At 43.5% G+C, this 115,065-nt stretch overlaps 2 protein-coding genes, 1 long non-coding RNA gene and 1 pseudogene across 13 annotated transcripts; 2 read left to right on the forward strand and 2 right to left on the reverse strand.

Moving 5' to 3' along the window:
• Positions 1-1,425: 1,425 nt before the first annotated feature.
• Positions 1,426-17,777, forward strand: LOC147999819 (interferon-inducible GTPase 1-like; annotated as a pseudogene).
• A 16,599-nt stretch (positions 17,778-34,376) lies between these two features.
• Smim3 (small integral membrane protein 3) lies at positions 34,377-86,939 on the reverse strand. Of its 8 annotated transcripts, XM_087592260.1 has the most exons (3): positions 45,477-45,658; positions 44,489-44,680; positions 34,444-35,729 (listed from the first exon to the last, which is right to left on the reverse strand). In XM_087592260.1, the coding sequence occupies exons 2-3, from the start codon at positions 44,623-44,625 to the stop codon at positions 35,540-35,542; spliced, it is 327 nt and encodes a 108-aa protein (XP_087448386.1). In that variant the 5' UTR covers positions 44,626-44,680; positions 45,477-45,658; the 3' UTR covers positions 34,444-35,539.
• A 48-nt stretch (positions 86,940-86,987) lies between these two features.
• Dctn4 (dynactin subunit 4) lies at positions 86,988-114,571 on the forward strand. Of its 4 annotated transcripts, NM_053404.3 has the most exon segments (14): positions 87,005-87,152; positions 89,804-89,874; positions 94,153-94,331; positions 97,762-97,805; positions 100,105-100,212; positions 101,361-101,381; positions 101,894-101,967; positions 102,342-102,454; positions 102,693-102,802; positions 106,101-106,174; positions 107,793-107,847; positions 109,085-109,192; positions 110,946-111,043; positions 111,931-114,571. In NM_053404.3, coding segments are annotated over 14 exon segments (1,404 nt in total). In that variant the 5' UTR covers positions 87,005-87,017; the 3' UTR covers positions 112,145-114,571.
• Positions 91,040-95,078, reverse strand: LOC147999820 (uncharacterized). Its single transcript, XR_015643029.1, has 3 exons — positions 94,695-95,078; positions 92,631-94,501; positions 91,040-92,478 (listed from the first exon to the last, which is right to left on the reverse strand). It is a non-coding gene; the product is annotated as an uncharacterized LOC147999820 (long non-coding RNA).
• Positions 114,572-115,065: the final 494 nt, after the last annotated feature.

Below are 115,065 nucleotides of genomic sequence, written 5' to 3' on the forward strand. Positions count from 1 at the left end.
ACCTGGGCATCCATCCGCATCTCTCAGTCAGGTGTATGCAATTTTGCCCCAGTTATATATGACCGCACAGTCTTAAGAAGAGGTTGAAATACACAGGCTGGGAAAGACTAGGGGGAAAGGTCTCTATCTATGCAACCATGGGGAAGCCATTACCCACGTTGGGTGCAGACTGTCCAGTGCAGCTGCTTTGGGGTCATCAAGCCTCTACCTATAACCCCTCACCTATGCTCTATAAATCAGTCTAATAAACTCATTGTTTCTCTTGGAGTAAACATTGGAGGAATCAAAGTTTAGTTTGTCATTGGGACCTTATGAGGAGGTGAAGAACCAGCCTGACACCATTTTGAAGGGAGGAGACATCAAGCTATATCATTAAAAATTTGAGTTTCTGTACCCTTGGGAGGGAATAGGGAGGCAAAGTGTAGAACAGAGGCAGAAGAACACCCATTCAGAGCCTGCCCTACATGTGGCCCATACATATACAGCCACCAAACTAGATAAGATGGATGAAGCAAAGAAGTGCAGACCGACAGGAACCAGATGTAGATCTCTCCTGAGAGACACACCCAGAATACAGCAAATAAATAGGCGAATGCCAGCAGCAAACCACTGAACTGAGAATGGGACACCCGTTGAAGGAATCAGAAAAAGGACTGAAAGAGCATGAAGGGGCTCGAGACCCCATATGAACAACAATGCCAACCAACCAGAGTTTCCAGGGACTAAGCCACTACCCAAAGACTATACATGGGTTCCAACCACATAGGTAGCAATGAATAGCCTAGTAAAAGCACCAGTGGAAGGGGAAGCCCTTGGTCCTGCCAAGACTGAACCCCCAGTGAATGTGATTGTTGGGGGGGAGGGTGGTAATGGGGGAAGGATGGGGAGGGGAACACCCATATAGAAGGGGAGGTGGAGTGGTTAGGGCGATGTTGGCCCGGAAACCGGGAAAGGGAATAACAATCGAAATGTAAGTAAGAAATATCCAAGTTAATAAAGATGAAGAAAAAATTAAGTTTCTGTCTCTGGTAGTTATTGAGTTGACCTCTTGCCTTATGCCCTTCGCAGGGTCCAGTACACCCCTACTAACAAAAGTTTACCCATCAAATAGTCTATGTGTGACCACCTCCCATGATCTCTGAGATACATGCTGGATTATTATCAGATTGCCCCACTCCAATCTCTAAGTCCTTAAAGGAAATACAATTAACCTTGGCTAAGATTTTTCCCTCAGGTCCACGATGCTCAAATGGTTCCGTACCACCCATACTGGCCTCTTCACCCATTTCAACCCAGAGATGCTATATTGGTCCACTGCTTCAAAACCAACAGGATTCACCATAGGTGGAAAGGAGTTACATCATGATTCTCCTGATGCCTACTACCTTAAGGTTGCAGGGTTTCCTGCCTGTTGGAATTTGCACCATGACGGTCTGTTGGCTAGCAGTTTTATTGTTTGTTTTCAACCTAGGCAAAAATATTAGCAAGAATTGATCAAGAAATGAGAGAATTGAGAACAGCGGTTCTGCAGAATAGAACTACTATAAACTACCCGTTACTTAAACGTAACCTTCATTGTCAGCAATTTACTGGAATGTACTGTTTAATATCTCTGGTTTTTGAAATACTATTGACAAACAAATTGATTATCGAAGTGAAGAAATAGATGAAAACCCCTCAAACAAATTTTGAGGGGTGTATATGACTAAAATGGTTCTCCCACTTCATTGGCCCTCTAATATTATTTCCACTAGTTATCATAATCAGGCCCTACATGCTCTCTAATGTATTACACTTGAACATCTTTTAGATTAAATAATGCTAAAATTATTGTTACTCTTTGCTAGAATCATAGCTAGAATAGTTGCTGGCATTACTAAACACAGTCCCTTATCCAGAATTTGACAGGAACCCATTTCTAAAGGGAGAATGAAGAATGGCTTGACTCCATTTGAAAGGCAGGAGCCATTATGCTGTCTGGTTAATAGTAAGTTTTTATCGCTGTTTCCTTGACCTGTCCCAACCCATGGCCTTGACTTGTTTTGAGGAACACCCAAGTTAGGAGGGAACACCTTCCCTAGTTACAAGCCAGCCATGTCGTAATGGCTGCTAGTTTTGGTTTGGTTTTTTAAGACTTTTCTGTACTTCCTTACTGTTACATTGTCTTTGGTAAAACTGCTTTGCAAATATTCCTGACTTTACTCCTCAAAAGGGAAAGTCAGGAATTGCAAGGTATGTGAATCTTGTGAGGAAATAAGGTTGTAGTCAGAGGGGTGAGGTGGGTTGTGTCTTGGGTAAGACTAACTTTGATTGGAATCTGTACAGGAGCCCAGTGGCCTGTGTGACGTCAGGTCAAGCTGCACTTGTGGAATCCGGCATCAGGAAAATTATCTTTCAAGGTTGTGCTTGAACCTACTTAGTAAGCTGCTTCTCTGTGTTCTGCCTCAGTTTCCTAGCCCCACATTCTACATACTTTATCATTTTTGGACTGTGTAGGTTCTTCTGCCAAGAAATGAAAGGTTAATAGGTCGAAAGACAGCTAGTAGTTTGATATTTCACTTTCAGCTTCTTGGAAATGAAGGTGCTTCTGAAAAACAATCTTATCCACTTTTATCTTGGCCAGCATATACCTAGAGACAAGAAGTCAAAAGTATCCTGCCCAACCACCTTGCACCTTCCACTTTCCTTGAAGGAAGCAGGACTGGGGTTCATGTAAAAAGTTTAAAGCAGAATTGAGTGGTTCCTGCAGCTGAACCATAGCGTGTGAATCCAGGGGACACGGGCATTTCCACTAAGTGAGCAGGAGTGTTCAGATCTAACCTCTTACCCTCACCATCTCTTTTCTGTAAAGAGCTAATATGTAGCAAGACATTTAGCAAGATGCCTAGACACTGGGGGTCCTCAGCTAGGAAGCTAGGGGGATTTGATGGGAGGTGGGCAGATCTGGCTTGTGGATGGCCATTGCTCACATCATTCAAGGTGAGAGGCTTTAAAGAAATGATTTGGATGTTGGATTTGGTAAAATATATCCAATTAATTTGCTTGCCTCTTATTCCCGTCCTTAAAATGGTTGCAATGGATGTCAGGTAACCGACTATCTCTGCAGTGTGTCTGAGGTTTGTTGTCTCTCAGGCTCAAATTGCTTCCCAATTCAGGGTCAAATATTTAATCCCTAACATCCCTGGGGACACTGAACTGTGGAGAAGAGGTCTCTCTACAGGCTGCTTCTGCTGGAGCTGGCTGTAGAAATCTGTGTCCCAAGAGTTGTGTTCAAACCCTTCAAAAATAATTTTATTTATTGCAAAGCAGGAGAGCTAAGGATCTTCTCGGCGTCAGTGAGGAACATGCGCTGTGTCAGGACATGATGGCAGCTGGCCTTTTAGGCAGGCCTCCTTTTGTAATGGCGGCAGCTGTGCCATAGCCTTCGTCTGCTATGTTCCTCTTCCTTGGGAAGACCTTGCAGATGCCTAGTACTGTGGAGTCTGCATCACAAAACCAGGAGCAGGAATAGAAAGAAAGGGAGGAGGGAACTGAAGAGTTGAGAACAGCTTGTGTTCTGTCCCTGTATCCTGGCTAACTGAAGTAGAACCTACAGAAAGGTAATAAAATGAATGACCAGATGGCTACTGGGGGAGAGCATCAAGGAAAGGAATCAGTCACTAAGTACAAAGTCCTGAGATGTGAAGACAGCCCAAGATAAGGGGTGGCTGGAGTTCTGACACTAGCAGCTCCAGAGGTGTCATAATTAAACCCGAAGGTTGAGCTGTATGCAGAAAGTACACTGTACACCTAATGAAGGCTTCCTGAGTGTAATGGGGATCCTAGCAGTGCCTCTCAGAATTGCTTTGACTTCAATGTCAATAGGATGACTCTGGCTATTTGATAACCCATGTTGTTGCAAGAGCAGTCACAGGAAATACAGTAATCTTGATGCCCATAATCAATCTGGGATTGAGGAGATCTTGCAGAAGATAATGTAGGAGGAATGATCAGTCGTGAGTGGATTTGGAAATAGAACTTAAGTCTGCTTACACACTTGATATGGGTAAGACAAAGAGATGAGGCCCCCAAGGTAACAACAGGGTAGAGGGGATGTGAATTACTGTTTCCTTAAAGGATGGGAAGGTTCCTTGTGCTGCCATGGGAGGTCTTGTAGGCAGGTTTGTGGAGAATAAAGAGCAGAAATATGAATTATGAACTAATTACCCAACAATCAAACTCAGGTCTTTGGCCTGGCAGCAAGTGTATTCACCTACTAGCCAGCTTGATAGACTTCATATTTTTTGGGACATGACCTTAAGTAGCCCAGGCTATCCTCTAATTAATTATGTACTAAGTATGACCTTGAATTACTGGCCCACTTAGCTCAACTTCCTGAGTACCAGAATTATAGAAATCTACAACCACATGCATTTCATGAGGTCTTAGAAATTGCACCTAGGACCTGACTCATACTGAAAAAGCACTTTACTCTAACAATTGACCTGTATATCTGTCCTGCACAGTTGGATTCTTTTCATGAAATAAACAGTGGATCTACATGATGACTTGAGGACACTGAAATATTGTACTGATAAGTGGATTTTTTTTTCTTTTTTCTTTTTTTTTTTTTTCTCGGAGCTGGGGACCGAACATAAGTGGATTTTAACATGAACTTTAACATTAAAAAAGTTTTATATTGGGTTGGGGATTTAGCTCAGTGGTAGAGCGCTTGCCTAGCAAGCACAAGGCCCTGGGTTCGGTCCCCAGCTCCGAAAAAAAAAAAAAGTTTTCTATTTTTACAAGCTTACATTCCTCAAGATGAGTTCCAATTCATGAAAAGGACAGAAGGAAAGTAGATTCCAGGCAAATTAAAAATTACTTCAACCAAATGTATTACCTGGACTTACTGACATCCTTTGAAAACAAAACGAACAAATAAGAACAGACAATGTTTATGTGATCATTACAGATTTGGCATTGATTAAACACTGATGTTGATCATTATTCGTTTTTACTTGTTTTTTGAGTTTGAGAAACTAGAAGTATGTCGATGAAGTTCCCACACATTTGAAGGCACACACTGAAGGAAGTGTACACGCATGGAGACGACATTCGGTTCCGTACGGAATACTCCACTCAGGTTACGTGCCGCACAGTTGCTTGTGTTTTTATAGTTGCTGGTGCTGGCCCCGGGACACATGAAAGTCTTTATATTATTTCCCGTTATTTAAGTTTTATTTTTCCATACTTAAGGGATCAATTGAGAGGCAGTAGATACCTGATACCTGTTCTGGTTTGCTTTATATTGTGAAAAACACCGTGACCAGAAGCATGTGGGGGAGAAAAGTGTTTTGTGGGGCTTACAAGTTGTGATCACAGAGCATCACTGAGCAAAGTCAGGGCAGAAGCTCAGGCAGGAACAATAAGCGAATGCTGCTTGTTGGCTTGCTCCCCGTAGTTAGAGCATTTGCTTTAATCAAAACCCACTACCGGGGTTGGGGATTTAGCTCAGCGGTAGAGCGCTTGCCTATCAAGCGCAAGGCCCTGGGTTTGGTCCCCAGCTCCGGGGGGGGGGGGGGGGGGGGGGGGGGGACAAAACACTACCACTTGCCCAGGTATCGTAACACCCACACTGACCTGGGACACACTGACCTGGGACCTTGACGTCAATCCTCAGTCAAGAAAATGTTCCGCTCCCTGGGGCCTCCAGTCTCTCTAGAGTTAATTAGGCACATCTTCTCTCACTGAGCCAAGACCTGGCAGTCCTCGGCTGTTTACATGTTGAGGTCTGGTGGGGGGTTGGGGGATGGGTAGGAATGGGACATTCTCTAGGAGTAATGGGAGGAGGTATGGGATGTGGAACAGTCAGAGGGCAGCCTGGGAGGGGGATAAAGACTGCACTGTAAAAAAAAAAAATTAAAGAATAAAAAAAAAGGAAGAAAATGTCCTAACGGCTCGCCCACAGTCCAATCTGATAAAGGCAGTTCCTCAACGGAGGTTTCCACTACCAAAAGGAATCTAGATTGTTTCTGGTTGACAAAGAATAATCAGCAAAATACACACATATGGGAACTAGCCAACATCAGAACGTAACCGACTCTGAGGTATAGGGAACACAGTGAGAAGCACAAAGGCATCTTCGATCTCTTGCAACTTACTCTCTCTTCCTGCTTTCAGTACCTGTTTTTGCTCACAATCGTGGGTCAGTTCTTCTCTAATACACTTAAGGATGAAGACTGGAAATTTGGAGTCTTCACTCCAAATATGCTTCACTGCATATTTTAGGAAGTATAAGCCAGAAACCAAAATCATTTCTGAGGAAATCACCCGTTTAATAGAATTATGCCTGAAAAGGGGGGACCTTCAAGGGGCAAACTCTGTAATCAGTGATGCATTAAAAAACATTGATATTGCCCCAATAAATATTGCTGTGACAGGAGTGTCTGGAGCAGGGAAGTTCAGCCTCATCAATGCCCTGAGAGAGGTTAAAGATGAAGGGGAAGGTGCAGCTGAAGTGGGGGTAGCAGAGTCAACCATGAAGACAGATTCATATGAACAACCCCAAAATTAAAAGTTTGACATTATGGGACTTGCCTGGTATTGAAACTCAGAAATTTCAACAAAAAAAAAATTATCTGGAAAAAGTAGAGTTCAAAAAGTACGACTTTTTCATTATTGTTTCTTCCATACAAATAGCAAAACATGAAGTAGACCTTGCCAAAGCAATTGGAATTATGAAAAAGAATTACTATGTTGTGAGAACCAAGGTGGACTCTGATCTAGAAAGAGGAGAGATCCACAGACCACATAGCTTTAACAGAGAAAACACACTGAACCAGATCTGAGGGGACTGTCTGGATACATCTAGGGACAATGAAATTGATGAACCTCAGCTTTTCTTAATATCTGACCACAATTTATCTGACTATGATTTTCCAGTCCTGATGGACACCCTGATTAAGGACCTTCCTGCTGAAAAACGCCACAACTTTCTGCCTTCCTTGCCTAATATTACTGAGGCAGCCATTCAAAAAAAAAAAGTACAACTCTACTAAGCAGTTTATCTGGTTGGAGGCGATGAAGGATGGAGTTTTGGCAACTGTTCCCGTAGTGGGCATTTTAAACGACTTGGATATGGAGGGGCTGCAGGTATCGAGACCTCTTGGGAGCAGAGGACGAATCCCTAGCATTCCTGGCTAAGGATGCCCAAGTGCCGTTGACCTACTGAAAAAAGAAAACTTAAATCTCCTTATTTGTTGGGAATTAAGAAAGAGGAAGCATTAGGAGTATTGCTTTGGAACTGTTTGGAGAAATTTACTTCAGCTAATGATGGGTTCCTGGCAACAGGTCTTTACTTTGGGAAAACCTATTACTTGCAAACGTATTTCCTTGATACAGTGACTGAAGAGCCCAAAGTTCTCCTTAAAGAGGCGTATTCAAAAATATCGCTCAAACTCAATTGGCCCACAGCTGCTGACAATTATGAGACCAGCGGGTTAATTCCAGGGAATCATTAGATAAATTCATGCTCTGACATCTGTGTTTTATACCAGCCAATCCACTACAACTGTGGGAAAACCTAAGGACTAGGGTTAGGGGAATTCTATGTTCAATTCCTCTTCAACTCTCTACATTCCTCCTTTTTTTCCATTTTTATTAAATTTCTTATTTACATTTCAATGTTATTCCCTTTCCCGGTTTCCTGTCCATCAGCCCCCCAACCCCACCCCTCCCTTTCTATGTGGGTGGTCCACTCCCAATCCACCACCCATTACTGCCCCCTCAACAATCACATTCACTAGGGGTACAGCTTTGGCAGGACCAAGGGCCCAAGGGCTTCCCCTTCCACTGGTGCCCTTACTAGGCTATTCATTGCTACCTATGCAGTTGGAGCCCAGGGTCAGTCTTTGGGTAGTGGTTTAGCCCCTGGAAGCTCTGGTTGGTTGGCATTGTTATTCTTATGGGGTCGCAAGCCCCTTCAGCTCTTTCAGTCCTTTCTCTAATTCCTCCAACAGGGGTCCCGTTCTCAATTCAGTGGTTTGCTGCTGGCATTCGCCTATGTATTTGCTGTATTCTGGCTGTGTCTCTCAGGAGAGATCTACATCTGGCTCCTGTCAGCCTGCACTTCTTTGCTTCATCCATCTTATCTAGTTTGGTGACTGTATATGTATGGGCCACATGTGAGACAGGCTCTGAATGGCCGTTTCTTCAGTCTCTGCTCTAAATTCTGCCTCCCCATCCCCAACTAAAGGGCCAGTAAATATCTTCAACAAAATCATAGAAGAAAACTTCCCTAACCTAGAGAAAGAGACGCCCATAAACATACAAGAAGCCTACAGAACTCCAAATAGATTGGACCAGAAAAGAAACTCCTCCTGTCACATATTAGTCAAAACACCAAATGCACAAAACAAAGAAAGAATATTAAAAGCAGTAAGGGAAAAAGGTCAAGTAACATATAAAGGCAGACCTATCAGAATCACACCAGACGTCTCACCACAGACTATGAGAACCAGAAGATCCTGGACAGATGTCATACAGACCCTAAGAGAACTTTCTACATTCCTAACACCTTGTTCTCTGTCTTTTAACTCTATGTGCATGCTTGAACACACATACACACACACACACACACACACACACACACACACACACACACTGAGCTCTGTGTCACCACTATGCTTACTTAAAATAACTTTCTATTGTAACCTCTACCTGTCTGGAATTTGTGTACAACTATTCCTTTCTTTTCCTGCATCCTGCTCTGATATGCACATTGCATTTCACAAGGTACACATGCATACACACACACACACACACACACACACACACACACACACACACCTGAACATTACTTCTCACCCTCATTAAGCCTGTGTTAGAAAGTGACTAGCATGGCTTACAGATTCTATCAACAAGAAGATTAAGAACCAAAATAAAAGAAACCATCACCACTAATCACAAGTTTGCTATTGACCAATCAGTTCCTAAAATTACCCATCAGAACCCTTCTAGAGACAATAAAGAACATCTATAATTCTGTCCCAGGACTGGTGGAGAACCCTGAGGTCCTTCTTTCTATCATCACCTATCTTGGTTCTGATCATGAAAAACTGCTAAAATTCTTGATAAATTGTTGCTTACAAAGAGTGTCTGCTGTTGGTATTTGACATTTCCGGTACATCTTTGACATGTTACTGTTGATTACTGGCAATGTTGCTTTTGTCAGTTGATAATCTCAATTCCTGTTTCCAGGCCTAACACACTGTTTTCCTTAAAATAGAATACAATCATCAGTGCCTGAGTAAGAAGGGCTGAAAAAGAAACAGAAGAAGGAAATAGTGTCATAATAATAACAGCACAGAATAATGTCCTGTAGACTTATTTCTCCAACATCTGCACACTGGCCATCTAAGATCCAGGTGCCACCATGGTCAGGTCCTTGGGGAGATCAATCATCTTCATGTCCACACTTGATTTTCCTTTCTGCATGTGTGGATTGTTCTGGATCTTTCTATGAAAATATCACTCCTGCCATTGTGTCAGCCTCATGACCTCTGCTAGCAACCTTAACCTTTCAAAAACCCCCAGTATCATCGAGTGGGAACTTAGTTGTTAATAAATTCATTTCACATAGTAGTAATATAAGGCAAATTATTGAGTATATGACACCTATTTACAATGAAAAAAAATCTCAAACTATTTTAAAGTTTAATTGAGATAAAGATTGAACATCCCTTATCCAAAATGCTGGGGCCTACAAATATCAGTTTTCTTCACTGTACACAAGCAGCTGTTATATAAAAATAATCTATAAAGATACAAGGTTATGTTGGCTTATGGTTTCAGAGTTTCCACGACATAATTGGGCAGATCTATTGATTTAGGTCTTTCACGATGGTGTTGGATAACAACTGGTGGTCGACATGCAGTCATGTAAACTTTTCGCCTCACAGCCAGGAAGCAAAAGCAATAAAGGGACAGGGTCTCTCAAACCCCTTCAAGGACATACACACAACACCTAAACACCCTCACTAGACCCCCACATACGGAAGGCTCTACCGCTTACCAGGGCTGGAGAGATGGCTCAGCAGTGAAGAACACTGGCTGCTCTTCCAAAGGACCCAGCTTCAAGTCCTAGAACCACGTGCTAACTCACAACTCTCTGTAACTCCAGTTCCAGGTTACTGGCCTCTGCAAGCACCCCATGGACATGGTGCACTTACATACACACACACACACACACACACACACACACACTCATACACACACATACACACACATACACACACACACTCACACACATACACACACACACATACACATACACACTCACACATATACACACATACATACACATACACACACATACACACACACAGGAAATACAGACATACACATTTTTAAATTTTTAATATAACAAAATATATCTGTAAAACATAAATAAGAGATGTACTTAAGAAGAGACTAATACACCCACGGATCCCGGCCCGCAGCAGCTCTCTGCCCCCAGACCCTGTGAGAGAGAGACCCAACCGCCTGGTCAGGTGGGCACTCCTGAGGCTACAGAGCGGAAGAGACCACCAACACTGCTCACCCCTGCCCACATCCCTGGCCCAAGAGGAAACTGTATAAGGCCTCTGGGCTCCCGTGGGGGAGGGCCCAGGAGCGGCAGGACCCCTGCCTCAGACACCACCGGAACCTGAAGGAAACAGACCGGATAAACAGTTCTCTGCACCCAAATCCCGTGGGAGGGAGAGCTGAACCTTCAGAGAGGCAGACAAGCCTGGGAAACCAGAAGAGACTGCTCTCTGCACACACATCTCAGACGCCAGAGGAAAAAGCCAAAGACCATCTGGAACCCTGGTGCACTGAAGCTCCCGGAAACGGCAGCACAAGTCTTCCTGGTTGCTGCCGCTGGAGAGAGCCCGTGGGCAGCACCCCACGAGCGAACTTGAGCCTCGGGACCACAGGTAAGACCAACTTTTCTGCTGCAAGAAAGCTGCCTGGTGAACTCAAGACACAGGCCCACAGGAACAGCTGAAGACCTGTAAAGAGGAAAAACTACACGCCCGAAAGCAGAACACTCTGTCCCCATAACTGACTGAAAGAGAGGAAAACAGGTCTACAGCACTCCTGACACACAGGCTTATAGGACAGTCTAGCCACTGTCAGAAATAGCAGAACAAAGTAACACTAGAGATAATCTGATGGCGAGAGGCAAGCGCAGGAACCCAAGCAACAGAAACCAAGACTACATGGCACCATCGGAGCCCAATTCTCCCATCAAAACAAACATGGAATATCCAAACACACCAGAAAAGCAAGATCTAGTTTCAAAATCATTTTTGATCATGATGCTGGAGGACTTCAAGAAAGACGTGAAGAACTCCCTTAGAGAACAAGTAGAAGCCTACAGAGAGGAATCGAAAAAATGCCTGAAAAAATCGCAAAAATCCCTGAAAGAATTCCAGGAAAACATAAATAAACAAGTAGAAGCCCATAGAGAGGAGACACAAAAATCCCTGAAAGAATTCCAGGAAAACATAAATAAACAAGTAGAAGCCCATAGAGAGGAGACACAAAAATCCCTGAAAGAATTCCAGGAAAACACAATCAAACAGTTGAAGGAATTAAAAATGGAAATAGAAGCAATCAAGAAAGAACACATGGAAACAACCCTGGATATAGAAAACCAAAAGAAGAGACAAGGAGCTGTAGATATAAGCTTCACCAACAGAATACAAGAGATGGAAGAGAGAATCTCAGGAGCAGAAGATTCCATAGAAATCATTGACTCAACTGTCAAAGATAATGTAAAGCAGAAAAAGGTACTGGTCCAAAACATACAGGAAATCCAGGACTCAATGAGAAGATCAAACCTAAGGATAATAGGTATAGAAGAGAGTGAAGACTCCCAGCTCAAAGGACCAGTAAATATCTTCAACAAAATCATAGAAGAAAACTTCCCTAACCTAAAAAAAGAGATACCCATAGACATACAAGAAGCCTACAGAACTCCAAATCGATTGGACCAGAAAAGAAACACCTCCCGTCACATAATTGTCAAAACACCAAACGCACAAAATAAAGAAAGAATATTAAAAGCAGTAAGGGAAAAAGGTCAAGTAACATATAAAGGGAGACCTATCAGAATCACACCAGACTTCTCGCCAGAAACTATGAAGGCCAGAAGATCCTGGACTGATGTCATACAGACCCTAAGAGAACACAAATGCCAGCCCAGGTTACTGTATCCAGCAAAACTCTCAATTAACATTGATGGAGAAACCAAGATATTCCATGACAAAACCAAATTTACACAATATCTTTCTACAAATCCAGCACTACAAAGGATAATAAATGGTAAAGCCCAACATAAGGAGGCAAGCTATACCCTAGAAGAAGCAAGAAACTAATCATCTTGGCAACAAAACAAAGAGAATGAAAGCACACAAACATAACCTCACATCCAAATATGAATATAACGGGAAGCAATAATCAGTATTCCTTAATATCTCTCAATATCAATGGCCTCAACTCCCCAATAAAAAGACATAGATTAACAAACTGGATACGCAACGAGGACCCTGCATTCTGCTGCCTACAGGAAACACACCTCAGAGACAAAGTCAGACACTACCTCAGAGTGAAAGGCTGGAAAACAACTTTCCAAGCAAATGGTCAGAAGAAGCAAGCTGGAGTAGCCATTCTAATATCAAATAAAATCAATTTCCAACTAAAAGTCATCAAAAAAGATAAGGAAGGACACTTCATATTCATCAAAGGAAAAATCCACCAAGATGAACTCTCAATCCTAAATATCTATGCCCGAAATACAAGGGCACCTACATACGTAAAAGAAACCTTACTAAAGCTCAAAACACACATTGCACCTCACACAATAATAGTGGGAGATTTCAACACCCCACTCTCATCAATGGACAGATCATGGAAACAGAAATTAAACAGTGATGTCGACAGACTAGGAGAAGTCATGAGCCAAATGGACTTAACGGATATTTATAGAACATTCTATCCTAAAGCAAAAGGATATACCTTCTTCTCAGCTCCTCATGGTACTTTCTCCAAAATTGACCATATAATTGGTCAAAAAACGGGCCTCAACAGGTACAGAAAGATAGAAATAATCCTATGCATGCTATCGGACCACCACGGCCTAAAACTGGTCTTCAATAACAATAAGGGAAGAATGCCCACATATACGTGGAAATTGAACAATGCTCTACTCAATGATAACCTGGTCAAGGAAGAAATAAAGAAAGAAATTAAAAACTTTTTAGAATTTAATGAAAATGAAGATACAACATACCCAAACTTATAGGACACAATGAAAGCTGTGCTAAGAGGAAAACTCATAGCGCTGAGTGCCTGCAGAAAGAAACAGGAAAGAGCATATGTCAGCAGCTTGACAGCACACCTAAAAGCTCTAGAACAAAAAGAAGCAAATACACCCAGGAGGAATAGAAGGCAGGAAATAATCAAACTCAGAGCTGAAATCAACCAAGTAGAAACAAAAAGGACCATAGAAAGAATCAACAGAACCAAAAGTTGGTTCTTTGAGAAAATCAACAAGATAGATAAACCCTTAGCCAGACTAACGAGAGGACACAGAGAGTGTGTCCAAATTAACAAAATCAGAAATGAAAAGGGAGACATAACTACAGATTCAGAGGAAATTAAAAAAATCATCAGATCTTACTATAAAAACCTATATTCAACAAAACTTGAAAATCTTCAGGAAATGGACAATTTCCTAGACAGATACCAGGTATCGAAGTTAAATCAGGAACAGATAAACCAGTTAAACAACCCCATAACTCCTAAGGAAATAGAAGCAGTCATTAAAGGTCTCCCAACCAAAAAGAGCCCAGGTCCAGACGGGTTTAGTGCAGAATTCTATCAAACCTTCATAGAAGACCTCATACCAATATTATCCAAACTATTCCACAAAATTGAAACAGATGGAGCACTCCCGAATTCCTTCTATGAAGCCACAATTACTCTTATACCTAAACCACACAAAGACACAACAAAGAAACAGAACTTCAGACCAATTTCCCTTATGAATATCGACGCAAAAATACTCAATAAAATTCTGGCAAACCGAATTCAAGAGCACATCAAAACAATCATCCACCATGATCAAGTAGGCTTCATCCCAGGCATGCAGGGATGGTTTAATATACGGAAAACCATCAACGTGATCCATTATATAAACAAACTGAAAGAACAGAACCACATGATCATTTCATTAGATGCTGAGAAAGCATTTGACAAAATTCAACACCCCTTCATGATAAAAGTCCTGGAAAGAATAGGAATTCAAGGCCCATACCTAAACATAGTAAAAGCCATATACAGCAAACCAGTTGCTAACATTAAACTAAATGGAGAGAAACTTGAAGCAATCCCACTAAAATCAGGGACTAGACAAGGCTGCCCACTCTCTCCCTACTTATTCAATATAGTTCTTGAAGTTCTAGCCAGAGCAATCAGACAACAAAAGGAGATCAAGGGGATACAGATCGGAAAAGAAGAGGTCAAAATATCACTATTTGCAGATGACATGATAGTATATTTAAGTGATCCCAAAAGTTCCACCAGAGAACTACTAAAGCTGATAAACACCTTCAGCAAAGTGGCTGGGTATAAAATTAACTCAAATAAATCAGTTGCCTTCCTCTATACAAAAGAGAAACAAGTCGAGAAAGAAATTAGGGAAACGACACCCTTCATAATAGACCCAAATAATATAAAGTACCTCAGTGTGACTTTAACCAAGCAAGTAAAAGATCTGTACAATAAGAACTTCAAGACACTGAGGAAAGAAATTGAAGAAGACCTCAGAAGATGGAAAGATCTCCCATGCTCATGGATTGGCAGGATTAATTTAGTAAAAATGGCCATTTTACCAAAAGCAATCTACAGATTCAATGCAATCCCCATCAAAATACCAATCCAATTCTTCAAAGAGTTAGACAGAACAATTTGCAAATTCATCTGGAATAACAAAAAACCCAGGATAGCTAAAGCTATCCTCAACAATAAAAGGAATTCAGGGGGAATCACTATCCCTGAACTCAAGCAGTATTACAGAGCAATAGTGATAAAAACTGCATGGTATTGGTACAGAGACAGACAGATAGACCAATGGAATAGAATTGAAGACCCAGAAATGAACCCACACACCTATGATCACTTGATTTTTGACAAAGGAGCCAAAACCATCCAATGGAAAAAAGGTAGCATTTTCAGCAAATGGTGCTGGTTCAACTGGAGGGCAACATGTAGAAGAATGCAGATCGATCCATCCTTATCACCCTGTACAAAGCTTAAGTCCAAGTGGATCAAGGACCTCCACATCAAACCAGACACACTCAAACTAATAGAAGAAAAACTAGGGAAGCATCTGGAACACATGGGCACTGGAAAAAATTTCCTGAACAAAACACCAATGGCTTATGCTCTAAGATCAAGAATCGACAAATGAGATCTCATAAAACTGCAAAGCTTCTGTAAGGCAAAGGACACTGTGGTTAGGACAAAACGGCAACCAACAGATTGGGAAAAGATCTTTACCAATCCTACAACAGATAGAGGCCTTATATCCAAAATATACAAAGAACTCAAGAAGTTAGACCGCAGGGAAACAAATAACCCTATTAAAAAATGGGGTTCAGAGCTAAACAAAGAATTCACAGCTGAGGAATGCCGAATGGCTGAGAAACACCTAAAGAAATGTTCAACATCTTTAGTCATAAGGGAAATGCAAATCAAAACAACCCTGAGATTTCACCTCACACCAGTGAGAATGGCTAAGATCAAAAACTCAGGTGACAGCAGATGCTGGCGAGGATGTGGAGAAAGAGGAACACTCCTCCATTGTTGGTGGGATTGCAGACTGGTACAACCATTCTGGAAATCAGTCTGGAGGTTCCTCAGAAAATTGGACATTGAACTGCCTGAGGATCCAGCTATACCTCTCTTGGGCATATACCCAAAAGATGCCTCAACATATAAAAGAGACACATGCTCCACTATGTTCATCGCAGCCTTATTTATAATAGCCAGAAAATGGAAAGAACCCAGATGCCCTTCAACAGAGGAATGGATACAGAAAATGTGGTACATCTACACAATGGAATATTACTCAGCTATCAAAAACAACGAGTTTATGAAATTCGTAGGCAAATGGTTGGAACTGGAAAATATCATCCTGAGTGAGCTAACCCAATCACAGAAAGACATACATGGTATGCACTCATTGATAAGTGGCTATTAGCCCAAATGCTTGAATTACCCTAGATCCCTAGAACAAACGAAACTCAAGACGGATGATCAAAATGTGAATGCTTCACTCCTTCTTTAAATGAGGAAAAAGAATGCCCTTGGCAGGGAAGGGAGAGGCAAAGATTAAAACAGAGACTGAAGGAACACCCATTCAGAGCCTGCCCCACATGTGGCCCATACATATACAGCCACCCAATTAGACAAGATGGATGAAGCCAAGAAGTGCAGGCAGAAAGGAGCCGTATGTAGATCTCTCCTGAGAGACACAGCCAGAATTTGGCAAATACAGAGGCTAATGCCAGCAGCAAACCCCTGAACTGAGAACAGGACCCCCGTTGAAGGAATCAGAGAAAGAACTGGAAAGCTTGAAGGGGCTCGAGACCCCATATGAACAACAATGCCAAGCAACCAGAGCTTCCAGGGACTAAGCCACTACCTAAAGACTATACATGGACTGACCCTGGACTCTGACCTCATAGGTAGCAATGAATATCCTAGTAAGAGCACCAGTGGAAGGGGAAGCCCTGGTTCCTGCTAAGACTGAACCCCCAGTGAACTAGACTATGGGGGGAGGGCGGCATTGGGGGGAGGGTTGGGAGGGGAACACCCATAAGGAAGGGGAGGGGGGAGGGGGATGTTTGCCCGGAAACCGGGAAAGGGAATAACACTTGAAATGTATATAAGAAATACTCAAGTTAATAATAATAAAAAAAAAGAAGAGACTAATACATCTTCAAGAATGTCAGGTTTGCAATTGTCTTCAAACAAGTTTAATGGGAAGCTTTTCTTTAAAAGTCCTCAATTCCGCATAAGCCTGAGAAGATACTATGAACCTCATACAATATGTTTCTTTTTTGTCACACAAGAAATTCTGGGGGGTAGGGGCGGAGAAGATTTTAAAAGTTAGTAATTCTTTTTAAGTTTGTGTCTTTTTCATTGCTAGTTAAGGAGCTGGTTGTCTGAAAATAAACTCAGTACAAAACTGAGCTTCATTCCTTGATAATGATAAGGACATGAATATGATGGTGAAGTGGCAATAACTTCGCAAAACCCATATGTGCGGACTCAGGAGGCTGAGGCAGGAGAATTGCAAGTTAGACAGTGTGATAGATGCTAAGAATATAGTAACAAGGGCTGAAGAGATGGCTCAGTGATTAAGGCACTGACTGCTCATCCAGAGGTCCTGAGTTCAATTCCCAGCAACCACATGGTGGCTCTACAACCACATATAATGGGATCCAGTGCCCTCTTCTAGTGTATGGGAAGACAGCTACAGTGTACTCATATACATTAAATAAATAATATTTTTAAAAGAATATAGAAACAAGAATAAACTCAGTCTGTTGTTTTTTTCTTTTTTAAGACAAGGCCTCCTGTACTCCAGGTTGGCCTCGGACACTCTTTGTAGCCACAGGATGACTTTGAACTCCTGATCCTTCTGTCTCTACTTCTACAGGTGTGGTAACCCCATGCTCACCTAGACTTAGTCTTTGTCCTTATTGCTATGTGGTAGGAAGGCAAGCATTAAACTACAGTGACTTCCCTTTGAGATTAGAGCTGTGTCTACATTCTCTTCTAATTTAGAGGCTCTTTAGGAGCGTTATGGCTGGGTTCCAGATCCTACTCATCTTTGTTCTGACAGTTTGCCTATGGTGTGACTTAGTAAATGCTTGTAAAGCTGTGTTTTTAAAAAGAAGAGAGAACTACAGAAGAAAGAAAACTAATGGACAGCAGAAAAGAAAAACAAAGATTGGCTTGGTGTGAGGTAAGCCTTCCGTACTGTAGTCACTGAGTGTGCAGCTGGAAACCAATTCTACAATCCTGCTAGCTGTTTACTTTTGGCACTAACACCATTCTCTAAGTCAAATTTGTGATTATAGGTAATGTTGTCATATTGGTGATCATATAAAGGACTTAACATATACTAAAAGTTCAATGAGAAAGGGTATTGTGGGGCTGGGGAGAGGATGGTTCAGTGACTAAAGGTCCTGCCTGCTAAACCTGAGGACCTGAGTTCAATCCCCTGAGCGTACATGGTTTAAACTGAAAATAAACTCCCACAAGTTGTCCTCTGTCCTCTAGACCCAAATTATGGGCAGTGTACACTCTAATACATACACACAGAGACAGACATGGAAAAATGTAAAACATAAGTAATAAAATTTTTAAATTGAGAAAGTATCATGATTTACCTTAGGGAAGAATGCAATTCAGAAGGACCAAGAAAGAAGGGAGAAAATAAAATGAATTCTATTAAACTCTGTCATTTTTTGTGGAGGGGGGAGGTGCTCTCTGAAGGTGTAAGTGATTAATGGCTGTGATTAAGATTAATCATTGAGGGGGTGGGGAAATGGCTCAGGGGTCAACTGTCTGCTGCACACTAGCATGAAGACTTTAGTTCAGACCCACAGCACCCAGGAATAAAGCTAAATGAAATGGCATGTACCTGTAATGCCAGCATGGGGAAGAAGAGAAGGGAGGATCCCAAGAAATCACAGGCTACCTAGTCTGGACAATGGATAAACTCAAAAGTCATTGCTCTCAAAAAGCAAGTTGGTGGATGATCAAGGAAGACAGCCAACATCAAGCCCCAGACTCTACACATGCAAGTAGGAACGTAAGTGCACACACACACACACACACACGAATACATATACATAGAACATACACACATGAACACACATATATACAACAGACAGAGAGAAAGAGAGAGGGGGGAAAGGAAGAGGGAGAGAGAGAGAAAGAGAGAGGGGGGAGAGGAAGAGGGAGAGAGAAAGAGAGAGAGAGAGAGAGAGAGAGAGAGAGAGAGAGAGAGAGCCTATCTGTTAACTGTTGTTTAGCTCAGTTGAAGCATTCTCTCATTCTCAAGAAGAGGAGGACTGGAACCATAGCTCAATGGACAAAGTGCTTACCGTGTGCTGGCGTTAGCACTGGAGTTCAGATCCCTATAAACCATGTATATACTGAGGGGTCGTGGTTCACTCAAGCAGTCTGAATCAGACACGAGGTCCGTGCAAACTGATTAAACTGGCTAACTAACTATAGAAGGTTTACTGCCAAGCTCTGGGTTCAGCTGAGTACTTGCCTCTATGTCTAAGATAGAGGCCAACAGAGAAAGAGTCTCCACATTAGCTTTGGACATGTAGATTCTGTCCTTCATTAGACTCTGACCTCACAGTGCAAGCAGATAAATGATGAAATAGCGGTGGTGTCTTCCTAGTTCACACTGGTGGCAGAACGCAGGGAGCAGAAAGTACAAGTTAGATCTGTGCCAAAGAGCTCTTCCTTGAATCCTAAAACTTGGAACCCACTGGAAGAACTGGAGAACAAGGAGGAAGAAGACAGGGTCAAAATGATAGAAAAGAGCCCTGATGCCCAACCTTTGAATGCAGAGGAAGGGAAATTGCATGATTCATCAGGCAGCTGGAGTTTAATAAAGGTCCAAGACAGACACCACCATAATCAAGGAATCACTCAAGTTGGGATTTCTAAACAAACAATAAAAGAGACTCTCACCACCCAGCTCATGGGGCTGTGGGATGTGGGGTCAGATGGATTGAGCCTGAAGACAGTGGGAGTTCACAGAGTAATAGACTACCGTCCTCCATGAGACAGAGGTGACGTAATCCAAGGCAACATGTAGTGAGAATTTTGGTTTCTTTAAAAACCCACTTATGCTATGTGAATATGGTTTTGGTTTAGTACCAGGATCCTGAAATCCTGGTGTGACCAAGCTCCTGAGATCCTGTTGTGTCAGAGCTCCTGGGAGTCAAGCTTTCTCAGGGTGTTGCAGGTGTAGATGGAGAGCCAGAGCCCCGGGTTTGCTTTGGGTACAGGTTCAGACCGGAAGGAACCCATGCCACTGGCTGGGCCAGGGTTCCTGGGTCCCTGGATCCTGGGGGACCCAGTTACTCGGGGTGTTAGGGTAGATTTTGTGGTCTCTCCTATGATCCTGGACATTTCAGAGCACCTAGAATTCAGGCTCCCTCTGGGTGCAGAGTCAGCGCCCCAGGCCTCCTGGGGTGCAGGTTCCAACTGAAAGGAACCCATGTCACTGGCCGGGCAGGAGTTCCTACATCCCCGGATCCTGATGTTGGGGAGTTGTGGCCTCCTCATCTGTGATCCTGGGCATATTAGAGCACCTGAGAGTCAGCCTTCCTCTAGGTGTTGGGACTGGGTGCCCTCTACTTAAATCTTAAATAAACATGTTGTAAGCTGCTCTTCCAGAGGCCTGGGGTTGGTTTCCTGAACGTACATGTCCGTTCACAGCCATCTCTAACTCCGGTTCCAGGAGGATTCGATGCCCTCTTGTGGCCTCTGCCAGTACTGCATGAGAAGGTACACACATGCAGACAAAATGCTCGTGTATGGGATAAAATAAATAATTGTTTGTTCTTTTTTTTAAAGTAGTGTATTTTTATTTTATTCGCCTTGTATTTGTATGATTTGGTTGTAAATTTTCCCACATTTAGGAAATTTTTAGGGTTTTTTTCCCCCTAGGCTTTTGCTCTTTTCCCTTCCCCTGTACAACGTCTCCACTCTCTCCTCGGTCCCTTCATATATTTGACCTTGTTCCTCCCACTTTTTATTTTCCTTGACTATTTGCCTTATCACATCCAGTTATTATTTAAGCATTCGACATAGATACTTCCCCAAAGTTTTTATTACACTTAGTTGGCTGGTTGGTTGTTTCCGATGGGAGGTGGACATTGCCACAGTGTTCTTCAACAATTTGTGAAAATCAGTTCCTTATTTTCACCATGAATCTGGTAGATGAAGTCAAGTCTTCAGGCTTGGCAGCAAGTGTATCGACTCACTGAGCCAGCTTGGCAGCCCTGAACTAAATATACAATAGATGAGATATTTATTCTTTGACAATTTCAGACATATAAACAATACATCTAGATCAGGTGTACCCACAGTTCCTCTCTACCCTTCCCCCAACCGCCACCAACATGTCCTCCTCCTCTTTACCGTTAATAACCTCCTGAGTCCGATTAGTGGTAGTGCTGTCTGCTGGATAGTCACTGACCTTGCTGACGTGATCTTGTATGTTATCCCATCTGCGGTGAGATCATGGATACAACAACCATGTCATGTTCCAAGACACATTTGACATTACTTCCCAAACCCCAGCTCTTACCTTCTATCTGCTTCTCTTCCGAGATCTTCCCTGAGCACTGAGAAAAGGTATTGATACAGATATCGCATTCATAGGTGAGTTCTAAATCAACACTGATTCACAGCGCTTAAACCAGTTATGAGTCCCAGCACTGATGGCTGACCAGCTCCGTGGGAAACTCCTTCAGGGAAGGCTGAGGGCAGCATTAATCTATGGGTGTAAAAATACACATCTAGAAAGCAGTTTGTCATTTAGCCAAACAATAGTAGGTTCCCCTTACGGTGTGTGTTGTCCTGGGCCATAGACATTTGACCAGGCATACAGTACCAGGGTGAATTTCTTCCTGTAGAGTAGGCCTCAAAGCCAACCCAAAAGAAGTTGGTTGTCCCCATAACCTTTGTACCACTATTGTACCAAGAGATACATCTTGCCTGGAGTGCAGAGTTGGCTGTAGGAATACCATTGATGTCTTTTCTCTCCCAGTGGCCTACATAACACCTTCCAGCACTATGAAAACTGGTCACCAGGAAGTGAGTTTTCAGGTCAGTTGGAGCTTGATCGCTCCTTGTCCTGCAACCAAACTGGGTTGTGTCTTCAATGAGATCTTACTGTCTAATCTGGTGAGCAATGAAAAGCAGTGGCAGTAGCTTGTGCTGTAAGCCTTGTGTTGATGATGGTTTCATTATCAACATATACAAGGTGTCTATGTTCAAAATCCTTTTTATTTAGGGAATTATATTACAAGTAGTGACTTTCCATAGACGGTTTTTCAATTTTGGTTGGCCCATCTTTCCCCTTTCTTCTCCTCTTCTCCTCAACTCCCATCCCTGTGTAAACCCTTAGTTTCCAAAATGCCCCCATCTACTTTTATATCATACGCATTCTTCCCTTCAAAGCACTTCTCCTTTGCCTCTCACAGGCACATTTGAGCTTCTGGGGTCTGCAGGTACTCCAAATTAAACACATAAATCTAAAAATTCACAGCTACAGCTCACATAAGAGGGAGAATATGCAGTGTCTGACTTTCTCAGCCTGGGTCACCACACTCAGTACAATGTTTGCCTGAAAATTTCATAATTTCATTGTTTTAACAGCTGAGTAAATACCCATTCTGTAAGTGAACCACATTTTCGTTATCCACTCATCAGTTGATGGACACGCAGCCTGATTTCATCTCCTAGGGGCGATGCCAACAGAGCAGTGGTGGGGTGGATGTGCAAGTGTCTCTGGAGAAGAAAATGGAATCTTTTGGATATATGGTGGCAGTGATGTGCCTGGATTATATGGTAGTTCCGTTTTTGCAGATACTTCAAACTGATTTCTATCGTGGTTCCACAAACCAGAATGGGTAAGTGCTACTTTTTCCTCATATCCCTGCAAGAATTTGTTGTCATTTATTTTGCTTTATCTTAGCCATTGTGAGTGGGATGAGGTACATTCTCCAAATAATTTTTTAATATTCAAATTATTTTTAACTCTACTATATAAAAACACAAATATGCATACTTGTTAAAGAAATGAGTTCACTCCTCCATAGAATGTTTATTCCCTTATTTGTGAAGGGAGGGCTCCAACCCAGGCCTCACACATGCTAGGCAAGCATTCTACCACTAAACTACACACCTCACCTGGTGATGGCTTATAAGATTTCAGAAAGCCAATAATCTGACTATTCTGGAATTCTGTACTCATACTGTTACATTGCCACATCTGTCTTCCTAACAATAATGATAAAATGCGGATTCCATCGTATCGCAATGTTGACAGATAATAGCAATGAGTTCTTCAATGTTCAAAATAATCTTACAAAGTAAACCAATATTAACACCGTTTCTAACTGGTCAATAGTAAGTCAGAATCAATTTGAGTCCCTTAAGGAAATTTGAAATTCAGTTTTTAAAAGTATTGATCTTACTTACTTGACAAGTGCATGTGGAGGCTGGACAACAACTTGTGTGGTCTGTTCTGTCCTTCCACCATGTGGGTATCGAACCCAGACCCTCAGGCTTGTTGGCCAGAACCTCTACTTGCTGACACATCTCACAGCTCCAGGCTGAGTGAGCCTGGACATGGTAGAGATGCTCTGGCTTCTTGGGGGATGCTGAACTAATTGTGAACTGCACAGGACGAGCAGGGCGGGGGAGACATTCCTCTCAAGCACACCAGGAAGAAGGATAAAAGTCAGCTCCCGCATTGGGAGACAGAGAGCAAGTCTGTAGCCTTACAGTAGTTTTCATTTGCATATCTCTGAATGGTCAATGATGTCACACACTTTCTCAAATGTTTATTAGCCATTTGTATTTCTTTTTTGAGAATTCTCTGTTCAGTTCCACAGTCAGTTTTTACTGGGTCCTTTGTATGCCTAGTGTTGTGGTTTAAGTATGCTTGGCCTAGGAAGTGGCACTGTTTGGAGGTGTGGACTTCTTGGAGTAGGTGTGGTCTTGTTGGAGTAAGTGGAGTCTTGTTGCAGTGGGTGTGGCCTTGTTGCAGTGGGGGTGGCCTTGTTGCAGTGGGTGTGTCACTGTGGGCATGGGCTTTAAGAACCTCATCCTAGCTGTCTAGAAGCTGGTCTTCTCCTTTTGCCCTCAGAACAAGATGTAGAACTCTAAGCTCTTCCTACACCGTGCCTGCCTGGACACTACCATGCTCCTTCTGCTTTGATGACAATGGACTGAACCTCTGAACCTGTAAGCCAGCCCCAATTAAGTGTTGTCTTTACAAGACTTACCTTGATCGTGGTGTCTATTCACAGCAGTAAAACCCTAACTAGGACATCTAGTGTTAATATTTCTGAATTCTTTGTATTTTCTAGCTAGTTCTCTGTCAGATTTATACTTGGCAAAGGTTTACTCCAATTCTAAGGGGTATCTCTTCTCTTACTGACAATTTCCTTGTCTATACGAAAGCTTTCTAACTTCATGAGCTCCTTTTGATTATTGGCCTTATTTGCTGAGCAGAGACTGATTCAGAAAGTCCTTGCCTGTGCCTCTGCCTTGATGTGACTCTCCTTTTGCCTGTGAAAGTTTCAGTGTCTGGTCTTACGTTGAGGTCCTTCCTTAGTGTCTTGTGCAGGATGAGAGGTGAGAATCTGTTATCCTCCTCCACATACGTTATCCACTTCCATAACTGTTTGTTGAAGATCTCATCTCTCCAACTGATTTTTCTTCTGCATCTTTGTTGAAAATCATATGGTTGCATCATGTGGCCTGGTTGCTGGACCCTCTACCCTGCAGATCTGAGCCATAGCCGTAAATATTAAAAATAAAATTCACCAACCCACGCTACTGCCTGCACCGGTGGGCCACATGGCATCTGCGGGGTATTCTCAATCAGCAAGACGTCTCCATCTGATTCATTAAGTTCCCAATTTTCATCCCACATTGCTGCCGGCTACTCTCTGGGCCCTGCGGCGATCTCGCCATCTATCTAGTTCCAAAGGCGGGCTGTTGCCACACCAGTTCCATACAGAGACCACCTATCTCACAGCTCTCTTGTTGCAGACTCTGCTCATAGTCCCAGCAGCCACCCACCGTGATTATAGTCACAATTCCCAGTATCCCAGTAAAATCAAAACTCTAGAAGCTTGTAGTTTGTCAATCAGAATTATATTAGTAAATTCTTACCTCACAAAACGTGCACACAATAAACTCTGAACCAATTATATTGATATAAACTGCCCACCTAGATAACGACAAATTGTCCTATAAAAATCCATCCCTTATGAACTATTCATAACTACCTGTAGCCCTTTAAGACCACACAGATCTGGGTCGTCTTCCTTCTTCCTTTCCTCTCTCCAAAACTGTGCCCACCTTACTTTTTCACTGCCCAATCACAGGCCTTGCCTTATCTTGTGCCTGCCCTCACCCGCATATAGACAACAATCTACACTGGGTCAGTCCCATGCTGTGTTTTTTCCTATGGCTCTGTACTAATAACTTGAATAGAGCTGTGATGATACCTCGAGTAGGAGGCTTTTTACCAGGATTGCTATGACCATCAGGGGTCTTGTAATTGTGTAGGAATTTTAAGATGTTTTCTTATTTCTGTGAACAAAGGTATTCGTGTTTTCATTGGGATTACATTGACTCTGTAGGTTGCTTCCAGTAAGACAGCTTTTTCACAAGATCGAGTCTTCCAATCCAGGAACTTGGAAAATCTCCATCTCTGTCTTCTTCAGTGTTTTATGGTTTCATTATAAGTGCTTTCATGTCCTTGGTTAGGTTTGTTCCAAGGTATTTATCTTTCTTTATTTCCTTTATTTTTTTAACAGCTATTATGAATGGGGTTACTTCCCCAGTATCTCTTCTATCTTGCATGCTGTTGGTATATAGAAAGATTAATCGTTTTTGCTCGATAAGTTGTACCCTGTCCCTTTGCTGAGAGTGTCTGTGAGCTGAGTTTTCTGGTGACATCTTTAGAGTATCTTATGTGTAGACTCATGCCATATGCAAACAGAGATGGCTTGGCTGCTTCCTTTCTTGTCTGTATCCTCTTATCTCCCTCTCTTTTTCCAGTGCTCTTGTTATGACTTCCAGTAAAGAAGGGAGAAAGTGAACACCTTTGGTTTGTTCCTTATCTTGTGGAAATGCACCGAGCTTTTCTCTATTTAATGTGTCAGCTGTAGGTTTGCCTTATATAGCCTTTGTAATGTTGAGAATATTCCTTCTATTCTTATTTTCTCAGGATTTTTAACACAAGTTGGTGTGAGATTTTGCCAAAAGCCTCCTTTACCTCTACGAAGATGATCATGTGATTTCTGCTCTTCAGTTCTTTGGTGGTTTGATTAAAATGCCCATCAGAGGCTCATAAATTTGAATGTTTGATCAACAGGGAGTGGAACTATTAAGGGCGTGGCTTTTATGGAGTAGATGTGACCATGTTGGAAGAAGTGTGGCACTGGAATGGGAGTCAGGGTGTTGAGGTTTCAAATATTCAAGCTAGACCCAGTCTCTCTCTCTCTTTTCCTGCTGCCTACCAATCTAAGTGTAGAACTCTGAGCTCCGTCTCCAGCACCAGGTCTGCCTGCATGCCACCATGCTTCCGGCCATGATGATAAAATTGACTAAAATGTTGACCTGTGAGCCAGCCCCAATTAAATGTTTTCCTTTATAAGAATTGCTGTGGTCGTGACCTTGCTTCTCAGTAATGGGAATCCTAAGACAAGTCCATCTATGTATTGTATAACATGTGTTGATTTACATATACTAAACTCTCCTTGCACATCAAAGAGAGGCACTGAGGGAGATACTGAAGATAGAAAGATTTCTGGTGCTTGACTTCTGGAATAAAATCAACTTGACCTTGGCGAATGATGTTTTTGATGATTTTTTATTTCAGCGTTTTGTTAAATGTTTTTAATCTAAGTTCATTGGAGAATGTGGTCTATAATTGCCTTTTTGGTTGTGTCTTTATCTGGTATTGGTGTCAGGGTAATACTAGCTTCAGAGAGAATTTGGTAGTATCCCTTTCTTGCCCATCTCATAGAACAGTGTGAAAACAGTGTTAGCCTTCTTTGAAACTCACCAGTGATTCCATCTGGAATGTTCTTAGTTGGGAATTTTAATTAATGCTTCATCCCCATTGCTTGTCACCAATCTGTTTATATTGTTTATTTCCTCTTGGTTTAATTTTGGCAAGTCATATGCATCTAGGAATTCATCTATTTCTTTTAGATTTTTCTATTGACCAATTAAGAAAATGCCCTACAGACACTCCGGCAAGCCAGGCTGATGGAGGTAAATTCCTCCATCATTGGATCATTTATGTTCTTTCTGTTGAAGTATTTGCAATATCCAGGTGGGACATAGATGTGGTATTGTTCAGTGTGTACTTTAGAAAATAACTCCTCAGACCAAGAGCTCTGGGCACCTTGAATAAGCCCTACATTATTCCTGAGTAGAATATTAACTGGGAGAGCAACCACAGCTGTCTGAAACTGCAACTACATACTTGTCATCCAGCCAATCATAACAGATTCATAACAGGCTGCTTGGACTTCAATGGTGATTGGAGAATAAGCTAAGAAGAGTATGGAGTCTATAGGTACTGTAGTTCGGGAGATTAGGAGAAGGAGAGACTTGGGACAGATTAAAATAGGATTAAATGTTAAGCAAACTTTGCAACAATAGTGTGGGTAAAGATTGACTTTGAAGGTAGGGTAAGTAAAGATGGACTTTGAAAGGTATTGTGGGTAAGTGTCCTAGTTTGCTGCTTATGTGAACATTGTGACTGTGGTGGTTTGAAGGTCAATACCCCCAAAGGCTCATATGTTTGAATAATTGATTGTTGGAGAACCCTGCTATTAATATTAGCAGTCTCCCGTTATAGGACGGCTCTCTGAGCTGGGAGCAAAATGGAGGACTCCCTTTCTTATCAGGGTTTCCCAGTCTCTGCCTCCACCTGGAGAATATCCCTGAACACAGGTGGCTGGCCTTGACTGGCCTTGTCTGAAATGTGACCTTAATCAGAGCTCTCTGCAAGGCTTCATAATGCAGCACACATCCCATTCTAGCTTCCTACCCATCATGATAATTAGGGACTATACTACAGTCAATCAGCCCTTCCTGCTCACTTAATGCAATGACCAATCAGCCCTTTCCACCAGTACCCTAAAGAAGGAAGGAAGGGAGGGAGGGAGGGAGGGAGGGAGGAAGGAAAGAAAGAAAGAGAGAAAGAAAGAAAGAAAGAAAGAAAGAAAGAAAGAAAGAAAGAAAGAAAGAGGGGGGCTGGCTCAGTGGTTAAGAACCTCTTCCAGAGGTCCTGGTTCAAATCCCAGCAACCACAGCCATCTGTAATGAGATCTGATGCCCTCTTCTGGTGTGTCTGAAGACAGCTACAGTGTACTTATATATAATAAATAAATAAATCTTTAGGAAGAAAGGAAGTGAAGGGTTAAAATTTCTAAAAGTTAGTCATGAACAAAGTCCAGACATGCCTGAGAGAATTTGAGATAGGGCTCACTGGCCCGACTATCAACTCCCAAGGACACTGGCCATCTGGAGCCACCCCCTCCCCTTCCTTCACTCCCTGAGGATGGGTCATCCCCCTGCTGCAGTGAGATGAGTTGCCCTGCCCACATTGCTGAGATGCTAGATTACATGTATGCTTTGTTGATGTAACTCCGTGCCAAAAGTAACTGTGCACCCTTTGTATTAGCCAATTATGTGTATTCACACGAAACCCCTGGTTTTCCCTATATAAGCTCCTGCCTAGAGAGGCTCGGGGCTTGACTCAATCTCCTGTGTGAGATACGTGTCAGCCCGAGATCTCGTAAATAAAACTGCCTCTTGTTGATTACATCAAGACTGGCTTCTCGTGTTTCCTGGGGGTACCTCAACCCGTGACTGGAGCGAGAGTCTCCCCAAGTCTGGGGGTCTTTCAGAAGGAAGGAAGGAAGGAAGGAAGGAAGGAAGGAAGGAAGGAAGGAGGGAAGGGAAGGGGAGGGGAGGGAAGGGGAGGGGAGGGGAGGGAAGGGAAGGGAAGGGAAGGGAAGAGGGAAAGCTCTTATGTAACCTACCCCTGAAACAATAAAATAGACTTGTCTCACTGTAGCAGTCTCTAGTCACTCTGTCCATACTCACAGCTGTCTGAACCCCACTTCTCTACCTCTAACCTTTCTCCCCTCAGGCTGGTAGCCAATAGCCTTTGGGTAAAAAGGGAGGCATAGTTGATCCCCAGTTGGCATAACTGTGTGGGAGGAGGAGATGTGTTCCTGTTGGAGATGAATGGGGAGGATGGGGGTGTGCAGCACAGTGTATCAGCGAACAGTAGGGCAGGGTGGAGTGAACCATCTAACCAACCAGAAAAAAATGACCAAAATTACAGAATTCAGCAAATCTCTCTCAATGGTGGTCCTAAATGGAAATGGCCTGAATCTGCCAGTAAAAAGTTATAGAGTAGCTGTCTTCCAGTATCTAAGAAAAACATCCCAGTGACAAAGATATCCACAGACTGAGGGTCACTTACACGCCCACGTCTACTGATGCAGCATTATTGTCCAAGACATACTAGATCCTATAAACTTGAACATTTTAAATGTTCCAAGAAACTTGAAACATTAAAGCAGCAGTGTTCTTCTAACAAGAATATGAGTTATGAATACTTACACTGTCCCACCCACTGAGCATAAGCAAAAGCCCTGAAGGACACGCAGAGTAGCTGACTGAGGCCTCTAAAGAACTGAACCAGTGGAGTGTCCACCCCTAAACAGGACATCTGTACCATACCCCCTCCACCCACAGGTTCCGGGAAGACTTCAACAGCGGAAGAAAAGTTGTAAGACCCAGACCTCAGGACAGCTGTGAAACAGAAACTTCTGGACATAGCGCTCGTGAGCTCACAAGCAAGCCAGTCAGCGCTCCAGCACAGACAGGGAAAGGGCTCATGTACCCACACCCATACATGAGGAGCCACAGGCAGGCACTGGATGCTGAGGAAGGGAGAGTGAGTTTTCTTCAGTGGGATGGGCCATGGTGGTTGCCCATGTTCCAATGAATGTCTTCACCCAGGGTCAATGGGCAGCACTAGTGTGTCCTAGTGGGCTATTGTCTCACCAACATGACCGCCCATACACGAGCTAAGAAAGGATGACCAATGAACACACCAAACTGGTCAGGGAAAAGCCTGTGAGGACTCAATCTAAAGAACTATAGGCAAAATGAGGGAAACTGAGAACTATTGTTTGTCCGGTGCCAAATGGTCAGCCCTGAAAACATACATGCAAGTAACATTAAACAGATGGAACAGGTTAGGTTTAGGAGTGTGTGTGTGTGTGTGTGTGTGTGTGTGTGTGTGTGCGCGCGCGCACGTGCAATAACAATGAAAGAAGAGGTCTTAAATTTGAAGGTGAGTGAGAAGAGGTATATGGGAAGGTTTGGAAGGAGGAAAGAGAAATGTAGTAATTAAATTATAATAGAAATAAAGAAGAAAAGAAAAAAGGCCTGTACTCACATGCCCATACTTACACAGAGACAAAGACAACTGTAAAATAATAAAAACAAATCATCTTTTAAAGGTCTGGAAAGATGCCTCAACAATTAAGAGCACACACTTCTTTCCAGAGGCCCTGAGTCCAGGTCCCAGCACCAAAACTGGGCAGTTCACAACTTACCTATACTTCCAGGGGTTTCTAAAGTCTCTACCCTTTCCAAGGCACACCACACACACACATACACACACACACACACACACACACACACACAACACACACAATACACACACAACACACACACACAATACACACACAACACACAACACACACACAATACACACACAACACACCACACACACACACAATACACACACAACACACAACACACACACACAACACACACAACACACACCACACACATACACACACACAACACACACCACACACAATACACACACAACACACAACACATACACACACACACCACACACCACACACAATACACACACCACACACAACACATACACACACACACACCACACATACCACACACACATACACACACACACCACACACACCACACACCACACATACACACCACACACATATACACACACACCACACACACCACACACCACACACACACACCACACACATACACACACACACCACACACCACACACATACACACACACGCCACACACACCACACACCACACACACACACACCACACACACCACACTCACACACACCACACACATACACACACACCACACACCATACACATACACACACACCACACACCATACACATACACACACACGCCACACACACCACACACCACACACACACACCACACACACACACACCACACACATACACACACACACCACACACACACACACACACACGCAATTTTAATATTAATAAAAATAGATCTTAACAGCAAAAGAGAAGACATAGATTTGGAAGGGATAGGAGGAAGCAGGAGTTGGAGAGGGTAGGTAGTATTTAAATACATCATATTCCTGTGTTAAATTACCAAAGAGTAAATTTCTCAAGTGTAAAAGGGAGACTAACAGTGAATTAGAGAAGAGAGACAGTAGTGCACTGCTGTTTAATAAGTTTCTTTCTGATATTTCTCCAGTCTGTTACCAGTCTGGGTATTAAGAATGTTTTTCTTTCTTCCAGTCTGTTATCACTCTGAACTCAATCAAAGAAGGCCTGAATTCCTGAGGTTTGCTGGCAATGTTCTATCAGAAACCCTTTATTTTGCTCCAAAAACCAGGACAGGAAGTGCCTCTGGGTCAGACTGAGAAAGTAGCTTTTATTTCTCTGACCCAACCCATGACACCTAAGCCATGGGAGCAAGCAGTGTCAAGTATTGGAGTATCCCGGGTTTTCCCTCTCTGCATCCCTCTGTGTCCCCAGTGCCTGGTAACTAAGTTGGGATGCTTAACCAAGGGGAAACTGGGCGAAAGAAGGTGTTTGGGATCCAGCTATGAAAAAGGGAGCTGAAGGAAGCAATTCCAAAAAGTCATCTAAGGACAGTGGGGCTCAGCCACGAGTTAAGATGAGCCAACAATTTCCATAAACAGGATGTACGCATTTGAAACGTGGTGAAGACCTCTAGCCGCACAGGCATATGCTGTCCACTAGATGGAGCAAGTTTGAATCCCCTTCAACGAGCGTACCCGCGGCTAGAGAAATAACAATGTTGCTCGATGGCTAACTCACCAGGTCAGAAAGAAATTAATGCTCTCCATAGGGGTATCATAACCAAAACCTCCAGAACACCATTCAAAACTGCCATTCAGACGTAAAAATACAAAAAAATAAAAAAACAAACAAACAAACAAAAAAGAGGCAATCAGAACGTCTCACAGAGAAAAAGAAAATTAATAGACCTTACAAAATTTGCTTTAAAAAAAAAAAGTTGGGGGACTCGAGAGATGGCTCAATGATTAAGAGCACTGACTGCTCTTCCAGAGGTCCTGAGTTCGATTCCCAGGAACCACATGGTGGCTCACAACCATCTGTAATGAGATCTGATGCCCTCTTGTGGTGTGTCTGAAGATATCTACAAGGTACTCATATACATAAAATAAGCAATTCCTTTTTTTAAAAAGTTGATAAAATGAAAAAGATATGCTCCTGACTTGGAGAAAAATATTTGCAAATTAAGAATCAGACCTCCTGGACAACATATAAAGACTTCTTAAAACTCAATAGTAAGAAAGCAAGCAACTCAATTTTATAAAGGGGGCTAAAACTTCAATAGACATATTAGCAACAAGAAACGCCAGTGTCAGATGAGCACTTGACAAGACGGTCAACATTAAAGGGAACTCAAAAGTCCACAGCTACTAGGATGGGGAAGCATTCCAAATGTGATTTAAGACACTTAGCAAGTATAACCTTGCCTCGTGCAGCTGGGACTGCTCCCCTCAGGACTCAGCTGGTCAGTCTCGTCATTTCCACATTAAGCAGCATTCCTTGGGGCTAGTGGGGTGGCTCAGACAGCAGAGGCACTTGCAGCCAAACTCAATGATCTGAGTTGTATCTCTGCGAGCCTCATGGTAAGGAGTGAACCCATTCCAGCAGGTTGTCCTCTCCCCTTTGCCTATGTGTATAATGTCCAGACACATACATGCATATGTGCATACATGCATACATACATGCACAAAAAATATGTAAAAAAAAGTTAAAGGAAAATGAAATGTTGTATTCATATAAAACTCTATACAAAGAGCTGGAGAGACAGACCAGTGGGTAAGAGCATCCTGTGCAAGCATGAGGACCTGAGTTCAAACCTCAAGTGTGTGCCTATAACCCTGTGATGGGAGTTGGAGGAAAGTGACCGATGGACGGCCAGCCAGCCTGTGTAAAGTAGAAAGCAGATCAGTGAGAGATATTGTCTCAGGCAATAAGATGGAGAATGACAGGGTACAATGACGCCAAGTCCTTTTCTGCCCCCTGAATGTTCAAACAAGGGCAAGCACACACACATGCACGCACCACACACGTATAATAACACCAACCACTATGTTAAACCCTCTGCACATGTAATGGTCATCGTTACTTAATGAAGAAGGATTTGAAAATAATTCAAATGCTCGTCCATTGATAGATGAGCAGGATGTGGCACAAGCCTGTGTATACCCAGAATAAGAGACCATTCGAAAGCATATGCTCTCAAAGGAGCCATCCTCAAAGGCACACTGACACACTCCAGGTTTCATTTACTTAGCATTCTGCAGAAGACAAGCATACACTGGCAGAGAACAGATCGGTGGCTCTGACTCAGGAAAAGAAAGAGCACACAGTATATTAGTGTGTTAGAACTACTCTGTACCCTGTGCCTGGTTCCAGCCCTCCTGTCCTCTTCCTCATGGAAGCCATGAGAGCAGCTATCCCTCATGGTCCCTCTACAAAGTCTGGAACCAATGCCTCTGTGCTTTCCCTGATGATGAAACTCTGAGCCAAAAGAAACCTCTCCTCCTTGGGTCAGGTACCTTGGTGACAGTGGTATTATAGAACCCAACAGACACCCCAAACAGACCAAGATGCATTCTTTACGGCAGTCTCCCCAGAACCCCTCCTGTAACGTTTGCCTCTTTCCAACAGTGCTATCCCTAGGATGATGATCTCTCAGCTTTGGCTTCCTGATAGCCTGCTCAGTCTTTAGCCCGTGTGACTGAACCCTCCCCTCATACTGAAGGAGCCTTGCAATCTCCTTGCTCCCACCTCTTCCTTCTCTGCTGCTTACACTCCTACTGAGCATCCTCCAGACTCTAGACATAGTACGTCACTGTCTAGGCTGATCCCGTCAACGACGGCAGCACGTAAGCCATATTTCGTATCTCCCAAGCCCTCACTCCAAACACAAAATCCTGCTAAAGAAGCTAACTGTAGTCTGAGGGAAGGGCCCTGTGGTATAGCGGTTGCCTAGCATGAACAAAGCCCTGAATGGAGGGTACCAGAACTGAAAACAAAACAAAACAAAACAAAACAAAGCAACACGGCTGAGTTGAATCCTTTTATCTAAGTTCAAAGTTCAGTAGGTGTTTTTCAAAGAAAAGTTTCACACACGCTCAGTGAGACATTTATTGGAAACTAGATTCATATATCAGTGAAGATCAAAGTAAGCCTCATTTGGCATGATATACCCCAATATCTATGCTATCTTCTGACATAACAATAAATCCCTAGATGACCCTGACTCCCGTATCAAAGGGTAAGCTTTAATAGTCTAGGAATATCTCTATATAAATATAACTCATAGCATCTAAAATAACCATCGTTGTTTTAAGTCAGGTCCAAAAGTCCTGGGAAATCTCTTAAAATAATAAGTACTTCAGACAGCTGTGGGAGTCAGAAGGGCTGGGGCTGTAGCTCAGTGGTAGATGCCTTTCCCAGCATGAAGGAGGTCAAAGTTCCATCTCCAGTGCCACAGAAGATGAATAACAAAAGATTGAAGCTAACTGCAACAAGGAAATCCTCTACTTCGGGTACATCAAGGAGCTGAAAGGCTGAGCAGAAAACTCAGCCGCCCTGAATCCCCAACATGGCCGAGAGTCAGCGCTAACAGAGATGGGGGGCTCCGTGCACAAAGCAGTCCTTCTTGCCAACTTTTCGACACTGGTACACAATAGTAAAGCTCTCATTCAGGAGCAGGAATTAGCGGAGACGTTTCTGAACTTATGCTTATCTCTCTCCCCTGCCATACTAGCTTTCTCCCAAACTGAGAAAAATGGAAGGAATGTCACTTTAAAAAAAAAAAAGTCTGATTTGCTGAAGATGGCCAACGGGACACGGGCTGAAGTTCCTCTTTCCCAGTCTCCGTCACCTCCTGTCCCGTCAGCAGCTTCAGGGGTCTTTGGTTCTGCAGAGCTTCTCCTCACACAACGTCTGAGTGGCTTCACTGCTCTCAAATAGCTTTTACCTCCACTGTCACGTGGTTCTCACAACCCTGTGAGGTAGGAAGGCAGGGGTCATGACCCATAGCTGAAAGCTAAGGAGCTTGGGACTCACAGAGTTAGGTCCCTTCTTGGGTCTACACTGTTGGCCAACAGCAGAATGAAAACTAAAGCACGAATCCAGCTCCCGGGTCTCCCCACTGTCTTTCTGAGAACGGGCTAGTGGGGAGACCCCTGCCCTTAACACTCGCCATCCCGCTGGCAAGGGTCTCAGACGGCCCCGTTGAGAACTGGATGAGTCCGCATTCGATAGATGATGACTGCCGTGGCCGGGCACAGGAACAAGGAGGTCATGATGACGACGGTAGCCAGGATGATGAGGACAATGGCCCAGATATCCAGGATATGCTTGGGCAGTAGGACATCCACAGGGGATTGGCTGATAGCATCCATGTTGGCCCTGGAATAGACAGGAAAGGAAAGTCAGTTTTGTGTGCCCTCTCCCTGCCTCCCTCCTGGGAATCAAGACTTGCTGGGATCCATAGTGATGATAACAGCATCATTTGCTGAGGAGTCCTGCGACCAAGCATATGCAAAACACTTTTTTAATATTTATTTTTATTACGTGTGCACTCGTGTGCACACACCTGTGCTCATATATGACTGTGTCTGCAGACACCAAAAGGGACTGTGAGGTCCCCTGCAGCTCGAGTTATAATTGGTTATGAGCCGCCTGACCTGTGTGCTGTGTCCCTCTGCAAGAGCAGCAAGTGCTCTTAACCTCAGAGCCACCTCTCCTGTCTCTCATGCAGAGCACTTTATGTCTATTAACTCGTTCTTCCCTCACACCAACCACCAACCCGATGAACAGGGATTCCAATAACTGTTCACGTTTTGTTTCTTGGCCTTTATCTTCAGTTGTTCCCACTTTTACGATGGAAATCAAAGCCATGTAGATGACACATCATCCATGTTTGTTGCTGTGTCACTCGCAATATAAAGGAAATAGAACCAGCCTAAACGTCCATCATCTGATAAATAGTTACTCATTGCACATAGCCCATATACACATTGGAGCTGCATTCAATGTTCTATTTAAAAAAACAGAATTATGGTATGTGTAGGAATATATGTGAAACCTTAAGATATTGCACTAAGTGGGTTAACCAAGGCTCGGAAAGACAATGTTACATTCTCTCAGACGGAGCACTACCAAATTCCTTCTATGAAGCCACAATTACTCTTATACCTAAACCACACAAAGACCCAACAAAGAAAGAGAACCAGACCAATTTCCCTTATGAATATTGACGTAAAAATACTCAATAAAATTCTTGCAAACCAAATCCAAGAGCACATCAAAACAATCATCCATCATGATCAAGTAGGCTTCATCCCAGGCATGCAGGGATGGTTTAATGTACAGAAAAACATCAAGGTAATCCATTATATAAACAAACTGAAAGATAAAAACCACATGATCATTTCATTAGATTCTGAGAAAGCATTTGACAAAATTCAACACCCCTTCATGATAAAAGTCCTGGAAAGAACAGGAATTCAAGGCCCATAGCTAAACATAGTAAAAGCCATATACAGCAAACCAGTTGCTAGCATTAAACTAAATGGAGAGAAACTTGAAGCAATCCCACTAAAATCAGAGACTAGACAAGGCTGCCCACTCTCTCCCTACTTATTCAATATAGTTCTCGAAGTCCTAGCCAGAGCAATCAGACAACAAAAGGAGGTCAAGGGGATACAGATCGGAAAAGAAGTAGTCAAAATATCAATATTTGCAGATGATATGATAGTATATTTTAGTGATCCCAAAAGTTCCACCAGAGAACTACTAAAGCTGATAAACACCTTCAGAAAAGTGGCTGGGTATAAAATTAAATCAAATAAATCAGTAGCTTTCCTCTACACAAAAGAGAAACAAGCCGAGAAAGAAATCAGGGAAACGACACCCTTCATAATAGACCCAAATAATATAAAGTACCTCGGTGTGACTTTAACCAAGCAAGTAAAAGATTTGTATGATAAGAACTTCAAGCCTCTAAAGAAAAAAATTGAAGATCTCAGAAGATGGAAAGCTCTCCCATGCTCATGGATTGGCAGAATTAATATAGTGAAAATGGCCATTTTACCAAAAGCAATCTACAGATTCAATGCAAACCCCATCAAAATTCCAATCCAATTCTTCATAGAGTTAGACAGAAAAATCTGCAAATTCATCTGGAATAACAGAAAACCCAGGATAGCTAAAACTATCCTCAACAATAAAAGGACTTCCAAGGAAATCACTATCCCTGAACTCAAGCAGTATTTCAGAGCAATAGTGATAAAAACTGTATGGTATTGGTACAGAGACAGGCAGACAGACCAGTGGAATAGAATTGAAGACCCAGAAATGAACCCACACACCTATGGGCACTTGATTTTTCACAAAGGAGCCAAAACCATCAAATGGAAAAAAGATAGCATTTTCAGCAAGTGGTGCTGGTTCAACTGGAGGTCAGCATGTAGAAGAATGCAGATCGATCCATCCTTATCACCCTGTACAAAGCTTAAGTCCAAGTGGATCAAGGACCTCCACATCAAACCAGATACATTCAAACTAATAGAAGAAAAACTAGGGAAGCATCTGGAACACATGGGCACTGGAAAAAATTTCCTGAACAAAACACCAATGGCTTATGCTCTAAGATCAAGAATCGACAAATGGGATCTCATAAAACTACAAAGTTTCTGTAAGGCAAAGGACACTGTTGTTAGGACAAAACGGCAACCAACAGACTGGGAAAAGATCTTTACCAATCCTACAACTGATAGAGGGCTTATATCCCTCTATCAGGGATATATGCAAAGAACATATGCAAAATATGCAAAGATCTCACGAAGTTAGACTGCAGGGAGACAAATAACCCTATTAAAAAAAGGGGTTCAGAGCTAAACAAAGAATTCACAGCTGAGGAATGCCGAATGACTGAGAAGCACCTAAAGAAATGTTCAACATCTTTAGTCATAAGGGAAATGCAAATCAAAACAACCCTGAGATTCCTCCTCATACCAGTCAGAATGACTAAGTTCAAAAACTCTGGCGACGGGCTGGAGAGATGGCTCAGCGGTTAAGAGCTCCGACTGCTCTTCCAGAGGTCCTGAGTTCAATTCCCAGCAACCACATGGTGGCTCACAACCATCTGTAAAGGGATCCGATGACCTCTTCTGGTGTATCTGAAGACAGCTACAGTGTACTTATATATAATAAATAAACCTTAAAAAAAACAAAAAAACAAAAAAACAAAAAAACAAAAAAACCTCTGGCGACAACAGATGCTGGTAAGGATGTGGAGAAAGAGGAACACTCCTCCATTGTTGGTAGGATTGCAGACTGGTAAAACCATTCTGGAAATCAGTCTGGAGGTTCCTCAGAAAATTGGACATTGAACTACCTGAGGACCCAGCTACACCTCTCTTGGGCATATACCCAAAAGATGCTCCAACATATAACAAAGACACGTGCTCCACTATGTTCATAGCAGCCTTATTTATAATAGCCAGAAGCTGGAAAGAACCCAGATGCCCTTCAACAGAGGAATGGATACAGAAAATGTGGTACATCTACACAATGGAATATTACTCAGCTATCAAAAACAATGACTTTATGAAATTCATAGGCAAATGGATGGAACTGGAAAATATCATCCTGAGTGAGGTAACCCAATCACAGAAGAACACACATGGTATGCACTCATTGATAAGTGGCTATTAGCCCAAATGTTTGAATTACCCTAGATGCACAGAACACATAAAACTCAAGGTGGATGACCAAAATGCGAATGCTTCACTCCTTCTTTAGAAGGGGAACAAGAATACCCTTGGCAGGGAAGAGAGAGGCAAAGCTTAAAACAGACACAGAAGGATCACCCATTCAGAGCCTGCCCCACATGTGGCCCATACATATACAGCCACCAAACTAGATAAGATGGATGAAGCAAAGAAGTGCAGGCTGACAGGAACTGGATGTAGATCTCACCTGAGAGACATAGCCAGAAGACAGCAAATACATAGGCGAATGCCAGCAGCAAACCACTGAACTGAGAATGGGACCCCTGTTGAAGGAATTAGAGAAAGGACTGGAAAAGCTTGAAGGGACTCGAGACCCCATATGAACAACAATGCCAAGCAACCAGAGCTTCCAGGGACTAAGCCACTACCCAAAGACTATACATGGACCGACCCTGGGCTCCAACTGCATAGGTAGCAATGAATAACCTAGTAAGAGCACCAGTGGAAGGGGAAGCCCTTGGTCCTGCCAAGTCTGGACCCCCAGTGAACAGGGTTCTTCGGAGGAGGGTGGTAACGGGGGGGGGATTAGGAGGGGAACACCCATATAGAATGTGAAGGGGAGGGGTTAGGGGGATGTTGGCATGGAAACTGGGAAAGAGAATAACAACTGAAATGTAAACAAAGTGGGGCTGGAGAGATGGCTCAGTGGTTAAGAGCACTGACAGCTCTTCCCGAGGTCCTGAGTTCAAATCCATAAATAAATATCTGAAATGTAAACAAAGAATACCCAATTTAATGAAGATGGAAAAAATATCCAATAAAAAAGAAAGAAAATATCACCCTGAGTGAGGTAACCCAATCACAAAAGAACACACATGATATGTACTCACTCATAAGTGAATAATATTAGGCAAAAACCTCAGAATACGCAAGACACAATTTACAGACCACATGAAGCTCAAGAAGAAGGAAGACAAAACTGTGGAGGCTTCAGTCCTTCTTAAAAGGGGGCACAGGAGGAAATTCTGGGACAAAGTATGGAGCAGAGACTGAAGGAAAGGCCATCCAGAGACTGCCACACCCAGGGATCCATCCCATATGCAGTCACCAACCCCAGTCACTATTAAGAGATGCCAAGAAGTGCTTGCTGACAGGAGCCTGATATAGCTGTCTCCTGAGAGGCTGTGCCAGAGCCTGACAAATACAGAGGCAGATGCTCACAGCCAACCATGGTACTGAGAATGGGGTCCCCAATGGAGGAGTTAGAGAAAGGACTGAGGTAACTGAGGGGGTTTGCAACCCCATAAGAAGAACACAATGTCAACCAACCAGACCCCTCAAAGCTCCCAGGGACTAAACCACCAACCAAAGAGTACACATGAAATGACTCATGGCTCCTGCCACATATGTAGCAGAAGATGGGCTGATAGGGCATCAATGGGAGGATAGGCCCTTGTTTCCTGTGAAGGCTCAATGCCCCAGTGTAGGGAAATGCCAGGGCAGGGAGGAGGGAGGGAGAGGGTGAGTGAGTGAGTGAGTGAGTGGGTGGGTGGTGGGTGGGTAGGTGGGGGAGCACCTTCATGGAGGCAGGGGGTGGGAGATGGGACAGGGGGCTTCTGGAGGGGAAACCATGAAAGGGGATAACATTGGAAATGTAAATAAAGAAAATATCCCATAAGAGAAAAGATAAAAGAAAAAGAAAGTGAGACTGACACAAGAGTAACCCAAGTTCGAGGCCAGCCTAAATTACACAGAGCATTATCTGAGAGGAGGTGGGAGAAAAAGGAAGAGGGAGAAGGAGGTGGGGGTATAGATAAGGAAAGAGAGGGAGGAAATCAGACATTGGCAAACTCCAAAATATTGTCTAAGATTTACATTTTTATTTTATGTATCTGAGCGCTTTGTCGTTTAGGTTTTGTAAACTGAGTGGTTAGGAAAGTAAGCACGAGGCCGTGGAGAATATCTGGGAGAGTAGTCCATCCAAAGGGAGGGTTAGCAATGGTCACCTTTTGGTAGAGTTCACCAGCAACACAAGATGCCTTTGTTTTTCGTTTCTATGTGCTGTTAGGCCATTTGAATTTTCTGACCGTGAGCGTGTATTGTAATCTCTTTATCTTGACTGAAGAGAGGAAAAATAGAATTGGAGGGGAAATTCTTTCTGGTCGGTAAAGGATAAGTACACTCGTGATTTTTAAATAAAATTAAGGCATGAGACTAGATCAGGAGTTGTCAAGTGATATGCACACTACGGACAGTAAGGATGACCTTGGGCTACAACAACAAAAACACTGCTTTCTAGGCCTTAACCCTGACTTACTGAGTCAAGAGTGGCTAGGAGACAGCTGGTCCTGTCACCCAGTAGATCTGAATACACGGCCAGGTTTGGGAGGCCCTGGACTCAACAGGCTCCAGGCAGAATCTCAGACCTTTTCAGCACTAGGATTTGAGAACTGGTGCCTGGGTGCACTGTAGCTCAGATCTGATGATGGGGCAGCCTCTGGCAAAGGGCCCAGCACCAGGACTGTCAGGCTGGGGCCTGGTGAGAAGGGAAAGGCACAGGGTACTTGACTCAGCGGTAGAGAGGAAGACACAGAAGCCTGAGTCACAGGAGACGTACATGCTCCAGACTCATGGGGGCGGAAGAAATCATTCTGTGGTCTCCTGATTGCATCAACAATGCCTGCCTTAGGCCAGAGGAACCCCGCACATAAGTCTTCCAGTAAGCCCGTTCACATCAGACAGTCTCTGGAACTTCAAATGCCAGAAATACAACTGCCCTGACTGATTTTTCATAAGCAAAACCTGCCACTTACAGTAAAGCAGGCTTTCGGGGCTCATCCACAATAGAAAATCGTGGAATCTGAAAGCTGCAGCCAGGTCCTGTTTCACAGAGAACACTTCTTCCGTGCTTTCCTGTCTACCCCTTCTGAAGCAAGCATTAAAGCCCACTCCATGGCGGAGAATCCATGCCTGGTACTGTATGCTCCGTCAAACAAATACTTTAACCATGCCCCTGTGCCTACAAAAGTGAGCAAGACCCGTAAATAAGCATTGTTTAATAACCTGAATCTGAGACCACACCAGTACTGCGCTGGTGTAAATGAAATCACAACTTTTGTGTATATGCAAGCATATGACACACACACAGTGTGCACAAGCTGCCACTTGTGCATGTAGAGTTAAGAGGCCATGTCCTATCGCCCTCCTCTATCTGTCCCCACATTACTATTTTGAAACAAGTTCTCTCACTAAAACTGGAGCTCACAATTTTGACTAGATTGTCCAGCCAGCAAGCTCCGGGCTCCTCCTCTATCCATCTCCTGGCTCTGGGATTAAAGGCATGCAATGCTACACCCAACGTCTTTTACCTGGGTACTAGGGATCTGAACCCAGACCCTCATCCTTTGGTGGCAAGCGCCTTAACCAATGAACCATCTCCCCAGCACAAATGAAACTGTTTTTAAAACTCAAAGTGTGGGCTGCGGACAAAGCTCAGCCGAAGTGCTTATCTTACGGGAACAAAGACCTATTTGATCCCAGCACTGAATAAACTGGGCACAGGGAGGAGACAGCCTGGAACCAAAGACTAAGGACCTGGGGAGGTGGGAGGGTCAGAAGTTCCGGGTCATCCTGCTCTGTAACAAATGAGTTAAAAGCCAGCCCCGATTGCATGAAACACTGTCTCAAAACAAAAACAAAGAAACAGAACAAAAAGAAAACTGGAGTGTGGAAACATCAGAGAAAATGCTTCAGGAAGACAGAAAAAAGGATCCGTAACTTGAGTTCCTGTTCCTCCACCGCAGGGATGAATCAAATAGCTTTGAGACCAGAGGTTCCCATTCCCTTCACTGGCACAGTATAAATTAAAAGGAGCACTAAAACAAAACACAAAATTTACAGGATCTAAAATTAAAGTTTTTCCCTCCTAATAAAAACTCTGTCACTTCCTGAGCCACTGTGGGAGAACGGTCAGGCACCACATGGGCAGGGGTCAGGTGTACATTTCAGTCTTCTCTGTCCTTGAGTCTGGAGTCCTTCAGCAGGCCTTTTCTCCCCATGTAACAGACTATCAATACAATGAAGGAAAATGCTTGCCCCCAGGGGCTGGAGGGTGCTCAGTGGTTAAGAGCACTGACTGCTCTTCCAGAGGTCCTGAGTTCAACTCCCAGCAACCACATGGTGGCTGACAACCATCTGTAATGGGATCTGATGCCCTCTTCTGGTGTCTGAAGATATAGCTACAATGTACTCATATACATAATAAATCTTTAAAAAAAAATATGCTTGTCCCCTGGAAAAGAACTAAACAGATAACATTCAGCGTCCTTAACTGTATGCTAGAAAAACTTGAAGAAAAGTGGCAGGCCCTCAGTCTCTGGGGCTGGCTTCTGTCTGACCTCACCTTACATCTGGGTTAGTAACTGGTTCCTTATGACTGCAGAAAATGTGTATTTTGGCACATCTAATGAATAGCAATAGATCAATTTCCTTATCACCTACTTCACAGACAAACAGCTTGTAATTTCTGATTAATGGTTCTCGTTGGAACTTGGTCCAAACCATTTACGTCACAAATTTAATCCTACAATTGATAAAAATATGAAGTTCCTATGACTACACGCAGTAAACAGCACTCAGTCTCAGCTGCTGTCATTTTGAACTAGCAAACTTGATTTACCTCATGAACAAACGATAAACTTCAGCATGCATTCCAGAGCTGCGCACTCAGGAAATGCCATTAACCCACTGCCCGCCAGGCAGAGCGGCACACACCTGCGATGCCAGTGCTCCAAAGACAGAAGCTGGAGGATTGGAAATGCAAAGTCAGCCTAGGATACAATGTTTCAGAAACCAGGCAAGCCCGGGAACAGGCAAGCCGGGGAACAGTGCTGTTTACTACTCTGCACAACACCCCTCTTCTGATAACGCACCTGGTAGCCTCAGACCCCTGCCCCCACTTCCTGTGCACAGGAACCCCGCCAACAATGCACCTAGTAACCTGTTTTCAACCTGGGACCCCAACCTGCATCGAGCTACACACACAATGGACAGTGGAATAAGTTTCTTTTTTCTTTAGCAACCATCGAATTTGGACAATTTGCACTTATTGCATTTAAACATATTCCCAATACATGTAGGGCTGACCTAGCCTGAACTGGTTTAGGTGCATGTTCAACCTTTCAGTCACCTCTGCGCCTATGTTCAGTGTGCTGCTAAGCCTGTATATTGGATTTTCACTCCTAACAATGCGGTTCCAGCATTTTGATTTGGTTCTATAAGAAAATCTGGTATACTCTTTCTCTTTCACATTCCCTGGCAAACTTAACAATCTTGAATTAAAAAAAAAAAAAGTAGTGAATATTGTTAGTGTGTTTAAGGGCCCAAGCCCGCCTGGAGTGCAGGCAGGCAAAAGCAGTCTTGAATACCTGCCTTTGTCTCCCAAGCGCTGGCTTACAGGCATGGTGCCATGTCTCAGACAGCTGGTTATTTTCTGTTGTGTTGGTAGTTTTGTTCTTGCTGTACCCTCTCTTTTGCCTTTCTGGATGTTTTGGTTTTATGCTGGACATTGATGCTCTTGCCCCCAAGAAGATGCATTTGTTTGAGGCAGTTACCTGGAGGTACCTGAAATCCAGATTAACAGGAATTTGATTTTAGGAACCATGCTAATTCACAGAGGCCACAATTTCTGAGAGGCCTGCTGGACGTCCAGCTCACTCCTAGCCCCAAGGGCTCCAGTTCCAGTTTCAAGGCCTGGCACTCTGTCTGTCTAGGCAGCCTTGGCTGGGCTCTGGCTCCCTGCTCGCTTTCCCTCCCACCCTGCCAGAAGCACTTCTCGGTCTCCACTTTCCATGAGGGAAAATGTGACCCCTAATGCCAAGCTCACCTCCTTTGATCTCTGTTCTTTCCCAGATGGTCTCCTGGTAACTCCTTATTTTGTTCAGTTTTAATGCCTCTGAGCTGATTTTCCCCTGCCTTTCTAGTGTTTAGAAGAAGCTGTTTGCTCATCAGAACTGGAACTCTTGATAGTTCAAGGTTGTTCATCTCTTAGAGAAGGCTTTTGGCCAAAACAGTAAGAATCCATGCTGCACTGGGGAGAGCGCGCTAGAACTGACCTAGGCCAGCTCGTACAGTGGGTCACACTGCAGAGGACAGGAGTGGGGACCAATGTGGGGACTCTGCTAACTTCTAAGTCTATTTATCCTATTGCACACTCTGGAACCAAGGAAGCAACCGCAGGAATAGTCTAGGGACCCACTGGACCTACTCTGAGTCAGACATCAGTCAAAACTCCATTAATCACCTGACCTCCATAAGACCCTACTTTAACTTGAAGGCCACAATGCTCCTGAGGTCTCCTGGAATCACTGTTAATCCAATAGACCCCAGATTGTTTCCTTTCCCACAAGTGTACAGTTACCTTGTAAAAGGCCATAGGTCCCTCTGTGGAAGGACCAGAGAAAGGCTAACAGGAAAACCTTTAGGTGTCTTAGCAAAGTTCTTCTTCAGACTTCTGAGCTTTAAGATCCCTGCCTGGTTAACTTCTCTGGTTTCCACCGCAGGAAACGAATCTATCCAGTGTAGGATTTTGTGAAGCTTTTGTTAATGTATGGGCCAAGGCTAGTTAAAACTTAATGTTTGCATTCCCTAAGCAAATACAAACACTATATAAACTTGCCATCGTATTTTTTTAAACAAATACAATTTATTACATAAGTACAAGTTTTATGATCATATGTTTGAGAAGTCTGAAGGGAAACCTCACTTCTCCATGCTTCTTGGAGGTAAAAGAGTCACAGTGGCAATTGAGTTATCTCAGAGACAGCATTTAAAAACACGCTTCAGTGTTCTTCCTGTACGTGTGTCTGTGCACCGTGTTTGTGCCTGGTGTCCGTGGAGGTCAGAAGAGGACATTAGATCCCTTCAAACTAGAGTTAGATTTCTATGGGAAACCCCCAGTGATGTGACAGTGGCACTTTTATCTTGGGGGTAACCAACAGTGTCTAATTGGACTTAAGATCCACTCAATAGGAAGGAATCCATGTCTGGAACTGTAAACTCAGCCAACTATAGATCCCACGAAGATAAGTGAACCGAGGAGCATTTTAAAGAACCCGACGACATTGTTCAAAAAGTTTTCTTCAAATGAGGAACAACTGACTGGCTGCCAACTTTGTCACCAAAACAACACTTAAAAATCAGAATGAGTCTTTAAACAGATGGAAAGAGGACTCCTAAGAATTATGGTGAGGCAGGATATTTCCAGACAAACATACAGAAATAAAATATTCAGCAGTGATAATGCACTTTGATTTTTTCTGACCCTGTCTCGGAAAGGAAAAAAAAAAAAAAAAAACAGTGTTAGACATGGCTTAATCAAAGATAAATGTCATCCTCAGAGTGGCCATTAAGAAAATAGTAAAAGTATATTGGGGTGGAGGGGGTGGTAGAACCTCATTTTTCACTTTCCCAAACAGTGTTAGAAAATCAAGGACTTCCAGACTTCCAGTCAAAAATCAGGATGGCAAATCCCATAAGGATACATTCATAGAATAGGGCAACATAGCTCTCTCAACCAATGATAAAACAGAGGAATTTTACTGAACTGAGAACGGGACCTCCCCGTTGAAGGAATCAGAGAAAGGACTGAAAGAGTTTGAAGGGGCTTGAGACCCCATATGAACAACAATGCCAAGCAACCAGAGCTTCCAGGGGCTAAGCCACTACCTAAAGACTATACATGGACTGACCCTGGACTCTGACCTCATAGGTAGCAATGAATAGCCTAGTAAGAGCACCAGTGGAAGGGGAAGCCCTTGGTCCTGCCAAGACTGGACCCCCAGTGAACATGATTGTTGGGGGGAGGGCAGTAATGGGGGGAGGATGGGGAGGGGAACACCTGTATAGAAGGGGAGGGGGAGGGGTTAGGGGGATGTTGGCCCGGAAACTGGGAAAGGGAATAACAATTGAAATGTAAATAAGAAATACCCAAGTTAATAAAGATGAAAAAAAAAGAGGAATTTTTAACTAATGATGAACGCGGATGTCTTAGGTCAATGACCTTCTATAAGATATTAGCTCGAACACCATGCATGGATCCTAGATTCCAACCTGAGCACAAAAGAAAGGGGAGGAGACTGGAAGGAAAAGGGAAGAAGGAAGGGGGAAAGGCAGGAAGAGGGAGAGGGGAAATAACTGAATAATTGCATTAGAATACAAGAAAACACAATATATATGGCTATAAATAAGATGTTGTTACAAGGTAATCATCCCATGGAGAATCCTAAGTTGATCTCCAGGAATTCTATCTGCTAATAGTATCCCAATTATGCAGCAATGTGACCTAAGGTTCCATCAGCATCACTGATGTGTGTGATTCTGTCCTTGTGATGATTTCAGCCCTTTGGCTTTAGTCCCAGATGCAAATAAAGTTAATGAAGACAATGAATAGGTAAACCTAGGAAGTTATTCATTCTCATTCAAGTAAGGCTCGTGAGGACTCAGGGGTTAATAAGATATCCTGGTGGGCCAAATAATAGGGAGCCCTTTAAAAAGAAGGCTTAGGAAAACAGGCAGGAGGAGGCGCTCCTCTAGAGTCGATGACAGCTCTCCTCTCCAGCCATGGACAGCTGGCTACGTTTACAGTACCAGGCATGAATTCCTCCCTATTGAGTGGTTAAATCCAAATAGAAACCGTTGATTACCCCCAAGATAGAAGGGCCACTACTGCATCTCTGGGAGAATCTCTTTTTAAGAGTCACCTAATTTTATGCGTATGTATGAGTGCCACGTGCATGCCAGGTGCCCGCAGCAGCCAGAAGAGAGTACCAGGTCTTGGAGGTTCTGGGAGCAAAACTTGGGTCCTCTTAAAGAGCATCAAGAACGCTTGACTGCTGAGTCCTCCCCTTGGGAATAGTGTGCCATGCCGGTCATTGTTACGGTTCATGGAATTTACTAACTGCTTAGTAGGATCACTAACTGCTTTCCTCTCTTGACAGCTCGCATAGCACCTTTAGGTCCTATGAGAGCTGGTCCTCAGGAAAGACTTCCAGGTCAATTACAGATCAGTCCCTCCAAGTCCTGCGTCCAAAGCATGTGGTGTCATCAGTAACAGGGTCTTATCTTCAAGTTCTGGGAGGCAATCCAGGCCAATGGCCATAGCCGATCTTGTTTCGGAGTCCACTGCGTTCCCCTGACCAACAGCTCTGCCCTTTTCCTAAACCAATGTAATGTATGCCTGCATTCTAAACACGAATCCTTATCCACAGAGATAAGTCTGACTCACACCCTCATCAAGAAGCTGCTTTCTGTGTGCTTAAGTGAGAGTATGTCAGAGATCCACGGCTGGCTGAAAGGAAGAGACTAGGTGACTGGTGTCCCCATCCTCCACTGGTCTACAGGGCATCCCTATACCTAAGCTCGGGAAGGAGCACAGAGAGAGTAGAAAGAGTGAAAGAAGATTCAGGATTACTCTGCGGTAAGAATTTCTACAGCACAAGGCCACCTAAGACAGCTTGGAGTCCTGACCTATTATTGAAGCTGAGATAATAATAAGCTTGTTACTTCCCAACACCGAGTTTGTGATAATCTGTTATAGATCAATAGAAAACAATATGGTAATGACCATATTCTCCTGATTGTTCTCTGGAGATGAAATGAATGGGTTCTAGATATGGGTGCAGACTTTAGAAAGCATACAGTGTAAAACATGCAACCTACCATCCATTTCACAAAGGGATGGCCAAGGAAATGAAGGGTGCCAACCCCGGTGGTTCATGCTATAATCCCAGCGCTCAGGAGCAGAAGCAGAAAGATTACCAAAAGTCCAAGCCAGCCTGGGCTACAACAGCAAAGTACAGTCTCAAAAACAACAACAACAAAAACAAAAAACAAAAAATACCAGGTATGATCGCAGGCCTTTAATTCTAGCATTCAGTGGGCAGATGTACACAGAACTCTGAATTCAAGGCCAGTGTGGTCTACACCGTGAGTTCCAGGATAGCCAGGACTACACAGAGACACTGTCTCAAAAAAAATGGAAGGGGAGGGGCATAGGAGCTGGAAAGATGGCTCAGTTTTAAGAGCACTGGCTGCTCTTCCACGGAACCGGAGTTCAATTCCCAGCACCTACTCCAGCTCCAGGGGAATCCAAGACCCTCACGCACACATACATGCAATCAAAGCTCTGGTGCACATAAAAGTAAATAAGTCATTAAAAATGAATGTAGACAATTTAGAAATGAAGGAAATGACTTGCCCCAGTCATCACACACAAGTTAACAGGAACTGAGACATCTCTGGCCTCTCAGTTTCCTGTAGTGTGTTTTGAATTCCTCTGTTCTCTCTCTCTCGAATTCCTCTGTTCTCTCTCTCTCGAATTCCTCTGTTCTCTCTCTCTCGAATTCCTCTGTTCTCTCTCTCTCGAATTCCTCTGTTCTCTCTCTCGCTCTCTCGCTCTCTCGTCTGTCTCATCCTTGTGTTTTTGGTATTTGGTTTTGGTTTTTTGGGGGACAGGGTTTCTCTGTGTAGCCCTGGCTGTCCTGGAACTCACGCCGTAGACCAGGCTGACCTGCCCGCCTCAGGCTCCAGCGTGCTGAGATTATCGGTGTGCGTTACCTGGCCCTCTGCCATCTTTTTTAAGATGGGAGCTGGGGAGCCTCAAGAGCAGAGGCTGCTGGAGACTATGGTGGTTGAACAACGTGAGATAAACAAGGAAAGGCAGCCAAATTACTTTGTTTTATCAAGCTGGCCTCAAACTCGGAGATCCACCAGCCTCTCTGCCTCCTGAGTGCTCGGATTAAGGGTGCATGACACCACGACCTGCACAGTTCTCTTTGTTTTTGTTTGGTTTTGGTTATTTTAAACATGCTTAACTAAGATAGAATTGCATTACTTTCCCCCTTGTTTTCTACCATAGAGCCCATTCCAGCTACACCCCCTTGATCCCTCCCATGCCCCCCACTTTCAAGTTAATAGACTTTTTCCTTTATCATTGCTATATCTTTAATTATTATTGTTACATACATATATGTATGTACCATATACATATGTATGTGTATATATATATATATATATACACACACAAACACACACAAATATACATATATGCAACCTACTGAGTCTTTTTGTTGTTGTTGATTTCAAGGCTGACCACTGTGCCTTGGACAAGTAATAATGGACCAGGAGAGGCAAATTCTCCGATGGTCAAGAGTTGCCTGTAGTTCTCGGCCTAGAGGTGGGACCCCTCAAACTTTCCTCCCTACCACATAGCAAGTCCATTGATATTGGCACTGATCTGTTCTTGATTGTGCAGCCTCCTTTTGTTTAATGTAGCCCTTCTTTACACAGCCCTGGCTGTCCTCGAACTAGCTCTTAAGACTTGGCTGGCCTCAAACTCACAGAGATACAACTGTCTCTGACTTCCCAGGACTGGCATTAAAGGTGTGCGTGGCTGCCATCTCCGGCTAATCGTGCGTGCGGCCATTTTTAGGAGAGACTGTGGCGGTCGGAATGAGGACGCTCCCTGATATATTTGAATATCTGATTCCCGGTTGGTGGGCTGTTGAGGAAGAATTAGAAGGTGTGATCTTTGTGTAGGAGGTTAGTCACTGGAGGTGGCCTTAGAGGTTCCAAAAGCCTGTGCCAGACCCAGTCTCGTTCTAGCTGCCTCCATCATCTTGCAGATAAGTTGTAAGCTCTCAGCTACTGCTCAGGCACACTGCCCGCCTGCCTGCCTGCCTCACACTCTCCACCATCATCGTCAACTTACTCTCTGAAACTGTAAGCAAGGCCCCAGTTGAACGCTTTCTTTTATAAGTGGCCTTGGTCATTATGTCGCTTCACAGCAACAGAGCAGTGACTAAGACAAACTGTTGCACACACAGCAGACTTCCTAGAATTCTGACCCTTACAATATTTTTTTCCTGATGTTCCCTGTAGATGCAGGCATGTCCATCGAGTTTCTTGGCCTCACGTTTCAGCTGTGCAAAAGAATCTGGAAGTTGGCTGAGGCAAGCTGCCTTAGGCACAGACCCCTAGCAATGTCACACACAGGAAGGAAGTCGGCTTCCTAGGATCAAATATGCATATACCACAAGCAAACCAAGAGAAATGCTGATCAGAACCCCTGGGGTTTGCAGTCCCATACTGGGCACAGCCCTTTGGCGTAGGGCCCAAATACAAATCTACTACGGTTACTTATTCTTCACTGAGAATAAGAACAACAGAGAAGCGAGGAGAGACAAGAGAATCTTGCTTAGAGCGAGAGATTCTTCCAAAGGCACAGGAAGAACGGGGAGAGTCAGTGAGCACAGACAAGGCACTAGGAGGAGAAGAGCACAGAACTTGCCTGGGTTTCAGCTCTGGCCTAGCATAGCTTCTCTGACACAGAACATCCCCTCTACTCAGTAGACACTGAGTAAACACTTTGAACTCAACAAAGCTGAAAGATTTGTTTAGTTGAAGCTGTGGGAACTCTTCCAAGTTCAGGGTGTACTTTTAAAAACCAAAGGGAACAGAGGACCCTTTGCTCCACTCTTACACTGCAGAGGGGTGCTAAACACCCAGACTGTGAGGCCAGGCAGCTCGTGTTGAAATGTGGGCCCAGCACTTTCTGGCTAAGCAACCTTAAGTGAGCTAATTCAACTTCCTCATCTCTTGTTTACTCAGCTGAAAACAAAACCATACATGGGGGGAAAGTAATCTATCTGCCTTGGGATTAAGAGAATTATCTGAGATAATCGCACACAGCACATAACACTGCTCTCACAGAGTAAGCGCTCTACAAATATTAATTCTTATCATGATTGGAAATCCCTGTCCGTGAAGGACCATTAACCTAAGGAAACACCCTCCCCTCCTTCAGCTAAACTCTGTTCGCATCCCAGCCTTGCAAAGAACTTCTACTCCATTCACAAGAGTGATAAGATGGTGCCGCAGCTCAGACCTCGTCTGCCTCTCCAGGCAGGAACAGTGGAACAGCACGGGTGGCAGGTTATAAATGAGGTCATGGGACACCATGACCCGTGATGGAGTGATTAGGCCAGTCTCGCAGAGTGGGTCCATTACCATGAAACCAGACTATTACATAGCAAGGCCATACACCACCTGCTTATTAGCATGTTGGTACACACATCTCCTTTTCTCCTTTACCATGAGCTGTGTGTCACCATGAGGCCCTTGTCAGAAGCCAGTGTCACATTCTCAAACAGTGACACAGAGCAGCCTTAAATAGTCTGTTATATCACTATAAAGCCAACTAAGACAGATGACGAACCAAAGTAATGACTTTTACATTTTTACATCAACCAGCACAGTTAATAAACTGACCTATTTCTCCGGTCCAAGTATGAAACAGATACAGTCAGCCAGTCAACCTAACTGGATAACTAATGGTGGCACTGTGACGAATACTAGAGACCAAGGAGTAGGATTAGACACATCGATAAATAAGACAGCTTTTGCTCTTTCGGCATCAATTCCACTTGCAGGAGGAGTATGACACAACACTGACGCCTTCTTTGTGGTGTTGATCTAGCACTGTTGTTGAACCTAAATGCCCAGGAGCTACGGAGAAGGGGTGGAAACTTTAAGAGGTGGGACCCAGTGAGAGGTCTTCTGATTGTTCAAAGAGTGTCCCTGAGGGGACAAAGTACCCAGACCCCTTCTCTCCTCCCTTTCTTAAAATGTGTTGTGTTTTATAAGAAAGAAAGAAAGAAGGAAGGAAGGAAGGAAGGAAGGAAGGAAGGAAGGAAAGAAAGAAAGAAAGAAAGAAAGAAAGAGAGAGAGAGAGAGAGAGAGAAAGAGGGAGGGAGGAAGGAAACCAGGCAGGATGTGTTTGGTAGAGTGTGGTATGGTGAGGTGGAAGGGTTTGCCTCTTTGGGCCCATGCTGAGGCACCCCTTCCCCCTGAGGTACTGAGGTACCAACCATAGGACAGATGTAGTATGGAATAGAGTTTATTTAGGGCATGGGGAGGAAAGGTGAGAAGGGAGGGGAAAGAGGGGAAAGGGGGTTGAAAGAAAGGGCTGGCCAGGAACATTTGTGGGGGTGGGAGGCATGGGGGGGAGTCAGAGAAAGAAGGGGCAGAGAGTAAGAGAGTTAGAGAGTTAGAGAGTAAGAGAGCAAGGAGTGGGGGAACAGCCCTTTTTATAGAAAGCCAGGCATAACTGGCTGTTGCCAGGTAACTGCACTAGAAGGAATGCTAACAAAATGTCTCCCACCTGCCAGAAAGTGAGCAGCTTGGATCCCACCACACTGTCACATGCCTTGTCTTGGAGAACTGACCGTGTGGTAGAACTCCAGAACTACAGCCAAAAATAATTCTTTTCTTTTTATACGTTGATTATCTTGGGTGTGGTGGTAACAGAAAGCTGACAAGCAAAGCACTTAGGGCTTCACAGAATTGAACTAACCAAAGGAACACAGAAAGCCGGGTAGGGTGGGGCAGGAGACTCTTTACAAAGAGGTCAGAAGCCCTAACACTAGCTAGGAAAAAAAAAAACTGATCTGAGGAGGCAACCACAGTGCTAAGTTTGATAGCTTTTGGTGGTCTGTCCCAAGCTAGGGAAGCAGCTGACCCTTCCCTTCTGAACTGAAGGGAAGAGTTAGCTTTTGAGAGGTTGCCAGTGGTTATCCAACTGGTTTTACCACCAAGGACCTTGCTGAGGAAGGAGGCAATAAAAGAAATTACTTCCTGCTGGCAGGCAAGCTTAATTACCCCAAAGCAAGAAAAAGGCAGACAGAGGCAGGTGGCATCCTGGAGGTGTGGTCCTCATCCACCTCTGCCAGAACTCCGCAGTGGGGCAGCTGTTCCTTATCCACCAGACGCGGGCAGAGAGGAGCCAGCTCTGAGTCACTGGTATTGCAAGTAGCTGAAGACGTGAGACTCCAAATATCTTTCAGAAAATGAATGATGGCCAGGCATTGTGGTGCACACCTCTAATCCCAGCACCTGGGAAGCAGAGGCAAGTGGATCTGTACATCTTCGACTAACCTGGTCTATATATCGAGTTCCAGGACAGCCAGGGCTGTGTATAGACCTGTTCCAAAAGAGAAAAACCCAGCAAAACAGAAAATAAACCACGAAGACAAAGAGCCAAGGAACACTGCAAGGATTCACAATGCCTCTTGCAGGACCTCTCTCTGAGGCTCTATCCTCAGGAAGAGCTGTAGGGAATATCAAGGAAGGATGCAGTGTCTACACTAGAGAAGGCAAGACAACTATGAAGAAGGGTTATCACCACTGCCTTCAGTCTAGGGCGCCAAATGCCTGGGACCCACCAACTTATCCTCCTCACATGTCTCTCTTGCTCTCTTCTTAAATCCTGCTTCTAGCTACTGAAATGTCCCAAAGTTTTTCTGGACGCACACTATTAAAATGCCACTGACACTCACCAGCCATCCTTCTATCTCATCGTTTATATTATTTTTTATTTCTTCTATCTCATAATTTTATTTTCTTCACACAATTTCTGGAGAGGTTGGTTGGTTGGTTGGTTGGTTGGTTGGTTGGTTGGTTGGTTGGTTTGTTGGATGGATGGATGGATGGTTGGTTGGTTAGTTGGATGGATGGTTGGTTGGTTGGATGGTTAGTTGGATGGATGGATGGATGGTTGGTTGGTTGGTTGGTTGGTTGGTTGGTTGGTTGGTTGGTTGGATGGATGGATGGATGGTTGGTTGGTTAGTTGGATGGATGGTTGGTTGGATGGTTGGTTGGTTGGATGGTTGGTTGGATGGATGGTTGGTTGGTTGGTGTGGGTGCATACATACAAACACACAATAATGGGGCGCATGTCCCACGGTAATCACATAGAGATCAAGGGAAAAATTTGTGGAGTCTATTCTCTCCTTTCACCTTACATGGGTTCCAGGAATTGAACTCAGATTGCAAGTTGCCCAACAAGCTTCTTTAACAGATGGACCATCCCAGCAGCTCCATTTTGTTTATGTGGGACAGGGGCTCGAGTAGCCTGGTCTCAAACTCACTGGCCTTTTTCAAGGTCATCCTTCTGCCTCCACCTGCTGAGTGCTAGGATCACAGGCATGTGCCCCACTATTCCTAGTTTATGAGTTACTGGAGATTGAACCTGGGGTTCACGTCTGGTAGACAAGCCCTCTGCCAGGTGATCCACACGCCCAGGCCCTACATACATGCTTCCCAAACTAACCTCGGCTTGTTTAGCACTGGTTGACTCCCTTTTACTGGCTTTTATACCTAACAGGCTAAAGCCTTATCCCTTTGATCTCTTCAAATGAAAGCTCATGAGAATGGAAGCCTGTGTTTTGTCTACTACCGAATTGTCAACATCTACCACAGCGCCCAGCACATCACGGGACCAATAATGTAAGACTCAAGAGAGAATTGAATGGGAAACTAGGTATGTCACATTTGGGCCCAATCCATGGAACTTAATTAGCAGAAGAGATCCAAAAAGAAACCAGACTCCTGCAGAAGTCTCAATGCCATCCAAGTTGGACCTAAACTTCAGCCTCTGATTTCATCATTTTCTGGGCTGTACTTTCAAGGACTATGGGGGCTCCTTTCTCTCCCAGTCCAACATGTACCTAACAGGGGACTGGCCAGCCCTTTAGAATCAAGTCCTCTAGGATTTCCTCTCAATAACAGGCGTGGACTGATGAGCATAAATTCTAGTCTAACTCCATTTATAACAGTAGGGAGGCACGGATGCCTTTCTCTGCTCTCAGGAAAGGATGGGGAAGCTGGTCAAAGAAGAGGAGTCTCCCATACCATGTCCAGCATGAGGAAGTCCCAGCCACCTAGTAAGTCTCGGAAATGGCAGCTCCCTTCCCGTTTTGTAACAGTTAGCTTCAAACATTTGTCAGCCTGGCATAACCATTTCACCAGGGAAATTTGTTCCAAATAAACAGACCAAAGGAAGGGAGGAACGGGGCACATAAAATATCAAAAGTGTGACAAGAATCACATCAGAAACCTTTCTCTAATGTTCCGAGATCCCGAGGGGCACTCTGTTCCTGTCTCACCCAGACTGACCTTCCTTCTCCAAAATTCCTAATGGACTACAGACCCGCTCACGGCTTGGGTTTCTTCTCCTCTGTGGCTAGAAAATGGAAAAACACAGGATTTTTTCTTTCAGACATCAGAAAAGCAGCCAGAGCCCTTTGAGACTGAATGTAGGCTGCATTTGACCGGCTAATCACAGTTTAAGAAGCCAAGAGCAAGCCAGCAGAAGAGAAAACACAGGCCAAATCCACAGCATCCTCTTTAAGACAGTACCGTCCACCATTACAGCAGTGACTTGAGTACTGCTGTGTGCCAGCTGACAAAGGGGGCTCTTCATGGATGCAGGGCCCGAGACAGAGCGGAGCACCGAGTCCGGGGATAAAGCCCCTGCCTCATCGTGAAATACTAAACCAGCCACTCTCCCAAAGAATGTTTCACGTGTACAGCATGCAGATAAACGGCCCCCAAAAGGTGTCTTGGTCCCCTTGAAAAGGAATCATGACTCACAGGATGGTGTCGTGAGAACAAAGGCACGAGAGTTTGCAGACGCGGTTCATCAGCAGCGCACCTATGGGTAGGCACCCTAGAATATCCAGGTGGACCCAATGTATCACAGGAACCTTTACAAGTCAAGTGGAAGGTTAGAAAAGGGGGTTCTCATTATTCCTAGTGCTGCGACCCTTTAATACAGTTCCTCATGTTGTGGAGCGCCCCCATCCCCAGGCATAAAATTATTTTTATTGCTACTTCATAACTGTCATTTGCAACTATTAAGATTTTTAATATAAGCATCTGGTATGCAGGGTATCTGTGACCCCAGTGAAAGAGTCAATCAACTCCCCAAAGGGTCACGACCCACAGGTCAGGAACCACTGGGTGAGAAGGGAACGTATTGATTCATTGCTGGTTTGAAAGAAGAGAAAGGCAGCTGACAGCCAAAGGCTGCAGTACCTGACAGGAGCAGGGACTGGCCCTCTGTGTGCAGCTCAAAAGAAAATGGTGACCTTGGGCCCACAACCAAAGGGAGTGAATTCTGCCAACGACTCCAGGAGGGAATGTTCTAGCCTCCAGAACAACAGCCCGATGGTTTCTGACTTTACTCTCACCGCACCCAAGCAGATGCTGACCTATGGAGCTATCGATCACTGAATTAAAGTTTCCAAAGATGCCAGATTTAAGTCTCATGAACTGGGTTTGAAGGATTTGGGTTTTTGGTTTGTTTGGTTGGGTTTGTTGATGCTGTTGTTTACTTATTCTTTACATTTTTATTTGTTAGAGGAGGGAGGGACTGCATGCCACAGAGGCAGCTTTGGGGACTCTGGCCTCTCCTTCCACCGTGGGTTCCTAGAATCAAACTCAGGTCATCAGTCATACATGGCAAATGCCTTTACCAGCTGAAACATCTGGCCAGCCCTGTTATCTATTTCACTTTTAATTTTGTACGTATGTGCACAGGTTTGTGTACACATGCCAGCAAACCTCGAGGATCCACCTGTCTCCACGTCCCCAGTGCTGAAATTATAAGCTCATGCCACCCTGCCAGCCTTTTCCACATAGACTCTGGGAATCAAACTCAAGCCCTCGTTCTTGCAGGAGGAATGCTTCCCCTCTGAGCTCTCTCCCCCGCCCTAAATACGGCAAATGAATAATGGTGCACGATTAGATCCTAAGTAAATTCCTCTTTCGGACTGTACCTCAGTTTTGAAATTGGTCAACAAACTAGAAACAAAGGAGAAGACAAATTCTGAGGGTCTGGCCTGCTCTCAGAAATTGGTAGTGCACGCTGCAGCCATTCAGTCACCCACACAGCTCCGCCCCATCCCCAGGATGCTCTACACACAGCTCCGCCCCATTCCCAGGATGCTCTATGGTTGAAGATCATTAATAAAAATGCAGAAAAGAGTGAAATAAAGAATAGAGTATGGGTGCAACTGGAGATAATCAAATTAAGTGAATGAATCCAATCTCAGGAGGATCAATACCAGGAGCTGGAGACACAGCTCAGCAGATGAACTTGCTGCTCTTGCAGATGACCTGAGTTCAGTTCCCAGCACCCACATCAGGCTGCTCAAAATCACCTATAACTCCAGTTCCAAGCCACCCACATTCATGGGTACAAACACATATACAAATACAAATTTTTTTTTTGGTTCTTTTTTTCGGAGCTGGGGACCGAACCCAGGGCCTTACGCTTCCTAGGTAAGCGCTCTACCACTAAGCTAAATCCCCAGCCCCAAAAACAAAATATTTTAAACACAAAAGTCACAGTTTCTGTCCTGTGTGGATACAGGACTTTATACCATGTATGTAATCCCCTGGCACAGAAGTAGAAGCCAAACTGCCTAGGAGAACAAAGAAAACAAATGGGAGGAGAGAGGGGTACAGAGAGGAGTGGATATGAGGGAGAAGTGCTCACAATACCATAAAACACACTTGCATGAAAACAGCCTTCTGTAACCCAAAATAAAAAGTCACTTTTTACGTTTTAAAAATCAGATTAAAAGAAAAAAAGGTAATGATTTCAAAAGCCACTGCTGTCTTTGACGGTAACAGACGGGGCTCTTGTTTTGCCAGTGGATACGTCCTTGACCATACCTCAGAGCCATTAAATGAAGTCTAGGAGACCAAGAAAGAAGTTGAGGATTTGGGGCCCTGAGAAGGTGAAGTACAACAGACTGATTAGCAATGTCTGCCTGGGGCAGGGGGCAGGAATAGCAATACATGCCAGACACTGGTCATTACTGATTCAAACTAATTCAGGAAATACAGTTTTATTTTCTTTCTCCTCCTCCCTCTACTAGGGGGCTGGGGTACCACAGGGTGCGGTAATGTCAGCGTTTACTCTTTGTCGTAATTAGTTATACTACTGTGAAGAGACACCATGACCAAGGCAACTCTTATTCAAAAAAGCCTTTAATCAGGGTCCGGCTTAGCGTTCCAGAGGTTTAGTTAGTCCACAGGCAGCATGGTGGGAAGCAGACAGGCATGCTAAGGTGTTAGTGGAGAGCTGTCCATCCTGATCTGTTGGCAGCAGGCAGAGATAGACGAACGTCCTTTGACGAACTTAAAGCCCACGCCAAGTGAGACACTTCCTCCAACAAGACCACACCCACTCCAATAAGGCCACGCCTCCTAATCCTTCTAACCCTTTGCAGACAGTTCCACTCCCCGGTGACTAAGCATTTAAATACGAGCACATGGGGGCCATTCTTATTCAAAACACCACCCTCCTATAAAGCCTAGGGATGGGGAGTTTACTGGTATCTATCTTTATATTGAACTTGAAATGTAAGACCAAGCAAAACAAAGACTCTGTTTCCTTGGAGACATACACGTCATCTGTATGTTTTAATCCATACAGAAGAAACATCTTAAGACAGAAGAAACATTTTAAGACGAGATCGGAGCACAACTGGGAAAGCCCCTTCCCATTACCTGCCCACTGGGGTCCAGCCTCTGACCCAGCCAATATGTACTTGAGTTTGTGTCTCTGACCTCTTGCACAGCTTTACGTGGTGTTCTCTCCCTTCTAGGGAAGGAGGGGGAAAAACCCAGACTTTTCTGTGCAACAGACCCAAAGTTCTGAGGTCCTGAGGGGTCAGCCTCAGAGACTCAGTATAGCATGACATGTTGCCCTACAGTGTGACTCACAACCCCAGTAAGGTTGGAACAGAGAAACACTGTGGCTTTTTCAGTTCTTACCACAGAAGTCTGTAATAGCCTAAAACCCAGCTGGGCTTTCTTGTTGCATTCAGACAGCAGTGAGTGTTTTACACAACCTAAAGAACACATGCTGTGGTTACCACACACTAATAGGCATCGATTCCACCCTAGTTCCTCATTTTATAGATGAGAAAGACTAAATACAGAGAAGGGAACTGCCCCAGTCATAACTCTGAGATCTCCTGGTCCCCACAGAGAACTGCTCCCTCCATCCCACCCTAGGGAGACATTCTGTTCCCTCAGACTGTTTACCCACTTAGCCGCTCGGCAGATCACAGCAGATACCTTGGTAATCTCTCAGAGGTGAATGACAGCAGTTCTTCTACACAGCAGCCCTGGGCTTTGAACAATTTGAAGTATTTTCACGGTCTGCTCACAGATCAGAGAACTGACAGCCACAGGATACTGCTAGTCACGAAAAACAGCAAACAGGATTGCATAAAAGTCCATTCAGACGGTTCGATCGGCAAACTCTCTAACATTTGCACAGATTTGATGGTTCACACCTTCATTCCGTGAACTGTCCAGAGCGCCTACTATCTAACAGGCCCAATGCCAGGTCCTGGATGTGCCTCAGAGATGAGAACAGATGGGCTGTCCCTACACTCAAGGAATTAGAGAGAGGCTGAGTGGTGCACAGGAACCAATAATGCAGAAACTAATTTCTAACAGACCGGATAACCCGGAGAAGGGAGCCTAGAAGAAAGGTCCCTCTCCAAGATACTTTTCCTGAGTTCTCACTTGTTTCAAAACTGAAAAGGATGTTCTCCCCCACCCCATCAGTGACTAAACAGTTCACTAGACGATGTTTCTAGTTACTAGTATTCTAGGCTAGAACCCAGCAGTCCTAAGAACAAACTACCGACTCTAGATATTCCAGACTCTGATGACCTGTTGTTTCTGGTGCTGCCCAAACCCTGCACTGTGCTCAGACGCACAGCAGCCCCGGAGCCAGCAGCGGCGGAGTCTGCGGGAGAATGGGAAGGCAGAAACAAGACAAACACTAGAGAAGCCCATCTCCGAGTGGGCCGGGGCTCACCCACCCAAGCCACAGCCTGCTAAGAGGCCCAAGACTGTGGGCTGAAAGTGGCTAGAACTTCAGGCTGAGGGCGGAGGTAAGGGACCGAGGTGAGGAAAACAAACTCAGAAGTAGCAGGGCAGGAGAGGGCACCCGGGTGAGGGCAACGCGAGGGCAGGTCGAGAATCCCAGAGAGCCCCGTTCCGCTGAATCCCCACAAAAGACACCCTCCAGTCTCACTCACCCCAGATCCGATCCCGATCCCCAGTCAGGATTACAAGCAGCAATCGGAGATTTTCTGGGTCCCTAGGATCGCAAGGGATCCTCAAGCGACCCCAGCCCTGGAACCTCAGCCCGGCTAGCGCCGAGAACGTGCTCGGACTCCAAGCCCGGGAGCGCGCAGGAGAGGCTGGGATGCGTGCTCCAGCACCTCGCGCGCCACGCACGGACGACTCTGGAATGCACCGCCGCTGGGGACCGCCCCGGAAAGAGTGAGCCCCCCAGCCTCAGCGCTAAGCCTGTCCTGCTTCCCCCAGCCTCCCCAGGACTGCTGTAAAGAAAGGAACTTGGAGAGACAAAGAACTGCACCACCCGCTTGTCATCCACCTAGCATTACACTCAGCCTGTAGCCTTAAACTTCGTTTCTCAGGGGGGACTTCCGCCCTCTGTGTGGTAAACAGAGGGGCTAGCCTACAGTAAGTCCCAAGATCCTTTCCTTTCTACCAGTAGTTTGGATGCAGGCCGGTTCAAGGTCCTGAGGGTAAGATGATTAGTAAAACCCTTTGTTTGCCTCTTTGTTCTGTTAAAGCTGGGAGAGTAGCACCAAGCCTCTTGTGAAGGCAGAGTAAAATGCCTCAGTGTGAGGCTAGTTGGTGGCCTATGGTAACCACCTCCACGCACTGTTTATTTTGTGATAACATGGAAAGTCCAAGGTGATCAACACCCCATTAGAGTTCTGGTGAGAGACTTACCACTCCCTCTGTTAATGACCTACTTCTCCACACAAGGCAGCACTAATTCTACAGGTTCCTGCCCGACTTTATGGTCCTCGATGATCCATGGGGTGAAGGAGAACTTTTAATCCATTCCTCTTATAATTTATTTTTGAAACGGGGTCTCTCTACAGAGCCCTGGCTGACCTGGAACTCATTATGTGGACCAAGCTGCCTTCCAGAGAACCGACTGCCTCTGCCTTGGAAGGTGCAAACTGCATCAGATTTCCATTCACCTTCTAATTCTATAGCATTTCCTTCCGTCTCACTCTCAGGGAGGGTGGGGCACACCGGCAGAGGCTATCCGCACCTCGAAAACTAGAGTTTCTTCTTTTTCTTAATGCATATCAGAACCACGCTCACTTGCCCAGGCTGACATTTGATCTGGCATCATCCTTGACTTTTATCTCCCCACACACACCCGGTTTCCTCTGACTCAGAGATGAGGTCAGCAGAAATGGCATGTCATTACCAGAAGCCTCAGACCCAGAGCCATGAGAACAAAGGATTGACATAGAAAGTGACTGGAGGAAAATGCCAAGAGTCGTCATTTTTTGATCAACAGAGGTGGTGTGTGGTCCTCAGAACAAGTGCAATCCAATTCTAAGTGTTAGAGAGAATCATAATATTGAATGTTCCTTTATCACTGGAACAGGATGCTGGAAGGGGCATAGGTCCTTCATGGGGGCAACTAGTAACTGAATGTGTCCTGCCATGACTGAAAGCTTCGCTCCTGAGACGATGCAAGACCCAGAACTGGAGCCAGCAATCCTTTCTTTCCATTTAGCAGTATGCTGCTCATAGCTAAAGAGTCCTAAATGTCTTGCTTTCTTCAATCACAAAGCAGTAAAATGGGAACTACCCATCCTGTCTGATACAGTTATAAATAAAGATTCATTCGTGTATTTAAAACTCTTCGTTGATTATCTCCATAGTCTAGGCATGACCCTTCACATGTATCTTGCTAACCCCTCAGAAATAGACTACGTGTGAACCACACAATGGAATATGGCCCATCAGTCTGTCACACCATCTTGTTTTATGCTCCTTGTGGTTTCACAAACTGATATCATCTCATTACTTTTTTAACTTTTGATCCTTTGTTTCACATCATGTACCCCATCCTCTCCCCTCACCTAGTATTCAACCTTGGTCCTTGTAACCTCCCCCCACCCCAAGAAAATAACAAACAAAAATCAAAACATAAAAAAAAAATCTTGTGGAAGCTGTAGTGTGTCCCACTGTGTCCCACAGTATATCCTTTTGTGCACACATTTGCAAAATTTACTTGCAAATGTTCATTGTAATGAGCCATTGGTCTGGCTTGAGACCTCTGGCTTCTGCTACAGTGTGTATACAGGATCCACTGGGTCTCCTCTCAGATATCCTGTGTGTGTTACGAAGATCCTGCAGCTCTGGATCCCTTCATGTGTCCCAGCAGTTCACAGATGGGGTAGAGAGGTTAGGCTGGACCAACTCCAAGCCCTGGATCTGAGCCTGGGGGTAGCTGAGCTGTCAGTCACCAGGTTGAGCTCTCCAGCACTGACCCAGCTCGCTCATGCAATGCTACAACGGGCAAGGGGCAGGGCCAGCTTTCCTGAGCTCAGGCTTCCAGACGGGCTCACCTGTGCCCCACCACCACCGACAGCTCTACTGTGGTGCCCAGCTGAGGTGCAGGGCCCACTCTTGAGTGTTGCAGCTGGTGAGAGGTGGGGCCAGCTCTGTTCAGTCCTTGGATGTCAACTGTAGTCCGAGGTGGCTGCTCAGACCAGGGACATCTGCATAGCCTTTGGTGATAATATGGGCCATGTTAGACACAGACCAAGAAATGGATGGCTCTTAGTAGCAGCATGGGGCCAGGACTTCAACTTCATCTCGAGTGGCAGGGCAGGCTACTCACATCAAGCCATTCCTCTCTACCCTTGAGTCTCCAGTCTTCTCTTCATAGTGTACAAATCATGCTGCTTCTCTCTTCCCCATCTCTCCACCACATACTTGCACATCAGAGTGGCTACTGCTGCAGGTGAGTCACATGTCTGGCAGACCATTGGGTGTTTTCCACCAGCCCAAGCCTTGTTCCATAGTCACTCATTCATTTCTTAGGAAGCAAAAACATTGCACACAGGCATACAGGTGTACACACACATGCGCACACACAGGCATACACACATACACACACATGCACACACATGCACAAACACATAGATCTTTATTGTTTTTGTATGCTTGAGAATAGAAAAATCTTTGGGTTTTTATCAAATGTGTCTCTTCTATCTTATCATCTTCTACATTAAAGACGGGACATGTCATCATAGGAAGTTTTATTATGGTTGCTTTTAACTTTTGCTGGCTGGCTTAATGGTTCTACCCTTTATGCTCATTGCTTGTCCAGAGCTACCTGTGAGGAAGCAGGAGCTGGAGGCAGATAAGAGCTGTGCTTTAGGAGTTGGGGATTTGGCTCAGCGGTAGAGCACTTGCCTAGCAAGCACAAGGCCCTGGGTTTTTTGGTCCCCAGCTCCGAAAAAAAGAAAAAAGAAAAAAAAAAGAGCTGTGCTTTATGGAGATTATTGAACTATACTAGGAACTGAAACATGAATACCACATTTATGCATATGATCAATATGGTTGGGGTTATCAATGAAAGCAACAGTAATTTTGTCTGTGAATGTGTCAGAATGTGAATGATAAGTAAGACAAACACTGAGTGGGAGGTTTAGAGAAGCTTGAGAAAAGAAAAGTCTGTTTACATTGGTGACAGTCCCTGCAGATGCTGGATCTAAAGTGGAACAATGAAACATGTTAGTATTTCTACTAAGTAGCCTTATAAAACCTTTTAGTTGGGCCTCGTGGCACACATCTTTAATACCAGCAGAGGTAGGTGGTGTCTGTGAGTTCAAGGCCAGCCTGGTCTACATAGTGAGTTCCCAAACAAACAGGGCTTCATAGAAAGACAATGTCTCAAAAATAAGAAAGGAAGGAAGAAAAGAAGGAAGAGAAAGGAAGGAAATGCATCCTTTATTATTAATTGCTATATTAATGTAAGAGTAGGAACTACTCTCTGTACTAAAATGATGAAACTCCACATGGATATTCATGCCCTGTGACCTGTGCACTCAGGAGGCTGAGGAAGGAAGAGTGCAAAGACTTGGTTGCCAGTCTGGGATACTCTGTACCCAGAAAATAAAACATTAAGAAAGGAATGAAAAAAGAGAGAGAAATTGGACTTGTGATATTCATTTCATTATTATAAGGGATGGTAAAGACGATTCTTTAAATTCTTTGTAATCCAATCAGATATGAATAAGTGTGCGGTCTTTCTGTTGACTTTGTCATTCCTTTGATTATTTAAAACAAATACCAACAACAAAATAAGCCCGGTCCCTCATTTCAGAAATAACTGAAGTTCTTACAATTACCCCCAGTTACATTTATCTAATAGTAGAGTGTCATTAGTCTTGTTAATAGTTACCATAGCTGCACCAATCCTTGCTCCTGGGCATCTATGTTTCTGTCTTATGGTGGTGACTGTGTCTTCTGTAAAGTAGTTTGTGTTGCCTTGCCAAGATCAGTTCCTGGCTAGAAGTGTTGTTCGGTGACAGAGTACTTGCCTAGCAAGTTGCCCTGCATTTTATCCAAATGGCACAAAAAATAAAAATAATAATACCCAAGATCTATTCCAGAATTTAGATGGATATAATTGTTAATGTGTATTTTATACCAGCTATCTTTGGGGCTTCCTTCCTGGATGGATAAATTAGTAAGGGCTTGGTATTTTAGTCTCTACCATATGATATATAAGCACAGAGATACTGACTGGACTCAATCAGCTATGTTTGATATGTTCCATATTTCTTTATTAGCTTAATAATATCAGAATGGCATTATATATTAATCACACAAAATGGGACAAGCTATCCACCAAAAGAAGTAAATTTGCTCTCCCTCATGTTACTTTTGTGTGTGTGTATGTGTAAAGACTGAACCCAGGACATCACACTTGCTAGGCAAGTATTCTATGACTAAGCTACATATCCTGAGCCCTGTGTTACTCTTTGAAGTAGATTTATCATCTTATGTTCTTGTCCTTGAGGAAAAACTGTCAAATTCTACAACACGGTAGAGAACATTATTTTCCTCTAGCCTAGTATAGTTGCCTCCTGACATAAACTAACAGAACTTTTAGTTTAGTCAAACCAGATGGCTTTCACTTTCTATCCCTACTATCCTGAAGATGGATTCTATAAGCTAAAGATTCTTCAACAGGCAAAAATATCTCAAGTGTCTTGGTGGCACTCTTAACTGGAATAGAATTAAGAGTCAAATTTCTCAGTATTACAGCTAAAAGTAGACATCCATGGCCTAAATCATAGGATGACTTCAGTACTGCTAAGGCATTTTCTAGGCAGGAGCAAATGATCACAGACGCATACTGCTGACCTATAAAACAAGAATAAATCACATAAACCTATTAAGCCAATGAGGGAAATCAAATGATGGTTACATGTTTTGGAATACTGCTGGATTTGTTTTGGAATGTTTTCCCATGTACATGAGGTACTATTCTTTTCATTCATTTTGATTATTTGCACTATGAGTATTCAAATTGAAATGAGACATTTTTAATGTTTGTAGCTATTTTCTGTACAATTATACATTCAACACAATAAAATAAACATTGACACATTGGAGTGTACCTAACTGTATATAAAACATGCAGCATTTTGACATCAAATTATTTTAAACAGTAAACTACATGGGAAAATCTATGCTGTTAACATTCTTGGTCATGATATTAAATATACAAATTTAAAATATGATTCTTTTAAAATTTGAAAATGGAGCTGGTGAGGTGACTTAGCAGGTAAAGATTCTTCCTTCACAACCCTGATGACCTGAGCTCAGTTATAAGACTCCATAATGAAGGAGAGAATCAATTCCAAAAGTTGTCCTCTGACAATGTCAAGTCACATGTACATCAACACACGCGCATGCACACACACACACACACACACACACACACACACACACACAAGAATAATGATAAATAAAAAGTAATTTTTAGTGAAGTGAAATACAAATGAGTGAAATTAGCAAATGTGAGTTAACTGCCAGACGTTAACATAATCTGAAAAGGGAAGAACTCTGACCCAAATGCCATCATTCAGGTTAACAAAGGGAAGAGGAGGCACAGTTATTTTCAAAGATGACCACAGTTTGCTCTCCAGGTAGAATTTAGTTCCAAGTCCTTGGGTTTGGTGGCAGAATCTGTATGCCATGGAGCAAGAAAGCTATCCTCATGGAGTCCATCTATCCTTCCTCCCTCCACTATCATCCTCCAGAGAAGCGTCACACTGACTGACAGCACATTGACTGACAGACAGTACACTGACTGACAGCATACTGACTGACAGCACACTGACTGACAGCACACTGACTGACAGACAGCACATAGACTGATAGCACACTGACTGACCACACACTGACTGACAGCACACTGACTGACAGCACACTGACTGACTGACAGCACACTGACTGACAGCACACTGACTGACAGACAGCACACTGACTGACAGCACACTGACTGACTGACAGCACACTGACTGACAGTACACTGACTGACAGCACACTGACTGATAGCACACTGACTGACAGCACACTGACTGATAGCACACTGACTGACAGCACACTGACTGACAGCACACTGACTGACTGACAGCACACTGACTGATAGCACACTGACTGACTGACAGCACACTGACTGACAGCACACTGACTGACAGCACACTGACAGCATACTGACTGACAGCACACTGACTGACTGACAGCACACTGACTGACTGACAGCACACTGACTGACAGCACACTGACTGACAGCACACTGACAGCATACTGACTGACAGCACACTGACTGACTGACAGCACACTGACTGACTGACAGCACACTGACTGACAGCACACTGACTGACAGCACACTGACTGACAGCACACTGACTGTCAGCACACTGACTGACAGCACACTGACTGACAGCACACTGACTGACAGCACACTGACTGACAGCACACTGACAGCATACTGACTGACAGCACACTGACTGACTGACAGCACACTGACTGATAGCACACTGACTGACAGCACACTGACTGATAGCACACTGACAGCACACTGACTGACAGCACACTGACTGACTGACAGCACACTGACTGACAGCACACTGACTGACTGACAGCACACTGACTGACAGCACTCTGGCACTCCTGTAATCCTCCCCTAAATACATCAGCAGCCGCCTTTTTCTTAGCAGAGGATTCCAAAGAAGTATTCCAGATTCTGCCACAGCTTCCCCTTCTTTATAAGTAATCTCCCTTGCCATATACAAGTCTTTTTTTTAATGTATTGCACTTTCTCCCCCACATCCAACAATTTGCCATAGGAAACATTAATCATTTCAAAGTCTTTGATTGATATAACAATCCACAAGAATGTATCAGTTGATATCTATGAAGTATGTCTGAGGAAAAATCTGAGTCCATCATTCAGGAGAGCCAAGGCAGGAACTCAAGTAGGGCAGAAACCTGGAGGCAGGAATTGAAGGAGAAGACATGGAGGAATACTGTGAACAAGCTTTCTCTCCATGGCTTTCTCAGTGAGCTTGGCTCTCTCACATCAATCATTAGCCAAGACAGTAGTGCCCCCCCAGACGTGCCTACAGGCCAATGTGATGGAGGTCTTTTCTCAGTTCAAATCCCCTCTTCCGAGTAATGCCTCGGTTTGTGGCCAATTGACAGTACCTAACCAGCACACCAAAGTTTCTTTGGTGGAAAACTTTCCCTGTATGGCCAAACCTTCCACAGACAGCCAGGACTTCAATATTCCAGAACCTTCTTGGCAGTGTCCTCAACCTTGGCCCAAACACAAAAGCCACAGAGGCAGCAGGGCAGCTCGGACTGTGTTTAGAAGAGGGTGCCACCTGAAATATTCTTAATGAACTTGATCACTAAGTGACCCCTCAGAATTGAAGAATAAATGTGTTTACTGAGTCCCTCCCTAAATATATTGCTGTCTGAATAAATAAAAAACAAGTAAAATAAGATTCTGTTCTTTTTATCAGGATATAGTGGGCAAATTTATTTTATAATCAAAGCCTCCTCAGACTTTTATACCTGAACAAATGTCATTAATTGGGTATTATCATTTATTCACTAAGGAGTAAGAATTGTACTTCTAGTGCAGAAGCAAGACTACAAATACAAAGCCCTCCAGGGAAATACGCCCAGTGTCTAGCCTTCTGCTCATGAAAAGTCCCAGCAGGCACTAATAGACAGTTGGGAGTCCGTCTGGAAGAGAAAGGCAGTATTAGCAAACCCAGAGAAGAGAGGAATCCACTCACTCACTTTTAGAGACAGAATAGAAGACTTAATGGAGATGGATTTCTTCACTTTGATTTCCTGGTATGAGGAGAGACATGAAAAAGAGTTCGGAGAGCTGCGAACAGAGCTCTGTTGGTGCGTGCCCTGTATGCAGAGTCCTGGGTCCCATCTCCAACACTGCAGGAGCAGGGTGTGAAAAGGTGCCCCATGTGGTACAGTGATTGACGTGCAGGCCTGACGTGTGAGCTTGATCCTCAGAACTGACTCGGAAGAATAAACAACAAAAGCCAAGCATCGTGGCATGCCCTTGTACTACAGATGTACTACAGAGGTGCAGCATCTCCCTGTGCTTGCACACGTGAAGACGGTAAACTTTTCTGTCAAGGTGTTAGACAAGAATGAGCTCCATTTTAAATGGGGTTTTGAAGAAGCTACTGGCTGAAATTCCAATTCTTCCAGGGTTAGCACTTTTTAAACTCGAAGGACGCGTTCAGAGTTTCACCTTCTGCTAAAATGTGCATTCCAGCCAAGTGTGTAAGAACGTGATGCCAAGCTCTGACCACTCAAAGTGAGGGCCAGGGCCCCTTTGTGCTATAAATAAAACCCCGCAGAACGCCTGCTTCATTTGGCATAGCCTCATCATACCCTTTTACAGAAGCCAGTAAAACCTTTCCCTTGCTGAAATACTTTGGATTTTGTGATTTTTTTTTTACTTAGTTTCATGTCTTCCTTCCTTCCTTTCTTTCTGTTCTTTAGTCCCACTTCTTTTTTAAAAAAAAAAATTAGGTCACTTACTTGTTTTTCTGTGTGTGCATGTTCTGTCTGTACGAATGCATGCCTGGGGCCAGATTCTCTGGAGTTGGTGTTACTGGTGGTTGTGAACCTCCACCTGGATGATGGTGACTGAATCCCAGGTCATCTGCAACAGCAGCAGGTGCTGTGAATGACTGAGTCATCTCTCTGCCCACCCAGATACATGTATTACGTGCTGAGGACAGAATACAGACATACTTAGAGAACAGGCTACCAACTGAGTTATCTCCAGAGCCCAGAAGACACTCCTTTAAAAGAAAACCAAGTAGCCTTTGCTGGGATCAAACAAGAAAAAAGAGTCAAGTTGCTAAACATGCTTAGGAAACAGAGTCAGGAGTGGACAATGGAAGCTTCTTATGGACCCTTCAGAAATGTAAAGGAGCACGAGGAAAACTACTCTAACTAACTCTTTCCTCCAACTTAGATAAGTGGACATTCCTAAGAAAACAATAATTACCCAAGCCTATTGTGGTGGTTTGAGTAAAAGTGCCCTTGCCGTATGCTCATACTTTCTAAGTCATCAGGGAATGGAAAGACTTGAGAAAGATTAGATGTGGCCTTGTTGGAGGAAGTGTGTCACTGGAGGTGGATTTTGAAGTTTTAAAAACCCAAGGTAGATCAGTGTCTCTCTCTCTTCCTGCTGCCTGCAGATCCAGATGTAGGTCTCTCAGCTCCTTCTCCAGCACATTGTCTGTCTGTGTGCTGCCATGTTCCCTTCTGTGATGATAATGAACTAAACCCCTGATACTGTAAGCAAGCTCCAATTAAACACTTTCCTGTCTTAAGAGTTGACATGGACGGGTTGGGGATTTAGCTCAGTGGTAGAGCGTTTGCCTAGCAAGCGCAAGGCCCTGGGTTCGGTCCTCAGCTCCGGAAAAAGGAAAAAAAAAAAAAAAAAAAGAATTGACATGGTTGGGTGGAACTGGAGCATGCTTTTAATCCCAGCATTTGGGAAGCAGAGGCAGGAGAATATATATCTACAGAGTGAGTTCCAGAACAGTCAATACTACACAGAGAGACCCCGTCTTAAAAAAATCAGAGAGAAAGACAGAGACAGAGAGACACACACGGAGAAACAGAGAGACAGACAGAGCCAGAGACAGAAACAGAGAGACAGAGAGGGATGACATGGTCATGGTGTCTCTTCACAGCAATAAAACAATGACTAAGATAGTGACTAAAGAAGAAACAAACAAACAAAAAAGAATAAGACCCAAATAAAGAGGCTAAATTGATAATTTAAAGCCAAAAATGCCCTCCATAAAAATCCCTGAACCAGGGTTCTATAGAGGAACAGAACTGATAGAATGAGTGTATGTGTGTATGTGTGTGAATAGGATAGAATATATGAATAATATAATGGGATTACATGGGATATATTATAATGGCTTATTGTGGTCCCACTAGTCCAACCATAGCTGTCTATAGTAGCTGTTCAGTCTATGTGGCTGAGTGTCTTAGCTGGTCTTCAGTATATTCTAGAATCCTGAACAAGTATGTTCTAATGCCAATGAAATAATGAACTCGTCATCAAAAGTGAGGGCAAGCAGGAAGAGCAACTAGTTCCCTCCTCTGTGTCCTTTATGTAGGCTGACTAAGAGACGTGGCCCAGATTTAAGGTATATCTTCCTACCACAACAGATCTAGGTTCAGGTGGGTCTTCAATCAAGAAAAATCCCTCACAGATGTACCCAGCCCCTTAGGGTTTAGTTAATTCCAGACACAGTGAAGTTGACAACCAAGAATAGCCATCCCAATGGTTAAAGAGTACTTACTGCTTTTTCAAGGACCAAACTTCGTTTCCTAGCACCCACACAGTGACCCACAACTACCTGTTCCCTCTTCTGACTGCCTGGACTCCTGCACACACATGGGTGCAAATACATGTACATAAACATAAAAATAAATTTTTAAAAACCTCAGGCCCATGTCTTTACTGGCCATCTACTAAAAATTAATATGTGAGGTGACTCTTGGATATGCTTTATTCTGCTTATTATATTAAAATATTCCTCAATAAACTTCAACCGATTCATAAAAATTGAATAGTATATATCAACTTTTCCAAAGAAGAGAATACTTGAAGAATCAGTTACTTTTTCTATTGCTGTGACCACATACCTGACAATCTAAGGCTCATTGGACCCATCGCTTTTTTTTTTAAAGATTTATTTACTTTATTTATAGGAGTACACTGTAACTATCTTCAGACACACCAGAAGAGGGCATCAGATCCCTTTACAGATGGCTGTGAGCCACCATGTGGTTGCTGGGAATTGAACTCAGGACCTCTGGAAGAGCAGTCGGTGCTCTTAACCACTGAGCTATCTCTCCAGTGCCGGACCCATCGCTTTAAGGTTATCATCCCACCCGGTAGGGACACATGGCACAAAGAGCAGCCCCAGCTATGACAGCAGGACACAAGGCAGCTAGCTAGTCACACTGCGTCCACAGGCAGGAAGCAGAGAGAGACACTGCTTCTGCCAGGCTTTCTCACACTTCTTTCTTCTTTTACTCAGTTCTTAGTTTGGCCATTTAACCTGAGAAATACTGGGAAAGAGTTCATCATTTCTACAGTCAATTTTACTGTATTTTAAAAATTCATTCTGTGTGCATGTGGTCTGTGTATGGAGCAAGCATAAAGGTAGGTCAGAGTACAACTTTCCACCAGTTCCCTCCTACACTGTACGTCTGGGGATTGAACTTTGGTAATCAGACTTGGCATCTGAGCCGTCTCACTGGCCCTCTGTGATCAAACTTTGTTTGCTTGCTTACTTGCTTGTTTTTGTTTTGTTTTTTCGAGACAAGTTCTCTCTGTGTAGCCCTAGCTATCCTGGAACTCACTTTGTAGACCAGGCTGGCCACAAACTCAGGGCTCCACCTAGCTCTGGCTCCTGAGTGCTGGGATTAAAGGCACCTGCCACCAACCAGGCTTGTGATCATTCTTTTTAAAGACTTGAGACAGGGTCTTATGAGACCGAGACTGTCCTTGAACCTTGATCCTCCTACCACTTTTACTGTTAGTACTACCAGGCCTGGCTCACAAATAACTTTTGAAGTTTGTCATTATAAAAGTGTACTGATAAAAACATGCAGAAATAAACCCAAGGGTAGCCAGCTGTCCATCCACGCCATCCGAAAGCATGGCGTAAAGACCATTCGACTCCAGGGAAGCAGCTTTTGCTTCCTTTACTATTTACCATCAATTAAGAGTCTGGAGATTTATAACCCCATAAAGTTGGCTGCTAACTTGGAGACGGCTGAGTCCAGTACACATGGGGTTTTGTCTGTTCTTTCCATTATGCTACAGATGATTTCTGTCACAGTGCAAAGACAACCAAAGGTTATGCTTCTACTGCTCTGAACTCAGGCCATCTTCCCAAATGCCAAAAGTCTCCAAGTAAAAGCAAAACAAGAGTGTTGTTCAGAATTTTGGAAAATTGATTTTGAATGCTTCTTCTGCATTACTTCACAGCCACAGTCACATAATTGATGTCTGTGGGCCTCAGTTTTTCCTTCTATAAAATATGAGTGTGACAGCCTATCTCAGGGGGTTGTAATAAGACAGAAGAGGATTCAGTGAAACCATAAAGGTCAAAGAGTGTGTTAGTGGCAGATTACTTACTGCAGGACATAGTATATGTGAATAGCAGCTCTGGGTACTAGGTACAATTAATTCTCTCCCTACATTTTTATGAAACTGAAACCCTGCTTGTCCAAAACTAAATGGAAAATTAAAGTCTGATTCAAAACACTCCTTTTATCCAGGCATAGTGATGCACACTTTTAATCTCGGCGGTAGTGAAACTAAGGCAGGAGGATCACAAGTTCAAGGCCAGCCTTGACTTCACTGAAAATTCCAGGCCAGACTGGCTATTAAGACCCTTTCTCAAACACACACACACACACACACACACACACACACACACACACACACACACACACAAATTACATTTTCTTTTGAATCACCAGCATGAAGGAGTAGAATAAATGTTCTAGTACATAAATTAATGAAAAATCACCTAAGATTTCTCTTTCTAACTCTGAGTTTGTGTCTAAGGGAAAGTTAGACGCTTTAAAACCTATTGTATGGGGGTTGGGGATTTAGCTCAGTGGTAGAGCGCTTGCCTAGAAAGTGCAAGGCCCTGGGTTCGGTCCTCAGCTCCAGGGGCAAAAAAAAAGAAAAGAAAAGAAAAAAGAAAAAAAAATCTATCATGTGAAATCAGAATTCTTTGGGGAAACAGAGCCAATTGGATAGATATGTGTTCAGGAAAGGAAAAAGAGAGAGTTGGGGGAGTGGAAGGTTGATTTTAATGAATTGAGAACTGGCTCCCATGAAGGACAGGCCTGAAACACAGAAAGATCTCATGTCACATTGAAATCCAAAGGCAACCTGTTGGCAGAGTCCCCTGACCTTTTTTTTTTTTTTTTTTTTAGGCTTGAAACTGATTGGCTGAAGCATAGCCAGATTTAAGAGAACAATCCAAAATCTTAAAACCTTTCTATTTAAATCTTAATCTCATCTCAGAAATAACTTTCGCAGAGAAATCTAGACATGTTTAACCAAATACATTAAGAACTATGGCCTAACAAAATTAACACGAAGTCAGCTAAAACACACTGTGCCTACCAGTCTGGAAAGAAAACTTAACAAGGCAATGGTATGTCTAGAACACAAACTGCCTCTACAACGAGAAGAAACAAGACAGAACTTAGAGAACAGCAAGAAAGTGGGATGCTGGGAAGGCCGTGGCAATGACGTCAGCTTCCGGGCTCTGAGCAGAAAGAGACAACTAAAGATGTGGAAGAGGCCAGGTCACTGGAAGAAAAAATACAGGAACACCCCCTGGAAATGTACAGCAGGCTTTCCCAGGCTACTGTGGGTTTCCTGCCATAGGAGTTATGCAAGCTGGAGATATTGCAGAGCGAGTCCATCGTGGCAGAAAGTGTTGGGAGAACATTGGCACAATATATGATACTAAACAGTACTATACCATGGCTCCTTTGTCCCCAGTTTGCTGGGACATCGTTTAAATCTCCTCCCTTTTCTAAGTCTTTAGGCTTCATAGATTATGAAGTTAAATCAGATGATACTTTTTAGAAGAACTTGTAACTCCACAATTCCTTTAAAGTTGGGGCTCAGAGATCTTAAGATTGTTACCGGATGCATTTACCTTTTTTTTAAAAAGTATTATTAGAGGGTGCCTGCATGTATATCTGTATGCCACATGCATACAGGAGCAAAAGAGGGCATCAGACCCCCTGGGACTGGAGTTACAGATGGCCGTGAGCTGCCACTTAGGTGTGGGGATCAGACGCAGGTCCTCTGGAAGACGAGCCTGTGCTCTTAATCACTGAGCCATCGATTCGGCCCTGCTCTACCTTAAGACACATCTGTGAGAGGTGATCTGCCTTGTCCCATTAACCCACTGTATTAGTCACTTTTCTACTGCTGTGATAAAATGACCAAGTTATTTGGGCCTACAGCTTGAGAGGGTTAGAGTCCATGATGGTGGAAGGAAGGAAGAGTGTCAGGAGCAGGACGCTGAGGGCTACGAGCAGGAGCCAGAGACCTCACACTAGACACAGCAAGTCTCCTAGCTCTCAAAGGCCCTTCCCAGTGGCATACCGCCTCCAGCAGACATACTTCCTAAGCCTACGCAACAGTGCCACCAACAGGGGAGCAAACTTTCAGACACCCGAGCGTATAGGAGACATTGTCATTCGAGGCACCACAACCACTGTCCGCTCTGTCCTGGTTCAGACATCAGCTGGCTCCTTATGGGAACTTTAATGTTCATTCACCCAGCCGAGTCAAGCAGCAGGCCTTAGAACTCCCAAGAGTCTCTGTCCCTGCCCATTCCATTTCATCCTGGGACTCCCTTGAGTAAAATGCCCTTTTCTGCAAAGCAGCAGCAGTGGCTTGCTAACTCCCTAAAGACACAGCTCCTTGCCTGGAAGCAGCATGAAGAAATGTGTACTTTGATTAAAACTTTTGATTGTAACTAAAGTACATAATCCAATTAACAATTAGGCAGGAAGGGAGGAAGGCAAAATGATAGAGCTTTCTAGACAGAAGGATTTGAGAGGGAACAGGATGCTGAAAGGAAAACGGGAGGGATGGTCACACCATCTCGTTAGTATAGTTCTTTGGATGCATTCCCATAGCTTAATTTCAAAGTATTCAATTGTGCAGCCATAGAGCGAGGAGAGCTGATAGACTGTTACCAGCACATATCTCAGTTTGCCTTTCTAATTTTTTCAAGAAAACTGTAGCATTTTGTTGGGTTTTTTTTTTCATGATTTTTTTTCTTTTAAAGATAATTTTTATTTATTTGTTTGCTTTTTAAGGCAGGGTCTCACTACGTAGTTCTGGCTGTCCTAGAAACTCATCATGTAAACCAGACTAGCCTTGAACTCACAGAAATTCACCTGCCTCTGCTGAGATTAAAGGCCTGTGCCACCCTCCTGACTTCAAGAACATGTTTTAGCTAAGCATGGTGACTCATGCCCATAATCCTACCAACTGAGAGGCTGAACGAATATAATAAGATACTTTTCGTTTCTAATTTGACTTGTCCAGGATTATCCAGATGATAATGGACAGCACTTGATGCTGGATTGTTTGTTGGCAGTTATGGGAGTTGAACTCAGAGCCTTCCACAAGCTAAACGAGCACTCTAAAATGGAGCTCACCTCTCTTGTGACGTTTTTATTTTAGACACGGTCTCGCTGAGTGGCCCAGGCAGCCATGGACCTTGGAGATTCCCTGCCTTACCTTCCTAAGTAGCTGGGATTAGAGGCCTGCCTTTCAGAGCTGGTCTTAAATGTCCTGTGCCCAACTGGCTTCTACTGAGCCTGTAATACTCTCTGTGCCTTGGCTTTATGCTCTGCGAAGTGGGCTCTTTCCTGCCTGGCTAAAGCACAGCAGAGAAACACAGAATGTACAGCAAACACGTACAATGCAGCTTTGACAGTTCAAATCCTGGCTATGGGAGAAGGCAGAGGAAGTAAACGTGGGAATGAAGACCAACAATTATTGTGAAGCCTGATGTTAGAGTACAGTTACCAATTTCACTGTTTCCTTAAAATATGCACCTAAGTTGTATCTGTATTCCTTCCTTGCTTTGAAGATAGGTACCTCTGTGTATTCTACACCAACAGACCTCAGAGAAGCCTATCAGTGACCCCTTCAGTGCCTCACAGACTTCCAGTTGCCAGAACTCTTGTGTCTGTGGGTTTTCCCAGAGCTATAGAAAAGCAGTTTGTCAGTCAAAATACCTGGCAATTCCCCAGGAACAAGTCTTCAGAGGTATAAATATCCTCAACGTCCTACCAACTATAATTGGAAAAATAATTTCTGAGAACCATGTTACATTGTTTCTCAGAGTGTCTCTGTGGACATGGGCCACAGACTGATAATCATATGACCCTCCTTCTAGGAACCCCTCAACTACCCTAACCCTTGTCTCAAGACTCTTGTATTCTGCTTCAGACCATATCGCCTTGATAGCTCACTTCCATCAGACTTGGCTCACAGAGAAGCTCCAGCAGGGGTGAGAGGTCATTCTACCTCATGCTCCCCATCATCCCCAAGGTTCCTGGTGGTAAAGGCTGATTGTACAACTGCCACTTCTGGTCTTAGGCTTCAGAAAGCATCACACTTGTACGAGCCATGGAGTACCATAACGTCCCTTTAGATTCACAGGCAGACACACACACACATACACACACACACACACACACACACACACACACACACACACACACACACTTTTGAAAACAACTCCCACAACAAGCTTTTCTCAAATTACCACCTTTAACTGTTAGGTAGCTAGTTAGTAGAGGCTTGAGAGTCATTAGGGAAGAATTCCATTTTGAACTGCCCAAAAGATGACAAAATTCCTATTTACAGTGAGGCTTTCTGGAAAAAAAAAAAATGAAGACACGAGTATCCTTTTCCTAAGAATTAATCCAAACAGGCCTGTCAGAGACCTGGACAGTGAAGTGCTCCAATGGGGAAGCTGTCTATTCTAGAGACTTAAGAAATGGCAAAAAGCCTACCTAAAGTGTACAATTTTAGGGCACAATGGTCCCTTTGGCTGATGTCCACGCTTACAACTTGAGAGTATGCTCTACACACAATGGTCCCTTTGGTCACTGGCCAAAAGAATGTTTTTGAAAGTGTTTCACTTTACCCTGTAATAAACCCCACCTCTCTTCTACACCACGCTCTATATGTCTTGTTTGAATTCTTTCAATGAACATCACAGGAACACTGACCTCGGAAAAGGTAGTTGAGGAAGACATGAGGCGAAGAACAGTAGGAGAAGCAGGAGGTGACAGAAGTCACCAGAGAGAAGGAGTTGTACTGGGTACAGGTAGGTCATACAACATCCTGAAGGAAGCTCTTGCCCGGGTAGGTCTAGCTCAGCACCTCCCAGCAGTCAAATGGAACCACACAGAGTTCCCACACACAGTTCAGGTAGGCTGGTTGCTGTTCCTAAGTCTTCAGAATAAACAGCTTCCCAAATGGGGCATTTCCCTGTCCAGGTGACTGACCGGCCGTTTGGATTAACTCTCAAAACTGGAGCACAGCTGCTGTCTCCATCTTTAGCTTACTTGCTAGCTCTCAGCAAAGACATCGGCTTCTTTCCACAACAGGCCTCATCGCATAGCTAATATTCATAAGACTCACCTGACAGGGATGGAGGTTATGTTTATGCTTTGGGATTTGTTGTTGCTGCTGGGTGGTTGTTTTTCTTTTCTCTCACTTTGTTTTTATTTTCTATCATTTTGAAATAATAATAAAAATATTTCTTAGCTTCTACCAAACTAGCCTGGAGCTCAAGGCTCCTGCCTCAGCCTCCCAAGTACTGGAATTACAGGAATTACAGCCTAGGCCACAAAAGTAACTTTATTTTTTATTTCAAACTTTATTATATATATATATGTATATGTATATAATCTTATATATATGTATATGTATATAATAATATGTATATGTATATATATCTTACACACCAAAATTAACCTGGTCCAAAACCTTCGGTACTCAATGAACATCCGCAGTTAGAGTAGCCTTTTGAAATGGAAACTGTGGAGCTTCACTTATTTAACATTCTCACTATCAAATACATTTGTATGCACTTACCCACCATCAAATAGGGGAATCTAGGAGTTAGAACTAGAAACACAATTCTATCCTCTTTCATAACTCACGTTCATTATTGAACGCAATCCTTCCTCATCCCCTAATATTTAGCCATTTTTGTTAACTCGTTGTACCATACCCCATGTATATATACATGTGCTATATTATTGGCTAGATTCTATACATGGGAGAGAACATATAGTTGTTTTCTTTCTAAGACTGTGTGCTCTCACTTAATATTAAACATTCTAAGATCATCAATTTCCTGCAGATTAACTTTTATAGTCACTTTTAGAACTGTCGTTTCATCACTTCTGTTACATGCTCCCGGTAACCAGGGTATGAATACCACAGAGTATTAACCACCAGAGAAAGCTTAGAGACCGGTTTCCCAGACCGGCTCAACAGTAACCAAACCTCAGGCTGAACTTCCCTGTGAGAGCAGAAAATTCCTCGGACATGTAGTTTAAAGTCTTAAAAAAAAAAATACTTTCTAGAAATGAACAATAAGAAACACCAAAATGAAGAGGTGGGAATATAGACAGTTGGAAAAGCCGATGATCCAAAGTAGCCAAAGAAGTCAACATAATGTCCAGGAAGTAAGCTGGGGATGAGACAAAGCACTTCCTCCCTCTGAACACTTTCTCTGCGGGAAAAGGAGGAACCCGGAGCACACTGGTAGCGCTAACAGTGTGCTATGCTTTTCCCAGTGTACTTGCCTGAACTCATCTTGTTCTCACAGCAAGGAGCAAAGCTTATTTGGAAGAATCTTTGGCACCATGACAAATAGACTGGGTTCTCACAAAACAGCAGCAAATTCTCAGCTCAAGCTGGAGCTCTGAAGATCTGGTTAATGTGTTTAGCAAGTGACTGGCTCTTTCCTGGGGCCTCTTGTGAAATATGCTTTCCTGTCTGGTAAGCACAAACAAAGTAAACCTGAGACTGTGAACAAGTAAGTCAGTTTTAACACATTCTCTTACACATGGAAAACTCTTTCTTTCCTGGTCTTTTTATTTGGATCTCTGACAGAGAGACAGCAACAGTGGTTTCTGAGGAAATTAGCTCCCAGTGGGTGAATTCAGGCAAGTCATTAAACAAATCATCCCCTGGCCTAACCAAAGCCTTGCTGCATGGTTCCAAGCTAAACCTTACACACGATACGCATCCAAAGCTAACCCAAGAAACCCCACAGGTTCAACCTTCAAAATACGCCAGACTATCCTGGTGCTGTCATCTCTAGAGGGGCTCTAGCAGCAAGAGCATGGCAAACATGGCTCTGTCAGGCCTTGCCCTCCCCGATTTGTTAAAAACTGTTACATTACATTCCTAACACTAACCACCAAGGCCCATTCCCTTATTTAGCCACTTCCTCCTCCTGAGGCTGACTACCATGGTGCAGCTATCAAAGTATTGAAGTCCAGAAATCAAAGACCCCCTTTTGGTTGCCCTAATTAACATGTCCAATCAAAATTAACCAACTCATCCTAATTTTTTTTCCTTCATAAACTGCCATCTGCCAATGGGCACATCTATCTCCTGTCTAGAGTCTGCCCTTTGTCTCTCCAGGACAAATAACCCTTCCCCATCTCCCTTGCCCTTTTTCTCCCTCATTCTCTACGTCCTGTCTTCGTCTCTTATTCCCTGCCCTTTTCCCCTCTGGAACAAATACATCTCCTTTGTTCTTAGAACTTGGTCTTGGTGTGGCTTGTGCCAACGCTGGTCCTTTTAACGTCTTCCCTAGATCACTGTAGCAATCTATTAGCTAACCTCTACCTCTCTCCTTTTTCCATGTCTTCATTCTAAAAACTTCACATACAGAGTGGCACTTATAAAAAGTAGATTGTCTCTGCTCCTTTTGAAAACACACTGTCCTGGTTAGAATTTGTCAGCTTGATACGAGCTAGAGTCATCCTAGAAAAGGAGCTTAACCGAGACAATGCCTCCAGCAGACTGGCTTGTAGGCAAGCCAGTGTGGCATTTCCGTGATCCATGATTGGTCTGACAGAGCTCAGCACACTGTGAGGGGGGCCACCCCTGCACAGGTGGTCCTGGGTTATATAAGAAAGCAGTCGGAGCAAGCCATGGAGAGCAACACAGCCTCACACGCTCTCTGCTTCAGTTCCTGGCTCCGGGTTCCTACGCTGCTTGAGCTCCTACCTTGGCTTCCTCCTAAGACGCACTGTGACCCATTAGTCAAATCAACCCTTTCCCTCCCCAAGTTGTTGTCCATCTTGGTGTTTATCATCGCCACAGGAAGCAAAGACACACGAAACGATCTCCAAGTCCCATAGAGCAAACTCCGGTATCACAAATGCTTTTCAAGATCCCACAAATGCTGCCGTCAATCCTTCTGTTCCCCAGGGCTCTCACCCACTTACCCTGTAATGCTTCTCTGACCTCCTACTTATTGCTCCTCTGGGCCTCCGAGACTTGAATCACCCTTCCCCTGTTATCCACTTATCTCAACCTCTACTTTCTCCCATCTTTGCTCAAATCCAATCTTTTCAGGAAACTTATCTTGTCATTCTATGCAAAAAAAAAAAAAATTGAGGTTCCTTCCTTCCATTTTTTTGCTCTACCTTCTATAGAAAAAAAAAGAACTGCTTAAAAATAAAAGGCAATTTTTTCTGGGGCAGAGTCAGAGTAAGCTCAGAGAGTTGGCAGAACAGAGACTGTGTGTCCATGGGCTTGCATCTGAGAGCTATCAGATCCTGAGAAGCCAGGATCCTACCCTAACTTTAAGCAGCTGTTAGACAGCAATGACCACAGTTAGCCTGAGGTCATGTTGTATCTCCTCTACGGAGAGAGGATGCTGAGCCCATGTCCCTGCTAACTCAACAGAACACAGAGGAAGCATCCCCAGGTCCTGTAGAATTGGTACTACAGTCCTGTTAGCCTATGAAGAAGAAGAAGAAGCACAAAGGGAAAATCCTCAGTGAGGCTGGAGGTGTGCTTGAGAAACTCCTCCTGAAGACAACCTGAGAACACTTTAGAAATGTGTAACTCATGTGCTCAGGGGTCACCTAACAAACTCCCAAGGCGAAACAAACAGACCCTCTATGGTCACTGGCTTTCTCTCGCATTGGCTTGATTTACATTTTCTTTTTAAGTGTTAAAAGAGAAACTAAGGGGGCTGGAGAGTGGCTCAGTGGTTAAGAGCTCTGACTGCTCTTCCAGAGGTCCTGAGTTCAATTCCCAGCAACAACATGTAATGGGATCTGATGGCCCTCTTCTGCTGTGTCTGAAGACAGCAACCATGTTCTTATATACATTAAATAAATAAATAAATCTTTTTTTAAGAGAAACTAGGTTTTCCTTCTGTTGTAGACATCAATTAGCTAATTGCTATTAACTGGGAAGCTGTGCTTATGGATTAGAAAACAGAAACTGTAACAAGGAAACATATGGAAAGCAAGTATGGCACACATTCCAGAGGTAAAAAGATCATGGTTGAGGCCAGCCTAGACTACAAGGAAAGAGACTCTATCTAAAAAGCAAACGAACCCATGGAAATGGCCTTTAGCTCTGAGCCTTTTTTTTTCATTTGAAGAATACAGGGATGGGAACTAGAATCTTGTTAGTTCATGTTCATTTTTAGTCACATCCAGCCTCCTATACCAGAAGACTAGTGTGGGCGCCTACCAACTCCAACATCAGGGCCAATGCAACCACTGCCTTGGTCTGTGCAGCCTGAGCACATCACTGAAGAAGCTGGCCATGCAGGGCTTCAGACACCAAGCTAGGTGTCTTCTGGGTCTGTTCCTCCCTCTGCTCCTTAACCTGGGTTTGTGCTTCACCAGTGCCTAGGGCTCCTGCAGGTTGCCACCTAAACTCAGGAAATTCCACTGTTGGCAACTGCTATGGAAACTCAGCCTGTCAGGATGGAAACATCCAGTCACTATAGGCAAAGAGGAGAGCACTGGGGGAAAAAAGCTGAGCTGTCTTCTGCTTTTTTGTATATACCTGTCTGGTTTTGTGTATACCTGTCTGACAATGTTAGTGCATTTAAGAGCACATGCATGTAATGTGTTCAGATGTGAAAGTCATCAAATACAATTTACTGTATATCTACTCTGGATCAAGCCCTTTGTCAGGCATCCACAGAGCTCATGCTTTAGAAAGAAGACGTGTTTGTTTTAAAAACATGCCACATGCCAGGTGCTCTAACAGGTCACAGTTCTATTTTAGTGTTTGGGAAGTTTTCATAGAGGAAAGTACCCTGGAACTAACAAACAATGCTCCTGGCTGAGGAAACTGCACTTACAGGGTCCCAAAGGGATACAAGGACCAAGAATACTCCTGAGTCGGAGTTAGAGTTACATAGGACTTGAAAGCAAGGTGAGGTTTTCGGATATGAGGCCAAAGAGGCAGACAGGTCTCTGATCCTGAAGCGCTTACCATTACCCTAAGAGTTTGGGGCTGGAGGTGGGTGGTTGTCTTATAGGTGACAGAGAGGCCAAGAAAGGAAGACAAACAATAGAAAATAAATAAATACGTTTGAAATGTGCTTTTTAGAAAGACCAGTCTATCTCAATGCTTATTTGGTTTCTGTTTTGAGGCAAGGTCTTATTATCTCATCCTGGCCAGGCCAGGCACTGAAATACTGACCACACTCACAGAGAGACATCCAGCTGTCTCTGACCCCCTCTCCACTGCAGCACCATGCTGGTCCAACCTAGCTCAGTGAAGAGGGCAGACTGGGTGGCTACTAAGAGAAAGCAGTGAGCCCAGGGAGGAAAACAATACCAACTCTGAATTAAGACAGTTGTGAGAGAGCAACGAGAGATGAAAGTTAGAACTATTTAGAAAGTAAAATCAAGAAGGAAGGAAGGAGCCCCCAAGGAAGCACCCAAGGTTTGGACTAAGGCAGGTAGGTGCTAGTGAAGATTTGGCAGCACTCAGAGGTCGCAAGAATGTGAGGAACATAAGCTTTGAGAGAAAAAATTCTCCATCCGCTTGCTTGGGATATGGAGGAGGTTTGCTAGGATGGCCGTGTGCCTGCAGCCCTTGGCCATGTTTACATTTGGGAAACAGAGTTTAGGCAACAGCACTACATTTCCTGGGAGGGGCTCCCAGAAGAGCCAGGAGGGGCTAGCTGTTGAGACATGACTTTTTACTTTCCCTTCTGTGTACTTGCTGGAATGTTCTGATGAGACTGCAGACTCTATAGAGGAAAGTCTGTGATTAGTGTAGTTTCCAAACAGGAAGCCCAACATGGGGAAGGCAGCCTTGGCAAATGGGCAGCCGTGGCTGGCACAGTTCCTGGGGTCTCAGAAGTCACTTGGAAGTTCACTAGGCCAAAGCCTATCTCCAAGTTCTTTTCTGAGAGGAAATCACAATAGGATCTCCCCACTAGGGGTTTTAGAAATGTCCTTTTATGTGCCTAGCACTTCACAGTTCACAAAGTGCTTTTACACTCATGGTAACTTTTTCTTCTCCCCACCAAGACAAGTAGTATTCTTCCCAATCTGTGTGTCCTCAAACAAGACTTGGCGTTACAAATGGTTTTCTTTTTTCAAAAGTGCATAGCCAGGGATTACCAAAGCTATTGACCCAGATTAGAAATTTTATGTTGGCAAAACAATAGGGAAGTTTACATCTTCTATAGTCTGGGTGAGAATGCACACTGAGCTGGCTGTTCACAACACACTCAGTATTTTTTGAATGTGGTTAGCCTTTCCTCTGTCTGGCAGTGCTACTTCTGGGTCCCTGTGTTAAACCAATGCTCACCCTAAAAGCAAAACACAAGGTGAATCCAACATTAAAATGCGGCCTTAGTGAAGAGTGAAAAAATACCATGAGGCTGTTCATCACTGTGTGCACAGAGGACCTCATCTTGCTGGGACCCTCTAAGGGACAAACAATCCTGAAGGGCGAAGGAGGTGCACTCACAGGCTCTTACCTATGTCAGTCAGCTCCTCCACAGAATGTTAACTCATACTTTGTGGCTGACTAAAAGAGTCCCCAGAAGTATTCACAAAATGTATTCACATATAAGCTATGTCGTTAAAAAATAAGGTTAGTGATGACCTGGGACTGACACGGGTGCTGTCATTGGAACACAGATCTCTGAAGTTAATTCTAATTTTCAGACTCTGGAAGCTATAACTGGAGTTAACAAGAACAGGGTCCAGACCCCTTTGGAGATTTGATAGGAACCTATCAAGAAATGATCAAAGTGTATTGATTCTCTGCCATGACTTTCCTTAGTCCATAGCACAGTGACCTCATAATGCTACACATTCCGTTTAGCAGTGCTCCCAGACGACAGCAGAGGGAAGGCTCTCTGTCAAGCCCAAAGACAAAAAAAACAAAAGCCAAAAAACAAAAAGAACCCAAGTGATTGTCAAAACCCAGTTCTTCTCAACTGCATTAGGTGTAGGACTCACAAGGGAACCTGCTGTGAAGTTAAATTCCTGCCCAGAAATTTCAAGTTATACCTTTGGAATCTACATAAATAAACCCGGGTTTCCCATTTTAAATTCCTCTGGTGATGCAGAACCACACTTAGAAAACACTGGCTCTGGACCTAGAGCCTGAGTCCTGAGAGGGGGAATGTGTCTCTACCCAGGAAAGGGGACTTAAACTCACTAAAACCAAAACAAAACCAAAGTGATACGCCACGATAATCCATAAGGTCAATGAATTCATTAACATAAAAAAAGAAAAACAACCCTGCAAATTATTTGGATAATAATATACTTTCTCCTAAGAGCAAAATGCATCTATGGAACTAATCTAGTGCCAGGCTGTTTTCCTGGCAAACAAGAAGAGTACAAAGTCTTTGAACATTCTACCTCAGGCAGCCCACTAAGCATCATAGTCACTCTGTATTTATGCTTTCTGAATAAAATCCCTCCCACCTTAGAAAAAGAGTAAGTGTAATTTAATAAACTTTAAACTATTAACGTGGCACCGTTTATAAGATAATATACATTAAATGCTGTATAACTGAAAAGCGTTTTATAAAGTAAGCAACTACCTTCCTAGAAAATGTGCTGAAGGCATTCTATATGGGGGCGATGTGTGCAAGCTCTGGAATAAATACAAGAGAAAACGGGAAACAGACCATTGGGCTTCCCTAAGCCCAGGTTTCCTGCTCTCTAAAACAGAAATAATGCTAGTATCTACCTTGGAAGTTTCATGAGAATTGAGGCGGTGTTAGTTTTGCATTTCCTCTATCTCCATTCTTAATATTAATAGAAGGGTTCTCTTTCTGTTCCCATCACGGGCTCTAATATCAGACACTTAATACACTAATCAAACACATGGTGGCAGACAACGTGAGCCTGGCTCTGGGTGGTATCTTGTCGTTTCACATCTCAGCCTTGATGTACACACAGAATACAGATGGCCCTTGTCAACTTGGTGTACTACTTCCTGTCTTCCACCATTGATAATAAATGTTCACAGTGTGTAGATTTATCACTAACTCTTCATAGTTAGAAATGAATAGTACTTCCAATGCTAGAGCTTACTATTATTTCAAAAGAGAGAACGTATGTTTCAAGGGGTCTGTGGCAAGGTCGTCAGAAGAACAGAGTTGCTGTAACTCGGCTTTCCAATTTGGATGTAATATTGGCCTGAAAGGTGTGGGGGTGGGGGGAAGACCGTTTACAAAACAACAAACAGCAGTTTTACTTTCTGTATGATACAAAGAAGAGCACTGAGCCTGTCTGGACTTGGACTAGGGCAGACTATCCCAGGAGGGACATAACAGCCAAAGTTCCCGGAAACGAGGAGGGTGGGACCCAAACCCGAGGAGCGCACGCGCACTTAGATCGCAAAGTCCCGCTGGATCGGCTTAGCTTACGTCAATGTCTACGTAAAAGACGTGGGGAACGCGGGGAGGGAAACGCCGGACTGTGTCACGTGACGGGTGCGCCGGGCGTTGGCTCCTCCCTCACCAAGATGGCGTCCTTGCTGCAGTCGGAGCGGGTTCTCTATCTCGTCCAAGGAGAAAAGAAGGTTCGGGCCCCGCTCTCACAGCTCTACTTCTGCCGCTACTGCAGTGAGCTTCGATCGCTGGAATGTGTGTCACACGAGGTAACTGGGCCGTCCTGCGGTGACTGCGCGCCGGGGTGGGGGTGCTCATCCCAGTCACTGCGGCTGGCAGGAAGTTCCGCCGGGAGAGGCGGGGAAATTGTGTGTCTAGCTTGCTGACTGGTCAAATGCCCCATCATTCAGCTGGGTTTGCGATTTCATTTGCTTGTGAATAGTCACTTGGAAAAGGGGGCGGCCCCGGGTGGGGCTGAGCAGATCTCTTGTTCTGGAGCTGCCTGTAGCTGCACGATTTGCCCTGGACCCTGCATTCTTCTGTGGGGCTTGCGAGTGGAGGGCTGAGAGATAGGTCGGAAGTGCCTAGCTCGAGTCACTGAAAGGCAAAAGAAACTGTCTTCTTACCATTAGCGGAAGGAGCGGGCAGCCATTCTTGGTCGTGGCCCTCCCTTTTGGGAAGTTCTGACCCTCCTTTAACCAGAACCGGAACCCTGTCCAAACAGCTTGCCCAGTTTCCTGAGCCAGGCCAAGGACCGAAACAAGAAGACTGATAGGTTGACTTGAGGGGCAACCGCATAGAGTAGTCTGTGGTAAAAGAAGCTCAGAGTTCTAGTCACAGGCCCAGACGGTCATTGGAATAGGATTGTTCAGCTTAAAGATAAAAAAGGCACCCAATAAAGTCCCAAACCTTCTGCAGCTTTTGATGGACGTTGTCTGTCTACTATGCTGCTGGGATGAAAAATAAGTAAAGCATAAACACTACTGTTGGAAATCTCACAGTCCGTTGAAAGCTCATACTAGTATATTCAACTGTGTGGCAGGGCCTTTATGTAATTTTTCCATCTAATGAAGATGGAGACTTGGATTTGGGAGGCTTGGTGAAGGTTTTGGATAAGGTGAGGGTTGTTGAGGCAAGGTCTCATGTAGCTCAGGCTAGCCTCAAGCTTACTGTGTAGTCAGTGCTGGCCTTTAACTTCTGATTCTCTTGCCTTCACCTCCCAAATGCCGAAGTTAGAAATGTATACTACCACATCCAGCTGTCGAAGGTGCATGGTGTTGCAAGAAGGGGGGGGAAAGCTGTATTGTGGTGACTCAGGCCTATAATCCTAACATTTGGGAGGCTAAGGCAAGAGAAGTATTTTGAGTTCAAGGCGAGCATGAACTGCATGGTAATTTATAGGACTGTCTAGGCTATAGTGAGATATGCCATCTCGACTCTCTGGGCTCACACCCCACCCCCAAAAGTACAGGTTGGTTTGATTACAGAGTCATTTAGAGATGGGAAGGAAGACCAGGATCAGAGAATTAAGATCCCTGGGGTTATTTTATTGGAGATATTTTCCAAAATATTAAGAATGGTTAAACCAAAGAATATAAGAAATACAGTCCTATTTATACATACTTACATATTAGTATCATATATGTGATTTTTCTTAGATTTCTGCATTAGTGCTTTGTGTGATAGCTAGAATTCTGTAATTATCAAATAAAATCTGCTCATTACTTAAAATACTTTCTTACAAAGTATATTTTAAGAGTGGACCTAATATATATGTAAGACTGTGTTTTGAGTTACATACAGTAAATAAGATACTTGTGTTATTCAATTTATTTTTCTAAAATCTCTAATTTGGAATCTGAAGAGCTGGCCCAGCAGGTACAGGCTCTTGCTGCCAAGCCTGCCAATGCGAGTTGGGTCCAAGGACCTCAATGGTGGGAGCAGAGAACCAACCAAGTCCTGTGAGGTGTCCTCAGCATCCACACATGAGCTGTGGCACCTGCAGACCTCCTCCCCCACCACATATGTGCAAAATGCATGGAAAATAAGCAAATAGAAATCTCTCATTTGGGGGTTGAAGTGATAGCACAATCTGTAAAACGTTTACAGACAGGAAGACATGAGTTCAGTCCCCAGGATCCAGAACACACATGCTTACAAGCTAGGCACAGTGGCCTATAGGCCATCCAACCTAATCTACTTGGTAAGTTCCAGGCAAAGGGGGGCAGGGGGCAGTGCTTGCGGTTACAGCACCTGAGATTTCCCTCTGACTGTCCCATAAGTGTCTGTACACATGCCACACATATACTAATTAAGAAGCAGGCCTCTAATTGGCTGGCTATATCTGTGGAAATTTTAATAATTCTCAGTAAATATATTACATTGCTGATGAGGAAACTTAATGTCTTTAAGGGCTACCTTTTTTTTTTTAGATGTCATGCATGAGTATTTTGCCTGTACGTGTAGCTGTGCTCTGTGTGCATGCCTACTGCCCATGCAGGTCAGAAGAGGGCACACAGTGATCTACTACATGGGTGCTGAGAATCTAACCCCAGTCCTCTGTAAGAGCAGCCCTTAGTCACAAACCATCTTCCCGTACACAACTCAAGCCAAACGAGATGGGAGACTTGATCACAGCTTCATATTTTCGTTTTTAATCGGTTCATTTGGAAGCTTGAAGTGTCACATAGACAAGTCTTGACACAGCTGACACATAAACCTTGATGATAGGGAACAGAAAATACAGAAAGGGAAAAAAATGGGATTACAAGGAAAACAAACAGCAGACAGGTAATTGCTAAACTGTAAACACTAGAGGTGTTGTCCCCCCACCCCACCTCCCCATCAGTGACTTCTTACCTTTCGGTGAGGTATAGCATATCTTAGTAACGAGCTTCATTCATTTCTTATTTTCTTATAGGTGGACTCTCATTATTGTCCCAGCTGCTTAGAAAACATGCCATCAGCTGAAGCCAAATTAAAAAAGAATAGGTAAGAACAGGACAGATTTTTCTGTTTGCCATTTGTTGTTGGTTCTAAGGATACTGAGGATACGGGTCTTATTTCACGGACCAGACTGACCTCAAATTCTGATTTCTCCCAGCTCAAGTGCTGGGTTACACCACCGTTGTTTTTAAAATAGGGTAAGGAAATATACAGCATTGAGCAGTTCTTTTGTGTGTGTTTGGGCATCATCATTGCCTAAGATAGCTTTGATCTTATTTTCTAATATAATGTCTGTATTAGAAGACTTCTAGATTAAGAGTTATTTTGAAATCAGTGCAGTCCACTCCCCTTCTGTTAAGAAACAGTATTCTATTAGTCATGTCACCGTAGGCTTCTTGTGATTGGACCTGGTTCTGAGATTTTTTTTTTCTGGTCTTGACTTTGAAAGTACTGAGGGATCCTGGGGCAGTATTCATAGAATGCCTTTCAGTATTTGTGTGATATTTTTGTAAGTAGACCAAAGAATGGGTGAGAGTAGGGAGTCAGACACCCCTCTCAAGGTTTATCTGCATTCACTGTTTAGGACTTTCTTCCATAGTCTGCCTCTTTTCTCTACTTAGTCATTACTCATGAATATTCATTTTATATGTTAGGGGTGACAGTGCTTTATTTTGTTGGGTTTCTCCCTTGAGCCACCAGGAACTCTTGTACTTTTCTCCCAAACCCCTCTAGCCTTGTCCCTGTCCCTGGTAAAGAGAGCTTTGCCTTGTTCCATGAATTTGAGCATTTTTCTCACCAGTCCAGTACTGTGATAAAACAGTACTGTAAGGTATGTTAAGTTGAGCTTGTATATTCTTCTGCCTTTAACTAGAATTTGTCATTTCTCAAAGGAATGTGGTTCTTTTCAGTGGAGGACATTAGGAACCATGGCCTGGCCTCGTAGATGTGCTCACTGCTACGGCTGGTGCCAGGTTTGGTGTGGAAATTCTCGTTAAAGCCATATTCCTGTACATCTGTGGAGACGAGTCACTCTTTGTCTTTCCTACTCTAAGGTTACTCCTGAGAATTAGACACTGCACTGTATGCTTTCTATACATTAATCACTTAATATTCATGTGACCCTGTAAAGTAGATGGTATTACTTCCCTTTTGAAGACAATAGACATTGTACAATATTGTACAGATAATATTAGAACAGATAATAGACATTGTATAAGACTGCAGGTGAAATCTTGACACTCTCAGGTTGCGGGAGTTCTGAAAGCACCAGGGCAAATCAGATGTGGTTGCTCAAAACTGTAATCCTATCACTTAGAGCCAGTGACAGAAGAATCTCAAGTTCAAGACCAGTCTGAACTATACAGACTTTGTTTCAAACAACAGCAAAAAACACTGGGGTCCAGGGCTCCTAAAGGAAAATGTTATCTGAGTGCATCTCAGAGGAAAACAGAAAGCCTGCACGCCCTGGAAGCTACCACTTTAAACCACGCCCATCCATGGCGGTGTCTGTTTCAGCTCTCTGGCACAGCGGTCAGGTAGTAATTTTCCAGATCCTTTTCACAGTTGCTTATGTTGTTGATTCTCCGTTTTCTATCATACAATGCTTTTTCCTCTAGCAGCGTAAACTGTGACATTTGTCTTTCTTAAAAACCTCTATTGTTTCTATAGGCATAAAAAGAAACTGCAGTAGTAAACCTCACCTAGAAACTGATTTTTCTCTTTAAAGGAGATAGATTTGAGCTCTAATTTGTCATAAACTTTGGTGGTAATTGTTTTGTTTTGTTCTTAAGTTAATATATAGTACTTCTGAAATGTCATACCCAGAAAAAAAATTTTTTTTCTTGAGAGTCTTTGAATTCTTAGCATTTGGATGACCATAGTCTCCTAACCTATAAATTGTAACCATGTATAGGTTCATGTGACTAGATGCGACTTCTAAAAGTTGACAGTGGTGAAAGGTTTCTGAAAGAATCTAATTTAGAGTCAAACATGCAATAAACAAGGTGTTTGCAGCGGGGCAGTCGCACATTGCACTGCACTGCCTCTCGTGGCCTTGGCTCTGAGCGCAGCCTGCAGACTTGGCATTCCTGGTGCCTCACTGGGTGCTGCCTGACACGTCAGCTCACAGCAGAGACGAGTGTAGCTTACAACTGCAGTTGTTTCAGCACATACACAGTTCTTACCTAGAATACAAACATGTTAGCTTGACCGTTGCAAACACAACATTTTTCTCACACATCATTCCTCAGCATATATTAAATCGTAGGGTTTTTTGCCTGTATTGTATAAGAATGGTTGCTTTTATAGGGTAACTTGTATTGTGGTAAATATTAAAAAATTCAGGGGGCTGGAGAGATGGCTCAGTGGTTTAGAGCACCGACTGCTCTTCCTGAGGTCCTGAGTTCAAATCCCAGCAACCACATGGTGGCTCACAACCATCTGTAATGAGATCTGATGCTGTCTTCTGGTGTGTCTGAAGACAGCTATAGTGTACTCATATACAGTAAATAAAATTAAAAAAAAAAATTCGGAACCTTTTTTCCCATGCTTGGGACATCATATGACTCAACATGGTGCTGGAGCTGAGTCTGTAGAGCATGAGACTCTTAATCTCAGGGTCGTGGGTTCAAGCCCCATGTTGGGTGCCACCTATTGTGGTAAATAATAATAAAAAAAAATTCGGAACCTTTTTTCCCATGCTTGGGACATCATATGACTCAACATGGTGCTGGAGCTGAGTCTGTAGAGCATGAGACTCTTAATCTCAGGGTCGTGGGTTCAAGCCCCATGTTGGGTGCCACCTATTGTGGTAAATAATAATAAAAAAAAAATGCTGGAATAAATCTTTCATTCTGGCAACCGTAGGGCCACATGGCACTGTGGGATGCTTTTATCTCAGCGGCTCCGTGCTGCCCCCAAGTACTCTCAGACCCGGGCAATCCAGCGTGGTTGCCACGCTGGTCCCTTGAGTCAGTTCTGGAACCGGAAGGCCATATGGAACTAACCATAAATTATATCTGGTTAATATCTCCTGGCGGCTCTCTACTAGCTACCCGGTAAAATCAGGGCTCATGAAGTCCAGCATGGGGCTGGCCTATCGTGGCTCCCTGCCATTGACTCTGTCCACACTCCTAGCAACGGCCCCTGGTAGTTAAGGTATAAACTCCCAACTACCGGGCAAAATCATGACTCAATAAACTACCTCAACAATCAGATTTATATGTTAAATTCTCAATCCACAATACAACCAATTGATAAAGATATAAACCACCCACCTATATAAGATAAATTGACCTATAGAAACCATCCCTTAAGAAATATTCATAACAACCTGTATCTGTGTAGAGATGCATGGTGAGGATTGTTTACATCTGCCCCTATGTTGCCTCTCCCTTTCCTTCTAAAACTTTGTTCCCATCTCCCTTCTCATCCAAAGACAGACCTCGTTTTATCTTGTGTCTCGTTTTAACTTCACCTGCATAATAACATCAACCTACAAGCTTGAGTTGCTTACTTAAACATTTATTATTTTAATTATTAAACAGGGTTGGGGGAAAGTAAACAAAAACCAAGTATAAGAAAACCTGCTACTTTGCAGGCTAAAGTTGGAAATTTAATATATACACCAAAAAAACTAAAACCAACTCTGAAAAGCGTTGAAGACTCTCCATCCTGCATTATCAGCCATTTAGCAAAGTTTTATTTTATTATGCAAAAACAAACAAGCACTTATTAGTCTACAAATTTGCTTTTATCTTTAATTGACCAAGTCAGCAGGGTCTCAAGGAAGGAGTGAGGATTCAAAAGAAAAAGACAGCTAGACAACATTATAACATGACTCCAGCCAGTGCTGTGGCTGTAGTGGGTTTGTTTCTCTCCAGCCTACTTTTATACCATTTTAAGTTCATGCAAAGAATAAGGTCAATTCTAGGTCAAGGAACAAGCAAGGTAATAAAGTCCAGGGATCCAGGGACTTATCAAGATGATCAAGGTCTTGAGCCCACTTCCTTATTACTTACGTGTCCTGGCCCAGTGTCAGATTCTTGCCAAATTCCTAGAAGGCAGGCACCGAAATCTCTACACTTAATAAATGGTAAAATTATATAAATTGTTTTTAAATTTTTCTTGATCTGTTAGCAGTGAATGTTTTATTTGTTTACTTGTTTCACAATAATATATACTAGGGATTATGTAAAAATTTCTCCAGTGAAAGTGCTCAAAAGTAGACAAAAGTTTAAGAGATCTTGAACTAAACCCTTGTGTAGCGCGTAGTAGGTGCTTGATAAGTACTGGCTGAATGAGTGGCTGTTTGTCCTGTCACAGATGTGCCAACTGCTTTGACTGTCCTGGATGCATGCACACCCTCTCCACCCGAGCTACAAGCATCTCCACACAGCTTCCAGACGACCCAGCCAAAACCACTATGAAGAAAGCCTATTACCTGGCCTGTGGATTTTGTCGATGGACATCTAGAGATGTGGGCATGGCAGACAAATCTGTAGGTGAGTGAGGTGTCTGTCAGTGTTGTAATTGAGCTCTGCAGTCTGTTGGGCAGTAGAACCTCAGTTCAGAACCGATGTCTTTAAGTCTTCTGTGTACTTAGATGCCGTGTACTCAGTGTGATGGTGTCGTTGCTGTTGTTTTGGTTTGGTTCTTTTGTTTTTGTTTTTAACTTTTTTTTTTTTTTTTATTTATCATATATGAGTACACTGTAGCTGTCTTCAGACACACCAGAAGAGGGCATCAGATCTCATTACAGATGGTTGTGAGCCACCATGTGGTTGCTGGGATTTGAACTCAGGACCTCTGGAAGAGCAGTCAGGTGCTCTTAACCACTGAGCCATCTCTCCAGCCCTGTTTTTAACTTTTTTAATGATTTGTTTTTATTTCACGTGAATTGATGTTTGCCTGAATGTTTGTCTGTGTGAGGATGTCACATCCTTTGGAGTTACAGACAGCTGTGAGCTGCCATGTGGGTGCTAGGAATTGAACCTGGGTCCTCTTGGAAGAGCAGCCAGTGCTCTTACTGCTAAACCATCTCTCCAGCCCCTCGTTATAGTTTTACATCTCAGATAGAGTAATAGTATTTCATTTTCTTAGAATTGGTAAAGTAGATTTTATGAATCTAATACTTTTCTAGAACCAAACTTAATACCATTTATTTAAAAAATATAGGGGTTGGGGATTTAGCTCAGTGGTAGAGCGCTTGCCTAGCAAGCGCAAGGCCCTAGGTTCAGTCCCCAGCTCCGAAAAAAAGAAGAAGAAAAAGAAAAAAATATATATATATTTCTTGGACTAGAGATGTAGCTCAGTCGGTAGAGTGCTACCTAGCATTTATGAAGCCCTGGGTCCAGTTCCCAGCACGGCACGGCCCAGGCATGGTAGCTTACACCTGTAAGCCCAGCACTTCAGAGGTAGAGGGAGGGCGTCATTCCTGCCGTCCTGGAACTCAAAGCCATCCTGGGCTGTGCGAAACTCTGCCTCAAATTTTTCTTTCTTTTAAATCTGAAATTTAAACATCATGGACAAAATTAAAAGTGGTAAACTTTGAAAACCCGGACTCAGAAATAATACACTAAAGATGACTAACCAAAACTAAAGAAACTTTATCAACTTTCAAGAGACTCAGAAGGAACAGCAAAGGAGCTGAACAGTGGGACTCGACTGGGCATAAAAATGACCTTAAAGGACACAGGGAGAGTGGGTGGGGAGGGCTAAGGAGAGGAGGTGCTGGGAGGAGGGGCGACTGGGGTCCAGATGTGAGGTGAATGAACACATAAATTAGTGGGGAAAACAACCAAAAACCGTTCATCTTAACTACGGATAATAAAAATGCAAGTGAAAGCCATATCTGTTCCACAAATTTTTTTTTTTTTTTTTTTTTTTGGTTCTTTTTTTCGGAGCTGGGGACCGAACCCAGGGCCTTGCGCTTCCTAGGCAAGCGCTCTACCACTGAGCTAAATCCCCAACCCCCACAAGTATTTTTAAATCTGATTTATATCATGTTAGCCAGACAGGTTAATTCTCATCTCCCTAATAAATTAATTTATTTTTACTTTTTGTTTGTTGTGTGTTCATGACTCTTTGGATGCCAGAGGACAACTCTCAAAAGTCGGTGCTCCCCACCGTGTGGTTCTGGGGCTCTGACCGGGCCCTCCTGCCAACCTTATGCATTTACTCTTTGAGCCGGGCCTCACTCTGTCTGAAGAGGTTTATGTCCTTCTGACACTGGAGTTGGTGCTGAAAACCAACCCTGGGTGCTCCAGAAGAGTAGCCAGTGCTCTTAACTATTGAGCCGTCTCTCTAGCTCCAGCCACTTATTTATATTTATATTTATATTTATATTTATATTTATATTTATATTTATATTTATATTTATATGTTATCCATATGGGTAGTTGGCCTACACACAACACATAGATGCAGTGCCCATGGAGGCCAAAAGAGGCTGGAACTAGAGTTACAGACAGTTGTAAGCCTCTACATGGGTGCTGGGAATTGAGCCCAGATTCTCTGCAAGAGCAACAGTGTTCTCAACTGCTGAGCCATTGCTCTTTTAGTCTTTAGCTCTTTTGTTTTGTTTTTATGACAGTTTCACTCTGTACCAAACTGGTCTTAAAGAAATGGTGATTCTTGGCTTGGCACCAGGCCCTGTGTGTTACATTGTGGATTCCAGTTCAGTGTTTTTATGGGATTTCTGAGTGTGCAGATGAATGGATCTCTGATTGGTGCATCTTTTCTTGGGCTGTTTCCCTTCTGTTTGTTTTGTCCAATTCTGATGTGTTACTTATACTTTTTTTTTTTATAAAAAATTTCTTTAAAGTAATGGTGACTTTTGTGTTCAGCCTGCAGTGTTTTAGCATGAGTCGCCACATCTGACTAGTTTGTATTTTCTTTATTTGTCACACATACAGCATCTTTAGCAAAGTGCCCACAGAGCTTTTGTTTTGTTTTGGGGTTTTTTTGGTGTTTGTTTGTTTGTTTGTTTGTTTTGTTTTGTTTTTTCCAGAGAGACTTTTAAAAAAAGTCGTCTTGCCTCCACTTCTTTAAGTACTGGAATTACAGACACACACTATACTACCATGCCTGGTTCCTCTTGCCCACTTAGTGCTCTGTACATTTTTCTTTAATGCTCAGGAGTTTGACGTTTGTGCGGGTTTTGAGTTTAAGGGATTTTGTTCTGAATGTGCAGATCCAATTGGTATAGCACCACTCATTTAGAATTTGTATTGTTCTACAGATAAGAGCAGGATTTCTAGATCTACCTGCTTCCTGAGTTGGATTCCTGGCTCTGCCCCTTACTGTCCATGTAACTTTAGACCTGTAAGCAGGTCTAAGCTTTCTCCCTTCTGGATTTCTCCTCCTCTATAAAGTGGGAACAGTTGGAGAACCTTACCTCAGAATATATTGTGAAAACAGAAAAAAACATGCTGTGTTTCAGGTGCCCGGAACAGACACTGCATCCATTGCTGGTGCTGTTGATGACCCTCCCCATATCTAGAGAATAAAGTTATGCTGGGCTTGTGGCCTACCTAGGCCTATAATCCTAGCAACTTAGGAAGCTGAGACAGGAGGATTACTAAATCTACCCTTGCGTGGGACAGAGAGCAAGGCCAGTGCTGGCAACATCACAGGATTGTATCTTAGTCGTTTAGAAAGAGGATTGGTGAGATGGCTCAGTGGGTCAGAGCTCTTACTGCATAAACCTGACTCCCTGAGTTGTGTAAAGGGCTTACTCATGGTGGGCAAAGCCCTAGGTTCCATCCCTAGTACTAGAAAGAAAAGGGCTTGCGGGAAGCTCCTCCAAGCATGCTAGTCCATAAGATTTCTGGTGTTCTTTCTTGTAAATTCTGTGCTTTCATGTTTTTACTTAATGGCAACATTTGATGAAAATAAAAAAGGTAAAATTACTGTTTAATGTTTATTTTCTAGCTAGTGGTGGTTGGCAAGAACCAGAAAATCCTCATGCACAACGGGTAAGTACATGAACATAGGCCTCAGAGGATGAAATAGGAAAGGCGGTGGGTGTGGCCCATGCTGAGAACTGCCTGTGTTTGTGCCCGAATGTCAGTTACTCACAAGAGAGGCACTAAGTCAGTGGCAATTCTTCTCTGTTACATAATTCCTGGAAAACACTTGTAGTTCTGTGTTCTAGTTATATTTCAAAAAAAGGAATGAAGTGGCTTCTGTTCTTTTCTTCATACAACCAACAATGACTAAAAGTTTTATTTGTTAGAATACTAAAATATTCTGGAAATATGAGCATCAGACCTCTCAGCCCTAAAGACACTGCTAACTTTGAAGGTACCCTAGGCCGGTATGGCTGTCTGTAGAAGCAGGATGGAGAATGTGTGGGCTTGCAGTATGTGCTTGCACTTGTCCTTCTAAACCTCTGCCTTAGAGCAGTGAAAACTCATGAGCTGCTCCCAACATGTCACTGTATTGTCAAACCGAAACCTCAGTGACTACGGACAGTATCCAGGGCAAGAGGGTAGAGAAATGGTTTTCTCACGAGCATTAGTGGGTAACATAGGTGTGTAGGTTGATAAAGGTTTCTTGAACTCTTTGCTGTGTGTACTCCTAGATGCTCACCTACAGAAAAGCATGCGTGTGTACTTGTACATATACTGGGAGGCGAGGGGCGGGACTCCAGGTAAAGCAGAAAAGTACCTATTGCAAGTAATGTGAGGGAGGAATTGTGCCTTATCAACACTTGTTGGGAACTGCAACTGTTGAAGTCAATGTGTGAGCACGATGCTGCTGTCTGGAGGTGAGACACAGTCAGGAAAGAACTCAAGCAGGGGAATAGCCTGTAGGTGGAGGAAAGTGAGGGTAGAGAGTGTCTGGTGTACAGTGTAGTATCAACAAATGCAGAACAGTATTTGAGGGTTGACCTTGTAGGCCAAGACGTTTGAGAAGCCTTTAAATGTTTAAAAGCAAGAAGATGCCAGCATCACACTAATGTTTTTTAAACAACTGCATGGGCTGGAGAAATGGCTCTGTGGCTGAGAGGACTGGCTGCTCTTCCAAAGGACCTGGGTCTAATCCCAGGACCTATACCTACATAGCAGCTTCAGCTCCAGGGTGTCTTAGCTCAGCATCTCTCACTGTGATAAGGGTCATAGCCAAAAGCAGCTTGAGGAGGAGAGGGTTTATTTCATCTTAAAACTCTATCACTAGGGAAGTCAAGATGGGAACTAAAGGAACTAAAGCAGAGACCGTACAGGAACACTGTTTACTGGCCTGTTCTGTGGCTTGCTCACTTTGCTCTCTAATATACCCAATGCCCACCTGCTCAGGAGTGGCACTGCCCACAGTTGGCTAGGCCTTACCACATCAATCATTAGTCAAAAAAATGCCCTACTGTGTTGCCTACAGTCAGTCTGATGGAGACAATTCCTCAGTTGACTTTTCTTTTCCAGGATAACTCAAGTTGACAATAAAAAATCCCAACAGGACATACAGGATCCACCACCCTCTTCTGGCCACTTAGGCACTGCACATGTGTGGTCCATGATAGACTTGTGGTCAAAACACCCATGGACCCATAACAACTCTCCTTGTAAAAAAAGATGCTGCCGTAAGAAAGGATTAAATACCTTTTAGAACATTTGTTCTATGCAATGAGGCCTAGCCTTTGAAAAGAACAGGTAGATGTGTTAATAATAATAGAAAGACCAGATGATGTGTAGGAAGTCCATTATACTTGGAATGAAAAGTATCTACAGGGGCGTCTTCATATACTGTGTTCCCAAAGCATGTCAGGACATAAGTGGTAATAGCTGGTACCTAATTAAAGGAAAGCCTACCATCAGCACAAAGAATGCAGCAGAATTACACATTATTCTTTATGTTGTATGTTTGAATGATTATAATTAACACTGCTTCATGATGAAGAAAATTAATCAAAAAGTAACAGAGGCAGATGGACCTCTGCATTTGCGGCCAGTCGGGGCTGCCTGGTGAGACACTGATTGAAAAGTGAGGGAGGGAGGTTAGCAGAGTCTGGTGTCACATCCAGGAGAGATGAGGTGTGGAGCACAGCGCCCTGAAGCATTCCGACTCCTGTAGCCCGGGCATCCTGTGGCTGGAACTAAAGAGTTCGTTTCCATTCTGAAAACACTAATGAGAAAAAAATTCTCTTTACAGAAAAGGAGCAAACTTTCCCACTTTATAGCTTTTCATGTTGCTTTATTCATTTTATTTCTAGTCAGTGCAGTTGATCGACTTTGCTAGTCTTTTTGAGAAACAAATGCAGTCTTTGATTTCTTGTAGATGAACAAATTGATTGAATATTACCAGCAGCTTGCTCAGAAGGAAAAGGTTGAACGAGATCGCAAGAAACTGGCACGGCGAAGAAATTACATGCCTTTGGCTTTTTCGGTGAGAATTTGGCACAGAAAGACATTTTTTAGTAAGGCATCAGAACAGTGGCCATGTCAGAAAATGTCCTGTGCCCTCAACAGAAGAACTTGGTATCAAAAACCATTCCTCCAGTACAGATGTGTAAGCCTGCAGCTGTGCTTTGTGTGCCATTAATTCTATTTAAATTCCTTGTGTTTTCATAGAGCATCTATCTTTCTTCCTCCATTGCTCCATTTCAGCTTATTCCTCCCAGAAATTACTGCTTTATTTTCTAAGCTATACAAACTGTTTACTGCTTTTGCTTATTACAGAAAGATTGTATAGAGGGCGGTTAAACGGTAGATTTTATTTTGCCTTCTTTTGTAATGTTCCTGTCACACTGGGGTTTCCCAGTTCTAGCCTTTCATTTGTTTTTATTTTGACCCCTTGCCATCCTACTTTTTTTGAGATGGAAAGCACTGACACATGTGTAGTATTTGTTGTGGCGCTGGCACTGCTTGGGGAAGCACTCTTCCACAGGCTTCCCCCAGGCCCTGCACAGTGTGGCCGTGTGATTAAATAAGGGACGATAGGCACAAGTGGAACTGTTGGTAGAAATTATTTGTGGGTGTCAATTTCCGCTAGTTTATAGACAGAAGTAGCAGTTGGGATTCCGAGGTTTTCTTGTTGTTTCCTAAGTCTCATTTGTTGTTTTCTTTGTACTCGCTTGAGCCCTAACATGTTGACATTGAATAAGTAACATGTATTGAATGTCAGTGACATAATGTCATCTTATTTCATCTCAACAGTCCTGTGAGGCTGGTAGTACTGCCCCATTGTACCCTTGAACCGAGATCCAGAAAGGTGAAATGACTCACCATACTGTATCTACTGGACAGCTAGCTAAGCCATTAGACCCATACTGTGAAGTACATAGATTTGAGTTTAGTTGAGCATGAATGCTTGCAAAGCACCTACACTTACAAAAGAAGGAAGTGAATGTTCCCAAGTAGTCCAGTGGCCTGACCAGTGTCCCCACAGCTACCTATTAGGACAGGACTTGGAACTAAAAGCCCTCTCCCTCCAGCCTTCCCACATACCTGCTGGCTGTGTGCGTTGCTTTTATCTTATGCTTCATTTTGTTTTTTATCTTTGTTGCAACCTGCTGCTATTTGTGGGCTCTACAGCAACACACTATTCATGTAGTGGTAAGTTCTCTTTATGATTCTCGCTAACCCTGAAGAAGTTAGCAGACGATCATTATGTGTCTTAGACACTTCACGTAGTTCTTGCCTGACCCATAGCTAGGATGTACCTGGGCCAGTGTTAAAGCTCAGGAGCAGTGCACTTTGACTTTTAGTGTAGTTCCAGTCTCTGTGCTGCTTATTCTAGGAATATAATAGTAAATGTGGGTTACAAAAAGTAGACTTTAAATAGCTTTTTGCTTTTATTAGTTTTAGTTTTGTTTTAGTTGTCGCTTTTTCCCTCAAGCTTCTCACGCTCTGCTCCCCTAGTTCTTGCTTCCAATAACAGGATGTGTAAACTGGCCTTTCTTTTTTTTTTTTTTTTTTTTTTTTTTTTTTTTTTTTTTGGTTCTTTTTTTCGGAGCTGGGGACCGAACTCAGGGCCTTGCGCTTCCTAGGTAAGCGCTCTACCACTGAGCTAAATCCCCAGCCCCATAAACTGGCCTTTCTAATGGCAGTTTCTGAACTTCGTTTAGGACAAGTACAGCCTTGGGACCAGGCTTCAGCGACCACGAGCTGGTGCATCCATTAGTACACTTGCCGGACTTTCGTAAGTGTGGACATTGAACGACTGAGAAGGAATGTTTAAAAGAATACGTTTTTGTTTTTTAAGCTACCAAATGGAAAATGATTCTTAGACTTAGAAAATACCCAAACTTTTAAGATATTCTCTATGCTGAGCAGTGGTGGCACACGTCTTTAACCCCAGCCCTCAGGAGGCAGAGACAGACAGATCTCTTGAGTTCAAGGCTAGCCTGGTCTGCAGTTTGTTCCAGGACAGTCAGGGGTAGACAGAGAAACCCTGTCTCAAAACAAAAAAAGGATACTCTACTTTAGAGGAATACCTTACACTTCAGTCATTGATAAGGACTTTGGAAATAATCCAGTGGACTCTTGGGAAGTTACTGCCTCTCATTTTTTTAGCCTTAGAGAAGGAGAAGACCAGAAGGAGGTAAAGATTGAGCCAGCTCAGGCCGTCGCTGAAGTGGAGCCTCTGCCTGAAGACTATTACACACGACCAGTGAACCTGACAGAGGGTAATTACATATGTCCTCTGCTCCTGCTCTGTTCTCCAACTGCTTGTGCTGTGCTCCCCTGCATGCCTTAGGCTTGGGGTTCTTAGTAGTAAAAAGAACCTGGTGAAAATAAACATGTGGACTCATTTTAGAAACTATCATATTAGCATATTGCTTTGGGAGCATTCTTCTTTGCCCTCATACAAGTCTGATTTTGAAAATGACTGTAAACTAAGCCTGGTCTCTGCTTTCTTGTTAGTGACCACCCTTCAGCAGCGCCTCTTACAGCCTGACCTGCAGCCTGTCTCAGCCTCGCAGCTTTATCCTCGACACAAGCACCTTCTGATCAAACGGTCCCTGCGCTGTCGGGTAAGCACTCCCCTGCAGAGTTGCCTGTGTACAGGAGAAAAGCAGATAGACATGATTGTATCTGGCCGTTGTAGTAAATACAGAAAGCTCCGAGAACACAACAGATAAAGTGGACATAAGGTTTCAAGCCTGATAACTCTGGAGACCACTACTACTGTTCCTAATTTACAGACATGGAGCCTAGCGTATCTGAAGGTGGAGTGCACCCTCAAATGTAAATCCACAAAGGAATACAAAGCACTTTAGGCTGATCTCAACAGAACACTGATAAACTATCTAAGAACAAGGGAAAAAGTAATCCACAGTTTAATCTCTAGTAATTTACAGAGTATTTAGAGTAAATTGTAAAAACAAACAGAATGGAAGGAGGAAGGGTCTTTTGGATTCCATCCTGTGGTGCTGTGGACATTCTGTGGTGATGCACTCTACCTTGCCTGGTAGCCACTGGTTGTACCTGGCAGCCAAGTTCTTGAAATGTGAAGTTAGCCGACATACTGACTCATAATTCATTTAAATAACCACATGTCTATTATTACCAAGTGATGCCCCTCTGGATTGAAGAGATTTAAATGTATACCTGCCAGCACGGTGTGCACACTTTATGCAGCTCCTGACCCGGACAGCCTAGCCTAGATCCTTACAAAAGAGGAAGGGAGGGAGGAGAAAGGGGAAACAAGGAAAAATGTGTATAGTCAAGTTAAATTAGCAGGATTTTTTTTTTTTTTTTTTTTTTTTTTTTTTTGGTTCTTTTTTTCGGAGCTGGGGACCGAACCCAGGGCCTTGCGCTTCCTAGGTAAGCGCTCTACCACTGAGCTAAATCCCCAGCCCCAGCAGGATTTTTTTTATGTTATAAAGAATTAGTCTGGTTTTAGGGATAATATTTATTTTATCACAAAAAATAACTAAGAATGTAGAATGACCATATAGCAGATGCTATTTTTTATCTTAATTTTTTACTTTTCATCTTAATGACTTTTATTTATTTTTGTTCTCTGTGCATTGGAGTTTTGTCTGCACTTATGTCTGTCTGTGTGAAGGTCAACTTACTTGGAGTTGGGTTACAGACATCTGTGAGCTGCCAAGTGGGTGCTGGGGATTGTGCTGTGGTCCTCTGGAAGAACAGCCAGTGCCCTTAAACCACCTCGCCAGCCCTAGCAGAAGCTCCTTATTAGGCTCAGATGTCGTTCAGTGTGTGAAGGCCCATGCCTTCGAGCATGATGGTGCTTTGATCCCTGGAACTGATGTGGTAGAAAGAGAAAAGTGCCCACATTCGCACTGATTAATTAATTACACAAGTAAAAGACATAGATTGTCCAAATGAATTGAACAAATGCTGCGACTCACTTAGAAACAATACAAGAACTCAGAGAGAGTAAAGGTGCTGATAGAGCTGGACATAGGGTACACGCCTGTAATCACAGCCCTCGGGAATCTGAGGCAGGAGGATGTTCACTTCAAGACCAGCCTGTGCTATATAGCAGTGCCCTGTCTCAAAATGCCAGGGATATAGAGCTCAGTGTTAAAAGTGCTTACCCAGCACACACAAGGTCCTGGGTTCAGTTCTCAGCAGGGGTGAGGAAGGAGCAGTGGAGGTGTATAGACAGTATTTGCTTGCTTGCTTGTTTTTTCAAGACAGGGTCTCACCTGTGGTGGCGTATGCCTTTAATCTCGGCACTCGGGAGGCTGAGGCATGCAGATTTCTGAGTCTAAGCCAGCTTGGTGTACAGAGCTATACTGGGAAACTATACTGTTTATTAATCGTGGCATTATGGAACATTGGGGAAAGAATAGACTATTAAAATTTGCTAGGACAGTTAGGCATGTAGCTCAGATGGTACTGCACTTGCCTGATATGCATGAGTTCAGTTCCCAATACCCTGTACAATCGGGTGTGGACCACATGTCTGTCATTGTAGTGTCAGGAAGCAGAGCAGAATGATCACATGTTCAGGGCCATCCTCAGCTACATAACAGTTTCAAGGTCAGCTCAAGTACAGGAGACCTTATCTCAAAACAAGTTTTAGCTAAATAACTCTTATGGGAAAACTGAAAACTTAAACAGCAAATGGAAGGAGAGTACTTAGAACTATTCATGTATGATTTCTGAGTAAGGAGTTATTTCATAAGCAAGGCAAACAAACAAAAGTAACATTGGGTCTTCCACCACAGTCCACAGTAAAACTTGGGCTCCAACCCACTGAAGTTCTGTAAGTAAATAAGAGGACAGTGGTCTAGAAGAATGGTTCATAAGGTGTCTGGCTAGCAAAGGGCTGAGCAAGGGAAGACACAAAGGAAAGCAGTGCACAGTTCCACCACTCAGTCCAAAGCCTGACAAGTACAAGGTGACCCCATAAAAATAACCAGAGAAGGTAGCATGCAAAATTCTGTGGTTAGTGAGCATGAAAGATCTTGAACGTCCACGGTGATCACAAAAATGTATATTAAGAACTGCTTCAGGCCGCCATCTCCTAGTCCTCGGATAGCACAGGTAAGAAGCTTGGGAGAATCTGTCAGAGTAGTAAGTGGCCTTCTCGTTGGTCCCGTTGGGACATTGTCTTACTGACACATCCTACCTTGGAAAGTGACTCGCATCCACTACTCATTGCTCTGGAAATTACTCTGAAGGTCTCAATTGACTGGTTAAAGTTAGAGAAACCATTACAGTGAAACACTAAAGATGAAGTCGCTGTGTGTCCCAGAATGGAATTACAGGATTGATGTAAGAAAGACAGGACAAGAGAATATATAGATTAATATATTAATATTAGTATTAATATATTAGTATTGTGGAAAAAAAAACCATGAGCTATGTCTGCCTAGATCGGTCCTGCAGAGAGAAGCAGACACACTGTAATGTACTCTCTATGTTAGACACTGCTTTGCACTACTTAAAATATTTTTAACAAGGTTATGTAAGTCATTAGACTCCAATCCCTGCCTCCATTCATACACATCTCCAAAGTTACATCAGTTACTTCTTATGTCCCATTTTAAGCATCTATTAAGTGAGAACATTAACAGCTGTGCACAGTGATGTAATAAAGCCAGTGTGGTGCCTGTCTAAGTTGGGGTGTGCATTGTTCATAGTTTCTAAACACCGCATGCTATGATATTAGTGGTGGTTTAAATGAGTCCTATAATTTTTGGCTATCAGTAGCATAAATTCTGTTCTAGAATTTATAGACTTTGGACAGGACAAAACATAAAATTCCAATAAGTACCTTCTGTGTGCTTGCAATGGTTCTGTGGTTCTTCAGATGTATTCTTGCTACCTTCTGACATGTACTTTTCTTTTTAGAAATGTGAACACAATTTGAGCAAGCCAGAATTTAATCCAACATCTATCAAATTCAAAATCCAGTTGGTTGCTGTGTAAGTATTTTAGGATATTGAGGTTTTATGGGTGTTTTTAAATGGGGATTACCTTTTTAAAAAAAAATCTGAGAAGAAAAGAAAAATCACATAGAACCAGTCTTTTCTTTCTATTGCTATTCTGGTTTTGCATTTACTTGAAAAGCATGAAGTCTCAAGTGTGTCTGTAACACAGAATCAAGGCTGTGTGCTCTGAAGTTATGGAGCATCCTGGAGTCCTAGTTCTGAGGAGTCAGAAGCAGGAATATTGTATCAGTGACATATTGCAAATTTAAAATATCTAAAGACTTTTTAATTAAATTTAAAGCATAGCAAATTGAAGCATACTCCAACATTTATTTTATGTCTTGGTTCTGATAACATCTCGCTGAATGAAATAAAGGTGATTAAAATAGTGTTAACGTGCTGGGGATTGTCAATGGCTGCGTATTAAAGAAGACTTAAGGAGGCACATTGAGAGCCACCAGCCAACGAGATGGCTCAGTGGGTTAAGCACTTCTGGGACAACCTGCGTCTAGTCCCTTGATCTGATACAAAGTTAGAAAGAGAACCTACTCTAAGTTATTCTCTGATGTCCACATATGCACACACAGATACACATAATGATGGTGGTTTCAGTTGTTTGTTTTAATGTAGATGGGCATGGTGATGCATGCCAGTAATCTCAGCACACAGGAAGCAGAGGTGGTGGATCACTGAGGTTGAGGTCACCTGATCTGCATACATAGCAAGTGTCAGGCTAGCCAGAGTTATATGGTGAAACCCTGTCTGAAAAATATTTTTATTTAAAAACAGGATAATGCACATCTGAAACGGGGGGGGGGGGGGGTGTCAAGACTCCTGCGCCCAGTAACATACCTCCAACAAAGCCATATTTCTTAAACCTTCCCAAACACTTCCAGCAACTTCAGACCAAGCATTCAAATACATGAGCCTTTAGGGGTCATTCTCATTCAAACCACCGTTTTTTCTCGAAACAGAATCAAGGTCTATAAATACTGAGCAGGCATTTGAACCTGGGCAACTGTGAATCCAGACAAATATTCAAACAGCCTGTGATTTTTTAAATCCAGGGTAAGAATACTGTAAAGTGCCTGGATTTGGGCCTCGACACTATACCTGCCTACACCCAGCAGCTCCTTTTTTGTAATGATAGTCAGGCCTTTCTCACAAAGTTCAAGTAAACGCCATGGCGAACACTTGTACAATACTTAGAAAATTGCCTGGCACACAAGAAGCACTGTATGCATGGTAGGAGTGTATTCGTTTGCAACCATATAGAATGCTAGCTATTCAGCCAGGATCTTGTAACCAGCTATCTTGTTAAGTGAATTAGTGAGAGGCCCCCAAAATAAATGTATAAGAAAAGCATTTGATACAGAAAACTACAAGCCCTAACCCAGCTCTTATACATACAGGCTGGACTCCTAAAAATTTCAGACAGAACCAATTGTTTGTTTGGTTTTATGAATCTCTTACTGTGGTGATAGTTCATTTTTCTCTTGATCTAGTTAGTATTTTCTTATAGCATTAGTGTATGTGGGGTTCTTTTTTAAGGTGAATAATTATTCGAAGAGACTCCAATGAACAGTTAATACATGTTTGTGTTTGTCTGTAGCAATTATATTCCAGAAGTGAGAATCATGTCGATCCCCAATCTTCGCTACATGAAGGTTAGTACCGTACTTACTGACACCCAGACTTGCTAAGTCAGTGGGTGGCCTGTGCATGTTTGTATGTGGGCGGCAGCTCTGTGGGGAATGGGGTGCTGTAAGAAGGGTGCAGGGCAAGGGCAGTTTAAAATGATCAAGAAATTGAGACTTGGCCAACAGCGTGTTGGATGTGTAAGAAGCAGGTTGCACATTCTGTAACGTTATAAAACTGGGGAAAGAAAGATGACGATAGGCAGCTTTCTCTTGCGGCCAGTGGGAGCTGCTGTTTTGATTCAGGTTTGTGTGCATCTGTCACGGGAGTCTGTGTACTTCTTCAGGACACAGCACTTCTTCCATGGGGTCCTCTCCTGTACTCCCATGAACGAGTGACTGCTCTGCGGCAGCCTCTCTGGCTCTGCACCTTCGTGCTGCTCATGAAAGATTCATGGCATCCCTTTATGTTACCGATCTCCAGAGTAGCAAATTGTCATAGTTTGGAATTCTTAAAAAGGTTTTATAGTCTTAATGTGTCATTTTCCTCCGCCCTTCGTAATACATCTGACTAGTCTATGGCTATGATATCTTATTTCGGGCCTTTTGTTTTCTTCATTCCCTAAGCAACAATCAGAGTGGTATAGGAACTGCAAACTTTAAAACAGTCGGGGGCTGGAGGGATGACTTAGTGGTTCAGAGCACTGACTGCTCTTCCAGAGGTCCTCAGTTCAAATCCCAGCAACCACAGATTGCTCTGTAATGGACCTGATGCCCTTTTCTGGTGTCTGAAGACAGCTCTAGTGCACTTATAGATGCCCTCACTAAGAGGGTATATCACTAACACAAACTGAAAGATCAGCTAACACTCTTATTTTTTTTTTTTTTTTTTTTTTTAGAAAGCATGCATCTTTTTTTTTTTTTAAGATTTATTTATTCATTTATTATATATAAGTACACTGTAGCTGTCTTCAGACACACCAGAAGAGGGCATCGGGTCTCCTTACAGATGGTTGTGAGCCACCATGTGGTTGCTGGGAATTGAACTCAGGACCTCTGGAAGAGCAGTCGGGTGCTCTTAACCACTGAGCCATCTCTCCAGCCCCAGCTAACACTCTTAGGGGAGTCCGATGTTGAGGAGCAGGAAGTGCTGTTGCTCTGGAAAAACGGATGAAACATTTTGTGTGTTTTGTGAGGCATTAAGGTTCACCTAAGAAAGCCATCCTTAGTCAGAGTATGACACCTGAAAGATGCTCTTCTTCTCTAGGAAAGCCAGGTCCTCTTGACTCTTACAAATCCAGTGGAGAACCTCACCCATGTAACTCTGCTGGAGTGCGAAGAGGGGGACCCTGATAACATCAACAGCACTGCTAAGGTAAGGGTGTTTGTCCCCACAGACCCTGACGTCACCTGCAGTGGCTTCACTGGACATGGCCTAAAAGAATCCATTTCTACATGTGATTCACATTGTTTTGATTCTACAACCTAATTTTATCTTGTCCTCAAACACCCAGCCATGACCTATCAAACCTCATTGCTCACACTGGGTTTCAAAGAGAGACCTGTCTGACCTTCCTCTCTTCAGTACAAGTTACCTCACCTGACACTTGTGTTACCACCAGACCATTCTTCCATTAGTTGTTCAACCTGTTGATCATGTGCAACTCTCTGGCGTCAGGATGAATGTTTCCGTTCTTCAGTGTGACCTTCCTCACATGGGTGCACCATGGATACGGAGGCTTCTGTTGGGGAGCTGCCTGCGTGGCTCATTTTTACCCTGTATCCCTTCCTGCCCAGTTTCCCTAGTGTACACACCCTTTCTGCTCAGTTTGACACTCACTGTTGATAACTCATGAGATGTCATCTCCTTTTAGTTAGGAGCAGATGTCTCTTCCACATTCCCACTATTTACCCCTCCACTTACATATAGTACAAGTCACATGGCTAAATAGTAAGATAATTTTGAATTAATTCATGAATAAGTGAATGAAATGCAGCTTTATTTTATATTTTGCCATTTAGAGTTTGATATAATTTTAATTTTACATATTTGTATTTATCTGTATATGTGCACACTGTGTGCTCATAGAGGTTAGAGTCATTTCTCTTACCATGTAAGTCCAGAGGATCTAACTCACATTGTTGGGTGTCATGGCGAGCACCTGAGCCGTCCCACTAGTCAAGTTGATAGAAATCTTAAAAGAACTGTACGTAGTATCGGCTCAGTTACTAGTCATGCCAAGCATTTGTAGAAGGGATGCTTGCAACTCTAGCTATTGCTCAAAGAATAGCACTAGAGAATTTCCCCGTGGAGCCACTTTTTTTCCTTCTGCCTTTTAATTTCACTCATTAGCATCATCTCCAGAAAAAGGTGGCTTGTGTTCTTCTATTTTTTTTAACTAACTTTTTTAAGTAGGTCTAATTGGGCTGAAAACAAAGCTCTGGAATGTGGGTGCAGCCTTGCTCAAGGACAACCTAAGGAAGCTTATTATGCCCAGTGTTGGGACAGTACAGTCCACCACTGCAGGGAAGTCATGGTGCCGAGGCTCAAGTCAGTGGGACCCAGCACATCTTTGAGTCTTAGAACAGGGAGATAGATGAGTGATGTGCTCAGCATGCTTTGTCTTTTTTACCCAGTCCGGACCCCTGTCCTTAGGATAGTGCCACCATGGGCTGGAGAGATGGCTCAGCGGTTAAGAGCACCCGACTACTCTTCCAGAGGTCCTGAGTTCAATTCCCAGCAACCACATGGTGGCTCACAACCATCTGTAAAGAGATCCGATGCCCTCTTCTGGTGTATCTGAAGACAGCTACAGTGTACTTATATATATAATAAATGAATAAATCTTTAAAAAAAAAAAAGGATAGTGCCACCACAGTTAGGGTAGGTCTTCCCACCCTACTTCGCCCAGTCTACAGGATCATTCGCAGTGTTCTGCAGTGTCCATACCCCCCCACGAAGGAAGTCCTCATTGACCTGTCATTCCTCTCTGTGTTCTCATGCCCAAGCTCATCAGCAGTGTTTTAGGACCCTGTAAGGAGTATAACCGTGTCCAGATGCTCACCTCTGTCTAGATGGCGCTGCTGCAGTCCAGCTCTTCTGAAGCTGGCCTCTCTTTTGCTCTTAGGTGGTGGTGCCTCCCAAAGAGCTCATCTTAGCCGGCAAGGATGCAGCAGCAGAGTACGATGAGCTGGCAGAGCCCCAGGACTTCCAGGATGACCCTGAGTAAGTGACCTTCCTATGTCCTCAGACCACAGTCAGCTTATCCAGGAGCCTGTGTCTTTTGACAGTGAGTGCATGAGGCTGCAGGTATCACATGGTGCTAGACTAGAAATGGACAGGTAACCTTTAGGGTGTGCCTTTCTGTGGACTGCCTCCTCCAGCTAGGCCCCTCTGCCTACCAGCTCCATGGCCTTCAGAATAGCACCCCATGCTCAGGACTGAACAATAAAGACATGGCTTGAGAGAGATGTCAGTCAGACCTTAAAAATGCTCACTCGGGTATGTTTTCTTGCCTGGGTTTTAAAGAACAATTTCTTCCCTTTCTATTTATGAAATCATTAGCTGTAAACGGCTGAGGTGATAGCTCAACATTAATTCCTCTGCTCTTCCAGAGTACCCAGGTTCACCTGCCAGCACACAGATGTAGCCCACAACTATCTCCATGTAACTCCTGTTCCAGGGAGTTGAGTGCCCTCTTCTGGTCTCTGGAGGCACTGTGCGTGGTGAGACGAAGACTTACATGCAGGCAAACACCTGTACACATTAAATAATTGTCTTGGGGTTTTTTTAAAGAAAACAAAACACAGGTGGATCTTTTTTAGTTTGAGGCCAGCCTGGTCTATACAGTAAATTCTAGGACATTCAGGGCTGTTTCACAGAGACGCCTGTCTCAAAAGGAAGGCAGGAAGAAAAGAAAAAGAAAGATGATAGGAAAGGAAAAGAGCAGAAGAGCAAGTGTAGCTAGCTCAGCTTTTCCTGCAGAAGCTCCTCCCAGCTAGTCGGCAGGATGGCGGTCTCAGCAGAGGTTCCCATTGTGCCCTGAAGTGACTGGGAGACTGTCAGTCCGACTGACTTCTGGCCTGCCTAATGCTGTGCTTCTCTTTCCCTAGCATTGTAGCTTTCAGAAAAGCCAACAAAGTAGGCATCTTCATCAAAGTCACCCCACAGCGTGAGGAAGGGGACGTGACCGTGTGCTTCAAGATGAAACATGATTTTAAAAACCTGGCTGCCCCCATCCGCCCTATGGAAGAAAGCGACCAGGGCACAGAAGTCATCTGGCTCACTCAGCATGTGGAACTGAGCTTTGGCCCTCTTCTTCCTTAAAACAAAGCTACCTGGTGGGCAGATCCCACCCAGCCATGTCACTACAGCTCTCAACAGTGTGGAAGCTGCTGCTTCATCAGACATGTTTATAAAGATGTACTACTGAATCCTGTGGAGTGGAGGGCAGGCCAGGGTTCAGAGCACAGGGTAACTGCTGTTGACACCAGTAAGCCTGTGTCTCTCTGAGCCCTGCACATTGAGTAACAGCATCGTTCCATCACAGTAAAGGAGTAGCTGTTCCATGGAGGGCATTGTATTTACTCGCTAAGAAACGTGCTGTGCGCCTGTCACAGTTTGACAGAAAGCCTTAGGGTGATAATCCAGAGCAGACCTTGTCTTTGTGCCGCAGCTTTGGTCTCGGTGTTCCAACGGCTTTCTGTATTTCTGTATGCCGTTAAGGATAACCCTGAAATCATAACCCTTCACTGGCCTTGGCCCTGGCTCTCACTTTGCCGATGATTTCCATTTGACAGAGCAGTAGGACTGTCATTGTGTCTCTAACCTAGTGATGGCAGGGCAACCTGTCGCTTTCCTAAGGCACTCTGTCTCTTCCAAAGGAACACAGTATACCTGTCACTTGATTGTCATTTTCCTCATTAGTATATGGGACTTGTAAGTAAGAATTTGAATGGCAAGCAGTTACATGTCATGAAATTCATTTGTTTTAATATTACCACAATACCCAGGGGCTAAGGCTGCCTGCCACAGGGAGACAAACTTTATGAATCTTACTATCTGCCCTCCTCTGTTCTGTTTTTTTGTTTGTTTGTTTGTTTGTTTGTTTGTTTTTCAGATGGGCTCGCTCCGTGTAACTCTCGCTGGCCTGAACTCAACCTGCTAGGACTAAAGATCCTTGCAACATGTCCAGCTCGCTGCCCTGTTCTATAAATCAAGAAATTGCTCTAACGTTGGGGCTTTTAGAAAGAGCTGGGACAGTTTATATGGACACTTTGCTGCATCACTTCTGGAATGCAGAAAACATTTTAAACTAACTTTTAGCATGATCCAAACTAATGTTCTTTCTGCTGAATTGAAGGAAAAATTAACTGTCAATCCCTTAAATTTAAAACTGGACACAAAGAAAAAGAACTTTCCCTTAATGAATATAAGACTTCTTGTGTTGTTGTGTGAAGTAAGACCATTGTGATTGTAAGCCATAGAAGTTCAGCAAGTAGCCAAGATGCCAGCCTGAACCTAGACTTGCTGGTTTTCTCAAATACTGACATTGAGTTGTTTTCTAAAATCAGAGTTGACAGAGTAGACCAGTTGCACTTTTCCTTAAAGTACTCCTAGTACATGGCCAACAGACCTTGGAAGAAAAAGTTCCTGTTTACAAATCCTGCTTTGGTTTTCATTTTAAGTCTCTGGGGGTTTTGTTTTGTATTAAGGAATATACAGTCTGGACTACAGATAGAATAGTCGTTGTTAGTTTCACCTAAGAAGAAAACACTTAGGAAGCTGTTGAAAGACACTTTGTTCTTCGAAGATCTTAAGATCAAGCCAATTTTATGAAACAATATTCCCACAGAGTGAGTATATGTATATATATATATATACATATATATATATATATATATACACACACACACTAGAATATAAGAATAAAACACTGATCTCTAATACTATGGGAACAATAATGTTTGCCTCTTAGAAGCTGGAGCTGAAAGTTGGGTAATTACAAGTTTCAGACTATAGAAAGAGTGGTTTTCTGCAACTCCACAAGGCCTACTATGAAGCCACTATTCAGGGTCTTGGGGGTGGGGGAGGGGCACACATCAAAGTGCAGATAGCCTCAGCTGAGCACATAATGTGGAGACTGGCACAGTTGTCTCTGTCTGTATGCCTTTATGCAGTGACATTGATACTTCTTCCCTAGGAAAACATTGAAGTAATGGGGCTCTTCACTCCTGTGGGATAAACAAAAAACACTTGTGGGTTGGTTTTTTTTTTTGGGGGGGGGTTGGTTTTTTGTTTTTCAAGAAGTCAAGTTAACTTAAAAATATCAGTTCTACACTGTTTCAAGGTAAGTTTAGTGCAAGCTGGTCTTGTTTGTGTTTTTAGGAAAGGTTCGACACCTGCAGGTGGTGAATTAGGAATTGTGGCTGTCACTTTTTGTATTAGATGAGGTGCAGGGTTTCTATTACTAGTCAGTGTGCACCAAGACACAAGACAAGAGTCAGGCGTCCTTAGCACTTGAAACTACAATTTTGGATGCTTACTGCTAAGTTACTTTGGGTTTGTGAGTTGATTCACACTCAAATTTTTCGTTTGTTCCAAATACATGTTACAAGCATACTGCACTAAATACCCTTGCGTCTTTGTAATGAGCATCCTTCTTGGTGGGTGAGAGGCACTCCTTGACTTAAATAACAGGTTACTGTTTTGCCTTATTGCTTAATATAGTGAAATAAAGCAGACAAAGCCCAACTGTGTCTGTGATTGATTTCACAAATACTGGCTAGAGTTGCATGGTCCAGGGTCTAAGGGTCAGGTGATGTATGCCCTGCCATTCCTCCTTTATTATTTTATGTGGGGAAAGAGGCCAGAAGAGGACAGCAGATCCTGTGGAGCTGGAGTTACAGGTGGTTGTGAGTCACCCACTGAGAACTGAACTGCCCCCTGCAAATGCTCGAGACTACTGAGCTGTGTCTCCTGCTCCTCCCCTCGCTTCTTTACATAAGTTAACTTGATAAAAGTGATTCACCAAGCTCTGTGTTGTGGTGCACACCTTTAATGCCAGCACTAGGGAAGCAGAAGCAGGTGGATCTCTTGTGAGTTCTTGGCCAGCCTGGTCTATATAGTGAGTTCTAGAATTCTATGGAGGGATCCTATCTCAAAAAAAAAATAGAAAAGTGTAATTCACTGAAACATGGGGATTATTGCTTGAGCTTACATATATTTTTCAGATGCATTTTGTTAGG

This window comes from Rattus norvegicus, chromosome 18, assembly GCF_021556685.1.
Source record: "Rattus norvegicus strain SHRSP/BbbUtx chromosome 18, alternate assembly SHRSP_T2T, whole genome shotgun sequence".
NCBI lineage: Eukaryota > Metazoa > Chordata > Mammalia > Rodentia > Muridae > Rattus > Rattus norvegicus.

What these genes read in the sequence shown, in the direction of transcription:
- Smim3 (XM_087592260.1), bottom strand. Translation starts at nt 44,625, where the DNA reads ATGTCCAGCATAAAACCAAAACATCCAGAAAGGCAAAAGAGAGGGTAC. An exon ending in CCAGCGCTTGGGAGACAAAG is followed by an intron (nt 35,730 to 44,488) that starts GCAGGTATTCAA and finishes TGTCTATTCCAG; the next exon opens with GGCCAACATGGATGCTATCA.